Here is a 144179-nt window from a genome sequence, read left to right on the forward strand (position 1 = left end):
CCACCTACTGGGCAGGATAAGAAAAACAGAGCCCAGAGATTTCACGGAAAAATCTTTCAACTTGCTGGGTCCCATACCCAGGGAAATCTGATTAAATGCCCAGACGCCAGCAGAAAATAATGGATCATGCTCGGAAAATTGAAGATATGGCCCAGTCAAAGGAACAAACCAATAGTTAAAATGAGATACAGGAGCTGAGACAACTAATGCTGAATATACAAACAGAAATGGAAAAGCTCTTCAAAAACCAAATCAATAAATTTAGGGAGGACATGAAGAAGACATGGGCTGAACAAAAAGAAGAAATAGAAAAACTGAAAACACAAATCACAGAACTTATGGGAGTGAAGGACAAAGTAGAAAAGATGGTAAAAACAATGGATACCTACAATGGTAGATTTAAAGAGACAGAAGCTAGAATTAGTGAATTGGAGGATGGAACATCTGAATTCCAAAAAGAAACAGAAACTATAGGGAAAAGAATGGAAAAATTTGAGCAGGGGATCAGGGAACGGAATGACAATATGAAGCACTCAAATATACGTGTTGTGGGTGTGCCAGAAAGAAAAGAGAAGGGAAAACGAGGAGAAAAACTAATAGGAGAAATTATCACTGAAAATTTCCCAACTCTTATGAAAGACCTAAAATTACAGATCCAAGAAGTACAGTGCACCCCAAAGAGAACAGACCCAAATAGGCGTTCTCCAAGACACTTACTAGTTAGAATGTCAGAGGTCAAAGAGAAAGAGAGGATCTTGAAAGCAGCAAGAGAAAAACAATCCATCACATACAAGGGATATCCAATAAGACTATGTGTAGATTTCTCAGCAGAAACCATGGAAGCTAGAAGACAGTGGGATGATATATTTAAATTACTAAAAGAGAAAAACTGCCAACCAAGACTTCTATATCCAGCAAAATTGTCCTTCAAAAATGAGGGAGAAATTAAAACATTCTCAGACAAAAAGTCACTGAGAGAATTTGTGACCAAGAGACCAGCTCTGCAAGAAATACTAAAGGGAGCACTAGAGTCAGATATGAAAAGACAGAAGAGAAAAGTATGGAGAAGAGTGTAGAAAGAAGGAAAATCAGATATGATATATATAATACAAAAGGCAAAATGGTAGAGTAAAATATTATCCAAACAGTAATAACACTAAATGTTAATGGACTGAATTCCCCAATCAAAAGGCATAGACTGGCAGAATGGATTAAAAAACAGAATCCTTCTATATGCTGTCTACAGGAAACATATCTTAGACCCAAAGATAAACATAGGTTGAAATTGAAAGGTTGGGAAAAGATATTTCATGCAAATAACAACCAGAAAAGAGCAGGAGTAGCTATACCAATATCCAACAAATTAGACTTCAAATGTAAAACAGTTAAAAGAGACAAAGAAGGACACTATCTACTAATAAAAGGAACAATTAAACAACAAGACATAACAATCATAAATATTAATGCACTGAACCAGAATGCCCCAAAATATGTGAGGAATACACTGAAAACACTGAAAAGGGAAATAGACACATCTACCATAATAGTTGGAGACTTCAATTCCCCACTCTTATCAATGGACGGAACATCTAGACAGAGGATCAATACAGAAATAGAGAATTTGAATATTACTATAAATGAGCTAGACTTAACAGACATTTATAGGACATTACATCACACCACAGCAGGATACACCTTTTTCTCAAGTGCTCATGGATCATTCTCAAAGATAGACCATATGCTGGGTCACAAAACAAGTCTTAACAAATTTAAAAAGATTGAAATCAGACACAACACTTTCTCAGATCATAAAGGAATGAAGTTGGAAATCAATAATAGGCAGAGTGCCAGAAAATTAACAAATACATGGAGGCTCAACAACACACTCTCAAACAACGAGTGGGTCAAAGAAGAAATTGCAAGAGATATTAGTAAATATCTCGAGGCAAATGAAAATGAAAACACAACATATAAAAACCTATGGGATGCAGCAAATGCAGTGTTAAGAGGGAAATTTATTGCCCTAAATGCCTATATCAGAAAAGAAGAAAAGGCAAAAATTTAGGAATTAACTGTCCTGGAGAAAGAACAGCAAACTAACCCCAAAGCAAGCAAAAGGAAAGAAATAACAAATATTAGAGCAGAAATAAATGAAATTGAAAACATGAAAACAATAGAGGTAATCAATAAGACCAGAAGTTGGTTCTATGAGAAAATCAATAAGATTAATGGACCCTTAGCAAGATTGACAAAAACAAGAAGAGAGAGGATACAAATAAATAAGATCAGAAATGGAAGAGGAGACATAACCACTGACCCCACAGAAATAAAGGAGGTAATAACAGGATACTATGAACAACTTTACACTAATAAATACAACAATTTAGATGAAATGGACAGGTTCCTGGAAAGACATGAACAACCAACTTTGACTCAAGAAGAAATAGATGACCTCAACAAACCAATCACAAGTAAAGAAATTGAATCAGTCATTCAAAAGCTTCCTAAAAAGAAAAGTCCAGGACCAGATGGCTTCACATGTGAATTCTACTAAACATTCCAGAAAGAATTAGTACCAACTCTCCTCAAACTGTTCAAAAAAATCGAAGTGGAGGGAAAGCTACCTAATTCATTCTATGAAGCCAACATCACCCTCATACCAAAACCAGGCAAAGATATTACAAAAAAGAAAACTACAGACCAATCTCTCTAATGAATATAGATGCAAAAATCCTCAACAAAATTCTAGCAAATCGAATCCAACAACACATTAAAAGAATTATACATCATGACCAAGTAGGATTCATCCCAGGTATGCAAGGATGGTTCAACATAAGAAAATCAATTAATGTAATACACCATATCAACAAACCAAAGCAGAAAAATCACATGATCATCTCAATTGATGCAGAGAAGGCATTTGATGAGATTCAACATCCTTTCCTGTTGAAAACACTTCAAAAGATAGGAATACAAGGGAACTTCCTTAAAATGATAGAGGGAATATATGAAAAACCCACAGCTAATATCATCCTCAATGGGGAAAAATTGAAAACTTTCCCCCTAAGATCAGGAGCAAGACAAGGATGTCCATTATCACCGCTATTGTTCAACATCGTGTTGGAGGTTCTAGCCAGAGCAATTAGACAAGAAAAAGAAATACAAGGCATCAAAATTGGAAAGGAAGAAGTAAAACTATCACTGTTTGCAGATGATATGATATTATACATCGAAAACCCGGAAAAATCCACAACAAAACTACTAAAGCTAATAAATGAGTACAGCAAAGTAGCAGGTTACAAGATCAACATTCAAAAATCTGTAGCATTTCTATACACTAGCAATCAACAAGCTGAGGGGGAAATCAAGAAACGAATTCCATTTACAATTGCAACTAAAAGAATAAAATACCTAGGAATAAATTTAACTAAAGAGACCAAAGACCTAGAAAAGAAAACTAGAAGAAACTGTTAAAAGAAATCACAGAAGATCTAAATAGATGGAAGGGCATACCATGTTTATGGATTGGAAGACTAAATATAGTTAAGATGTCAATCCTACCTAAATTGATTTACAGTTTCAATGCAATACCAATCAAAATCCCAACAACTTATTTTTCAGAAATAGAAAAACAAATAAGCAAATTTATCTGGAAGGGCAGGGTGCCCCGAATTGCTAAAAACATCTTGAGGAAAAAAAACGAAGCTGGAGGTCTAGCGATGCCGGACTTTAAGGCATATTATGAAGCCACAGTGGTCAAAACAGCATGGTATTGGCATAAAGATAGATATATCGACCAATGGAATCGAATAGAGTGCTCAGATATAGACCCTCTCATCTATGGACATTTGATCTTTGATAAGGCAGTCAAGCCAACTCACCTGGGACAGAGCAGTCTCTTCAATAAATGGTGCCTAGAGAACTGGATATCCATATGCAAAAGAATGAAAGAAGACCCATCTCTCACACCCTATACAAAAGTTAACTCAAAATGGATCAAAGATCTAAACATTAGGTCTAAGACCATAAAACAGTTAGAGGAAAATGTTGGGAGATATCTTATGGATCTTACAACTGGAGGCAGTTTTATGGACCTTAAACCTAAAGCAAGAGCACTGAAGAAGGAAATAAATAAATGGGAGCTCCTCAAAATTAAACACTTTTGTGCATCAAAGAACTTCATCAAGAAAGTAGAAAGACAGCCTACACAATGGGAGACAATATTTGGAAATGATATATCAGGTAAAGGTCTAGTATCCAGAATTTATAAAGAGATTGTTCAACTCAACAACAACAAAAAGACAGCCAACCCAATTACAAAATGGGAAAAAGACTTGAACAGACACCTCTCAGAAGAGGAAATACAAATGGCCAAAAGGCACATGAAGAGATGCTCAATGTCCCTGGCCATTAGAGAAATGCAAATCAAAACCACAATGAGATATCATCTCACACCCACCAGAATGGCCATTATCAACACAACAGAAAATGACAAGTGCTGGAGAGGATGCGGAGAAAGAGGCACACTTATCCACTGTTGGTGGGAATGTCAAATGGTGCAACCACTGTGGAAGGCAGTTTGGCGGTTCATCAAAAAACTGAATATAGAATTGCCATACGACCCAGCAATACCATTGCTAGGTATCTACTCAGAGGACTTAAGGGCAAAGACACAAATGGACATTGCACACCAATGTTTATAGCAGCATTATTTACAATTGCAAAGAGATGGAAACAGCCAAAATGTCCAACAACAGACGAGTGGCTAAACAAACTGTGGTATATACATACGATGGAATATTATGCAGCTTTAAGAGAAAATAAACTTATGAAGCATGTAATAACATGGATGGACCTAGAGAACATTATGCTGAGTGAGTCTAGCCAAAAACTAAAGAACAAATACTGTATGGTCCCACTGATGTGAACCAACATTCGAGAATAAACTTGGAATATGTCATTGGTAACAGAGACCAGCAGGAGTTAGAAACAGGGTAAGATAATGGGTAATTGAAGCTGAGGGGGTACAGACTGTGCAACAGGACTAGATACAAAAACTCAAAAATGGACAGCACAATAATACCTAATTGTAATGTAATTATGTTAAAACACTGAATGAAGCTGCATCTGAGCTATAGTTTTTGTTTGTTTGTTTGTTTGTGTCTTTTGTTTTTTTCTTTTTCCTTTTCTTTTTTTCTTTTTTATTATTATTTTTATTTTTATTTTTTCTCTATATTAACATTCTATATCTTTTTCTGTTGTTTTGCTAGTTCTTTTCCTAAATCAATGCAAATATACTTAGAAATGATGATCGTACATCCATGTGATGATGTTAAGAATTACTGATTGCATATGTAGAATGGAATGATTTCTCAATATTGTGTTAATTTCTTTTTTTCTTTATTTAATAAAAAAAATAACATCAATAAATGTAATGCTTCACATTAACAAATTGAAAGGGAAAAATCACATGATCATCTTGATTAATGCTCAAAAAGCATTTGACAAATTTCAATATCATTTACTGTTAAAAACACTTCAAAAGATAGGAATCAAAGGTAAATTACTCAATTTGATAAAGATCATATATTAAAAACCAATGGCCAGAATTATACTCAATGCAGAGACACTGAAAACTTTCCCTCTAAGATCAGGAGTGAGACAAGGATGCCCTCCATCACCACTATTATTCAACATTGTACTAGAACTTCTAGCAATAGTAATCAGTCAGGATAGATAAATAAAAGGAATCCAAATTGGAAAGGAAGAAATAAAACTTTCATTATATGCAGATGACATGATAGTATATTTGGAAACTCCTGGGATATGTATACAAAACTACTTGAGCTAATAAACAAATTCACAAGTTCTTGGACATAAAACTGATGTGTAAAAATAAATAACATTTTTATATACAAACAATGACCTGAGGAGTCAGTTAAGGAAAAAATTGCATTCAAAATAGCAACTAAAAGGATCAAGTACCTAGGTATGAACTTAACCCAGAAAGTAAAGGTTTTGTACACAGAAAAAAACATATCATTGCTAAAAGAAGTCAAAGTAAATCTAAATAGTTGTAAAGACATTCCCTGCTCATGCATAGGAAGATGAAATAGAGTTAAGATGTAATTCTACCCAAATTGATTTACAGTTTCAATGCAGTACTAATCAAAATTCCAACAACCTACTTTGAAGACTTGGAAAAGCTACTTACCAAATTCATCAGGAAGGCAAAGAGACACCAAATAGCCAAAAGCATCCAAAAAAAGGAACAAAGTTGGAGGATAAACACTTCCTGACTTTAAACCCTATTATAAAGCTACAGGAGTCACAAGAGCATGGTACTGGCACAAAGATAGAAGTATTGACCAATGGAATTAAATCGAGAGTACAGAAATAGACCAGCAAATCTATGGTCAGCTTGATTTTTGATGAGGCCTCCAAATCCACTATATTTAGACCAAATATTCTTTTCAATAAATGGGCATGTGAGAACTGGATATCAATAGGCAAAAGAATAGAAGAGGACCCTTTACACCCCATACAAAAATTAGTTCAAAGCAGATCAAACACCTAAATATAAGAAATAGGTGAAAAAAAAAGCTTCCAGGAGAAAATGTAAGGAAACACTTTCAAGGCCTAGTAATAGGATATAGCTTCCTAAACTTTACACCCAAAGCACAAGCAACACAAGAAAAAATATATAAATGGGAACTCCTCAAAATCAAATGACTCTGCACCTCAAAAGACTTTGTTGAAAAAGTTATGAAAACAGGCAAATCAATTGTAGAAAATATTTGGAAGTCACACATCAGACAAAGGCTTGATATCCTGTACACATATGGAAATAATACAACACAGCATTAAAAGAACAAACAACTCAATTATAAAATGGGCTAAAGATATGAATAAGCATTTTTATGAAGAGCAAACACAGATGGCTCAAAAGCACATGAAAAGAATTCTTACCTGCCATGCTACAGACCCAAGTTCGATTTCCAGAGACTGTCCATACCAAAAAAATTTTAAAAAGTACGTGAAGAGATGCTCATTTTCATTAGCCATAAGGGAAATACAGATCAAGATTACAAGGAGATGCCACCTCACACCTATCAGAATGATTGCTCTTAAACATACAGGCAGCTACAAATGTTGGAGAGGATGTGGAGAAATTGGGACACTAAAGCATGGCTGTTGGGCATACATAATGGTACAGCTGCTATAGAACACAGTTTGGCAGTTTCTTAGGAAATTAAACATCCAGTTGCCCTATAACTCAGCAATAGCACAACTTGATATATACCCAGAAGAGCTGAAAGCAGTGACACCAACAGACCTTTGCACACCAATGTTCATAGCAGCATTATTCACAATTGCTAAAAGATGCAAACAATACAAATACCCACCCACATAAGAGTGGATTATCAAAATGTGGTATAGAGATATGATGGAATATTATGAAGCAATAAGATGAAATGATGTTCTGAAGCACATGACAAGATGAATGAGCCTTGAGGACATAATGCTGAGTGAAATAAGCCAAAGACAAAAGGATAGATACTGTATGACTCCACTTTTATGACCATGGTAAAGGTAAAATGGGAGGCTTATAATACAGAATACAGGGGTCAGAGAGATACATGGAAGCTAGAGTTGGGTGAAAGGATTAACTAATGAGGTTGTATAATGAGGGAATAAATAGAAGTGAAGGCAGTTCTCTATGCCTACTTCTCTAGTGGATCTATAAGTATATTGAAGGTGAACATGATTGAAAGAGGTTGTATAGACTAATTTGAAGGTTTGATTCATGTACAAAGAGTGTTTAAATCCAGAGTACAGGGGGGAAACTGTTATTATATGCTATGGACTGTGTTTAACAGGCAAATATCAGCAGTACCACAACTGGTACTGCTGGTACTAGTGGGAGTGACAAGAGTTATAGGGAGGTTTAGATCTCCTATTTGGTGAGGATGTGTTTATTGGTTATCTTTTTTGGGGAACAATGAAACTATCTAAAATTGAGAGTGTTGTTGAACTGTGGACTTTGGGCATTATACATGGTGCCTAATGAATGCTGGTGGCTGAAGGATCCATTGACTGAGAAGTAGATTGGTGAATGATGGTGTATATTTATGGTGGAATATTGTGCAGCAACAAAATGGAATGAAGTCATGAGGCATGCAACAATGTGAATGAGACTGAGGGATATTTGGTTAGGCAAAATAAGCCAGAAATGAGGAACCATTATTTTATGGTCTCCTTTAGAAAATGCTTATTATAAAACAAGGCTTAGATTGTAAGGTCTTATAGCAGACATATTTAGTATGGAGTGGTAATTAATATTTCTGAATTTTGAGAGGCTGTGTTATATATGTATAACCTGGTATTTAGGAATAAGGATGAAGCCAATCAGTTTGGGATTAATGTAATTCAGAACACAGGGGTAAGAAAGACATTGTCTCACAGCTAGTCTTTGAGACCAAAGGAAGAAAGGTTTATTTTTTCTGGAATCTAAATTTTCTGTAGCATATAATTTCGCTCAACCTGTCTGGATAGCTCACTTAAACAATTGAAGCAAAGTGAGCCCAGAATAAGAATAAGGGTCTTTATTCTTGTATAGATTAATGTAATGTTTGGATACATCTTAGACTACATTAAGCAGATAATCAAAAGTAGGTAAAATCTCTTGAGGGATGGGAGCAAAATGTGGAACTATTAAACTTTAGCATTGGGGAAACCACTGACACTGTGTCAAACATTAGAGACATGCCAATCAGAAAAACCAAGCCCTTGATCTTGTGGCTTACTCTTGTAAAGTTTATGTATGTAGTGGAGAAGCTTAGCCTACCTATAGGTATGCTTAAGAGTTACTTGTGGAGGGACTCTTCTATTCCTCAGATGTGGCCACACTCTCTCTAAGCCCAACTCTTAAAGTGAAATCATGGCTTTCCCCATGTGGGACATGACATCCAAGGGTGAAAGTCTCCCTGGTGCTGTAGAAGATGACTCCCAGGGATGAGTCTGGCCCTGGAACTGTGAGATCAATGCCATCCTGACCAAAAGTAGGAAAACAAGTGCAACTAATGACAGAGAGAGTTCAAATAGTGTAGGAGCTACTCTGGACGTCTCTTTTATGCAAGCTTCATTGCCACCAGTCATAACTTTCCAACCCCCAACCAAAACCATATCAGACAATCCTAAAGAACACCTAGGGCATTATATTCTATAAATGTCCCATGCATTATGTGCCTGGGCAGCACAACTCTTCCTAAGCAACAAGGTGGATAGCACACCCTCTGCTCCTGGGGCAAACTCACCCTCTGAACATATATGGATGGGTCCGGTCTCCTAGCCTGAGGTTTCCTGGCTCCAGACCTTAGGTTCTATGGTTTGTCTCTGAAAATATTTTTCCTTCAGTTTGTCCCTTTTCTGTCCCTTTTAGTCCAGGCTTACACTGGTTCTGTTTATACAGAGTTCTGTTATACCACAGCACTCTTGTTGATTTCTTATGCAGTATGCAGGGATCATAACCATCAGACAATTGAACTTTCCACAAATTTTTTTCTGAATAACTCCAACTCCAATCCTTGCTTGTCCTGTAATGGCTGACTGCTTCCATGTTTAGTTAAATCCTTCTGTGGGATCCTATTTACTGGGCTCTCACTTTCTTGAAGCCCAGAAGTTCCAGACCACTAATTTCTGCTTTCTTTGTATGCAAGAGTTCAGTTCTCAACTTATCTCTTTACTTTTGCATTTTAATATAAACAGCAAGGAGCAGCCAGACTGAATCTTCTGCATTTAGCTTGGAAATTTCTTCTGGTAAATATCCTAGTATATCACTCTCAAATTCTGTTTTCCATCCACGAAGAATGCCTTCCTCCCAGTTTGCAATGACACATACATCATTTCTGTCTAAAGCCTCATCATAGGTATCTTTAGAGTCCACATTTCTATCAACGGTCTCTTCAAAGCATTCTAGGCCTTCTCTATCAAGGTCCTCACAACTCTTCCAGAATATTCCTCTTATCCATTTAAAAAGCTGTTCTGACATGTCTGGTATTTGCAAACAGCACCAGCATCCCACTTTCCTATACCAAAATCTGTTTTAGTTTGTTAAGCTGCTGGAAAGTAGTATGCCAGAAATTGAACAGCTTCTGAAAAGGGAATTTAATATGGTACAAGTTTACAGTTCTAAACCTTAAAAAGAGGTACAAACTAAGGCATCCATGGAAAGATACCTTAATTCAAGAAAGGCCAATGGATCCAGAAAACCTCTGTCAGCTAGGAAGGCAAGTGGCTGGCATCTGCTGGGGTCTTTGACTTCTGGTTTCAAACAGCTTCCCTTAGGGCATTTTCTTTCTTCATCTCCAAAGGTTTCTCTGGTTCTGTGGGCTCTGTCACTTCTGCTCTCCAAGCATCTGCATCTCTAAGCATCTATCATTTCTAAGGTTTCTCCAAAATGTTTCCCATTTTAAAGGACTCTAGTAAACTAATCAAGACCCATCTTGAATGAGTGGAGTGATATCTCCATTGAATCAAAAGGCCATACCCACAATTGGGCATGTCACATGCCCATGCAGATAGTCTAATAAAAACTTCCACCCTATTGTAATGAATCAGAATTAAAAGAAATGACTGCCCCCACAATATTGGATCAGGAGTAAAACATGGCTTTTCTGGGGTACATAATAGCTTCAAACTGGCACACATACATAATTTTTAATAACCCTTATTAACTTACAAATTGACCAGTGTACATATGTAGATACACAGCAAAAATTCTTAAGGAAACACAAGTACAATTAAAAGAGAGTGTAGAAAGCTTACAGTAAGCAAAATGACTCATCAAATAAGTGTCCAAGATGAAAAGTCACAATTATTTGGCCTTATTTTTTATTTCACAAAGCTATGGCTTAGAAACATTTCCAAACATTTTTAATTGAAGGTTATCTACGGAGTTTCTGTTGTTGCTTTTTAAAAACTAATATAGGATGTTCTACTTGTAAATATCTGAACTATAAAACTGATGGCTATTACTGCAGGCATGGTTATGGTGAATATGTACATGCGGAATGGATTTCACAGGAAATTAGATTTTCCTAAAAGAAGAGATTCTGCTTTAGATGTCATTGTATGTCTTTCACATCAATGACATTTAGGGCAGTGGTCTCCAAAGATGGGTACCCAGGGCAATCCACTGGGAGACAGGAAAAAATGATAAAACCTCCATTTCAATACATAATATTATATTTTATTTCTATAGACTTTATGCACTATCCAATACAGTGATATACATATCAAATTATAAATAAGCATATATATATTGGCTGTGTAGCCTCAAAAAAATTTTTACTAATAGGATGCTATGTTTAAAACTAATCAGAAACCACTGATTTAAGGATGTGTCTCCCTACTTGTTACCAGTAAGTCATTAATAGCCCATGAGAGGAACACAGTGTTCAAAAGTGTATGAGTAAAGGATAGGTAAGAGTGTATATATAACTCTAAGTCAAAAACTAATCTTTAATTTAAATTACAATTAAGAATTAGACAACAGTGGGGAGGCAGGGCAGGGAATCATTTGAACATTTCATACATTCTTAGGCTTACTTGCTACAGATGAAAATATTGTGATAAAAACAATTTGTTGATGTACATAAATGGCAGGGATTTTATTTACCTCTCAACGTGTACATTTGTCGCCCATAAGACACACCAGGCTATGGTAAAACAATTCAAAACTATGTGCTCACATGGTGGTTATAAAAGCTTTTATTGATGAGGTAGTGTTCTATGGAAGGAAAATCCTGGAACCCATTGATATGGGGTTTAAATGCTCAAGTATCCTAAGAGTACTTTACTCTCTCCTATGGGCAAAGTTTAATTCAATCATTTAGAACTATACTAGTCACAGTCTAATATGGTAGCCACTAACCATGCATGGCTACTATTTAAATTGATTAAAATTAAATAAAGTTAAAAATTCAATTCCTCAGTTGCACTTAGCCACATTTCCAGTGCCTGATAGCCACCTGTGACACGTGGCTACCATACTGAATGGTACAGATCTCAAGAATACTTCCATCCAGACATGAAGTTCTATCAGACAGAGCTCATCAAGAATAATAATCAGAAATTCTTCAGTTAAAAATGTTAAGATTTTCATACTTACCTTTACCTTGTCCTTATCCCCCAACATAATGTTGTTTGGCATCATATCTCTATGGACAATCCTCTTTTCCTTGTGTAGATACCAAAGAGCTAAGCACAGCTTGAAACAGGAAATTAATAAATGAATTTTATTTCCCCATACATGCATAAGCAATGGTGACTACTACACATGTCTCTAACAAATCAGCTCAGGAGTTTACTGTTTTATAGAAAAAATTTAATGAAGATTTTTTTAAAGCATACTCTGGTATAAATATTTTCCATAGTCTCTTTTCAGCAAAATGGTGTTGTTTTCCTTCGAAGAACTGAAATGCTTTCCAAGAGGGACCCCCTCTATAAACTCCATAACTATATATAACCTGTCATCTATATAAAAGAACACAAAAAGGTAACAGAAACTCAAATTTAATACACACATCTTGAAAAAACAAATTATAATCCAAGTCTCCCAAAGGGAGACACAGCACATAAGGAATTCAAGATGTGCACACTATGGAGCAGCTCAGGCTTGGAGGGTATGGAGTAAAGGGGCCTTAGGGCAACTGAAGCCCAGGGACAATTGCTTCTAGCTAGAGTAACCGCTTAGCAAAAATTTACTCTGGGAAATAAAGTACCATTTTCTAGGTACACCAGAATGTAGAATGGTTGGAAGGTTGCAAAGAGAATAAGCAAATAATCCCAAATCATGGAAGATTCCCAAAATAACATTAACCCATCTTTCCTCTCAGAAGTCAAAAATTTATCCTTATATCATGTTAAGTACTGCATTGTTTTGGAGTCTCTAGAATACTGTACAGAATTGTTTATTGGAATTATGCAACAGTACTACAATGACAGGTGAAGACCTCACCCCACCCCATGATAGAAACTTGTTATACACCTCAAGAGCAAAGACAGCTTTCACCTGGTTAATTTTATGGATACTAGGAATCTCATAACTGATTGTTTTTGTCTATTTGCCTCAAATGCCAGAAGACAAAGAAGTAGATTTCACTTCCTCCTTTAAAACCAATACCTAATTCTTAACAACGGTATGTGACATGCATTCTCTCTGATTTTTTGGATTTAGATAAAATATGCATGTTATTAACTAAAATACAATGGCAGCCTGCATTGGACATTGCCGGAAGGAACCTTTCCTAAGAAAGAATCTTCCAAAAGACAAAAACAATTGACTTGCAGGGGCTTTCCAAGAAAATGGAACAATGGAAAACACCCTGCAGAACTGCTGATAAGCAAGGCCTGGTGATAAACCAGTTTGGTCTAAGAAAGATGGTTTACCCTATTGGACATATCATACTAACCATTCTGTTCCCCATTCTGTAAGACCACCCTATGTAAAATGGAAATTTAACATCAGCTAATCAGAATATTTCCTTGCTTGCCTCTGCTTTTGCCCTATATGAGCTTCCCATTTCCCACTCCCTCAGTGGCGCTCCCTTCTACTTTCTGAATGGAATGCTACCTGATCCATGAATCACTCGATAAAGCTATGAGATCCTAAAGTAATGAAAAGTTTTTCTTTTAATGATATGCATTTACATACACAATATTTTTAAAAATGCAATCATGCTATACTTGATCAGAAATTTATACTTTTTTCATCCAACAGCCTTTTATGTCCGTGCACACTGATCCATGCCATTCTCTGTTGGTTGTGCAATATTGATCTCTTTCTGATGGGATATGCACTAAGAGAAGGGTAATTATTCTACTATCAAGAGCAAATGGCCAAATGGGCAGGATTTACTCCTGGAGAGTTTCAGCATTAAATCTGACCAACTCCCCTGGGGGAAGGAAAATGGATCAAATCACCTAACAAAGACCAAAGAACACAAAAGTTTTTCTTGAATGGCAATAACATTTATGAGGAGGAAAGAGGAAGCCCCAATTATTGCTTCATATTTCTCTAAATCATTCATTAAATATATTTTGTTTTGAAATTTCATACGTGACACAGATCATTAAGGTTTATAAAGACGTATGTTATTGAAGTTTGCTGGTTTTAAACAAGTAACCGAGTTTGGCTTTATCTCAGCGTTTTTGACTCAGTCCCTGCGAGAAAGAGCCTGCCTTACCTGCCCGTAGAATCATTCAAGACACCAGCGCCATCTTGTGGCATTTACATGAACTTTAGGTAAAATAAATCTCATCCAATTTATTTGGGGCGTGGAAAACGTAATCCGATTCAACAAAATAACTTTTAAAAAAATCACCTTCCTTAATTTTGTTTTCTCTTGATTCTTATTTTTAATGAAAATAACTTTAATAGCTATTTTGGTTTTTATTTGTTTAGTGTCTTTCATATGGTGATCTCAGTATTTTGTGACTATTTGCAGGTCATTGATTAAATCATTGTTTCACTGTTCAAAGAAATGAGGCATAAGGTAGTCCAAATATTAAAAAAAAAAGTTAAAATAGTTTATTAAGCTTTTTAGTAACATTCTAATATAAAAACATATTGAGTAACTAAGATACTTCTCCTAAGTAGGAAATATCAATGAAAATTCACTTACTTTCCAGAAATGCTTTGTAGTAGCATACAACATTGGGATGATATAGCTACAAGAAAAAAGAAATAAACATTACATTATTTAAAAATACCAAAACATTATTTAACAGACTATTTATTTAGTGGTACTTCATATTTGAAAAAAAAAAGCTTGTAAAACAGAATTTCAAGATACTATCTAATTGAGATTTTTCAGAACTTTTTCTTACTTACAAAAGTGATGTGAAAATAGCAATCTCCTAAATAGCCTTATCAACCAGAATTGAAAACTGACTGTTTCATCACCTAATTTAACTGAAACAGAGAACTGTAGAACTAGAAAGAACCTTAGAATTTATTTAACATTCTATACTCTAATGCCACAGATGGTATAGAGAGGAAAACTAAAATAATTTACATTGATTTCATATATTCTTTGTTTTTAATCCCCCTATGCACCTATATATTCATATACATTGATTTGTGTCTATTTACCCAAACTTCCTGGGTTCTCCAAAATTGTTAGTATGAAACTGAAATAATCTGAATTAACTCAGTTTAAATCATAATAATAGTTTACTTGAAGGATGTGGCTAGAAAATTCTACTTTTTAAAAAAAAGGTCATATTCTACAAGAGCATTAAAATTTTTACAGTTATTTCTAGTTTGAATTTCTAGGAAAATTGAAATTTATTTTATTTCAGACAAGTTACCACTATACCTATAAATGGCTTACCTCTCTTATTTTTGTTTCTTGTTGACCTTTTGTGGGGAACACTTCTACCTGTTTACCAAAACCTACTCTCCCACTGCTCTACCACAATGGAGCTGAAGCTGGACAAGCCTCACCTCCTAAAGATGACATTTCCCAGCCTCTCTTATATCCAGGAGTGGGCCTATCACTCAGTTCTCACCAACAGAATGTGAGTGGAAACCAAGTGTAGTCCTGTGTCTAAGTCCTAAGTATTAGAGGCTCTTCCTCTCCCCCCACCTTGGATGTGAATGTGCTTCTGGGAATTTCAGTTGTGCAGTGAAGATAATTGCTTTAGAAGATGGCAGAGGAAGAAGAGGAAAAAACCTGCATCCCTGAATGAGTGTGTGAAGCAAAGTCTACCTAAATGGTCTACTCACTTTGGGACTGTTATATGAGAGAGACAACTTCCACTTTCCTTATCCTAGTATATTGTGAGCCCTCTTCCTTAAGCTGTATGCTTGCTTCCTTATCTATAAGCTGTATGGCAGGGGTCATATTTCATTCTTTTTCCATATGAGTATTCCATTATTGCAGCACCATTTGTTGAATTTTTGTTTGCTTTTGTTGGTTTCTTGGTTTGTTTGTTTTGGGGGAAGTGCATGGGCTGGAAATTGAACCTGGGTCTCCCTCACAACAAATGAGAATTCTACCACTGATTTACCCTCACACCCCCAAGCCACTATCTTTTGAAGTCTCTGTTACAGCAGTATACTCTTAAATTTAACAAATAAACTCTCACTCTCATCCCATTCCTGTTGCTTGTCTCTGCCATTACCTTGTCCAATATCATTATCCTTTCCTTTGGTTCAATCCTTTACTGAGGCAGCAGATGTTCAATTGTGAGTTACCTCAAAGTCCAAGTACATGCCTCTTATATATGGCCCCACCCTAATACACTTTCCTTATTAAATGTGCTAAAACAAACAGCCTACCTCATCAACTAGCAAGTGTCTAGTATATTTTAAACAATATGGGACCAGGTAGGCAATCAGAGCCATGTTTTGGACCTAGCTCATTGGCCAGGACAGTATCCAGATTTTGGTTCAAATGAAGACACTTATTCAGCTTAAGTCAAAAGCCACATTTTTGCCTTGTGCTATAGTAAAACAGTTCACTGTTGAAAGCTAAGTTATCTTAAATATGAGAAAATAATAACTTATTTTTAAATATAATCTATTAATACATAAAGGTTAACCATAAAATAAGTTATTAATGTTAATGTTCTAACTTAGGAGTAGAAAATTTTAAATTGGAGTAGAGCTACAGATTTCAATGAATAGAGACCATCATATTTAAGGTATTCTTTGCTTCCAGCACAGGTGCTGTGCAAATTTGACTAGCAGAGAATAAAGAGCCATGAAGCTGATAGCTCTCCACAGGACTTATAAATGAACAGCATTTGTAACAAATGGAAACATAAAAAAAGCTAAAAAAAAGAAATCAATGTGTTCTTGGATCATAAAAAAATGTCTTGGGAAGGCCACGATGGGGGCAGGTGACAGTGACTCAGGTTCAATTCCCAGTGCCTGCCCTTGTGAAAAAAAAAGAAGGCCCATTTCTCCTCTGACCCATTTATTCTTTCTCCCCAAACAAACGTCCATAATAATAGTAATGGCATTATGTCAGAATATTCTGCTCATGCGTCTTCACTCAACCAATAAATAATAACCTATCTTGAAAATCCATAATAAGCCATATTTGAGTTAACAGCTTAGTTCCACTTGAGAAAAGTGAAGGAACGCCTAGTCATATTCTTATGCATGTTCTACAATGTAATGAGAATCGATATGCTGTCAATGAAAAGAGAAGGATATCTCATATATGACCCTTTGTGCTGAAAATCCAGTCAATTTGTACCCATGGCCCTGATATAAACTCCAGAATGCATTTTTATGATCATCAAACCTTAGGAGAAAAGCTGGCTAAAAAAGAATCACTTCAATGCCTTGTTTCAAAAGGATCCAGTAACCAAAAAAGCACAGACAAAGGCAGCACAAAAAGCTCTACTTTCTTTTGATGACATTTATTTAAGGAAAACATCATAAATTAAAAAAAAACATTTACCTGCTCTTTAATTATCATTAATTCAGAAACAATATTCTTTACACTGCTGTCTCGATCTTTTTTATCCTTCCCAAATTCTGGATTATGTAGATTGACTTCTTCCATTGCTAAAAGATTTTGACCACTATGCTCTCTAACCTAGGATAAGGAAGACAGGGAAGACAAAAAGGAGGAAAAAAATAAGAATGGAGCAAGGGTAGAAAGGGGAAGAAAGAGATGAACTGTGGCATGATTAATCAACTCTTCTAAAGAAGTTACAGAATTTTAAATTGTAGATATATTTATACTAAGCTTAGCTCAAAAGGTTGGAGTCTCCTGGATCAGTCTGCCATATTTAAAAGGATTTTATTAGGCAAATACAGAAACCCTGGTATAAATTTAGAGAGTGTGGCATGCATTGAGATAAGCCATTCTTACCATCCTTAGTGAGAAACTAATGAAAACTTTTGTCTTCAAAAGGTGAGTAGCCAATTTCTAGAACTGAGAGCTAACACATTATCAGCATAGCTAGCTGATGGACAAAATAATCATTCAAATTTTTATATCTGTTTGTTCACTATTTTCAATGAGTAGGGCTCGATCCAGCTGAGTGGAGGTGTGAAAGTGCAATGTCCAGTTTGTTTGGGAATTGTCTCCTGAAGAGGAAAGTCATCTTGTACACACAGCCAAAAGCTCCAATTCCAAGATGGTCCAAAATCGCATAGTTGCCTATATATTTTGAAGGAGGTTTATTCTGATTAATGCTTTCAGTATTTTCAGAGATTTGCTTCAGTTTATCCTCCTAATCAAAACATACAAAGGAAATGGGTTGCCACATAAATTTCATCCAGGACATGTCAGCCTGCCAAAATACTTAAAACGGACCTTACCACTAATACATTTAGCTTTGACACCAGGTCTTCATAAGCACTGATATCTCAAACATAATGTCCCATATCAATGAAGATCTCAAACAGGTCAGTGGGGAAAAGTCTACACAAAAAATACATACACCATACATTTAAAGTAGGAGTTGGAAACTGTTGGCTGTTACTCCCGCTTTGGATCTAGATCAGTGACAGATTAATTCTATGAAACAAACATGACTTCGTTAGGTTATCAACAAAGTGGGGGCAATAATGCCAACCTATCTAACAAAAATACACTATACTTACAGTTTTAGAGGGATAAGGAAAACTCATGGAGAGATTTATGCTTCATTTCCAAGGTAATGGTTTCAAGAGCTTATTAAAATGGCTTAAGTCCACTAAAATGGATGGTTTAGGGCCTTGAAATGAAAGGTTATAGTGAAAAATTTTACTTCATTTTTCTTCCCCTAATTCAAGCATTGTATAGAAATGAAGCAATAACAAAAATTACTCCTGAACAAAAGATGCTATATTAACTCGAGGCTTTATTTTGAATCTGCTTTACCAATAAAATTCTAGTAAGAAATCAGGCCTATGATTTTGGCTAACCCACCCTGTTAAAGAGCATGCAGACTAATGCACAGAGGTAACTAGTGTTTGCCTCCCAAATGGTGATTTTTTTCCATCACACCCACTAGCATGGCTTCCTGGCCCACAAACATCCAGCCTTGTCCTCCTCAAGTGAGCTCCTACCCCATCAAAAGATATCCAAGAAAAGTATTATTTTTTCTGTTGATTAAAGGGAAATAATTAGAACAACTTTGAATTTTTTGGATGGACAAAAATAGGCACATATTTTGATGCCATCCATTTAAAATACTAATGTTAAAAAAAGAAAAAAACTAAATTCCATGACAGATATATGTAATTAAGAAGTGTTATACTGATATAGTGATTTCTACCCTTTCCTCACTGTGTTAGTTAGATTCAGTTGTTAACTTGGCCAGGTGAGCATACCTAGTCTTGTTGCTGCGGACATAAGCCAATGGTGCGTGAACCTCATCTGTTGCCAATTACATCTGCAGTCAGCTAGGAGGCGTGTCTGCTGCAATGAGTGATGTTTGACTTAATTGGCTGGTGCTTAAATGGGAGATTGCAATGTAGCACTGCTAAGCAACTCATCATTCCTCATCTCAGCACTAGCAGCTCAGCCCAGGCCTTTGGAGATGCAGAAAGAAGTCACCCCGAGGAAAGTTGTTGGAACCCAGGGGCCTGGAGAGAAGACCAGCAGAGACCATCTTGTGCCTTCCACGTAAGAAAGAAGCTCAGTGGAAAGTTAGCTGCCTTTCCTCTGAAGAACCAACAAAATAAATCCCGTTTTATTTAAAGCCAATCCATCTCTGGTGTGTTGCATTCCGGCAGCTAGCAAACTAGAACACTCACCATTTTCAGTTGTAAGATACATTAACTTAGCTCAGTCATATCTGTAGATTCTTAGAAATCTGAAAGCATATATTTTGCATTTTGCAACGTTCTTCTTTTACTGTTTGCATCTAAATCAGACGTGTGAATATAGTTGAATCTAATGGTTTACAGTCACTAAAATTTCCCTAAGTCTGTACCTTTTAAAGAGTGGTCTGTTTCTTTCCATACTGAAGAGATACCTCAAAGCTCTGAAAGAATAACACTAGAAAACAAAAAAGGTACCTGATTCTTATATGGTAGAACTCAACAAATTAAAACAATCTCAGGGCAGAATTATTATGAAATAAATATTAAGAGGCTTTTTGGCAAGTGGCTGGAAAATGTTCGCACTAAAGATTAAAACTGAAAACCAAACCATCAGTATCTGCAGTAGTTCTTATATTTAAAAAGTGCTTATGTTGTAAAACACTAGGAACCTTGGCCTTGTTTCACTCAGTACTTAAATTAATTCCTTTCTAGAATGCACAAAATGAGAACAGAGACAAGAAACAAAATTCCTGTTCTGAGAAAAACAAATGCCCAGAGATTTCCAGAAGCTCAATGGTTTCTAGCCTGCTCTGCATGCCTCAAATTTATATGGCTTCTGTGAGAAAATAAACACTAAAAATGATGACATTTAAAAATAGCCACAGGCACACTGGACTCAAACTTGATAAATTGGTCTCTTGAGTAAAGAGTTTTAAGCACTCCCCAAATAAAACAATCTACAATAACTCCCTAGAACACTCAGAAAGAGTCCTGTGATACTACAACTAAGAAAAATAAACATTATTTTGCAGTGCCAAGGTAAAAAGAGAGCTAGAGCCTGTAGTTGTACAAAGAGTTGCCAATGGGATGACTGGGTTCTCCTGAAATTGAATCCAGGATTATTTCATAAAATTACTGATCTGAGTACATAAGGATCACAAATAAAATTGCCCAGAAAGATTACGCAGAAAACAAAATTATGTGAAGGAGTCTGGTGAGAAAACGTGAGAAAGGGAGAGTGTACATGTACTTCAAAATCCATCCTAATTTGAATTTATAAACACTCTACTAGCTTAAAAAATGTATCTGTAGGCTGAATTTGACTTCATCTGTTTTCCAGCACAGTGTCATGCGTTGGTGGTGTACTAAAGAAACTAAGACACACCCTGTATGTTCACATTGGTAGCTCTCAAAAAAAACCCTCTGCCTGCCAGCACACAAGATGACATCAAAATTTTCTGCAAGGGTATGGAGAGTTGAGTAAATAAATAAATAAATAAATAAGGATAAAAAATAAACAAACAATAGGGGGAATAAAGAGTAAAAAATGGGTAGATTAAAATACTGTTGGTCAATGAGAGGGAGGGGTAAGCGGTATAGGATGCATAAGGTTTTCTTTTTTTCTTTCTATTTCTTTTTTTGGAGTAATGCTAAAAATGATCATGGTGAAGAATACACAACTATGTGACGACTTGTGAGCCACTGATTGCATGATATGGTTGGACTGTATGTGTGTGGAGATTTTGCAATAAAAATATTTAAGAAAAAATTTTCTGCAAGTTTTGATCATTATACCAAGTGATAGCTCCTAAATCAGATTACAGGTGATCTGATTAGATTATTCTATTTTCCAAATGACTCCCACAAAAAAAGGTGAAATGCACTACTGCCAAGGCATTCTTTAAATTTGATTTTTGTCCTTCCTGCCTCATTGGGAGCACTGGGTCTCTGATATGCACTCCTCAGAAAAACCTTAGGACGCTGCATGATGTGTCACAATCTTTCTTTGAGTTTTCCTTGCCAGGGGGAACTCCTTCCCTCAACCACATACCCCAGCCCAGCTTTTCCTAAAAAGCTCTACATTCTTGGGCTTCCATACTTTCCTGATATTATTCCCTCTGCAGGGAATGACCTTTCCCCTGCCCTGTAGCAGATGTCACTGATATTCCACCCATACTCCTTTATCCACATGGCAAGCCATTCTCATCTGTCAAGATTCATTTTACAGGCCTGCTTGTTAAAGAAATGTTAGTGGCTGTGGTTCATGCTTAAAGACAGCTTATTATTTTCCTCAACGTTTTTCTGATACACAGCAACTTATGTTTAAAAAAATAGAAATGACTTATAAACAAAAAAATAAATAAAATCACCTAAATCCCCTACACATAAATAAAGGAAGTTAAGCTTTTTATATTTTTTCCATGTATTTCCATGTCAGCTGAACCTCCCTTAGCAGATATTTTTATCCCACAGTCAATAGAGACCAGCATTAAACTGAAAATTCTACAAATCATCAGTTATATTATCAGAATTTCCTCAGATTTCAGTAACTTGATGAAGAAGAACAATGAATATTTTATTACCTGTAACAGATGTGTTTTTGCTGCATTTTTCTGCTTGCTTGGTAAAATTAATTTTGCTATTGTATAGACACCATTTTCCTGGAAGATAAAGGAAGTCAGGTTATCAGTGGCCAGTGACATTAACATAGAGATACAAAAGCATAAATAAGCAACTAAACAGTATCACAAATTAATATTAAAGAAGAAATGTTAGTATAAATAGTAAATTATCATGGTACAATACTAAAAATATCAGTATAATACATTTAAATATGGAAGACTGTAATCACAAACTTAAAATTTCAACTTTCTTTAGAGTAGAGATTAAAATAATAAAGTATGAAAATTTAAAGTGGCCTAAATACTTTTAGGAATGGGAGATAAAAAGGAGTGGACAACAAGACTTTCAGGAAGATGGCAGAGCAGAATGGATTAAGTTCACTCCTGCTCTGTTGACCAAGATAGAGGATGGGGAGAGAATGCACAGGACTGTGGTCCCGGGTTGTGAGTAAACAAAGAAGGTCTCTAGGGAGTTTGGGGGAGGTGAGAAGTGGGGGGATTAGGACGGGGAGAGTGGGGTGGGTCGATCAACCGTGATCCCCACCAGGGTAGGATGCAGCATGAGGGGAAGGGCGGATCAAAGGGAACTGGTCATCCCCCTGCTCCAGCCTGTTCCAGCTGATGACTGGGGAAACCTCCCTGAGCAACTCAGCAGCTGACAGCATCCACAGGGATTCCAGAGGCAGACTTGATTGTCCACTGCGGTAGGCCAGACCGCTGGGCACTGGAAGCAATTACCTGACTGAGTGCCGGTAACAGCTGGCCCCAAAGGTGCAATGTCTGGCAGACCCACCAGGTGCTGGGTGCTGCAAGTTGCTGATACCCTGGGCACTGATCAGCTCCTCACCCCGTGGGTCAGGGCCAGCTGTCCCACCACTGTGGTCCAGGAGCAGCCTCTTCCGTGAATGCCCATCTTCCAGCAGCCGCTGTAGTCTGGGAGGGGCAGGCCTGAGGAGGAGGAGCCTAGGCGCACCACCTGCTGCTGAGAAGTGGTAAGTGCAAGCAGTCTAACTCTTAACTGCTCGGGTTCTTATTTTTTTTTCAGACATTATTTTTTCTTTTTCCCTTGTTTTTTTAAAATATATTTTTTTAATATTTAAATATTTCTGTTAGTAGAATTGTTATTTTGTTTATCTTTATTTTATATATTTACATTTTGTTGATTATTACTTTTTCTTATATATATATTTTTTTTATTTTATTTTTTATTTTTTTCTTAAATTTTATTTCCCTTGGTGGGCACCAGTCTTAGGTCATCCCCAATATATCTTGGGGTGTCTTCTTCTGACTTTGGGGCCTACAACTGTTGAGATGTGTTTTGTTGTTATTGCTGTTTCATATTTTTATTATATTCATATTTTATTTTATTTTCATCTTTTTTGGGTGCATGGGTTGGGAATTGAGCTTGAGTCTCTGGGCAACCATTTTACCACTGAAGTGCCCATACACCTCAGACCAGCTTTTTTTTACATTTTTAAATTAAAAAAATGACAGCAAAGAAACACAAACACTCCTAACATATGATCATTCCATTCTACATATATAATCAGTAATTCAAAATATCATCACATAGTTGCATATTCATCATCATGATCATTTCCTAGAACATTTACATCAATTCAGAAAAAGAAATAAAAAGACAACAGAAAAAGAAATAAAATGAAAACAGAAGAAAATAAAAAATTATGCATACCATACCCTTTACCCCTCCCTTTCATTTATCACTAGCATTTCAAACTAAATTTATTTTAACATTTGTTCCCGCTATTATTTATTTTTATTCCATATGTTCTACTCATCTGTTGACAAGGTAGATAAAAGGAGCATCAGACTCAAGGTTTTCACAATCACACATCACATTGTGAAAGCAATATTATTATATAATCATCCTCAAGAAACATGGCTACTGGAACACAGCTCTACATTTTCAGGCAGTTCCCTCCAGCCTCTCCATTATATCTTGAATAACAAGGTGATATCTACTTAATGCATAAGAATAACCTCCAGGATAACCTCTCAACTCTGTTTGGAATCTCTCAGCAATTGACACTGTTTCATTTCACTCTTCCCCCTTTTGATTGAGAAGGTTTTCTCAATCCCTTGATGCTGAGTCTCAGCTCATTCTAGGGTTTTTCTCAATCCCTTGATGCTCATTCTAAGATTCTGCCCCATGTTGCCAGAAAGGTCCGCACTCCTGGGAGTCATTTCCCACATAGACAGGGGGAGGGTGGTGAGTTTGCTTGTTGTGTTGGCTGGAGAGAGAGGCCATATCTGAGCAACAGAAGAGGCTCTCTTGGGGGTGACTCTTAGGCCTAAATTTTAAGTAGACTTGACCTATCCTTTGTGGGGTTAAGTTTCATATGAACAAACCCCAAGACTGGGCTCAGCCTATAGCTTTGGTTGTCCACACTGCTTGTGAGAATATCAATAATTCAGCTTGGGGAGGTTGAATTTTCCCCCATTCTCACCATTCCCTGAAGGGGACTTCGCAAATACTTTTCCACTAGTGATCAAATCACTCTGAGATTCATCAGGGCATCACTCTCAGACTAGCTTTTACTAGCTTCTCAAGTTGAACTGTATCTCCTACATTAGATCCAGGTCTTGGTTTGGTGGGGAATAAGTGACAAACAAAGTGCAAAAGGAAACCTTCAGTCCAAAACCTAGTAAATACAAAACTTTAGATGAGTGAAGGAAATCAACCTGCAAATTAACCTTATTAAGATAAACATATGCCCCAAACACAACAGAAAACCACAAAGCATGTGAACACCCAAACAAAAATGGTCTAACCAAACAATCAAATCAAAAGTCCAGAGAGGACACAGAATATGAAACAACTACTCAAGGGTATTTAAAAAGAAATAAAGTATATCAGGAATATACTAGAGAGCATAAAAAAGAATTCAAAAAATTAAATAGAAAAATGGCACATATCACAGAAATGAAAGATACAATAGACCAAGATAGAAATATACTAGAGACACACAATAGCACATTTGAAAAAGCATAAGGAAGAATAAGTGAGCTAGAGGACAGAACAATTGAACTAGAGTGCACAAAAGAACAAATGGCAAGTGGAAAAAAGAACAAATGGCAAGAAAGATAGAAAAAATGGAACTGGATCTTAGGAAATAATAGACAACAAAAGGCACACAAATATAAGAATCACTAGTGTCCCAGAAAGAGAAGAGAAGAGTAAAGGGCTGGGAAAGATAGTTGAAGATATAATCAGGGGAAACTTCCCAAAACTTACAAAAGACATAAATATACAAATCATAGAGGTCTAACAAATTCTAAATAGAATAAATCTGAATGGGCCTACCCCAAAACATAGATTAATCAAACTGTCGAATGTTGAAGAGAAACAGAAATTCCTGAAAGCAGCACGAGAAAAGTGATCTACTACATACAAAAGAAAATGCATAAGACTGATTTCAGACTACTCAACAGGCATCATGGAGGTAAGAAGGCAGTGGTTTGATATATTTAAGATGCTGTATAAGAAAGGCTTTCAACCAAGAATTCTTTATCCAGCCAAGTTATACTTCAAAATTGAGGGAGTGATTAAAATCTTCAAAGACAAAGTTTGTGAGAACTAGTCAACAAGAGACCTACCCTACAAGAAATACTAAAGGGAGTCCTATCACCTGAAAAAAAAGACAGGAGAGGAAGGTCTGGAGGAGAGCACAGAATTGAAGAATACCAGTAATGGTAACTTGAAGGATAAAAATAGAAGGGAAAGAATATATAGATCTGATGGATAAAAACTAAAGAATAAGATGACAGATTCAAGAATGTTTTCACAGTAATTATTTTGACAACAGACTAAACTCAACAATTAAAAGATACTGACTGGTAGAATGGATTAAAAATATAATCCATCTATATGCTGTTTATAAGAGACACATCTTACATTCAAGGACACAATTGGTTGAAGGGAAAGGATGGAAAAATATCTTCTATGCAAGCTGTAACCAAAAACAAAGCAGGAATAGCTGTACTAATATCAGATAAAATAGACTTCAAATGTAAAGACGTCATGAGAGACAAAGAAGGAAACTACATATTAAAAATAAAAAAAGACAGTCCACCAAGAGGAAATAACAATCATAAATGTTTATGTTTCCAATCAAGGAGTTCCAAAGTACATGAGGCAACATAGCAAAACTGTAGGGAGTTATAGATGTTTCAATGGTAATAGTGGAAGAATTGACTACACCACTCTTCACTACACATAGAACAACCAGAGGATCAACAAGGAAGTAGAAAAACTAAAAAATGGGACATATGAATTAGACCTAACAGACACATATAGATCATTATATCCCAAAACAGCAGAGCACACATTCTTCTTTAGTGCACATGGAACAGTCTTCAGGATAGATCATATGCTGAGACACAAATTTGGTCTTTATACATGTAATAAGATTGTAATTATCTAAAGCATTTCCTCTGACCACAACAGAATGAAACTGAAAATAATCACGAAAGAACCAGAGCTTTCACAAATATATGGAGATTAAACCACACACCCTTAAATAATCATTTGGTTAAGGAAGAAATTGATAGAAAAATCTATAAATATCAGGAGACAAATGATTATGAGAATACAACACATCAAAACTTATGGGAAGCAGCAAAGGCAGTGCAGAGAGGGAAATTTATTGCACTAAATGCCTATATTAAAAAACAAAAAACAGAAAACTTGAGGATCTAACTGCTCACCTGGAGAATTTAGAGAAAGAACAGCAAACAACCCCAAAAGCAAATAAAAGAAGATAAACAACAAAGATTAAAGCAGAAATAAACAAACTGGAAAAAACAAAACAATGGAAAGAATCCACAAAACCAAAAGTTGTTTCTTGAGAAAATTGATAAAATTGATGGACTCCTATCAAGACTAACAAAGAAAAAAGGGAGAGGATGCAAATTAACAAAATCAGAAATGAAAAGGAGGTCATCACCATGGATCCTGAAGAAATTTTTAAAAATCATAACATATGAACAACTATATTCCAACAAACTAGACAAAATGGACAAATTCCTAGAAGCACATGAACTACCTATAGTGACTTGAAAAAATAATAGAAGAGCTCAGTAAACCAATTTCAAGTAAAGAGATTCAATTAGTCATCAAAAATCTTCCCACAAGGAAAAGACCAGGACCAGACAGCTTCACAGGGGAATTTCATCAAACATTCCAAAAAGAACAAAGCCAATCCTGCTCAAACTCTTCCAAAAAATTGAGGAAAAAGAAATGCTACCTAACACATTTTATGAAGCTAACATCACTGTAATACCAAACCTGGATAAAGATGCTACAAGAAAGAAAAACTACAGACCAATCTCCCTAATGAATATAGATGCAAAAATTCTTAACAAAATACAAGCAATCTGAATCACATTACAAGAAATATACATCACGACCAAGTGGGGTTAATAGCAGGAATGCAAGGGTAGTTCAACATAAAAAACTCAATCAACATAATACAGCACATTAACAAATCAAAAGGGAAAAAAATCACACAATCATATCAATTGATGTTGAAAAAGCATTTGAGAAAATCCAGTATCCTTTACTGATGATGGAGTGATAAGATAGGAGAAAGAAATAAAAACCATCCAAATAGGAAAGGAAGAAGGAAAACATTCATTATTTACAGATGACATGATCCTATATTAGGAAACCCTGAAAAATCTACATCAAAGTTACTTGAGCTAATAAACAAAATCAGCAAAATTTCGGGATACAAAATTAATGTACAAAAATCAGTAATGTTTCTATACACAAGAAATAACCTGAGGAGACAATTAAGGAAAAAATTCCATTCAAAATAGCAACTAAATAATCAAGTATCTAGGAATAAGCCTAACCAGGGATGTTAAGGACTTAAACATAAAAAATTACAAAAAAAAGTTAAAAGAAATAAAAAATTTCCTAAATAGACAGAAATTTCATCCCATGCTCATAGACCAGAAGGATGAACGTCATTAAGATATCAACTCTATCTAAACTGATTTACAGATTCAATGCAATACCAATCAAAATCCCAAGAATCTACTTGGAAAAGACTAGGAAAAACTGGTTATCAAATTTATTTGGAAGGGAAAGAGACCCAGAATAGCTAAAGACATACTAAAAAAGAATAGTGAAGTGGGAGGACTATCATTTCCTGACTTAAATGCTTACCATAAAGCCACAGTGATCAAAACAACATGGTACTGGCACAAAGCATTGACCAGTGGAATTGGATCAAGAGTTATAGAGATAGTCCACTAAATCTATGGACCACTGATTTTTGATAAGTTCTGTAAATCCACTGACCTGTGACAGAGGAGTCTTTTCAATAAAGGGGTATGGGATAATTAAATAGCAATAGCCAAAAGAATGAAAAAGGACCCCTAACTTACACCCTATACAAAAATTAATTCAAAATGGACTAAAGACCTAAATGCAAAACTTCTAGAAGAAAATTCAGGGAAACATCTTCAAGCTCTAGTAACAGGAGGTAGTTTCATAAACTTTATCCCCAAAGCACAAGTGAAAGAATAAATAGATAAATGGGGAGTCCTTAAGATCAAGAGTCTCTCTGCCTCAAAGGGCTTTGTCATAGAGGTGAAGAGGGAGCAAACTCAGAGAAAATATTTGGAAATCATATATCAGATAAAAGCTTGATATCCTGTGTTCATAAAGAAATTATACAGCTCAACAACAAAACAACAAACAACACAATTATAAAATTGGCAGAGGATATAAACAGATGTTTTTCTGAAGAGCAAATACAGATGGCAAAAAAACACATGAAGAGATGTTCATCTTCATTAGCTATAAGGGAAATGCAAATTAAGATGACAATGAGATATCACCTTACACCTATAAGAATGGCTGCTACTAAACAAACAGGAAACTACAAATGTTGGAGATGATGTGGAGAAATTGGAACACTTATTCACTGTTAGAGGGAATTTATAAATGTGTAGCCTCTGGGAAGATAGTTTGGCAATTTCTCAGAAAAAAAAATACTGAGTTGTTCTATGGCCCAGCAATACCAATACTCAGTCTATACCCAAATGAGCTGAGGGCAGTGGCAAGAACAGGCACTTGCACACCAATTTTCATAGCAGCAATGTTCATAATTGCCAAAAGATGGAAACAATCCAAGTGCCCATCAACAGATGAGCAGATAAACAAAATGTGTATATAAATATGAAGGTATATTAGCAGCAATAAGACAAAATGAGGTCCTGAAACATATGACAACATGAATGAACCTTGAGGACAGAATTATGAATGAAATAAGTCAGATGCAAAGGGGCAGATACTGTATGATTTTGCTATTATGAATCTGGAAATGGTCATCTCAGAGGTTACTTTATAGAATACAGCAGAGATGGAGGAAGGGCTACACAAAGAGGTTGAATCTAAATGCAAGGAAACAAATAGAAGTGATGGGAACTAATTAATGGATTTATAAGTAGTATTGCCATATCAAAGGTGAATATGGGGGCGGGCCGCGGTGGCTCAGCGGGCAAGAGTGCTTGCCTGCCATGCCGGAGGACCTCGGTTCGATTCCCGGCCCCAGCCCATGTAAAAAACAAACAAACAAACAAAATATAATAAAACAAGAAAATGTTTAAAGATGTTTCCCTTTCTTCCTTCCATCCTTCCTTCCTTCTCTCTGTCTTTCCTTCCCTTCCTCCCTCTCTCTTTAAAAAAAAAAAAAAAAAGGTGAATATGATTGAAAAGGGATGTATAGTGCCATGTATCCCAATGATTTAATCTACAACTGTAAATAAGTTCTCACATGAACTATTTCAATGTTCAGTAGTGGACAAAGAGTCAATAGTAGAGGGATATAGAAGGAAAACTAAAAATGCATGCTATGGCCAAAAGTTAACAGGAAAACATCAACAGTATCACAGTACTACCAGGGCAACTGATTGAGGTGCAGAAGGACAAGTGATAAAAGGAGCAGTTTTTATTTGATAGTTAGTTTGATAGCTGATTCTTTGTCATTACAAACCAATGAAAATTGTCTAAAGTTGAGGATTGCTGCTGATTGCCAAACCAAGTGATACAGTTAAGACATGGTTTGTTAATTTTGGACATTATCCATTATACCCAATAGATGGAGGGAGTCAAAGGCTATATTGACTGAGAAGCACAATGGTGGATGGTGGTAAAATTATATGATGAAATATAGTGCAGCTACATAAAGGAAGGATGTCAAAAGGCACACAACAAAATGAATAAACCTTGGGGACAATGTACTGTGCAAGATAAGACAGAAACAAAAGAAAAAATGTGCTAAGGTCTCTCAGAAAATACTTATAAGAAAATTGCAGCCTAGATTTTCCCTTGTAGCAGCTGCCTTTAGTCTTAAGTTGTAAATATATTTCCAGATTCTGAGACATTGAGCTATATGTGCATCAGCTGGTATTCCCCTGGAACTTTGAGGGAAATGGAGTGCTGCATTTCTGAAAGTTAGCATAGTTATATATAATAACAGTTAAAGTAACTGTAAAAGAGATCACACCTCCTTAGAGTTTAAAATGAAGTCAATCTGGCTGGGTCTAAGGTAAATTAGAATACAGGGTAAAAAATGATAGTGTATGTACTCTAGACCTTCAGCTACTGTATGAGACCAAAGGCAGAGAGGTTTATTATGTCTGAACCAAATTTTCTGTAACACATAACATAAATCAACCTCTCTGGATGGCTCATTTAAACAACCCAAACTCCTGGAGTCCAGAACAGTAACGAGGCTTTATAATTCTGTATAGTTTAATATAATACCAGGATACATCTCAGACTATGGTGGAGTAAAATTTTAAAAGTATTGGTAGACTCTCTTGAGGGTCTGAAGAGAAAATATATATGTATATATGGAATTATTAAACTTTCCCATCTGGGAAATCCTGGGTAACCTCTCAAACATTAGGGACTTCCAAGAAAATAGGCCAAGCCCTGGATTTTGAGGCTTGTCCTTATGAAACTTATCTATGTAGGAGAGAAGCTAAGACTACCCATAGCAAGGCCTAAGAGTTGCTTCTAGGAAGACTCTTTGTTACTCAGATGTGGCCTCTCTCTCTCACTCAACCCAATTATGCAAGGAAAATGGTTTCCCTCCCCCAATGCTCTCCCTCATACGTAGTACAAAACATTCAGGGATGAAGTCTCCCTGACAACATGGGGAGGGACTCCAAGAGATAAGTCTGACCCTGGCACCATGGGATCAACAATGCGTTTCTGACCAAAAGGGGGAAAAGAATGTGATAAAATAAGGCATCAGTGACCAAGAGAGATCAAATGAAGTCAAGAGGATATTCTGGAGGCTGCTCTTATGCAAGATTCAATTAGATAGTGCTAATTGCCATAGTTTGCTAAATCCCAATTAACATCACTCCTGTTGATGCTTAAGAACACCTGGGGCTCGAACTGAGCCCCTATAAAGGTTTCATGAACTAGGTTTGCCTTCCTGGAACGTGTAATTTCTGGAGGGTTCCTAGATAAGATAAATCCTGAAACTGAGAGGGACCAGCCTCTCTAGGATTTTCAATTAATTTCCTCCTCCTACTGTTTACTGTGGAAACCCCTTCTCAACATAAAAAAGTCAGAATGGGCATTGCCCAAAGATCCCTATAAACTGAGAGAGGGATTAAAGGAGAAGGAGGAGGTATAACAGAGAAAATGAGATTTAACAAACGAGTATGGTGCTGAATCACTATATTAATATTGCTTCTAGTCTCCAGTGTTTTGGAGCAGCTAGAATGGAAAAACCTGAGATGATGGAATGGTAGCCCATGATGAACTCTAGGATCTGTTCCATAACTACTCATTGAGGTGTGCTTTGAAAATTATTGCTCTTTTCTTTCTTTGCTTTATGTATATGTTACATTTTACAACAAAAGTTTAATAAGTAAATACAATAAATTGCTAAAACAAAGAACCAATTCTTAGAAAAGAGCAAAGAAATGAATGTGACCCTGGAAGTACTAAAAAAGACAAAATCAAAACACAAAAAATTTACAATATTACATATGCAAAACAAGATACATGCACAGATGTGAGAATGAGTGCAATAAATCCAGTGAAATTTGATGTAACTATATGCCTTAAAACATATAGTTCTTTGATAAATCTTTAACTTCTAGAAAATATACATTACCAAAATGTTCAAGAAAAGGTAGAAGAGGTGAAAAGATCATTAACCATGGTAGAAAATGATAAAAGTTGTCAAGGAGCTTCCTCCAAATTAAGTGTTCAAACCAAATCGTTCTTTGAGTGAATTATATCCAATGCTATTTCAACTAATTCAAAGTATAAGAAACTAATGTAAACTTTTCAATTAACTGTATGAAACCAGAATAACACTAATGCAAAACTTGAAAAATCACCAAAAGAAAAACAGCAACTTAATTTCATCATGAATATATGTACAAAACCATAAATAAAATATTCCATACCTTAAAAAGTAAAAAAAAAAGACAGAAAGAAGGACTCCCAATAAACATCTTTAGTCTTTGCATTTTAAATACCTAATTATGGAATATAATTTCTCCCTTTATGAGAGGTAATTAAAGGCTGTCTATAAATGAATCATAAAGTAAAAAAGGAAAATTTTTAAAAATACAGGAAACGACTGATTTAAAAAAGAAAAATAAAGTTATCCATGAAAACACAGTTCAGGTCCTTCTAGACTTAACCTCAAACAAATACGTATATATACAAGAATAAACAAAAAATTTTAATGTCAATTTATTGTTTGTTGGAGACTGAATTATGGCACCCACAAAAAGCATGTTCAGGTCTCAACTCCTGGCCCTGTGAGTGTGAATCTATTTGTAAGTAAGATTGAAGATGTTACTAGTTAAGCTGTGTCCGAACTGAATGAGGGTGGGCTTTAATCCGATACAGCTGAAGTTCTTATAAGCAAAGGAAATTTAACACAGAGGGAGAAGCCATGGAAGAAGTAAGAAGCTGCAAGTCAGCAGAAGAAGATACTACCAGGTATATTCATGTGAAAGAAAAGCCAAAGAACCCCAAGGATTACTGACCAGCTGGGAGATACCAATCCTGGAAGGAAGCAAGCCTTCTATCCTCTGAAACTGTGAGTCAATAAATTCCTATTAATCCAACCCATTGTATAGTATTTGTTTTACAAGCTAGGAAACCAAAATACTTTTTGGTTTCAGAAAGTAAGGGTGTTGCTGTGAATAATATCTAAAAATGTGGAAATGGTTTTAGAATTGGGTAATGGGTAGTGGCTGAAAGAATTTGGAGGTACTTGACAGAAAAAGCTTAGATTGCTTTGAAGAGATTATTGGTAGAAATATGGATCTTAAAGGTACTTCCACTGAAGGTTTAGAAGGAAAAGATGAATGTGTTTTTGGAAACAGGAGGAAATATGATCATTGTTATAAAGTGGCAGACAACCTGGCAAAATTGTATTCAGAGTCAGATGGAAGGCAGAATTTGAAAGTGATGAACTTGATTATTTAGCTGAGGAGATTTCCAAGATGAATGTGGAAGATTCAGCCTGGTCTCTCCTTGCAGCTAATAATGAAATGAGAGAGGAAAGAGATTAACTATGAATTGAACTTTCAAGCACAAAGAAGCCAGCAACTGATTTGGAAAATTCTCGACCTATCAAAGTTGGATGCTCTGAGAGTAGAACTAAATGTGGCTCTATCAGAAACCTTTTGGGAAATGTATCTAAAGGACAGGATTCCATATGAGGGTTTGACTGTACAACCCTTTGCAATGAGGGTGTGGTTGAACACGGGTCTAGTCAGCTATATCAGTGGAAGCCAAGATTTGAAATGCAGTTTTCCAGGAAGGATCTTTGGAAAGTTCTATTGTCTTATGTTTGTGCACTGTAACTGCACACAAAGTCAACCAGGTTTTTGCAAAATTTATATGAGCAGAATTACAGCAAGCCTGGACTGAAAGGGACAGAAAAGGGACAAACTGAAAGAAATGACCTCAAGGGAAGAACCATGGAAGAAAAGGTCTAGACCAAAAAGACCTTCTTAGGCCAAGAGAGTGGGCCCTCCCATGTGTGTGGAAAGGGTTGGTCTGCCTCTAACTTTAAAGGGGTGGACCACCTGCTCTGAAGCTTTGAGGAGACAGATCTTATGAATTCTTGGATAAGACAGATCTTATGACTTCTTGTTTAGGGAGTGTGCTGCCACTACAATGATTGGAGAGAGTTGGGTCAGTTTCCTGGCTGCCATTCCAATGCAGCTTCATCTCAGTGTTCAGGAAGAGCGGACTGTAATATAAGCACTTGGAAAGGGTGGGGCTGCTACTCTAGAAGGCCCAGAGAACAAGGTATCATTCCAGTAATGTCTCTCAAAACATAAAATCTAATGGAGTTTGACCTGCCTGGGTACAGACTTGTTTGGCACCCATGATCCCTGTTTCCTTCCAATTTCTCCCTTCTGGAATGGGAATGTTTATCCTACGCCTGTCCCACCATGTATATTGGAAGCAGATAACTTGTTTTCTAGGTTTTATAGGTCCATCAGACAGATACCCTAGAATGGACCACACACACATATGATTTTGGTGAGACTTTGTTCTTAGTATTATTACTGAAATGACTTTAGGCTTTTGGGATGTTGTGATAGAATGTTTTTTTTTTATATACGGAAGAACGTGTTTGCAGATTCTTGGGCAGTCCAGAGAGCAGACTGTTAGAGATTGAATCACGTCCCTCATAAAAGGCATGTCCAGGTCCCAATCCTTAGTTCTGTGGGTCTAAACCCATTTGTAAGTAGATACTTTTAAGATGTTATTCGTTATGGTGTGATCAAACTGAATGAGGTTGGGTCTGAATTCCATAAGGATAAAGTCCTTATAAGCAAAAGAAATTGGACAAGAAAGTGAAAGCCTCATAAAGCAGCAGAAGTTAATCAACAGACCCCAGAAGAGAAAGAAGATGCTGCCAGATATATTACCACATGACACAAAAGCCAAGGAGCCCTAAGGATTGCCAGCCAGCCAGCCAGAAGATACCAACCCTGGGAGGAAGCAAGCCTTCTAATCTCTGAAACAATGAGCCAAGAAATTTCTGCCGTTAAGCCAATCCATTGTATGGTATTTGCTTTAGTAGTTAGGAAACTAAAACACTGATAATTTTCTATTAACTAGTAAATGTATAATCTACAGAACTCTACACTGTGCAGGCATTTATGTTTGACTGTAAAGGGATTTAATTTATATGTTAAAATTGCAGAGTTTTAATTAAATACCTTACTACATTTAAGCCTTATAGCTATTCTGTGGATTACTGTAGAATTTCCCTGATTTACAGAGGAGCAAACCAAAATTTAGAGGTTATTTATTCAGGTGCCAGGTTAGCAAGTAGTGATGCAAGTAATGGAACCTCAATCTGGCCAACTCCAAATATCCTTCTCCACCAACTACCTTCTGATTTGCTGAGCTTACATTAGGGGCTGCAATGGTTAGTGACCTTATCCATTACTAACTTTGATATATTTATATATATGAACTTGAAGTTGGATATATTGCACTGACCAGAAAAGAAAAGAAAAGGGTATCCTCTGAAAATTCAATAAATTGGCAGTAACTTTTGTAACAGAAACCCATTCAAGGCTTGTATGCATAGATATATAGATAGAGGGAGACATACACACACACATACACACAATACTTATGTGTATATGTAGTGGATTAAGATCGATTAGTGAATTTTGCTTTGTGTAATAAATATTTTGTTTTATGACTATGAATATTCAAGGGTCAACATCAATTAACCAGTAATTCTTTTTATGCTGATTTAAAGAAGGACTGAGAATAATATAAAATAAAATTCTACAGATAAATGACATATTAAAATATTTAAAAAATCATATGATGGGATGCTCAAAATACATAGTTCTGGGATACAAACTGTACCATAAGGAGGGTTAACAGTGGCATGGTAGTGGGGACCCAGGTTGGAGAAGATGCTCCACCTTTTCAAGAAGGAGCATTGTCACCTGAACTACCTGGTGGGCATTGGTGTCATTGAGCACCAGTTCAGTGAGGGCAGCACAGCACGCTGGAATGAAAACAAACAAATGTATATTGTATATCACCATTGTAACTGTGCTTTTAGTTTTACATCAATACTCTTTAACTCCACAGAGAATTTCATCATCAAAGGCACTTCTCAAAAACACTAATTTTCCTTCTTGGCACAGCTTTGGAAGAAGAACTGAGCTTTAAAAAAGTCTAACTCTAGCCCTCATGTAACTCAAGTGCACCAACCCACCACAGCGAATTTTTTAAAAATTATTTCTTTATTAGAGAAGTTGTGGGTTTACAGAATAATCTCACATAAAATATAGGATTCCCATATACCACCCCACCATCCATACCTTGCATTGGTGTAGAACAATTGTTACAATTTATGATAGCACATCTTTATATCTGTAGTATTAATAAAGACCATGGTTTAACTTAGGGTTACTATTTGTGTTGTGTGGTTCCACTGATTTTTTAAAATTGTTATTCTGTTGTCGTATGTACAATCTAACATTTCCCCCTTTTAATCATATTTGGATATTTCAGTGCTGTTACCTGCATTGACAATATTGTGCTACATCACCACCATCCATTAGCAAAACATTTCTATCATTCTAATAGGAATCCTATACATTTAGCCTTAACTTTCCATTCTTTATCTCCAACATGTCCCCTACTGACCTATATTCTAGATTCTGACTCTATACATTTGCTTATTCTAATTGTTTCAAAACAGTGAGATCATACACTATTTGTCTTTTTGTGTTGACTTATTTCACTCAAAGGGTTTTCTTCAAGATTCATTCTTATTATCACATATATCAGGGTTTTATTCCTTTTTATAGCTAAATAATATTCCATTGTATGTATATACCACATTGTATTTATCCATGATCAATGGACACTTGGATTGCTTCTATCTTTTGGCAATTGTGAATAATGTCACTATGAACATCAGTGTGTAAATACCTGTTCAAGCCCCTGCTTTCAATTATTTTGAGTATGTACCTAATCAGGGGATTGCCAGGTCATATGGTAGTTCTACACTCAGCTTTCTGAAGAAGCACCAAACTGTCTTCCACAGTGGCTTCACCATTGCCAACCAGCAGTGAATGAGTGTTCCTATTTCTCCACACCCTCTCCAACACTTAATATTTTCCATTTTTTTAATAGCAGCCATTCTAATCTATGTTAAATGGTCTCTCATTGTGGTTTTGATTCGCATTTCATAAATGAATGATCTTGAGCATCTTTTAATGTGCTTTCTGGCCATTTGTATATCTTCTTTGGAGAGATGTCTGTTTGAGTTTTTTGCCCATTTTTGTTAAGTTGAAAGATTTCTTTATATACACTGCTTATTAATCCTTTATCAGAAAATGCGATTTCCAAATATTTTCTCCCATTGTGTAGGCTATCTTTTTACATTCATGATACAGTCCTTTGAGGAAAAGAGTTTTATTTTGATGAGGACATATTATCTAGTTTTCTTTTGTTGCTTGTGTTTTGGGTATAAAATCTAAGAAACTATTGCCTAACACTAGGTACTGAAGATGCATCCCTACATTTTCTTCTAGGAGTTTTATGGTCTGGCTCTTATATGTAGGTCTTTGATCCATTTTGAGTTGATTTTTGTATATAGTATGAGGTAGGAATCCTCCTTTTTTTTTTTTTGTAACTGGAGATCCAGTTTCCCTAACACTATTTGTTGAAAAGACTATTATTTACCAATTAGGTGGCCTTGGTTTCCTTGTCAAAAACCAGCTGGCCATAAATGTGTGGGTTGATTTCTGAGCTCTCAATTCGATTCCATTTGTCTACACTTCTGTTCTTGTGCTAGTACCATGCCGTTTTGACTACTGTTTCTTTATAATAAGTATTAAAATCAGGAAATGTTATTCCTCCACCTTCAGACTTTTTCAAGGTGACTTTGGCTATTTGGGACCAATTTTACTTCATTATAAATTTGATGATTGGCTTTTCCATTTCTGCAAGAAAGTTGGTGGAAATTTATTGGGATTGCATTGAATCTATAAATTACTTTGGGTAGTATTGATAACATAACAATATTTCATCTTCCAGTCCAGGAACACAATGTCCTTCCATTTATTTAGGTCTTCTTTAATTTCTTTTAGCAATGTTTTTTAGTTTTCTGTGTACAAAAGTCCTTTACATTCTTGGTTAGATTTATCACTAGATATTTGATTCTGTTAATTACTATTGTGAATGGAATTTTTTTCTTGATTTCTTCTTTCATTGTTTATTGTTTCTGTATAGGAATGCTACTAGTCTTTTTCCTTTCTTTTTTTATTGTTTGCACAGACAGACACAGGGAAGCTACTGGTCTTTGATTGTTGTTGTTGTACCCCACCACTTTGATAAATTCATTTATTAGTTGCAGGAATTTTGTTGTGGATTTCTTAGGATTTTCTGTATATATTGCCTGTCACCTGCAAACAGGGAAAATGTTACTTCTTCCTTTTCAATGTAGATGGCTTTTATTTCTCTTTCTTGCCTAATTGCTCTGGTAAGAACTTGCAGTACAATATTGAATAGCAGTAGTGGCAGTGATTATCTTTCTCCCATTCCTGATCTTAGAGGGAAAGCTTTCATTCTTCTGCCATTAAGGAGGTGTGGTAGTTAGATTCAGTTGTCAACTTGGCCAGGTGAAGGTGCCTAGTTATGTTGCTGTGGACATGAGCCAATGGTATGTGAACCTCATCTGTTGCTGATTACATCTGCAGTTGGGTAGGAGGTGTGCCTGCTGCAATGAATGGTGTTTGATTTAATTGGCTGGTGCTTAAATGAGAGAGCTCAATGTAGCACAGCACAAGCAGCTCAACGTACCTCATCTCAGCACTCATAGCTCAATCCAGGCCTTTGGAGATGTAGAAAGGAATCACACCAGGGAAAGTTGTTGGAGCCCACAGGCCTGGAGAGAAGGCCAGCACAGACCATCCTGTGCCTTCCCACATAAGAAAGAACCTCAGTTGAAAGTTAGCTGTCTTTCCTCTGAAGAACTAATGAAATAAATTCCCTTTATTAAAAGCCAAACTGTCTCTGGTGTGTTGCATTCCAGCAGCTAGGAAACTAGAACAGAAGGATATTAGCTATAGGATTTTCATATATGCCTTTTATCATGTTGAGGAAGTTCCGTTCTGCCAATCTCTGTCTTTTGACTGAAGAGTTTAATCCATTTACATTTAAAGTCACTACTGATAATACAAGACTTTTTTCCTGCCATTTTGCTCTATTTGGCCTTTGTAAGTACTAAACCTTTTTTGTCCTCACTTCTATTAAAGCCTACTTTTATATTTATTTGCTTTCTTGTGTTGCACCATATTGAGTACCTTCTCATTTCTATCTCTATATATTTTTTATCTGTTTTCCTTATAGTTACCATAGGGTTAAAATTTTACATCTTAAATATGTAAAATTTATATATGGTTTGATACCAACTTAACTTCAATGGCATATAAATTTTCCAATACCCCTCTGCCCTGCCCCCACCATTTTTTGTACTTATTACCACATATTTTTGTATATTGTTTGACCACAAATTTAGAATTAGCATGAATTTTTATGCATTTGAATTTTAGCACTTGGAGGAAATAAGAAGTGAAGTTACATAGCAAAAAACACAATAAAATAATACTGGCATTTATAATTACCCAAATGGTTACCTTTATTGCAGGTCTTTATTTCTTTACATTGCTTTGAACCATTGTCTAGCGTGCTTTCCTTTCAATTTGAAGAACTCCCTTTAGCCTGGCTTGTAGAGCAGATTTTGTGGGATGTACCCTCTCAGCTTTTGCTTATCTGCGAATATCTTAATCTTTCCTTCATTTTTCAAAGAAAGTCTTGTCAGATACAAAATTCTTGGCTAACTGTTGTATTCCTTCCATACTTGAAGTATTTCATCTCACTGCCTTCTTGCTTCCGTGGGTCTAATGGGATTGCCTTTTATGTAACAAATTGTTTTTGCAACTTTCAGAACTATTTCCTGTCCTCTGCATAATATATGATAGTGTATTTCCCTTTGTGTTTATCCTGTTTGTTGTTCTCTGAGCTTCTTGGATGTGCATATTCATGTTCTCTGCTAAGTTTGAGAAGTTCTCTTTCATTTACTTCTTGGACTATTCCTTCTGCTCCTTTCTTTCTTCTCCTTCTGAACCTCCATAATGCATATATTGGTATGCTTGATGGTGTCCCAGAGGTGTATTAGGCTATTTTCACTTTTAGTATTTAAGATTTTTTTTCTTTCCACTCCTCAGCCTGACTCATTTCAAGTGTCTTGTCTTTAAATTCACTGATTGTTTCTTCTGCCATCTCCAATTTGCCCTTGAAACCCTCTTGGGCATTTTCATTTCAGTTATTTTTGTCTTCAACTCCAGTAGCTCTTTTTTGGCTTCTTTTAAGAATTTCTATCTCTTTATATGGACTGTCATGTAGCTCATTTTTGTTTTCCTGATATTCTGTAATTCTTTCTCTGGACTTTCCTTCATCTCCTTAAGCATTTTAAAGATTATTTTATAAATGGCTTTGTTTGGTACACACACATTCTCATTTTCTTCATTGGTGTTTTCTGTATTTTTAGCCTTTTCCTTTGGATGAGCCACCATTTACTGTTTTCTCACTTATCTTATACTCTTTTGCTGCATATTGTACATTTTAATATTTTAAAATGTTAACTCTTGGAGAGATGACATCAACATGGGGACATAAACAGCTACTGAAAATCTCTCCTTGGAGATTCTGTGTTAAAAACGAACAATGCTGAATTGTTTGGAATCTGTAGGAGCATATGGACTGGGAAGGTACTCTATAAATCCAGAATGGAAGATTTATAAGAATAATATCAGTAATGAAAATGTTCAAAAATTGGTTGTGATGATGAATGCACAGCTATATGACATTGTGAATTACTGTACAATTTGGATGATTATATGATATGTGAATATATAATGTATCCCAATAAAATTGCCTTAAAAAAGATATAACCTAAAAAAAGTTAACTCTGGGATCTACTCCCTAGGATGTCTGTTTCTTAGTTTTGTAACCAGCACAAGATAAGAGAAATATTTTCTTGAACTCCAGCCTTCCTATCAAGAAGATAAATGCACTGTGCAGGGTTTTCTCTGTCTTGCTAGGCCTCTGTCTTGTCCTGGGCTTTTGCTTTTTTCGTTGGTTTGGAATTCCCCTGATTACAGTAGTTTGGTTATTCTGTTTCCCAGGGAACAAAGCTCCCTCTCCCAGGTATCTGAAACAAGCAGGCCTTTATCCCAGACTGCCTACCTCTACAATTTTTACACTCATCATGTTGTCTCATGCTGCTTTTGCCTGGAAGGCATATTCTGGGAGGTGGGTCACCCCAGGGAGGACTTTCCCAATTTGGTCTTCCCTAGCCAAAACAGGGCCAGGGACCCACAAAGGGGGTAGCAGATGAGCTTCAAAGTGCCCTGTGGAAGGGGTCAAGAAAGGCACCAACTTCTCCAACAGCTTCCCAAAGCTGAGCTTTCCTGGCCTGCCCAGCAAATGCAGCCCTTCTGCTAACTAAGCCCTGCAGTCCTGAGGAAGTCCTGCATCTTTAAATCACTACTGCCTTCACCCCTGTCCCAGGAGGGTTGAATCAATGGCTGCCCATAAGAGCAAGGACTAAGTGATCCATGTTTATTAGTCAAAAAGCTGTGCTCAGTTATCATCCATGCACAACCCTGCTGTTGGGGAAGAGGATTTTATGTCCTTCTTGGTCAACAGCAACTAGCCAAGAGCTGGACCTCTCAGTGGCTTGCCATGAGTGTGGGAAAAGGGCACCAGAAGATGCCATGCAGAGAGAGCAATTTAGAGTTCTTTACCTTAATTTATCAACCTCCTGCTTATCCCTAGATGCTATGCAGTGTTCTTCTGACCTCTGGAGTTTCAAAATACTTATTTCAGACAGTCTCTGCCTGTTTAAATGTTGTTTTGGGGGGAAGACAATCCTGGCCCCCCCCATTTTGTCATCTTCCCTGGAAGTCCCTCCACAACAGCCTTTTATCTAGCACTGACTGTGTGCAGGAGAACAAAGGTCCATGGTTAACAGAGGGGTTAACAGATTGCATCACATGATTAGTAAGTGGAAGGGGAGAGGTGTCTGACCTCATTCAATCCCATGCCCTTCACAGTACACCCTGTTTCCCCACAGCCATCGTGGCAGCCTCTGGTAGCATTTAGCACCAAAATGTTCCTTGTGTTCCCAACTGTATGCAGTAACCTATAGCACAGAACACCTAAAAAGGATAATACTATTTTGGGGGGCCCTTACTGTGGGCAAGGTACTGTGCTAAGGACTTTACATACACCCTCAGGTAATTATCACAATAACCCTGTAACAGTGATACTGTGATTACTATCATCATCATCTTACCTGAGCAAAACTTAGGTTTGGAAACTTTAAGGGAATTTTCCAAAACCATATGGTCATCAAAGTAGGTGGAGCCAAAACTCAGACCCTTCTCCTAACCCATTACATTTCTAATTTTTATTTTTCCTTTTTTTTAAGTTGAGGTATAAAGTATACACAGGAAGCTATATAAGTGAACATGTCTTAAGTGTACAATTTATAATACAATATTATAAATCTATGTATCACCATGACCCAGATCAAAATACAGTATATTTTCAGCCACCCAAGGCTGGAAAATCTAAAACTCACACATAAGGAACGGCTCTTCTGACTTCTATAAACACGGATCTCACCCACACTTTCTGAGACAGAGAAATACTAGAAATACTATGAATGCTGGGATTCAGCCATATGAGACTTCCTGGGGAAACTTCAAACAAGAAAGGGACAAGCCCTTGTATTGAGACAGAGGCCCTTCACTGTAAGCAGAACCGGAAATTCAACTTCAGTGAAGAAACATCTCCATTCTCCAGGAGGAAACAGCAGGGAGCAAAGAAAGTCTGCCCTTCTCCTACCCCTTTATTCCCTCCCTCTGCCTCATATGCACTTTTCCTCTTAGGGTCTCCTGCCCTCCTGCCACTCCCAAACATCTTCTCTGTGCCCCGCTGTGGGCCACTGCAGGCAGCACACCTAGTATAGCCTCACCGGTTCTGAAGACCAGGTGCCCCCGAGCAGGTCACGAGCCACCTGTGTGAGGTGGCCCTGCCAAGCAGTGTCCATACAGCAGTACCCCAATAGTCTTGTGGAAATAGCACACATTTCTGTCATCTTTCTTTGTCTTCTCTTTTCAGACTCACTAGGTGTGAAGAAGGTACTCACACCTTGAGATCCAAAAAATAATAGAAAGTCTGATTCTGGCCACAGATCAAGCTATAGTTTCTAACCCAGTTTTACCAGCAATAAAGTTGATATTTTGCATTCTTTATATCTTCAGTTCTGTGTTTATTTCTCAGTGAGTTCAGAACATGGAAGGGAGAGCAAAGTTTGTTCTATCATTATCCTGCAAGTTCAACACTGGCACCAGGAAATTTCTGGAATCCACGTGGATTTAACTCTACATTTTTAAAACTCATAAATTGCATCTAAATAGTGAGATCTTATTTATAGCAGTGAATAATATTACACAATAAATCATATAGCATCATATAATAAAATATGATAATATAACTTAAGTACCTGCTTGAAGAGAGAAAGTATTTTCTTGTATTTCCCAAGGGCTTAAATCTTCAGACAAATTAAGCTGCTGGATCCAGCCTGCTACATTTCCACTAGACAGACTTCCAATGGAAGAATGGTCAGAAACAAAATTTTTATCTCTGAAAAGTGAATGAGCAGACCAATTTATCAATTTTATTTAAGGGTCAGTGCTTTCTATATCTTGTTTAAGAAATCTACACACACACACACACACACACCCATCACCACCAGTTTAAGAAAATTCCAAGGCATAGCATTTTATCCTGTTATCTCTATTGTTTCACTTTTCAATCCATCTAGAATTATTTTTGTCTATGATGTGAGACAGGAATCATTTTTATTTTTTTTCTCATATTACTGAACTGACCCAGCACCATTTATGGAATTAACTATCCTTTCCCCACTCCTCCACATGGCTGCATTCTCATAGATAGAGGGTGACAGATGAAGAATCTATTATATAAGATGTGTTGAGTAAAAAGAAAAATAAATGCTTTATGTAAGACATATGTTATACAAAATATGTTGTCTTATACTTAAATAGCTAAAGTACAAGAAGGAAAATAGAACTAAAAAAAACATAGGACAAGCTTGGAAAAAGTTGTTTACTTTCCAAAGTAAAAAAGTTTGTTTACTTAATCTGGGTTTTATGTTGTGGTGACATATACACAACACAAAATTTCCCACTTTAACCCATTTTATGAGTACATTTCAGTTATATTTTCATATCCCCAATATTGTGCTACCATCACCACTACATTACCAAAATGCTTCCATCACTCCAAACAAAAACTAACTCTGTAGTTTGTGTGTTTGTTTTTGAAGTCTATTCAATTCATCTGAATACATCTCAACTTTGATCATTCTGAGTTTTCTTTTTCCCTGAAATTCCTATTCTTCTTAATTTTAGGAAAGTTCTGTTTTATTATATCATTGAACTTTAAAAAATTTCTTTTGTTTATTCTGAACCTCAGGATCAATTATCCACAAAAGTCTGTGCTTAGCACCAGGGCTATTCCTGTCTCTCTCCAAAGGTTTACATCAGCTCTGCTCTGCTCTCTCTCCAAAATGTCTCCTCTTTTAAAAGACTCCAATAAACAAATGGGTAGAGTCAAGTTTCACCTGGAATGGGTGAACTCAGATCTCCATCTAATCAAAAGGTCACACCCACAATTAGGTGTGTCACATCTGTGGAGATAAACTAATCAAAAGTTTTTGCCCTATAGTATTAAATCAGGATTAAAAGAAATGACTGCCCCACAAGATTGAATCAGGTTAAAGCATGGCTTCTCTATGGTGCATAATAGGTTCAAACCAAAAAAGTTTCCATTGCTCTTTGAAAAAAAATTCAAATTCTTTACTTTGGCTAACTGATCATATTTCATTGCAAACAATATGATTAAATTGATGTGTAACATATCAAAGGAAAAATGAGGCACATAATAATAGCAGTACCTAACACATGTTGAACACTTACTATTTCCCTGTTACTAGTCTAAATGGTTTGCATGAAATATTCAACTTATCCATGGAAATTACCTTAAGATGTAGGTATTTTTCAGATTTACAATCCCTGACCTGAATTTTGAAAACCAAGAATCTAATGGAGAATTTAAAAGTAGTACTGATTAATATTTCAGTGTCTAATCCTGAAGTAGTATGTCCTAGTTTCCCAGGATCAGAAGCCAAACTCAAGTTTGTCTTCTGCAGCATATCCCAAAATAGATGATTTAGGCTAGTTTTCAAATTCTTTAATAACTTTTTAAAAAATGGCAAATGAAAAATAACTTTGCAATCACAACTCTAAACATAGATTCCATCCTTAATCAAATTGTAAATCCATAAGTTAATAATTCAAGCTTATTTGTCTCTATCGTACTCTACCTGTTATTAATGTTTCCTGGTTTCAATAATTTTGGGAACAACAGAATGTTGCCAACTGAGAAAGCATTTGAAACAATAGCAAGGAGCAATTCTCTCCTTTCATACTAGGTTAGTGGTTTCTGATTTCTAAAACAATATGTATTCCATTACTGCTAATATCTGTGTACACAAAATGATTGTAGGGATGATGCATGAGGGTGGACCACTTATTAAGCCACTAGTACAGAAATATTCTATCATATTAAAGAATGTGGATAGCCCTTAGAGTTGCTGATAAAGTATATATCCCATAAAGTAGAGTCCTATGTACATAGCTTTTAGAGTGTTGATAAATAACATAAAGTATACACGAATGTCCAGAATTGTAAACTGCATTTATTCTTATTTAAGAATACAAATTAAAGCTTTTTTGAAAGGTAGCTATGGGTTCTTGTAATTGGTAAGCCTCTTTGCTTTGATTCAATTCTCAAAACAGATATTTTAATTAATCTGTTAATAAACTATATCCAAAATAAATTTCCCTGGAAAAGGTGTTTGAGATGAGAAATGTAGTGGATGAAGTTAGCTGTAGTTTATTATTTTTTACCAAGGGAAATAAGAGTGAATGCATACAATTTAAGATGATACATTGGCACTGCATCAAATTTTATAGAGAGTAGGACAAAAGAAAAATCCAACTGCCCTTCTCAGCAGGCAGGCATAAAATGCAAATCACACCAAAATGTTAAGGCTTTCTAAATGAATTCTGATTTTAAACTACATTTAAAAGCACAAAAAAAGTAACCTTCAAAGCCGATTGCCATGATAATTAACTCAAGCAGAATTTTTCCCGAAGACCTTTTCCTAAGGATGGCAGGAGAAAGAATGGATAGCATTTAAGATCCACTTGATTTTCTCCACTGCTGTGAAGTTAATTTGAAGTCTACTCATATGTAAATCAAAAAGTCAGCTTTTCTTTTTAACCCATCCGGCTTCTTCTACTAGGTTCTCTATTTTTTTATTTAAATAATAAAAAGACTAAATATTGTAAGTATAAAAAAAAAGATGTTTAGGGGAAAACTGGACTGGGTCTTCTATAATAAAAAGATTACAAACTATCTCTGCTCCATTTTAGGAAATCTAAGTCTCTCAGGAATATCCATTGGATGGCTTTATCTGAGTAAAGGAAGCACTGGACTGGTTGGTGTGTTTGGTGCCCATTTTGGGATTACAGCATCTAAGCACTTTTGCTTTGTATGTGAGTTCCCCAATTTCAGATTACTACATCAAGCTGCCATAGCTTGATGGGTGATGTGCTTGAGAAGTCAAAGTTCATCAATCCCTTCTTGGGGTTATTCCTGTATACTAGAGGAGAGAGTTTGGCCATAAGATTTTTGGTCTACTCTGGTATAGAATCATCATTTGAACATCATTGCATGTCAAAAGTTCAGTCACAGAACTGTTCACTTGACATCATATTTTCTGAAACCTATTGTGCTGGTTTCAAAGGATGTATGTCCCCTAGAAAAGCCATGTTTTAATCTAAATCCCATTTCATAAAGGTAGAATAATCCCTATTCAATAACATATGCTTGAAACTGTAATCAGATCATCTCCCTGGAGATATTACTTAATCAAGAGTGATTGTTAAGCTGAATTAGGTGATGACATGTCTCCACCCATTTGGGTGGGTCTTGATAAGTTTCTGGAAACATTAAAAACTAAAAAAGAGGAAACATTTTGGAGAATGAAAGAGATTCAGAGAAATCAAAGCAGAATAACATAGCCACGAGAAGCAGAGTCCACTAGCCAACTACCTTTGAAGATGAAGAAGGAAAATGCCTCCTGGGGAGCTTCATGAAACAGGAAGCCAGGAGAAGCTGGCGGGTGATGCCATGTTTGCCATGTGCCTTTCCAAACGAGAGAGAAACTCTGACTGTGTTCACCATGTGCCCTTCCAGCTGAGAGAGAAATTCTGAACTTCATCAGACTTCTTGAACCACAGTATCTTACCTGGATGCCTTAGATTGGGCATTTCTATAGATTTGTTTTAATTTGGACATTTCCTTGGCCTTAGAACTATAAACTGGCAACTTATTAAATTCCCCCTTTAAAAAAAGCCATTCTATTTCTGGTATATTGCATTCCAGCAGCTAGCAAACTAGAACACCTATACAACTGCACTATATTACTATAAACACAACCAAAGTAGAAATTTTCCTTGAACCAAGCAATCCTTCCAGCCAATTATGATATTTTATTTATGGATGGGACATTGCTTTGGCATCTCTAGCAGATCCTGTATGATCTGGAAAGTCAAAAAAGGGTAGGCTAAATAAATCACCCTATTCAGTTAGTGGGTAACATCACCAGCTCTACTTCCACAAACCCCCTATAGGAGGGAAGAAGTTACCCAAAAATCAATTCTTAGGGAACTTGCAGCAAAGACCTTTTGTTTTCTTTTCCCCATCATTTATGTGTTATTTTTCACATCTAAATACTGCCATAAGTGAAATTTGTTGCTTGTGATAACCATCCTAAATTATTATTTTTAGCCTCTAAAATTGAGTCATAGCAAAGTCTATTCCCACTCAGATCCCATGATCTGTGTAGTTTATTATAAGTTAAATTGGGCCACTATAGAGAATCAAGGTAGCTATTCAGGAAACAATGTAGGTTATGTTCAGCCTCATGAGTGCTAGAATAATCACAGATCCTGTGAAATGGAATTACATGGGACTGATAGCATGGAGATATTCTCTATATAAAAAGGAAAGTGGACGATGCTATGGTAGCTCAGTGGCAGAATTTCCACCTGCCATGGAGGAGACCTGGGTTTAATTCCCAGTGCCTGCCCATGAGAAAAAAGAAAAAGAAAAGGAAAGTGCCACATACACAACATTTTGTGCACTAAATACTTCTGCAAATGCTACAAGCTGACGGTAACCATGTATTTTGAATATACCAAGATATGGTTAAGCTCAACTATTCTAAGAGAAGAAAATGATCTCATAGTATTTGTGTGAAGTCATCAGAAGAATATAAGAAAAATAATTTAAAGAGAGAAAAAAATTTAAGAAAGTCATTCTGCTGAGTCTTACTTTTCATATCAGGCATAGGCTGTCTATATCTGCAGTCACACCCTTGGTTCAGAGTTCTTAAGCAGGGTGACTGCCTCTTGGGGTTTTATACTTCTGGAGACATTTTTTGACTTAGCCACAATTTAAAGGTTTCATGGGAGTGGAAGTTGGTAGCTCATTTGCACCACGAAATATGAGCCCACAGAAGGAACAGAAATGGTCGTTCCAGCAATGTTCTAAAGCATTTTTCCATTTCTATATCTTCTAGAATACACACTTACTGGGCTAGAAGTCATGCAAAGCCTTAGAAGTTATTACTTCTGGAGAGGAGGTTCATCCCTGATGGGCATAAGATGCATAAGTCAGGTAAGTCCCTGACAGTATTTTGGCAGATCTGCATGGAAGGGAACAGAAATAGTTTGTCATTGGAATTATTCACAATTGCATAGGGTACCTTGTAATGATGATATATTTGTAAGCTCTGAAGAGAGGATTACATGATTATCAATGGTAATGGCAAAGTTTAAAACAGATCAAGTTGTTTATAAAAATTTGGACTGCATCAGCTTTGGTGTCTCTGTTACTCTTCTTCCTACTGTTCCTTAAGACTGAGACTGAAACAGACAATGACATTTATGGGTTAATGGAAGGATCTCACAGAGTTCTTCTATGGTGGTTCCAATGAAATGAAGCCCTCCATTTGTAAATTCAAATTCTAGTAGCATTTATCGACTGTAACAATGGTAACCCTCCAGTGATGAAAAGTTTCTATCTACCCAGAAATTTTACCAACAGATAAATAACGTATATATATATATATATAGGCTAAAGATTTGGGTAATTGTATAAAATACATTTGTAAATGCTCAAAGGGTCTTGAGGAGAAATACTGAACCATGTCTCACCTTTTCAGATTTATCTGGGTTGTGCTTGTTCCCCAGCATTATTTATTTAATACAAAAATTAGCTTTTCACAACTACAGTGCAAACAATAATAGAATAATTTGACCTGGCCCATTGTATGGATTAGGTACTGATCCTAAAATCACCATAATCTGTCTTTATAGGGAGGGCATCCTGGAATAACAAACTTTGTCTCACAGAAAGTTGAGCTGGGGGCTGTGAGTTCATCACAATTGGCTTAAATTAAGGCAATTTTGCTTTTGAAGTTTTGGTGAAAAATATCTCAACTTAGAATCATCATATGTAGCTAGGATGGTAAAAGGGGTTTGTTTAGCATGTAGTATTGCAAAACATTTGCCCTTGTCTTTTGGACTATGAGAATCTATCTTAAAAATTTATCTCGTTGTGATTTTTGAATGGCTTTCACTAAGTCATTGCTATGTTTCCCATTACTAGTTAAAATACCAAAACCTTTCTACTTTCATAACATTCTAAAATCATGAACAATCCTAAAAGTATGTCTTCTTTCTTTTTATCTTATACCTTTTACCACAGAGCAGGGTTGAATCAGAGCTATTAATTCAGCCACCTGGGGAAATGAAACATTATGTAATGGAGCTGCTTCAATGATTGCAGTTTCAATGGACACAACACAAGGGGATGCCTTTGCCATTTGAAAAATAAGAACCATCTGTAAACTATATTGAATCATGATTAACTAAAAGGGTATCTGTGCTGGTTTGAAAGTTTTATGTACTAGAAAAGCCATGTTCTTTTAATCCAATCTTATGGAGGTAGACCTATTGTTGGGTGCAGCCTTTTAATTAGGATGCTTCTTTGGAGATGTGACCCTGCTCTTTCAAGATGGGTCTTAATCCGCTTACAGGTATCTTTTAATAAGAAGACACCATGGAGAAAGTACAGATGCTTGGATACAGAAGATGCCCCCCTGAGATGCTAAACTAAGAGATTAAATCCAGAGTTTGCCACAGAGAAGCTAAGAGAGGACCTACAGATGCTTAGAGAGAGAAACACTCTAGAGATGCTAAAATAAGACCCACAAGACACAGAGAGAAAGCCACTGGAATCAGAAGCTGAAAGCAATGAATCAGGAAAAAGCATAGCAGACACTAGCCATATTCCTTCCCAGATGACAGAGGTGTTCCAGATACCAATAGCCTTTCTTCAGAGTCGGGTATCATTTTGTTGATGCCTTAATTAGGGATATTTTCATGGCTATAGAACTGTAAATTTGTAACCTAATAAATCCTGTTGTAAGAGCCAATCCTTTTCTGGTACATTACATTTCAGAAGCTTCAGCAAATCAAAACACAGTGTATAAGATCAGACCTTATAGCCTTAAAGTGTGCCTAACTCTTATGTTATTGCTCTAGTCACATGATTCTCCTTCATCTTGAAGACAGAATGCAGTTGCATGAGTAAGATTTAAACTATTTTAAATAATGATGTGTGAAAGAGATAGTAAAAGGATTTCATAAGTGGAAAAGTAGCTAATTGAGAAAAATGTTTAGGGTTGCCAGAAAGTAACAAGGATTGCATAGGATGTGCAACCCATAGTGAAAAGCAAATATTAGCAAAGCTTGAACCAGTTTGGCAGCTGCTTCTCAGTTTTGAAAGCCAGAAGTCCAAAATTAAAATGTCAGCAGGGTAGCTTCCCGTTGGAGGTCCTGATAAAGATTACATGCTATGTCTCACTCCAGCTTCTGGTAGCTGCTGGTAAGCCTTGGCATTCCTCATTTTGTGGCTTCATAACTCCAATCTCTGTCTCCATCTTCACATGGCCTTTTCTTTGTATCTCGGGGTCTTCTTCTTTTCTGTCTCTTATGAGGACACTACTCATTGGATTTAGAGTTCACCCTAGTCCAGGATTATCTTATCTCAAGAGCTTTATCTTAGTTGCAGCTGCTGAGAGTCTTATTTCAAAGAAGAGCATTCTGAGGTTCTGGTTGGATATACCTTTTGAGGGCCACACTTCAACCCACTTCATTGGCTATATGGGTCTATTGAAAGGATTGAAGTGTAGCTGACCTTATTCCAATAAACACTCAATGTTAGGTTTTGTTCCTGAGATTTATTCAGGTTTGAATGGATATTAGGATGACATTGGCAAGGTTATATAAAGATCAATTTGGACTTTAGTAGATCAGTTCCAAGTTATTCATTCCTGTGAGTAGAATGTATAGTCCAAAGAATAGAAGCAATCTGATCTAAAAGTGCATCAAGGGAGGCTGCCCCAAGCAAGGGTACTATTATAATTTGAGTTGGCAAAATGTGGTGCCTCTAGTCAAATCTTCAACTCATAATGCCTTTTAAGGGCAAGTCTCATTTAATAAATTAGCTGGAATAGAGGCTCACAATTTAACTCAGTAAAGATTGCAAGAATGGTAAGATGACAGCTTATCATGTTCACTGGAGACACCCTCCTCAGTTATTTTATTAGTACCCTGAGGAATAGGCTGGGATAAAGTGATGAGATTTAAGGTAGAAAGTGTAGCATTGGCAGTCTGGGAGTCTGGCCTTGCAACTGGATATAATGCAGAGGATACAATGGGAGTGCTACCAAGGCCCTTGTAAGTGTGTCATTGATGGATTCCTAATTTGACATCCTAGGCTCCTTTGTAATCTTTTAAAGGCAGTCACTTTTTTTAAATTAAAAAAAAATTTTTTTACATGGGCAGGCACCGGGAATTGAACCCAGGTCCTCTGGCATGGCAGGCGAGAATTCTTGCCTGCTGAGCCACCATGGCCCACCCTAAAGGCAATCACTTTTAAATGTCTATAAGGGTAGTCACTTTTCCAGTGCCCAGTCTCACTACAGATGTCACATTATTAAATATACAGCTACAAAGTTTCTCAGCTATTCCATTCCTAGGTATTTACATAAGAGATATAAAAACATATGTCCATACAAACACCTGTACATGAATGGGGCTTTATTTATAAGCACCCCAAACTGGAAAAATACCACAAATGTTCATCACAGGTGAAAGGACTATACAAGGGAATAGTTGGCAACAAGAGGGGAATAAACCATTGATAGATGCAATGAATTATGAATGAATCTCAAAATAATTATGCTGACTAACAAGAGTCAGACAAAAAAAACAAGCACACTATAGGATTCCACTTGTGTAAACTTTTTGAAAATGAAAATAAATCTATAATGATGGAAAGCAGATCCATGATTACCTAGGACCAGTTTTGTGGTCAGGAGAGAGAGAGGGTTGATTATAAAGTGCTGTGAGGAATATGTGGAGGTTATGGAGATGGAACTATGATTGTGGTGATGTTTTTATGAGTGTACACAAATGTGAAAACTCACCAAATTGTAGGTTTAAAACAGCCCAATTATAATACAATCAAATGTTTAAAAAAAAAGAACAAACTAAAAAACAGGGTCTCTAATCCCATGAGATGTGCTTCTCTGATAGAGATCTGTCTATAGGCTCCCTGGGTGATTCAATCAGGTGATCTCAATGGGAATTCTCCAACGATATGAAGAGATTCCAATGATAAAATTGAGAAAAATATTGATGCCCCATATTCTAATAGAAATAGTTCCTCTTATCAAATTGAGAGGAAAAGAAAGTCTAAATATTACTTTTGAAATTAATTTACCCCAAAATGCAAAGCACAGAACCAAATTATCTTGCCCTTTAAGGTAAAAGTACAATGAAATGAAGTTCCTTCCTCATTTTTTATTCTGCTCACTCACAGCCAGAAATGCTCTTAATACCTAGGTGCACTCCTTCAGCATCTGCAGCCTGGAGTGTCATCCAAGAGAATGAATATGACTCATTCAGGTCCTCAGAAGTTAATTACAGATCAATTCTATAGTGTTACCCAATTTTTGAAAAGGCTCCAAAAGTTAATAGAATACCAAAGACAATCACAACTCTGGTTTCACATCCAACAAATTTAAAAAGCAGTTTTCCTGGACAAAATTATGCTTCCAGAACCCAGTATTTATTATTGCCAAAGACTATAGCAGAAATTTATGAATCTGGAAGAAAGAGGATAGCTGGAGAAAGCCTTTTAGTTTCACCAGAATGCCAGTAATTTTCTTAATTGTCCAGAGTTCATGACCTGCACATTTAAACTAAATAGGGGAAATTTCTCAGCAAGAGGTTAAATTTATTACTATGCCTATAGTATGCACACTGTATCTTCTCTTTCATAGAGTAGCAGTTGAGAAACTGCTATTATCTTGTGAAGTATAAAATTTGCAGTAGTTGCACTCCAATCACCATTTCTTACTTGAGGGTCTGATCTTTTTCATCTGGTATATATACAAAATACCTTTATATTGAAATTTGCTCCTTTGTACTGCATTTCAATGACTGGCATGAACAGTTTAAATGTTGAACTTCTCTAGAATCCTGTATTGCATACAAGTCATCTAACTTGTAAAGATAGCAAATACTAGTAAAGTCATATATTTCTATGAATATTATTTTTCTATCATTAAATCTTTGCTACAGATGAGGTTGCTTTCTAGGGTCTCCATAGCCTCTGGTGAGGCTCCTGCTGCTTATACATGAATATGAAATGTAGTTCAAGGTCAAGCTGCAGTCACCTGCACCTTGAGGCTGCCTGAACATGCCAGTGTCTTTGTAAATTGTTTAAGTCTTGCTTTGTTGGTGCTTTCCATCCAGGAGACCAGCATTTGGGAGAGCCCCACTCCCACATTCTGTGCTTTCTTTGCAGTCTGTATGCCTCCATGTATCACTCAGGCTTCTTTGCTCAGAGAGAAATCCTGAACTTCATTGGCCTTCTTGAATCAAGGTATCTTTCCTTGGATGCCTTAGATTGGACATTTCTACAGACTTGTTTCAACTGGTACATTTCCATGGCCTAAAAAACTCTTAACTTGCAACCGATTAAACTCCCCTTCTTAAAAGCTATTCTGTTTCTGGTGTGCTGCATTCAAGAAGCTAGCAAACTAGAACATCTCCTCAGTCCTGCCTCCATCCCCCATTCTTACCTTCACCAATAAAGCTTGCCCTGTACAATTCACAGTACAGAAAGAGTAATCAAAATAACATACTCTCTCAAGGTGGGGCAAGATGGCAGCTTAGTGAGGTATGGAATTTAGTTTCTCCTCAAGAGCAGCTAGTAAATAGCTGGGAACAATACAGAACAACTTCTGGGGGATCATCAGTGACCAGACACACAGCATACATCAGTCTGGACAGAGTAGAATGGCTGAGATCCCACACAGGGCCTGGTGCTGCTTCCCCATGGGCATAGTAGGCTTATTTCCCAAGGGAAAAGGAAACAGACTTTAGTAGCAACAAGGGCCTACCTAACTCAACCGAGCTCCAATTGTGGGATTAAATAACAAATTCTCACTACTGAAAAGAGGCTCACAGCACAGATAAACCTGGAATATGCACTAAATGTACTAGGAGCTTTTGCCCCTGCAGAGAGAGGGTGGGGCTTATGGGAAAAAAACACAGAGGTTTTTTGAGTTGGACAGCATACAACACTGGAAAAAAGCTGGACCCCAAGAAAAGGGGTCATACAGAACCTGGAGATGCTCATACTGTGTACCACCAAGTCAAGCTCTTGATCAGTAAATTTGAGGAGTAGGGGTCTGGCTCTATAAAAGGATTTTTTTTCCTTTCTTAAAAACCTCATTAGATAGAACTGCAAGCACTGTCAGGCTCCAGCACTGCTCCAGGCAAGGGCAAAACTAAAGCATGTCTTAGAGACAAAGTAACTAGTCAAGTGAAAGCTATTAATTCCCCAAAGGGTGTATCTTCCCCAAGAAAAGAGGGATGGGCCCCAGTTCAAGTGAAAGCCCTCCTTTAAGGAATTCATGTCTAGGGACTGGAAAACAGAAATCAAAGTCCACTTATTATCTCACCTCTGCCTCAACCATGTCCCTGGCAGGAAGAATTTTGTGAAGTAAAAAAGACACTGCATCACTTTAAGCTGGTGGGAAGCTGTGGGCAGACAAGCACCACAAGCTGGGCAAGATAGGAAAAACAGAGAGTCTAGAGGCTTCATAGGAATGTCTGACAACCTGCTAGGTCTCACCCTTGGGAAAAACTGATATGGATCCTCTCTCCTCCTCAGCCCTGGCTGGGCTTGGTGGTCTGGAATAATCTGACTGGAGTCTATAATGTCTGAGGAGACTTTCCTGGGAAAAAAAAAGGATCCATAAAGGTAGGGAAACAAACAGAAAAACAAAAAAACTGAAAAATTGTGATCAGTTAAACAGAACCTATTCTAGAGGTTTAGAATAAGTTGAACTGAACATCAAGGAACAGGTAGAAAACAAAGTCACCCACCAAGGAAGCCTTAGGTAAAAGAGTGAAAAGAACCTCCAGAATAAACTAATTAAAGAAGTCAAATGCCTAGATGCCAGAAAAAAATGAGTCATTTTAGGAAAATCAAAGATATGGCCCAGTCAAAGGAAAAAAACCAACACTTCAAATGAGATATAGTAGTTGAAACAACTAATTCAGGATGTTCAAATAAACATGCAAAATACCATCAAAAATCAAATCAATGAGTTGATGGAGGACAAAAGGAAGAAATTGGGTGAATATAAAGTAGAACTTGAAAGATTGAAAAAACCATATTGCAGACCTTATGGAAATGAAAAGCACAATGGAAGAGGTTAAAAAACAATGGGGGGTGGGCAACCAAAAGAATAAAATATTGAGGAATAAATTTAAGTAAGGAAACAAAAGACCTATACACAGAAAACTATAAGAAATTGCTAAAAAAATAAAAAAATCATGGAAGGTCTAAATAAATGGAAAGGCATACTGTGTTCACAGACTGGAAGACTAAATATAGTTAAGATGTGAATTCTACCCAAGTTGATTTATAGATTCAATGCAATACCAGTTAAAATCACAGCAACTTACTTTACAGAAATAGAAAAACCAATAATCAAATTTATTTGGAAGGGAGGATGCCGTGAATAGCTGAAGATATCTTGAGAAAGAAAAATGAAATGAAATGGGAACTCTCACATGACCTGACTTTAAAACATGTTACAAAGCTACAGTGGTCAAAACAGCATGGTACTGGCATAAAGATAGATAGGCTGATCAGTGAAATTGAATTGAGTTTTCAGAAATAGACCTTCTTTTCTATGGGCAATTGATCTTTGATAAGGCTGTCAAGCCAATCCAGCTGGGAAAGAGAATCCTCATCAATAAATGGTGATTGGAGAACTGGATATCCATACGCAAAAGAATAAAAAAAAGATCTGCATCTCACACCCTATACAAAAATTAACTCAAAATGGATCAAAGACCTAAACATTAACACTAAGACCATAAAACTTTTAGATGAAAATGTAGGGACATATCTTATCAATCTTATAATAGAAGGTGGTTTCCTAAACCTTAAACCCAAAGTAAGAGCCTTGAAAAAAGAAATAGATAAATGGGATCTCTTCAAAATTATACACTTTTGTGCATCAAAGAACTTTGTCAGGAAAGTTAAAAGGCAGCCTACGAAATGAGAGAAAATATTTGGAGAGCACATATCAAATAAGTGTTTAGTATCCAGAATATATAAAGAGATTCTTCAAATCAATAACAAAAAAGACAAACAACCCAATTTAAAAATGGGCAAAAACATGAACAGACAGTTTTCAGAAGAGGAAATACAAAGGCTAAAGTGCACATGAAAATATGCTCAATTTCACTGGCTATTAGGGAAATGCAAATCAAAACCAAAATGAGATATCATCCTACACTCACTAAAATCGCCATTATAAAAAAAGACAAAACAAGTGTTGGAGAGGATGCCGAAAAAAGAGGCACATTATCCACAGGTGGGAATGTAAAATGGTACAACTGCTCTAGAAGAGAGTTTGGCAGTTCTGCAGGAAGCTAAGTATAGATTTGCCATATGATCTGGCAATTCCATTTCTAGGTCTATATCCAGAGGAACCGAAGGTAAGGATGCAAATGGACACTTTCACACTGATGTTTATAAAAGCATTATGATTGGCAAGAGATGGAAACAGCCGAAATGTCCATCAATGGATGAGTGGCTAAACAAGCTGTGGTATATACATACAATAGAATACTATGTAGCTATAAGACAGAATAAAGCCATGAAGCATGTTAATGTGGATGAACATTAGGGACATTATGCTGAATGAAATTAGCCAGAAACAAAAGGACAAAAACAAAGTCTCACTAATATGAACTAATGTTAATGAATGAACTTTGAGAGTTAAGATTAAGAACAAAAGTTATTAGGAAATAGAAGGTTGAGACTGGGCATTTGGTGCTGAAGGAATACAGAATGTACAACAGAACTGATTGTAAAACTTCAGAAATAGATAGCACAATGCTACTTCATTACAGCACAATAATATACATACACTGAATGAAGCTGAATGTGAGTATGGTTGAGGGAGAAGGGCTGTGGACATGTATGAAACCAGAAGGAAAGATAGAGGATAAAGGGGACAATGATGGGATTAAATGTACAAATATGAAACAGTTTTGCATGGGAAAGAACAAATGATTGTCAACATTGGAAGGGGCTGAAAATGGGTAGTATAAGGAAAAGGTACAATCAATGAAAATTATGATTTTTAGCCAATAACAACATTGTTTTTTGAAAAAGTATTTTTATTGATAAATCTTAACATACAAACATTCTTAAAATACAAGCATTCCATACTTGGTGTACGATTAATGGCTCCCACATCACATAGTTGTGTATTTATCAACAAGATCATTTTTTGAACATTTGCATCACTCCAGAAAAAGAAATAAAAAGAAAAAAAAAGAACTCATATATCCCTTATCCCTCCCTCCCTCTCATTGACCACTAGTATTTCTACCTACCAAATTTATTTTAACCTTGCCCCCCCATTTTTATCCATATTTTTACTTATCTATCCATATCCTAGAAAAATAAGAGTATTAAAGCACAAGATTTTCACAGTCACACAGTCACATTGTAAAAGCTATATCATTATATAATCATCTTCAAGAAACAAGGCTGCTTACTAGGAAACAGCTCTACAGTTTATTCCAGGACACCGTAAACTAAAAAGGTATATCTATGTAACACATACAAATAACATCTTGACTGAGATTTCTCAGCCACTGAAACTTTGTCTCATTTCTCTCTTCCCCTTTAGGTCAAAAGGGCTTTCTCAACCTCTTAATGCCGGGTCCTGATTTATCCCAGGATATCTGTCCCATATTGCCAGAGAGATTTATACCCTTCAGAGTCATGCTCCACGTAAGAGGGAGGGCAGTGAGTTCACCTGCTGAGTTGCTTAGAAAGAGTGGCCACATATAAGCCACAAAAGAGGTTCTCTGGGGGTAACTCTTAGGCCTAGTTTTAAGTCAGCTTAGCCTATCCTTTGCAGGAATAAGTTTCATAGGACCAAACCCAAAGATTGAGGACTCAGCCTATTGATTTGGTTGTCCCCACTGCATGTGAGAACATCAGAAATTCTCCAAGTGGGGAAGTTGAATATTTCTTCCTTTCTCCCCATCCCCACAAGGGAACTTTACAAATACTTCTTTGTTCACTGCCCAAATCACTCTGGGATTTATTGAGGCATCACATTAACCTGAACAAACAAACAAAATCTCACACTTTATTCAAGATTCCACGTGTACTTAAGGTGTTCAACTAAACTGACCATACAAGTTAAATTCGAAATGCAGTACTCAGTCTTCTTATATATCTTAGTCTATCTCACTGGCTTCATTCATATCTCTGTTTGATGCCTCATCAATTTTTCAACTTTTTAAACATTTCCTGTATGGGGTACTTTTGACTTTCACAGCTTCAGAGTTCTAACTGAGTCTCAGGTGTCACATAAATACTGTGAGTTTCTGGGATCAAACAGGTTATATACAAATAGCTCAGTACCCCAGAATTTAGAAATATCAACTACTACATCTGAATATATGTGACTATATAAGAGCTTACAATCTAGGACCCTTTACAATAGGCCCTCGACTTCAATTCTCTGAGTTTGAATATTCTAGTTAGCCTATATGAGTGAGATATGATAATATCTGTCTCTTTGTCTCTGCCATTTCACATACTGTCCTTAAGGCTCATTCACCTAGTTGCAGGCCTCACAACTTCATTCCTTCTTTCAGCCACCCAGTTGTATGTAAACACCACATGTTCCTCTTTTCACACCTTAGTCATTGTACTCTTAGGCCTTATCACATGTAGGGGTATGAATGAAGCTGATCTGGATAGGACTAAGATTAATCAGAATACTGGGTAAAGGATGATATAGCCCATATTTTCAAACTTCAACCTCTGTGCAAGATCAAAAGGAGAGATGTTTATTTGGTACAAAATTTATATTTTGGGTAGCACATTATTTAATTTAACTTGTATGGTCAGTTTACTTCAATACAATAATTACATTGAAACTTGAATAGGACATAAAACCTTCTTGGTTTGTCCAGGTTAGTGTGATGCCCTGACACATGTCATAGCAATCTGAGTAGAGAATAAAAATAGTATTTGCCAAGTCCCCTTTAGGGACTGGGGAGAAAGGAGTAAATATTTACTGCCCAATATGGGGAATTCCTGTTATTCTCATAAGCAAGTGGGGACAACCAATTCAATAGGCTGAGACCTCAATCTTGGGGATCATGCCTATGAAGCTTATTCCTGCAAAGGAGAAGCTAAGCCTACTGATAATTATGCCTTAGAGACATCCCCAAACAGCCTCTTTTGTCACTCAGATGTGCCCTCTCCAAGCCAACTTGGCATGTGAACTCACTGCCCTTGACACTACTTGGGACATGACTCCCAGGGGTGCAAATCTCCCTGGCAAGGTGGGATAGGTCTTCTAGTGGTGAGCCAAAACATGATATTGTATGAGAAAGCCTTCTTGACCAAAATGGGGGAGAGCCATGAGACAAAATAAAACCTCAGTGGCTGAGATTTCAAAGAGAGTAGAGAGGTTATCCTGGAGGCTATTTTTGTGCACTATATAGATATCCCTTTTCAGTTAATGGTATATTAGAGTGGCTAGAGGGAAGTACCTGAACCTGCTGAACTTTGTTCCAGTAGCCTTCATTCTTGAAGAAAAATGTGTAAGTATATAGCTTTTACAATGTGACTGTATGACTTGTGAAAACCGTGTGTCTGATGCTCCTTTCATTCAGGGTGTGGACAGATGAGTTAAATGAAAAAAAAGGATAAAAAATAAGTGAATAAAAGGGGGAAAGAAAGGGTAAAAATTAGGTAGATTTAAATACTGTGGGTCAATGAGAGGGAGGGGTATAGGGTATGGAATGTATGAAGTTTTTTTCCTTTTCTTTTTTTTCTTTTTCTGGAGTGATGCAAATGTTCTATATATGATCATGGTGAAGAATACATAAGTATTTGATGATATTGTGAGTCATTGATTGTATGTAACATGGTTGGACTTTATGTGCATGAATTTCTCAAGAAAAAAATATATGTTATATATATAAAGTACATGCTCTCTGTAGGCAGGCCAATTCTGGAAAGAAAAGCCTGGCTATTTAGGTGCAGATCCTATTTTCAAACACCATTTAGATAAGCCTGTCCATCTCCCCTGGGTAGGCCAAGTGAGACAGATAACAAGTGTTTGGGTGATGGTGCCTCCTTAATATGGAAACATCAAGATTGGATGGCAAGTGTTATCTGCCAACAATAGTGATAAAATACACACACCTTTTCGTAATTTGTTCCTTAGACTTTTAAATTTATTCCAAGCATTCTGCACTTTGTAACTTTCCTCATGCTCTTTTTCCCTTGAACACTTTTCTCAACTTTAAAGGCTCTTCTCAAATGTCATCTTAGTTTGACAGGCTGCTATGGCATATACCATACAATGAGGTAGCTTAAATAATTGGAATTTATTGTCTCATCATTTCGGAGGTTATAAGGCTTTTCTTCCTCCTGGGATTAGTAGAGTTCTAGCACTTGGAATGCTTAGGGTGTTTGGGTTTTCCGTCACACAGCAGTATCCTCTAATTGCTTTCTGGGTTCCCATTGATTCTGTGCTTCTGGCTCCTTGCTTCTGCCTCCTTTCTGTGGGTTTCTCTTTAAAGCCACCAGAAATAAGACTAAAACCCAGTTTCATTGAGTTGAGTCAAACCTTAAGTAAAAATAGCCATCTGCAAGAGGTCTTATTAACAATAGGTTCACACACACAGCAATGCAGCTTGATCTAAGGAAATATTTAAATTAGGGTATATAATTCCATCTATCACATCATCTTATTTATGACTTTCTCTCATTTCTTCAACAAGGAACCTCTCTTCTCTGAGGCTGAGGTCCAATGCTTTTCATATCATGCTCCTCCAAGTACCAATCACATCAGATTCACCAGGGTTGCTGACTAAAATGACCATTACTGAACGTCTACACTATCCAAATCTCAGGAGGTAGGACCCTTAAACATATGTTGCAAGAAGATCCTGATTATCTTGAGCATTTAAGTCTGATCTTTTCATTTTCACTTGATCATCATTGAGTGCATTTTACCCTATGATGTGACCTGGCTATTTGTCATTTAGATTCCTAGAGGATTCTTGAGAAAGGAAGTTTATTTTATTTTTTTATTAATTAATGGAATAAAAGAAATTAACCCAACATTTAGAAATCATACCCTTCTACATATGCAATCAGTAATTCTTAACAACACCACATAGAAGCATGATCATCGTTTCTTAGTACATTTGCATCGGTTTAGAAGAACTAGCAACACAACAGAAAAAGATATAGAATGTTAATATAGAGAAAAAAATAAAAGTAATAATAATAGTAAAAAAAAAAACCTATAGCTCAGATGCAGCTTCATTCAGTGTTTTAACAAGATTACTTTACAATTAGGTATTATTGTGCTGTCCATTTTTGAGTTTTTGTATATAGTCCTGTTGCACAGTCTGTATCCCTTCAGCTCCAATTACACATTATCTTACCCTGTTTCTAACTCCTGCATTCCCGAATGTCAGTTCACATCAGTGGGACCATACAGTATTTGTCCTTTAGTTTTTGGCTAGACTCACTCAGCATAATGTTCTCAAGGTCCATCCATGTTATTACATGCTTCATAAGTTTATCCTGTCTTAAAGCTGCATAATATTCCATCGTATGTATATACCACAGTTTGTCTAGCCACTCTTCTGTTGATGGACATTTTGGCTGTTTCTATCTCTTTGCAATTGTAAATAATGCTGCTATAAACATTGGTGTGCAAATGTCCATTTGTGTCTTTGCCCTTAAGTCCTTTGAGTAGATACCCAGCAATGGTATTGCTGGGTCGTATGGCAATTCTATATTCAGCTTTTTGAGGAACCGCCAAACTGCCTTCCACAGTGGTTGCACCATTTGATGTTCCCACCAACAGTGGATAAGTGTGCCTCTTTCTCCACGTCCTCTCCAGCACTTGTCATTTTCTGTTTTGTTGATAATGGCCATTCTGGTGGGTGTGAGATGATATCTCATTGTGGTTTTGATTTGCATTTCTCTAATGGCCAGGGACATTGAGCATCTCTTCATGTGCCTTTTGGCCATTTGTATTTTCTCTTCTGAGACGTGTCTATTCAAGTCTTTCCCCCATTGTGCAATTGGGTTGGCTGTCTTTTTGTTGTTGAGTTGAACAATCTCTTCATAAATTCTGAATACTAGACCATTATCTGATATGTCATTTCCAAATATTGTCTCCCACTGTGTAGGCTGTCTTTCTACTTTCTTGATGAAGTTCTTTGATGCACAAAACTGTTTAATTTTGAGGAGCTCCCATTTATTTATTTATTTCTTCAGTGCTCTTGCTTTAGGTTTAAGGTCCAGAAAACCCCCTCCAATGGTAAGTTTCATAAGATATCTCCCTACATTTTCCTCTAACTGTTTTATGGTCTTAGACCTAATGTTTAGATCTTTGATCCATTTTGAGTTAACTTTTGTATAGGGTGTGAGAGATGGGTCTTCTTTCATTCTTTTGCATATGGATATCCAGTTCTCTAGGCACCATTTATTGAAGAGACTGTTCTGTCCCAGGTGAGTTGGCTTGACTGCCTTATCAAAGATCAAATGTCCGTATGTGAGAAGGTCTATATCTGAGCACTCTATTCGATTCCATTGGTCGATATATCTATCTTTATGCCAATACCATACTGTTTTGACAACTGTGGCTTCATAATATGCCTTAAAGCCAGGCAGCGTGAGACCTCCAGCTTCGTTTATTTTTCCTCACGATACTTGTAGCAATTCGGGGCACCCTGCCCTTCCAGATAAATTTGCTTATTGGTTTTTCTATTTCTGAAAAATAAATTGTTGGGATTTGATTGGTATTGCATTGCATCTGTAAATCAATTTAGGTAGGATTGACATCTTAACTATATTTAGTCTTCCAATCCATGAACACGGTATGCCCTTCCATCTATTTAGGTCTTCTGTGATTTCTTTTAACAGTTTTTTGTAGTTTTCTTTATGTAGGTTTTTGTCTCTTTAATTAAATTTATTCCTAGGTATTTGATTCTTTTAGTTGCAATTGTAAATGGAATTCGTTTCTAGATTTCCCCCTCCGCTTGTTCATTACTAGTGTATAGAAATGCTACAGATTTTTGAATGCTGATCTTGTAACCTGCTACTATGCTGTACTCATTTATTAGCTCTAGTAGTTTTGTTGTGGATTTTTCCGGGTTTTCGATGTATAGTATCATATCGTCTGCAAACAGTGATAGTTTTACTTCCTCCTTTTCAATTTTGATGCCTTGTATTTCTTTTTCTTGTCTAATTGCTCTGGCTAGAACCTCCAACACAATGTTGAATAATAGTGGTGATAGTGGACATCCTTGTCTTGTTCCTGATCTTAGGGGGAAAGTTTTCAATTTTTCCCCATTGAGGATGATATTAGCTGTGGGTTTTTCATATATTCCTTCTATCATTTTAAGGAAGTTCCCTTGTATTCCCATCTTTTGAAGTGTTTTCAACAGGGAAGGATGTTGAATCTTGTCAAATGCCTTCTCTGCATCAATTGAGATGATCATGTGATTTTTCTGCTTTGATTTGTTGATATGGTGTATTACATTAATTGATTTTCTTATGTTGAACCATCCTTACATACCTGGGATGAATCCTACTTGGTCATGATGTATAATTCTTTTAATGTGTTGTTGGATACGATTTGCTAGAATTTTATTGAGGATTTTTGCATCTATATTCATTAGAGAGATTGGTCTGTAGTTTTCTTTTTTGTAATATCTTTGCTTGGTTTTGGTATGAGGGTGATGTTGGCTTCATAGAATGAATTAGGTAGCTTTCCCTCCACTTCGATTTTTTTTGAAGAGTTTGAGGAGAGTTGGTACTAATTCTCTCTGGAATGTTTGATAGAATTCACATGTGAAGCCGTCTGGTCCTGGACTTTTCTTTTTAGGAAGCTTTTGAATGACTAATTCAATTTCTTTACTTGTGATTGGTTTGTTGAGGTCATGTATTTCTTCTTGAGTCAAAGTTGGTTGTTCATGTCTTTCCAGGAGCCCGTCCATTTCATCTAAATTGTTGTATTAATTAGTGTAAAGTTGTTCATAGTATCCTGTTATTACCTCCTTTATTTCTGTGAGGTCAGTAGTTATGTCTCCTCTTCCATTTCTGATCTTATTTATTGGCATCCTCTCTATTCTTCTTTTTGTCAGTCTTGATAAAGCCCCATCAATCTTATTGATTTTCTCATAGAACCAACTTCTGGTCTTATTGATTTTCTCTATCGTTTTCATGTTTTCAATTTCATTTATTTCTGCTCTAATCTTTGTTATTTCTTTCCTTTTGCTTGCTTTGGAATTAGTTTGTTGTTGTTTCTCCAGTTCTTCCAAGTGGACAGTTAATTCCTGCATTTTTGCCTTTTCTTCTTTTCTGATATAGGCATTTAGGGCAATAAATTTCCCTCTTAGCACTGCCTTTGCTGCGTCCCATAAGTTTTGATATGTTGTGTTTTCATTTTCATTCACCTTGAGGTATTTACTAATTTCTCTTGCAATTTCTTCTTTGACTCACTCACTGTTTAAGAGTGTGTTGTTGAGCCTCCACGTATTTGTGAATTTTCTGGCACTCCACCTATTATTGATTTCTAACTTCATTTCTTTATGATCCGAGAAAGTGTTGTGTATGATTTCAATCTTTTTAAATTTGTTAAGACTTGCTTTGTGACCCAGCATATGGTCTATCTTTGAGAATGATCCACGAGCACTTGAGAAAAAGGTGTATCCTGCTGTTGTGGGATGCAATGTCCTATAAATGTCTGTTAAGTCTAGCTAATTTATAGTAATATTCAGATTCTCTATTTCTTTATTGATCCTCTGTCTAGATGTTCTGTCCATTGATGAGAGTGGGGAATTGAAGTCTCCAACTACTATGGTATATGTATCTATTTCCCTTTCAGGGTTTGCAGTGTATTCCTCACGTATTTTGGGGCATTCTGGTTAGGTGCATTGATATTTATGATTGTTATGTCTTGTTGTTTAATTGTTCCTTTTATTAGTAGATAGTGTCCTTCTTTGTCTCTTTTAACTGTTTTACATTTGAAGTCTAATTTGTTGGATATTAATATAGCCACTCCTGCTCTTTTATGGTTGTTATTTGCATGAAATATGTTTTCCCAACCTTTCACTTTCAACCTATGCTTATCTTTGGGTCTAAGATGTGTTTCCTGTAGACAGCATATAGAAGGATCCTGTTTTTTAATCCATTCTGCCAGTCTATGCCTTTTGATTGGGGAATTCAGTCCATTAACATTTAGTGTTATTACTGTTTGGATAATATTTTCCTCTACCATTTTGCCTTTTGTATTATATATATCATATCTGATTTCCTTATTTCTACACTCTTCTCCATACCTCTCTCTTCTGTCTTTTCATATCTGACTCTAGTGCTCCCTTTAGTATTTCTTGCAGAGCTGGCCTCTTGGTCACAAATTCTCTCAGTGACTTTTTGTCTGAAAATGTTTTAATTTCTCCCTCATTTTTGAAGGACAATTTTGCTGGATGTAGAAGTCTTGGTTGGCAGTTTTTCTCTTTTTGTAATTTAAATATATCATCCCACTGTCTTCTAGCTTCCATGGTTTCTGCTGAGAAATCTACACATAGTCTTATTGGGTTTCCCTTGTATGTGATGGATTGTTTTTCTCTTGCTGCTTTCAAGATCCTCTCTTTCTCTTTGACCTCTGACATTCTAACTAGTAAGTGTCTTGGAGAATGCCTATTTGGGTCTAATCTCTTTGGGATGCACTGCACTTCTTGGATATGTAATTTTAGGTCTTTCATAAGAGTTGGGAAATTTTCAGTGATAATTTCTTCCATTAGTTTTTCTCCTCCTTTTCCCTTCTCTTCTCCTTCTGGGACACCCACAACACGTATATTTGTGTGCTTCATATTGTCATTCACTTCCCTGATCCCCTGCTCAAATTTTTCCATTCTTTTCCCTATAGTTCCTGTTTCTATTTGGAATTCAAATGTTCCATCCTCCAATTCACTAATTCTAGCTTCTGTCTCTTTATATCTACCATTGTAGGTATCCATTGTTTTTTCCATTTTTTCTTCTTGGTCCTTCACTCCCATAAGTTCTGTGATTTGTTTTTTCAGTTTTTCTCTTTCTTCTTTTTGTTCAGCCCATGTCTTCTTCATGTTTTCCCTCAATTTATTGATTTGGTTTTGAAGAGGTTTTCCATTTCTGTTCGTATATTCAGCATTAGTTGTCTCAGCTCTTGTATCTCATTTGAACTATTGGTTTGTTCCTTTGACTGGGCCGTATTCTCAGTCTTCTGAGCGTGGACAGTAATCTTCTGCTGCTGGCGTCTGGGCATTTAGTCAGATTTCCCTGGGTGTCGGACCCAACAAGGTTGTTAGATTTTTCTGTGAAATCTCTGGGTTCTGTTTTTCTTATCCTGCCTACTAGGTGGCACTCGTGGCACACGTTTGTCTGCGGGTCCCACCAGTAAATGGTGCTGTGGGTCCTTTAACTTTGGAAAACTCTCACCATGGGGGAGGTTCGCCAGCCAAAGTGGCTTGGAAGAGTGCCAGCTGGCCCGGGGGTCCGAACGCAGGGAGGGTTGCCGGCCGCTGCAGCCCAGGAGAGCACCCATCCGAATTTCCTAGTCCGCCCGGGGTGCCAAGCGTGGTGGGAGGGCACCAGCCACCGCGGCCCTGGAGAGTGCACTGTTCCCAGCCGGACCGGGGAGTCACGTATTTGGAAGGGACCCCCCCGGTCACCACTCTCCGCGGCCTGGGGATTTCCAATCCAATTCTCTCAGTTGGTCCGGGGGGCTGCGATTGGTGGTGGTGCCAGTCACCGTGGCTTGAGGGCACTGCCTGCTCAATTCTGCCAGCTGGCCTAGGAAGGAGGAGGGGATGGACTCCAGCTGCTTGCCACCCTGCCCAGGGAAGCCCACGCCCTACAGTGATCTCACTGGAGTGGGTTCTCCCAGCCAGTCAGCCATTCCAGGATGGGGTACACTGTCTTTTTTATCTCTGTTGTGGCTCTGGGAGCTGTTCTCTATCGTTTCTACTCCCCTAGTAGCTGTTCTGGAGGAGGAAAGGTGGGGATCGCAAGGCTGTTGAGAATGGTGGTGGAGGAGCCAGTGAAGGCGGAAGAGGGCACGGTGGTGGTTGGAGAGCCACTGGAGCAGGAGGAGAAAGGGAAGAATAAGGTGGCGGATGGAGCACCTCCGGAGCAGAAGGGGAAAGAGAAGGGCAAGATGGCAGCAGGAGCACCGGCAGAGAAAGAGGAAGAGGAGGGTTAGCTGGTGGCGGGAGCACCGGTGGAGAAAGAGGAAGAGGAGGGCTAGATGGTGGTGGGAGTGCCAGCAGAGAAAGAGGAAGAGCAGAGCTAGATGGCAGCGGGAGCGCCGGCAGAGAAGGGGGAAGAGGAGGGCCAGATGGCGGCGGGAGCACTGGTGGAGAAGGGGGAAGAAGAGGGCCAGATGGCGGTGGGAGCACTGGTGGAGAAGGGGGAAGAGGAGGGCCAGATGGCGGTGGGAGCGCCGCCAGTGGAGAAAGAGGAAGAGGAGGGCTAGATGGCGGTGGGAGCACCGGCAGAGATGGGGGAAGAGGAGGGCTAGATGGCGGTGGGAGCACCGGCAGGGAAGCGGGAAGAGGAGGGCCAGATGGCGGCAAGAGCGCCACCAGTGGAGAAAGAGGAAGAGGAGGGCTAGATGGCAGCAGGAGCACCGGTGGAGATGGGGGAAGAGGAGGGCTAGATGGCGGCGGGAGCACCGGTGGAGAAGGGGGAAGAGGAGGGCTAGATGGCCAGAAGCTTATTTTTTAACAACTCAATATGGAATTTGCATATTGTGGCTGTTCAACAAGAAAATGTTGCCAATAAGAATTTATTTTTATTATCTCTCAAAGGATTTAACTGAAACTCTTTACTTATGTTGTCTTGACAAGATAATGTCTAGAAGTAAAAAAGGTACATCAATGAAACAATTATAAAAATAATCCATCCCACAGCCTGCCCATGCAAAACAAAAAATCCATTAAAACAACTGTGCTCTGCTTCATGGTACATACTGCCTTCACCAAGGTGGTCAAATCAAGGCATTCTAGACTGCTTATTTTAAATGCAACATAACGTATTGCATACCTCAGAATTGTTTTCTACACAATAAAGAATTATTCTTTAATAGGTATCGTGTGTCCTTACCATCTCCTATTGAATTTTTTGGGGGGTATGCATGGTCTGGGAAATGGTATTTCATTATTTTTAACCAAAGAAGTTATGGATTTATGTAATAATCATGCATAAAATACAGGATTCCAATATACCATCCTGCCACCATCACCTTGCATTAGTGTAGAATATTTGTTAGAATTGATGATAGACTATTTTTATAACTGTACTACTAAAGTTCATGGTTTAACTTAAGGTTCATCATGTGTAGTGTAGTTCAATACAACTGCCATTTATTTTTTTAACATGGGCAGGCACTGAGAACCAAATCCAGGTCTCTGCTATGGCTCGTGAGAATTCTGCCACTGAGCCATCATTGCACTACCCTACCCAATTGCATTTGTAAATGCAGAATCAATCAGTTAATATGCAAGTGCCCTCTAAAACCTTAATTTAATTTCAGGCAGCACTTGTTACCATTATAAAATTTTACGTGGTATGAGATATAAATATCACCTTAATCGTACAGTCCTTTAGCTTGTAATGACTACTGTAAAGCTGTTCTCACTTTGCAATGAATCCAAGTGGTCAACACAGGGCAGGAGCAGAAGCATCACAGTAGCTCCTCTTGGCTCACAAGAGTACCATGAGGAGTAACAGGTTCTAGTAACAATGCTTTTAGTTTATAGGATCCTGTAAGATATGGAAAATGTAATTCTTGCTATGACAATGCTGCATTTCCATAGCCATTTAAAAGCTCTTCGACAAATAAGTTATGTGCTTCCATTCAAGGGAATGTGATATCAGCTGAAGTTCTTAAACCAAACAGCTTCAGGACAGCCACATCCTTATAAGATGGGGGAAGGTAGTTTCAGCACCTAGTTCTGAGTAAAATCTTCTTTACATGTATAGTCCCTGCAACATATACTCAATTCAAAATAAAAACAGATATGCAAAGCCCAAGGGAAGTCTTTGACTCCCTTATCATTAAAATGAATTTAAAACCATTAATAGTGAATTACCAAATTGAAACATTTCATGGAAATACGTCAGTGGAATCTCTGTTCCCTAACTTTCAAACATTATATTTCACACAAATTTCCTGATACCAAAATATTATATATTTGAGCATTTGAGCCTGAAAAAAACAGATGGTTCTTTCAGTTCCTCACCTCAACTTTCTTCAGAGACAAATAAGAAAGAAATTATATTATGTAGAGCTTATATAGAAAATTTTATTTTTAAAATTTATTAATTAAAAAATTAAGAAACCAAATATAACATCAATGTATATAATCAGTAATTCACAATATCATCACTTAGTTGAATATTCATCATTTCTTAGAACATTTGCATTAATTCAGAAAAAGAACTGAAAAGACAATAGAAAAAGAAATAAAATGAACACATGAAAGAAAAAAAAAGATTATACCTACCATACCCCTTACTCCTCACTTTCATTGATCACTAGCATTCCAAACTAAATTTATTTTAGCATTTGTTCCCCCTATTATATATTTTTATTCCATATGTTCTACACCTTTGTTGACAAGGTAGATAAAAGGAGCATCAGACACAAGGTTTTCACAATCACACAGTAACATTATGAGAGCTATATCATTATTCAATCATCCTCAAGAAACATGGCTACTGGAACACAGCTCTACATTTTCAGGCAGTTCCCTCCAGCCTCTCCATTACATCTTGAATAACAAGATGATATCTACTTGAAGCATAAGAATAACCTCCAGGATAACCTCTTGACTCTGTTTGGAATCTCTCAGCCATTGACACTTAGTCTCATTTCACTCTTCCCCTTTTTGGTTGAGAAGGTTTTCTCAATCCTTTGATGTTAAGTCTCAGCTCATTCCAGAATCTCTGTCCCACGTTGCCAGGAAGGTCCACACCCCTGGGAGTCATGTCCCATGTAGAGAGGGGGAGGATGGTGAGACTCCTCGTCATGTTGGTTGGAGGGAAAGGCCACATCTGAGCAACAAAAGAGGCTCTCTTGGGGGTGACTCTTAGGCCTAAATTTTAAGCAGGCTTGACCTATCCTTTGTGGGGCTAAGTTTCATATGAACAAACCCCAAGACTGGGGGCTCAGCCTATAGCTTTGGTTGTCACATTGCTTGTGAAAATATCAAGAATTCAACTTGGTGAAGTTGAATTTCTCTCCATTCTCACCATTCCCCAAAAGGGGCTTTGCAAACACTTTTCCACTCACTGATCGAATCACTCTGGGATTCATCAGAGCATGACTCTGTACAAACCAACAAAATTTTATGTCCTACCTGAGATTCCAAGTACTTATTGTGTTTAATCAAACTATCTACATAAGTTATACTAGGAAATGCACTAGTCAAAATATAAATTTTATAACAAGTAAACATTTTTTTGTTTTAGTCTTGCACATAAGGTGACATTTTAAAATACTAATTACCATCTATTTTCAGCACCCTGCAATAATGACATTCCTTTGTTCTTCCTCATGCAAAAACATTTTAAAAATTTGTACGTTGTACATTTAGTCACTATTATTATACACTCTAGGCATTCCTAGATTATACCATCTCAATCTTTAACGTCTATCTTTCTTTCTGGTTTCATTTATGTCCCCAGCCCTTCTCCCTCTATCATTCTCACATGCAGCTTCATTCAGTGTTTTAACATAATTGTATTACAGTTAGGTAGTATTGTGCTGTCCATTTCTGAGTTTTTGTATCCAGTCCTGTTGCACAGTCTGTATCCCTTCAGCTCCAATTACCCAATATCTTACCCTATTTCTATTTCCTGATAGTCTCTGTTACCAACAAAATATTCCAAGTTTATTCACTAATGTCACTTCATATCAGTGAGACCATATAGTATTTGTTCTTTAGTTTTTGGCTAGTCTCACTCAGGATAATGTTCTCAAGGTCCATCCATGTTGTTACACACTTCATAAGTTTTTACTGTCTTAAAGCTGCATAATATTCCATCGTGTGTATATACCACAGTTTGTTTAGCCACTTAGCTGTTGATGGACATTTTGGCTGTTTCCATCTCTTTGCAATTGTAAATAATGCTGCTATAAACATTGGTGTGCAAATTCCCATTTGTGTCTTTGCCCTTATGTCTTCTGAGTAGATACCTAACAATGGTATTGCTAGGTCATATGGCAATTCTATATTCACCTTTTTGAGGAACTGCCAAACTGCCTTCCACAGTGGTTGCACCATTTGACATTCCCACCAACAATGAGTAAATGTGCCTCTTTCTTACATCCTCTCCAGCACTTGTCCTTTTCTGTTTTGTTGATAATGGCCATTCTGGTGGGTGTGAGATGATATATCATTGTGGTTTTGATTTGCATTTCTCTAATGGCCAGGGACATTGAGCATCTCTTCATGTGCCTTTTGGCCATTTGTATTTCCTCTTCTGAGAAGTGTCTGTTCAAGTCTTTTTCCCATTTTGTAATTGGATTGGCTGTCTTTTTTATATTGAGTTGAACAATCTCTATAAATTCTGGATACTAGACCTTTATCTGATATGTCATTTCCAAATATTGTCTCCCACTGTGTAGGCTGTCTTTCTACTTTCTTGATGAAGTTCTTTGATGCACAAAAGTGTTTAATTTTGAAGAGTTCCCATTTATTTATTTATTTCTTCACTGCTCTTGCTTTGGACGTAAGGTTAATAAAACTGCTTCCAATTATAAGATTTATAGGATATTTCCCTGCATTTTCCTCTGTTTTATGGTCCTAGACCTAATGTTTAGATCTTTGAGCCATTTTGAGTTAACTTTTGTATAGGGTGTGAGATATGGGTCCTCTTTCATTCTTTTTCATATGCATATCCAGTTCTCTAGGCACCATTTATTGAAGAGACTGTTCTGTCCCAGGTGAGTTGGCTTGACTGTCTTATCAAAGATCAAATGCCCGTAGATGAGAGGGTCTATATCTGAATACTCTATTCAATTCCATTGGTCAATATATCTATCTTTATGCCAGTACCATGCTGTTTTGACCACTGTGGCTTCATAATACACCTTAAAGTCAGGAAGCATGAGACACCCAACTTCATTTTTTTTCCTCAAGATACTTTTAGCAATTTAGGGCACCCTGCCCTTCCAGATAAATTTGCTTATTGGTTTTTCTATTTCGGAAATGTAAGTTGTTGGGATTTTGATTTGTATTGAGTTGAATCTGTAAATCAATTTAGGTAGAATTGACATCTTAACTATATTTAGTCTTCCAATCCACGAACACGGTATGCCCTTCCATCTATTTAGGTCTTCTGTGATTTCTTTTAACAGTTTCTTGTAGTTTTGTTTGCATAGCTCTTTTGTCTCTTTAGTTAAATTTATTCCTAGGTATTTTATTCTTTTAGTTGCAATTATAAATGGAATTAATTTCTTGATTTTCCACTCAGATTGTTCATTACTAGTGTATAGAAACACTACAGATTTTTGAATGTTGATCTTGTAACCTGCTACTTTGCTGTACTCATTTATTACCTCTAGTAGTTTTGCTGTGGATTTTTCAGGGTTTTCAACATATAGTATCATATCATCTGCAAACAGTGATAGTTTTACTTCTTCCTTTCCTATTTTGATGCCTTGTATTTCTTTTTCTTGTCTAATTGCTCTGGCTAGAACTTCCAACACAATGTTGAATAACAGTGGTGATAGTGGACATCCTTGACTTGTTCCTGATCTTAGGGGGAAAGTTTTCAGTTTTTCCCCATTGAGGATGACATTAGCTGTGGGTTTTTCATATGCTCCCTTTATAATTTTAAAGAAGTCAGCTTGTATTCCTATTCTTTGAAGTGTTTTCAACAGGAAAGGATGTTGAATCTTGTCAAATGCCTTCTCTGCATCAATTGAGATGATCATGTGATTTTTCTGCTTTGATTTGTTGATATGGTTATTACATTAATTGATTTTCTTATGTTGAACCATCCTTGCATACCTGGGATGAATCCTACTTGGTCATGATGTATAATTCTTTTAATGTGTTGCTGGATTCGATATGCTAGAATTTTGTTGAAGATTTTTGCATCTATATTCATTAGAGAGATTTGTCTGTAGTTTTCTTTTTTTGTAACATCTTTGTCTGGTTTTGGTATGAGGGTGATGTTGGCTTCATAGAATGAATTAGGTAGCTTTCCTTTCTCTTCAATTTTTTTGAAGAGTTTGAGCAGGATGACTACTAATTCTTTCTGGAATGTTTGGTAGAATTCACATGTGAAGCCATCTGGCCCTGGACTTTTCTTTTTGGAAAGCTTTTTAATGACTGATTCAATTTCTTTACTTGTGATTGGTTTGTTGAGATTATCTATTTCTCCTCGAGTCAAAGTTGGTTGTTCATGCCTTTCTAGGAAGTTGTCCATTTCATCTACATTGTTGTATTTGTTAGCATAAAGTTGTTTATAGTATCCTGTTACTACCTCCTTTATTTCTGTGGAGTCAGTGGTTATGTCTCCTCTTCCACTTCTGATCTTATTTATTTGCATCCTCTTTCTTCTTCTTTTTGTCAGTCTTGCTAAGGGCCCATCAATCTTATTTCCTTATAGAACCAACTTCTGGTTTTATTGATTTTCTCAATTGTTTTCATGTTCTCAATTTCATTTATTTCTGCTCTATTCTTTGTTATATCTTTCCTTTTGCTTTCTTTGGGGGTTAGTTTGCTGTTCTTTCTCCAGTTCTTCCAAGTGGACAGTTAATTCCTGAATTTTTGTCTGTCTTCTTTTTTGATATAGGCATTTGGGGCAATCAATTTCCCTCTTAGCACTACCTTTGCTGCATCCTATAAGTTTTGACATGTTGGGTTTTCATTTTCATTTGCCTCGAGATATTTACTGATTTCTCTTGTAATTTCTTCCTTGACCCACTGGTTGTTTAAGAGTGTATTGTTGAGCCACCACATATTTGTGAATTTTCTGGTTCTCTGCCTATTATTGATTTCCAACCTCATTCCTTTATGATCTGAGAAAGTGTTTTGTATGATTTCAATCTTTTTAACTTTGTTGAGACTTGCTTTGTGACCCAGCATATGGTCTATCTTTCAGAATGATCCATAGGCACTTGAGAAAAAGGTGTATCCTGCTGTTGTGTGGTGTAATGTCCTATAAATATCTGTTAAGTCTAGCTCATTTATTGTATTCAAATTCTGTTTCTTTATTGATCCTCTGTCTAGATGTATTGTCCATTGAAGAGAGTGGGGAATTGAAGTCTCCAACTATTATGGTAGATGTGTCTGTCTATTTCCCTTTTCAGTGTTTGCAGTGTTTTCCTCATGTATTTGGGGGCATTCTGGTTTGGTGAATAAATATTTATGATTGTTATGTCTTCATGTTGAATTGTTCCTTTTATTAGTGCATATTATCCTTCTTTGTCTGTTTTAACTGTTTTACATTTGAAGTCTAATTTGTTGGATATTAGTATAGCTACTCCTGCTCTTTTCTGGTTGCTATTTGCATGAAATATCTTTTCCCAACCTTTCACTTTCAACATATGTTTATCTTTGGGTCTAAGATGTGTTTCCTATAGTCAGCATATAGAAGGATCCTGTTTTTAAATCCATTCTGCCCGTCTATGTCTTTCAATTGGGGAGTTCAATCCATTAACATTTAGTGTTATTACTGTGTGGGTAGTACTTTCTTCTACCATTTTGCCTTTTGGATTTTATATGTCATATCTAATTTTTTTTCTTTCTACACTCTTCTCCACACCTCTTTCTTTTGTGCTTCTGTATCTGTCTCTAGTGCTCCCTTTAGTATTTCTTGCAGAGCTGGTCTCTTGGTCACAAATTCTCTCAGTGATTTTTTGTGTGAAAATGTTTTAAGTTCTCCCTCATTTTTGAATGACAGTTTTGCTGGGTATAGAATCTTGGTTGGCAGTTCTTCTCTTTTAGTAATTTAAATATATCATCCCACTGTCTTCTCACCTCCATGGTTTCTGCTGAGAAATCTATACATAGTCTTATTGGGTTTCCCTTGTATGTGATGGATTGCTTTTCTCTTCTGCTTTCAAGATCCTCTTTCTCTTTGACCTCTGACATTCTAACTAGTAATTGTCTTGGAGAATGTCTATTTGGATCCATTCTCTTTGGGGTACACTGCACTTCTTGAATCTGTAATTTTAGGTCTTTCATAAGAATTGGGAAATTTTCAGTGATAATTTCTTCCATTAGTTTTTCTCCTCCTTTTCCCTTCTCTTCTCCTTCTGGGACACCCACAACACATATATTTGTGTGCTTCATATTATCATTCAATTCCCTGAGTCCCTGCTCATATTTTTCCATTTTTTCCCTATAGTTTCTGTTTCTTGTCGGATTTCAGATGTTCTGTCCTCCAGTTCACTAATCCTAACCTCTGTCTCTTGACATCTACCATTGCAGGTTTCCATTGTTTTTTTCATCTCTTCTACTGTACCTTTCATTCCCATAAGTTCTGTGATTTGCTTTTCCAGACTTTCCATTTCTTCTTTTTGTTCATTCCTTGCCTTCTTCATATCCTTCCTCAATTCATTGATTTGGTTTTTGATGAAGTTTTCCATGTCAGTTTGTATATTCTGAATTAATTGTTTCAGCTCCTGTATCTCATTTGAATTGTTGGTTTGTTCCTTTGACTGGGCCATATCTTCAATTTTCTTCATGTGATTTGTTATTTTTGCTGGCATCTAGACATTTAATTACCTTAATTAGTTAATTCTGGAGATTGCTTTCACTTCTCTTACCTACGGTTTTCTTGCTAGATGAATTTGTTGCCTATCTGTTCTTTGACCTTCAGTTCAGCTTTTTCTGGACCTCTAGCTTAGGTTTTGTTTAACAGAGGATAATTTTTCAGTTCATGTTTTCTTGTTTCTTGCCCTACTTGTATGGTGCCTTTTCCCTCCCCACCCTTAGGAGGGTCTACATAGGTATTATAGACTCCAGCCAGGTTTTCCCAGACTCAACTGACCTCCTATCAGGAGGAAGGAGTCACCTGCATCAGTTTTCCCTGAGGGTGAGACCCAGCAGGTTAAAAGACTTTCCTGTGAAGTCTCTGGGCTCTGTTTTTCTTATCCTGCCCAGTATGTGGTGCTTGCCTGCCTGTGGGATCCACCAGCAAAAGATGTTGCAGCACCTTTAACTTTGGAAGACTCTCCCTGCTGGGGGTGTGGTGAAGACAGAGAAGAGGTTGTAGGCTAGTTTTAATGGTTTCAAATTGCCAAGCCCTGGGGTCTGAATTCCTTGAGGGAGGGATTCCACCTGAATTGGGCTTCATCCCTTCCCTGGGGAAGGCAAAGGCGGGAACAAGCCCTGAAAGCAGTCCTTTTCTGCCTATGCTTGGGGCAGTTGCAGCCTGAGAAGTCCTGCCACTGAATCCAGAGGCAGCCAAGCCTCTGTAGAAACACAGCCACAAAAACCTCTGTTTCCTCCCCTTTCCTCTTTTTCCATTAGCCCAATGAGCGGCCTCCACCTTGACCAGCTTCACCTGAGCTGGGGACCTATTTTTAGTAGTCAGAATTTGTTAATTAATGCCACAATTGGTGTTTAGTTGAGCTCAGCTCCTGCTGCTGTTAGAGTCTCTTTCCTTTCCCCTCTGGGAAGCAGCCTGTGGGAGAGGGGTCCTGGCTGCCACAGCTTGGGGAACTCACGGTTCTGGGGAAGCTCGCAGCCAGTCTAGCTGGTGCAGACTGGGGTACACTGTGTGTCTGGTCACTGACGTGGCTCTGGGAGCTGTTCTGTACTGTTTCTGGTTATTTAGTAGTTGTTCTGGAGGATTAACTAAAACACGCACATTTCTAAGCCACCATCTTGGCCACCCAAAAAATTTCTTTTATAAGAACAAATATATTTGTGACATTTTAGTTTACTTAGCAACTCATGTTGAGAAAATTATTCAGTTATTAGGAGGCTACTGGGGACTGAATCATGCCCCCACAAATGGCACATTTAGGTCCTAACCCCTGGTCCGGTGCATTTGTAAATAGAGTCTTTGAAGGTGTTATTAGTTAAGGTATGCCCAAACTGAATGAAAGTGAACCTTACTTCAGTACTGCTGAAGTTCTTATATGTAAAGGAAATTCAAGACAGAAAGAGAAGCCACAGGGAGTTGCCACATGTTGGAAGTTAATGGAACCAGAAGAGAAAGAAGATGCCACCATGTGCACTGCCACATGATGGAAAAGCCAAGGAGCCCCAAAGTTTGCCAGCCAGCCAGAAGATGCCAACTCTGGGAAGAAGCAAGTCTTCTAGCTTCTGAAACTGTGAGTCAATTAATTCCTGTTGTTAAGCCAACCCAATGTGAGGTATCTGCTTTAGCAGCTAGGAAACTAAAAACCGATGCATTAAATCAAAGGAACCCAAGAGACGGGCAGCAGATATTTTAACCCTTGATTAAGGACAAAATCTCTTATTTAATTTTTCTCTTGTATTTTTTGAAGAAGATGCTACATTTGTAAATTCAAATTTAGTTGACCCTTTTTAGTCTTTTTTCTCAATATTTTGAACATTTCCATTTTCTTCTTTTTGTAGAGCCTGTGAGCTTCTTCTCTCTCGTTTTCTTCTCTCAAATTCCTGAAATTAACATATTCCATTAGTAATTAGTAATTTTTCTTACTAACAAACAGCTGATGTGTTTCAAAAGCTGTTTTTAATATACATCACCACACAAATAGTTTAAGGCTTGCTTCTTATATTTTGCAAAATATGAATTATTTCCCATTATTGACAGTGTGCACCCTCTTATGCCTTCACACTATAAGGCACACTACAACATGGAATAAAAAATGTAAAGTTATTAAATAGTCTTAACTATTTGTGTGCAAATAAAATTATATCACAGAGCAGAGAAGGCATATATTTATGTAATGATTTCATCACTAAATTATATCCATAGCATCTTGTTTCTTCCTCAGTTGGTTATTACTCAATCTTATAGATCAGGTGGTGTGCATATGGGGGAGGGGGAGGGGTTGAAGTTTTATACTGTAAAAGAGTTAAAAGGGATTAAGCTTATCTCCCAATGTTCCATTAATGCTGAAATCTTCATTTCCAGAAAGCCGTATCTGGAATTCCTTTTAATATGTCATCTGAGCAGTTTAGAGGTTTAAATCAAGAACCATTTATTGATTACTATGTATGTGCAAAATATTGTGCTAGGCATTATGATTTTGTGCATTTAATAATTAGCACACTCATTTGATTTACTAACATAAAGAATCAAATTTACTTTGAATATAAAAAAATTCAGTTATAGATAGATCTGAAAAGCTTCTACTCAAAATGTACTGTGACATTTTTATGAAAATTAAATATAAAAGCTAAACAAAAGTTCTTAAATTATCTTCACCTTACAGATGAGGAGGTGATGCTCACAACTATTGAAAGAACCTTGCCCAAAGTTCAAGATCACTGGCAGAGTTAGCTGAGAGCTGAGTTTCACTTACAGATCTTTTAAATTCAAATTCTGTTCAATTCCTCATTATACTAAACTATATTACTTAAAATTATATTCTCATATTGTAGAGTACTTTATTTATTTATAAAGCATATAGTGAAAAAAGCCTTAATATTCTTACTTTCAATTATGAGTCTTTAATTAAGTTCTTAATTAAATTATAAATATTAAATTAAAGAACTTTAATTAAAATTCTTAATAATTTTGATTTCTAATGGGTAATGATGCTGGCTATTATTTTAAAATTTGAAATCTGCAAGGGCTGAGAAAATGTCAACTTTGATGATTACAAAGCCTTAGCTCGACATAAAGGAATCCCATTTCTGATCTACTAGTATCACCTCTCTGCTACAATGTAAATCAAGGAATTTGAATATGTTAAGTCTCCCATTCTGCTCAGACAATTCATTCATTCAACAAATATTTACTGAGGGCATACTATGTGCCTGACACTCAGAAATACAGTTTATATGCACACTTAGTATATATATGGAAAAATGGATCTAAATACATTTTAAAAGTAGAACTTATTTGTTTCTTAGCAGCATGCTTAGCTTGTACCTGTTCATACTCTTCTTGTGCTTTTTTATTTGATGTTTTCTTTTTATTTTTCTTTGAAGTAGCAATGGAACTTTATAAAATAAATTAAGACAAGTAAGTCACAAGGGCTAAAACCAATATAACCATAATTTTGTCAAGCATGGAACAAAAATCTCAGTAACACAAATTATTTGAGGGGGGAAGAAAGAAGGACATTAACTTATTAGTAAAATATATAAGTAATGAGATTTTAAAAATACAGCTACAGCTTTCAGATTATATATTAATTCAATAGCATTACTTCAACCAGGTAAAACAAAAAATTTTGAAAGACACTTTAAAAAGTAAACAAATAAATGAATGACACTGGAAAAGGCATTAAATCGAATGACATTGGGAAAGTTGTGTACATAAACTTCAATCTCAAAGTTCTTTGACCACCTCCTTTCTAATCCATTTCATCTATTCAGTCAATAACAACACCATGGACTTAGTCACCATTTAAAATTGTTCCATCTTCACCTTTCTGAAGGTGGTCCACCCTGTCAAAGCTAATTCAATCACTTTGGTCCAGATTCTGCTCATTTCTTCAGGATACCTGATCTAGTAATAATCCCTTTTCTTTTTCACCACACCAATTCCATAATTACAGAATTATGTTTTAATAGCTCCCTTTTTAAAGTATACATTACCAATCATCAGATTCTATAGTCCCCTTTTACCTACCAATCTCTCATTTCCTTTCCTTTCATATTCAATTTTCTGCCCTCACCAAGATCATGATGACCAAATATGATTACAAAGTTAATGAACACTTTTCAGTCTTCATTGAATTGGCTACTCACTACTTTTGAAAACCCCTTTCCCTTAGTTTTGGTGACATTCTTCTCTTCTATTTCTTTTTAACTGCTCCTTCATAGTTTGAGACTTTATAGAGTTAGAGCCTCTTTCTCCTTCTCACCCAAAGTTTTTCCCAAAAAAGTATGAAGACACACCCAAAGTTTTACCCCAAGGTGTAAGGATACAAGATGTATAGAGAGGCTTCTGGAGAAGATGGCGGCTTAGTAAGACACGCGGATCTTAGTTTCTTCTCCAGGACAGCTACTAGGGGAGTAGAAACGATACAGAACAGCGCCCAAAGCCACAACAGAGATAAAACAGACAGCATACCCCATCCTGGAATGGCTAGCTGGCTGAGAGAAGACGCTCGGGTGAGATCGCCGAGGCACGCGGGCTTCACCGGGTGGGGCGGCAAGCGGCCGGAGTCACTCCCTTCCCCCTTCCCGGGCTGGCTGGGAGAATTGGAGAGGCGGTCCCCTGAAACCATGGTGGCTGGTGCCCACACCATGCGCGGCCCCCAGGACCAACTGAGAGAATTGGATTGGAAATCCCCAGGCCACGGAGAACGGTGATGGGTGGGGGAGGCCCCTTCCAAACCCGTGACTCCCCGGGAACATGCACTCTCCTGGGTGGGCCGCTGCCGCTGGTGCCCTCCCGCCACGCTTGTCGCCCGGGCAACTAGGAAATTCGGACGGGCGCTTTCCTGGGCTGCGGCAGCCAGCAACTCTCCCCGCATTCGGACCCCGGGCTGGCTCGAACCCTTCTAAGCCGCTTGGGCTAGCGAACCTCCCGGACGATGAGAGTTTCCAAAGTTAAAGATCCCACAGCACCTTTTACTGGTGGGACCCGCAGACAAACGTGTGCCACGAGTGCCACCTACTGGGCAGGATAAGAAAAACAGAACCCAGAGATTTCACAGAAAAATCTTCCAAACTTTTGGATCCAATACCCAGGGAAGTCTGTCTAAATGCGCAGACGCCAACAGAAGATAACGAATCATGCTCAAATAATTGAAAATATGGCCCAGTCAAAGGAACAAACCAATAGTTCAAATGAGATACAGGAGCTGAGACAACTAATGCTGAATATACAAACAGAAATGGAAAAACTCTTCAAAAATGAAATCGATAAATTGAGGGAGGACATGAAGAAGACATGGGCTGAACATAAAGAAGAAATAAAACAACTGAAAAAACAAATCACAGAACTTATGGAAGTGAAGGACAAAGTAGAAAAGATAGAAAAAACAATGGATACCTAAAATGATAGACTCAAAGAGACAGAAGATAGAATTAGTGACTTTGAGGATGGAACATCTGAATTCCAAAAAGAAACAGAAACTATAGGGAAAAGAATGGAAAAATTTGAACAGGGTATAAGGGAACTCAAGGACAATATGAACCACACAAATATACGTGTTGTGGGTGTCCCAGAAGGAGAAGAGAAGGGAAAAGGAGGAGAAAAACTAATGGAAGAAATTGTCACTGAAAATTTCCCAACTCTTATGAAAGACCTAAAATTACAGATCCAAGAAGTGCAGCGCACCCCAAAGAGATTAGACCCAAATAGGCGTTCTCCAAGACACTTACTAGTTAGAATGTCAGAGGTCAAAGAGAAAGAGAGGATCTTGAAAGCGGCAAGAGAAAAACAATCCATCACATACAAGGGAAACCCAATAAGACTATGTGTAGATTTCTCAGCAGAAACCATGGAGGCTAGAAGACAGTGGGATGATAGATTTAAATTACTAAAAGAGAAAAACTGCCAAACAAGACTCCTATATCCAGCAAAATTGTCCTTCAAAAATGAGGGAGAAATTAAAACATTCTCAGACAAAAAGTCACTGAAAGAATTTGTGACCAAGAGAACAGCTCTGCAAGAAATACTAAAGGGAACACTAGAGTCAGATACAAAAAGACAGAAGAGAGAGGTATGGAGAAGAGTGTAGAAAGAAGGAAAGTCAGATATGATATATATAATACAAAAGGCAAAATGGTAGAGGAAAATATTATCCAAACAATAATAACACTAAATGTTAATGGACTGAATTCCCCAATCAAAAGACATAAATGGCAGAATGGATTAAAAAACAGGATCCTTCTATATGCTGTCTACAGGAAACACATCTTAGACCCAAAGATAAACATAGGTTGAAAGTGAAAGGTTGGGAAAAGATATTTCATGCAAATAACAACCAGAAAAGAGCAGGAGTGGCTATACTAATATCCAACAAGTTAGACTTCAAATGTAAAACAGTTAGAAGAGACAAGGAAGGACACTATATGCTAATAAAAGGAACAGTTAAACAAGAAGATATAACAATCATAAATATTTATGCACCGAACCAGAATGCCCCCAAATACATGAGGAATACACTGCAAACACTGAAAAAGGAAATAGACACAAATACCATAATAGTTGGAGACTTCAATTCACCACTCTCATCAATGGACAGAACATCTAGACAGAGGATCAATAAAGAAATAGAGAATCTGAATATTACTATAAAGGAGCTAAACTTAACAGACATTTATAGGACATTAAATCCCACAACAGCAGGATACACCTTTTTCGACAAGTGCTCATGGATCATTCTCAAAGATAGACCATATGCTGGGTCACAAAGCAAGTCTTAACAAATTTAAAAAGATTGAAATCATACACAACACTTTCTCGGATCATAAAGGAATGAAGTTGGAAATCAATAATAGGCGGAATGCCAGAAAATTCACAAATACGTGGAGGCTCAACAACACACTCTTAAACAACGAGTGGGTCAAAGAAGAAATTCCAAGAGAAATTAGTAAATAGCTCGAGGCAAATGAAAATGAAAACACAACATATCAAAACTTATGGGATGCAGCAAAGACAGTGCTAAGAGGGAAATTTATTGCCCTAAGCCTATATCAGAAAAGAAGAAATGGCAAAAATGCAGGAATTAACTGTTCACTTGGAAGAACTGGAGAAAGAACAGCAAACTAATCCCAAAGCAAGCAAAAGGAAAGAAATAACAAAGATCAGAGCAGAAATAAATGAAATTGAAAACATGAAAACAATAGAGAAAATCAATAAGACCAGAAGTTGGTTCTATGAGAAAATCAATAAGATTGATGGGCCCTTAGCAAGATTGACAAAAAGAAGAAGAGAGAGGATGCAAATAAATAAGATCAGAAATGGAAGAGGAGACATAACTACTGACCTCACAGAAATAAAGGAGGTAATAACAGGATACTATGAACAACTTTACGCTAATAAATACAACAATTTAGATGAAATGGACGGGTTCCTGGAAAGACATGAACAACCAGCTTTGACTCAAGAAGACATAGATGACCTCAACAAACCAATCACAAGTAAAGAAATTGAATTAGTCATTCAAAAGCTTCCTAAAAAGAAAAGTCCAGGACCAGATGGCTTCACATGTGAATTCTACCAAATGTTCCAGAAAGAATTAGTACCAATTCTCCTTAAACTCTTCAAAAAAATCGAAGTGGAGGAAAAACTACCTAATTCATTCTATGAAGCCAACATCACCCTCATACCAAAACCAGGCAAAGATATTACAAAAAAAGAAAACTACAGACCAATCTCTCTAATGAATATAGATGCAAAAATCCTCAATAAAATTCTAGCAAATCGTATCCAACAACACATTAAAAGAATTATACATCATGACCAAGTAGGATTCATCCCAGGTATGCAAGGATGGTTCAACATAAGAAAATCAGTTAATGTAATACACCATATCAACAAATCAAAGCAGAAAAATCACATGATCATCTCAATTGATGCAGAGAAGGCATTTGACAAGATTCAACATCCTCTCCTGTTGAAACACTTCAAAAGATAGGAATACAAGGGAACTTCCTTAAAATGATAGAGGGAATATATGAAAAACCCACAGCTAATATCATCCTCAATGGGGAAAAATTGAAAACTTTCCCCCTAAGATCAGGAACAAGACAAGGATGTCCACTATCACCACTATTATTCAACATCGTGTTGGAGGTTCTAGCCAGAGCAATTAGACAAGAAAAAGAAATACAAGGCATCAAAATTGAAAAGGAAGAAGTAAAACTATCACTGTTTGCAGACGATATGATACTATACGTCAAAAACCCAGAAAAATCCACAACAAAACTACTAGAGCTAATAAATGAGTACAGCAAAGTAGCAGGTTACAAGATCAACATTCAAAAATCTGTAGCATTTCTATACACTAGTAATGAAAAAGCTGAGGGGGAAATCAAGAAACGAATCCCATTTACAATTGCAACTAAAAGAACAAAATACCTAGGAATAAATTTAACTAAAGAGACAAAAAACCTATATAAAGAAAACTACAAAAAACTGTTAAAAGAAATCACAGAAGATCTAAATAGATGGAAGGGCATACCGTGTTCATGGACTGGAAGACTAAATATAGTTAAGATGTCAATCCTACCTAAATTGATTTACAGCTTCAATGCAATACCAATCAAAATCCCTACAACTTATTTTTCAGAAACAGAAAAACCAATAAGCAAATTTATCTGGAAGGGCAGGAAACCCCGAATTGCTAAAAACATCTTGAGGAAAAAAAACGAAGCTGGAGGTCTAGCGATGCCGGACTTTAAGGCATATTATGAAGCCACAGTGGTCCAAACAGCATGGTATTGGCATAAAGATAGATATATCGACCAATGGAATCGAATAGAGTGCTCAGATATAGACCCTCTCATCTATGGACATTTGATCTTTGATAAGGCAGTCAAGCAAACTCACCTGGGACAGAACAGTCTCTTCAATAAATGGTGCCTAGAGAACTGGATATCCATATGCAAAAGAATGAAAGAAGACCCATCTCTCACACCCTATACAAAAGTTAACTCAAAATGGATCAAAGATCTAAACATTAGGTCTAAGACCATAAAACAGTTAGAGGAAAATGTTGGGAGATATCTTATGGATCTTACAACTGGAGGCGGTTTTATGGACCTTAAACCTAAAGCAAGAGCACTGAAGAAGGAAATAAATAAATGGGAGCTCCTCAAAATTAAACACTTTTGTGCATCAAAGAACTTCATCAAGAAAGTAGAAAGACAGCCTACACAATGGGAGACAATATTTGGAAATGATATATCAGGTAAAGGTCTAGTATCCAGAATTTATAAAGAGATTGTTCAACTCAACAACAACAAAAAGACAGCCAACCCAATTACAAAATGGGAAAAAGACTTGAACAGACACCTCTCAGAAGAGGAAATACAAATGGCCAAAAGGCACATGAAGAGATGCTCAATGTCCCTGGCCATTAGAGAAATGCAAATCAAAACCACAATGAGATATCATCTCACACCCACCATAATGGCCATTATCAACAAAACAGAAAATGACAAGTGCTGGAGAGGATGTGGAGAAACAGGCACACTTATCCACTGTTGGTGGGAATGTCAAATGGTGCAACCACTGTGGAAGGCAGTTTGGTGGTTCCTCAAAAAGCTGAATATAGAATTGCCATATGACCCAGCAATACCATTGCTGGGAATATACTCAAAGGACTTAAGGGCAAAGACACAAACGGACATTTGCACACCAATATTTATAGCAGCGTTATTTACAATTGCAAAGAGATGGAAACAGCCGAAATCTCCATCAACAGAAGAGTGGCTAAACAAACTGTGGTTTATACATACGATGGAATACTATGCAGCTTTAAGACAGGATGAACTTATGAAGCATGTAATAACATGGATGACCTAGAAAACATTATGCTGAGTGAGTCTAGCCAAAAACTAAAGGACAAATACTGTATGGTCCCACTGATGTGAACAGACATTCGAGAATAAATTTGGAATATGTCATTGGTAACAGAGTCCAGCAGGAGTTAGAAACAGGGTAAGATAATGGGCAACTGGAGTTGAAGGGATACAGACTGTGCAACAGGACTAGTACAAAAACTCAAAAATGGACAACACAATAATACGTAATTGTAAAGTAATCTTGTTAAAACACTGAATGAAGCTGCATCTGAGCTATAGGTTTTTGTTTTGTTTTGTTTTGTTTTGTTTTGACTTTATTATTATTACTTTTATTTTTGTCTCTATATTAACATTCTATATCTTTTTCGGTTATGTTGCTAGTTTTTCTAAACCGATGCAAATGTACTAAGAAATGATGATCATGCATCTATGTGATGATGTTAAGAATTACTGATTGCATATGTAGAATGGTATGATTTCTAAATGTTGGGTTAATTTCTTTTTTTCCGTTAATTAAAAAAAAAAAAAAAGAGAAGGGGTAATTGGAGCTGAAGGGATACAGACTGTACAACGGGACTGGATATAAAAACTCAGAAATGGACAGCACAATACTACCCAATTGTAATGCAAGTATGTTAAAACACTGAATGAAGCTGCATGTGAGGTATAGGTTTTTTGTTTTTTTTTTTCTTTCTATTAATGTTTTAATTCTTATTCTGTGGTCTTTTTATTTCTTTTTCTAAATCGATGCAAATGTACTAAGAAATGATGAATATGCAACTATGTGATTTTATTAAGAATTACTGATTGTACATGTAGAATGGAATGATTTCTAATTGTTTTGTTAATTCTTTTTTAATTAATAAAAAAATTAATTAATTAATTAAAATTAAAAAAAATAAATTAAAAAAAAGATGTATAGAGAGTTTCCATATTCTCTTTGGGCAGTCATACCCATGATCATGGTTTCAGCTCCATATATATGTATCAGGGACCGCCCCTCATCATTCTACTGAAAATCCTCTGTCAAAGTCACCAATAATTGCCTAGTCCATAAAGACCTGATTTTAGTCCTAGTCTAGTCCACAAAGACATGATTTTAGTCCTATTATCCTTGGACTTTATAGTACTTGGCAACTGACCAAACTTTACTTCTGAAAAGTTTCCTCTGCTGATTTAGTTTTCACTGTTTTTCCCTATTTCTGACTGTTCCATTTAACTTGTTCAATGACAGCATTTACCTGTTTTTACCTCATAATAAGTAATAACTAAAACTGATTTTTGTCATCTTATCATGTGTTACAACTTAACTCTTGTAACATCAGTTATCAACAGTGCTAATTTTTTGCCTGAGCTTTATATCCAATATTCAATAATATGGTGGACAAGTCTATTGAAATACTTTTCATGTCTCTGCCTTTATCTCCAACTATACTTTTTCCTGGGTTCCCATTTCCTGTTATTTTTAGCACAAACAGCTAACAAGTTTAAAGGACAGAACTTCAGTGAAGTAAAAGATTTGATTCCATATAACACCTGGCTTCTGTGCAATTTTAGATTTTAACATTGCTTTTTCACTTGTGATAAGTGCAGAGATAAAAAAGATGGCATCTTCAAAACCAAGGGTTCTGAAACTGCAATGTTTGTTTTATAATTGCACCACATACTTATCTTCTGAAGAAAATACAGATTAATAGTAGTGGTAGCTAACACTCATGTAACACCATGTACCACACACTTTTAAAAGCATCTTAAATAAATTCACTTATTTAGTCTTCACAATAATATGTGATAAGTCAGGTATGCCAAAGTCTATTTGCATGATCCATTCTGGGTAATGTAACACTGTGGTGCTGAGTTACACAATTAATGATATCCCCATTTCAGAGAAGAGTGCTGAGGCACCAACATGTTAAGCCTGGCTTCAGAATCCACACCAACAACTACTACATTATAATACCCCTCAAAAATTAGTTTTTAAATAATTTTAAAACTGTGGTCCAAGGAAGTTAATAGTACTTGAGAGATAGAAATCCCAAATCCATATCTCTTAATTCCTGAAATTACTAAATTCCATTATTTCTTCAATTAAATTAAACCACCTAATTTAGTAATTTCAGGTAAAAGAGTCTTCCTGAAAATATCTTTACCTAATAACTGTGACTTCTAAAATGTTTAAAATAAGAAAAATTCCAATTCTTACATAGATTTATGTTACAAACTCTTTAATAAAACACTACCTACGTTTAAAGTAAAAGATTTCAAAAGAAAGAAAACATACTTTACTGTTTTGCTACTTTGGCTGGCTGGTAGAGGCTGGTCAATGTTACATTGTTCTTCAGATAAAGCCAGATCAATGCTACATTGTCCTGGCAAAGGTTGGTCAACTTATTTTTCAGAGGAAGTTTGGTCAACTTTTTATAGTTGCTTTCTAAGTCTTTCCTCTTCAGCCAAATAGAGATGTTTCAGATGATCAGGATATCGATCTGTGAACTGGGATTCTTGTGAGGTTTGAGCCTTTTTTGTCTTCCAAGTAACTTCTTGTAATTTTGCTGAATCTTCAGTTTTCTTTGAAAAGCAAAGCCTTGCCCTATATTGAGGAATGTCAGCCATAAATTACTTTCACAGAAAACAAGTTGCATAAAATATAGCCAATAATTTAAAAACTGAAAAAAACTTTTTACATCATCACAGTCAGATGGTAGAGTTACTTTGTTTTGCTTTAAAAATTACCACATGAAACAAATCTAAGGTGACTAAATTTAAGGATTAAATAGCATGTTGACCCTTTGCAAAAAGACCAGGCTAACTTTAGTCAGTGCAGACACCCAACTAAGAAGAATCTCAAAGAAGGAAAACTTACCAACCTGGGTTGCTGTACAACTTCAGTATCATATTCACAAATCAAAACAAATTCTCAACTCTTTTAAAATACTTAATCCGGGATTTAACAAATACTTAAAAATAGAAGAAAATTTCAAATTTATCATTTTACTTCAGAGAAAATTAGTTATATACTATTTTTGAAAATACTTCAACACAAAATAAAAAAGGTGGTATGTGACTTCCTGAACAATTATCAGAACACCGAATTCATTTAATATTCTAAACATTTCAAATGGGACTTGAAGGAACTTACAGACAGCAGGGCAAAAGGACAAACAGGAACAAAAGAAAAGGAACAGTAAGTAGAGTGGAATGCTGCCGGAGTATTTGTACATCAAGGGTTTTGGGTCAGCGTGTTTCTGGCTACCTTTTCATTCATCCTAATACATGCGCAAATACCTATACATAATACATACCCATGTAGACCCGTGGATGCTCTCTGCTTATGGTTTCATGGGGGAAAAGGTGGAGGGAAAGACTTTGACCCAAAAGTGGTCAAGTCTGGGAAAGATGTTTAAACATTTAATTTTAACAACACTGTTTGATCTTCCCAAATAGGGATAGGTCTGGTTCCTAAATCCTTCCATGCTTTACTCTTTGCAAGTCTGACTCCTTTAAAGAGGCCGCCTTCTTACGTACCCTCGTGGACACTCCCAGCATGGACCTTCAGATGGTTAGGATGCCACTTCTTCTGTTTCATGTTCTTATTCCTGAACCCAACCAGAGAAACTCCTTCTTAACGTGACCCAAAACTCCCAGCTTCCCACCTTGCTGCTGTCCTCACCGGCACCATTACAGACCACTCACTTCCCCAGAAACCAAAACTGTTGCTGTCCAAATGCGTCATCAAGCTGAAGCAATCAGTTTTCAAAGCAATCGAAGCACTGGGTTCAGCTACAGTCTGACTCGGAGCTCAACTTCTCCAGCCTGTATCATACCGTGACAAACGCTGCCTCACAGCCACGTGTGCACCACCTACAGCCCGGGAGGGTGAGCGTCATGGTGGCTTTTTGTTCTCTCCTGGAGACCCAGGACTTGCCTATGCTGCGTGCCAAGCTGCAGGGCCTCCTACGGTTTCTGAGGAATGCTGCAAATTTCCAGTGCACATACGGTGGACTTCTACGCGGAGTCCTTGTGGGAGCAGTTGGTCGACTTGTCGGCGGCGATCGTGCTGTCTGTGCTGTCTGTGCTGAAGAGGTAGGCGATGGAGGTGGACGCGGGGGCGCGCACCCTGGTGGAAATAGAGGGGAGATCAGGTGAGCTGTGAGGTGGGCGGGGAAGCGGACAAGGAGCCTTTAGGTAGGCTAAGGGTTGGGCCCCAGGGACCGTGTACCTTCGGGGCGCCCTTCCTGGATGCCGTTCTAGCCCCCATATGTTTGTGTATATCTGTAAATACCCAGGAAACCAGGTACGGGTGTTCGTTCCTTTAGTAATTCAACAATAATTGTTTAGGGGGAAAAATGAAACAGGCTCTCACAGAATTTATAGAATCTATGTGGTAACACAGCAGAAGAGAAATCAACAGTTAATGAAATGAATAAGAAATGATGATAATGGCCACGAAGAAAATAAAACTGTAAAATGTGATTGTGTGCGAAGAGGCTGCTTTAACTTTAGATGGTCAGGAGGAAGAAAGAGGTGTCAGTAAGCTGCTGGGAGGGATTCTGCCCCTGGGAACCACAGAGGAGGCCCTGAGGCATAAAAGAGCAGGGCTGGTCGAGGTTGGGGAAGAGAGCTGCGTGGCTGGAGCTAACTTAGAGGAAGCCGCAGGGGTGGTAGGGAGGAAGGCTGGCTGGATCATGCAGACCTTTTTTCTAGGCCTTTGAAGGAGTTTGGGATTTTAAGTGTGATGAAAACGGTTGGAGCCATTTAGGCAATATGATAGCCTAATCTGATTTAGATTTTAGAAATGATACTAATGATATTCTGGTAGTTATTTGAAGAATTTACTAGTAGAGGAATATATTTTGGAGATAGCATTGAAAGGACACTAAACAGGCTCGTGGGGTTACTTCTCTGACTGCTTCAGGGCTTAACCCAGCTTGCCTCGCTAGTGAATTTTATTCATTGGGCATTCTCCTAAAGCACCACTAAGGGGTCTCCTAGAATAGCATTGAGTAAAGATTGGTTGATTTGAAGTCCTTGTTTATTGTTGGAAAGTTTGGCACCTCTTAAATTTGTTCTCCTAATACCCTGTACTTATGCAACTTTACTCACAGTCAAGAAGAGCAGGGACCATGTCGGTCCTGTCAACTGATATATATACCCAACACTTAGTAAAATATCTGACATACATTAAGTTCTCAATGACTGCTGAATGAGTGAATTAATTAGTAACTCACAGTAGTTTACCAAAACAAACACACATACACAAGTGTTTGTTAAGTGTAAAACACGAGACTTCCATATGAGTTTAGTGTGGTCTTTGTACCAGATGGCAGAATTAGATTGCCATACATATCCTAATAATAATAATAATAATAATATTAATTTATATTTACTATGTACCAGGCATTGTACTAAGTGTTTTTGAGCATATTTTCTGATTTAATCTTTACATCAGCCTTATAAGATGTGTTCTGTTATCACCAATTTGTAAAATTGTCACTTAATGAGTTAAATTGCCAGGGACATGGCTTGTAATGGATGATTCTGTTAAATAAAATTACCAGACAATTAATTTAGTCAAGCTCTCAGAGAGTTTTACTTAGCAAATCGCACTGGGCAATCCCAAGCCCAATGAGCTGGGAAGGAGTTCCACAAACAAAGATGTATGTGGGGGATTTTATAAGCAGAACAAGGAAACACAGCACAGGGAATTCTTGTTGGTTGTTAAGAGGCTTTTGCCCTAATATGGGATGTTGCTGGCTAGTTAAAATTACTTTATAAAGGGCAGGATGAATTATTGCTTTAGGATTGATTCATCTCAAGTTTCAACATTTGGGAGTGCTGAGTTGAGTTCTGGTGTACTGACACGGGGGTTAGCATGAGTGACTCTACTTTAGGCCTTCTGAGCTTTGTTCAGTGATTCAAACCTTGGTCATCTAACTCCAGAGTCTGAATTTTTCATCATCATGATAGAAATCTATTCTGAATTATTTGATAATGAATTGCCCAGTCTTTTTATTATCAAAATCATTATTTTTGACATGATTTCATTCCTTGTTTATTTTTTTACTGTCTCTTTTCCCCTTCAAGAATATAAGAATTACTTTGTTCACTTCTGTATCCCTACTGCCTAGAACAATATTTGATTAGAATAGGTAGTTAATAAATATTTGTTGAAGAAATGAATGAAGGAATGGATGACACTACTTGTTATTAACATCTTTTGGGAAAACCTTGCGATCAGTTTTGTTTCTCACCAACAGTATTGGAATCTAGATGAGATTGTTCACCTTTGAAATGTCTCTGGCCCTGGAACTTTTTTATACAATATACTCATTTTTGCAAATGGTCAGCAGCTTTAGTATTACATGAATCAGCCAGTATTTACTGTGAATCTGCTATGTGCCAGGCACTTTTCTAGGAGCTAGGGAAATAACAGATAAAACCAAAATCCCTACCTTCCTCTCACTTACATTCTAGAAGGGAAAGATAGGTACTTTTTTTAAGTACCATTGGGAATACTAAAGTAAATAAGGGAGGAAGTGATAGAGGGAAGGTACGAGGTGGAGAGAGTATGTTTGCTATTTTAAATAGATTGTTCTAGCAAGACATCATTGAGATGACTTTGTAAAAAATATCTAAGGGGGGAAATAAGCCACAAGGATATGTGGAGGGACAGCATTCCTGATAGTGGACATGGGGTGAAAAGCCCTGAGGGGGGAGCATGCAAGGAGACTGGAATGGAGTCCCATCAGGGACTTACAGGCAGTGTGGCTTTCTGCTAGTTCTATAGTAGGGGTTATAGGGGTTATAAGTAAACACAATTCCCAGAGCTGCTGTGAGTTAATGTAAAGTGTATGAAAGAACATGAACAGATGTTTGGCACAAAAAGTTGGTGTTTTATGTGACAAAGTTGTTTCTAAGACTCATCTGAGTAGCCATTAGAGATTTCCTTTTCCAGATGATTTTCTGGCTTAGTCAGAGTCACAAAATCTTCTTTTACTTTTTTTATCTAAAAAGAACTAGAGAATTTTTTTAACTCTCCAAAGTAAAATGGAAAGATATTGAAAATAACTAGGCATTCAAGGGCATAAATTATGGGTATGTGAGCAGACTGCCTGGGTTAAAATCCTGCCTCTGTTGTGTATGAACTGTTTTAACTTGGGCAAGTTGGTTCAACCCTTTTTACTTCAGTTCCTCACCCGTAAAATGGTGACAATTGTAGTGCTTACCTCAGGGAGTACTATAAAAGTTAAATGAGTTAATATATAGAAATGGTTAAGAATAAAATCTAACAAATTGCATGTAACTATTTTATCTGACTAAATATTTAATGCCTTCTATCTTTCAGGTGCTGTTCTAGCTCATAAGATTATGGCACTGAACACAAAATTGTCCCTGCCTCATGGAGCTTACATTCTAGTGAGAGTAGATACATAGTAAATATATACTTTGAAAAAATAGTACCAGGTGGTGGTGAATACAGAAAAGAAATACAAGACAAAGAAGTGAAGTGAAGAATGAGGGTTTATACGTAGGGTGGGGTGTGGAGAGGTGGTGAGGAATGCTAGTTCAGATAGGGTAATGTGGTAATTTTTCTCTAACAAGTTAAAATTTGAGTAGAGACCTGAAGAAAGTGAGGGAGCTAGATATACCTCCCTGAGGCAGGAATGTTTCAGGCCAAGTAAACAGTAGTTGCCAACACTGTAGCACACTTGGTCTGTTGGAATCTTGGTGTGTTAATAAGAGATGAAGTTAGAGAGGTGGCAACTTCACATAGGGCTTACAGATCATAGTAAGGACCTGGATTTTATTCTGGGTGTAATGGAAGCTCTTTGAGTATTTTTGTAGAAGTGTGATATAATGTGATTTATGTTTCAAAGGGATGATTTTGGCTTCTGTATAGAGAAGACCTGGTAGGAAAGTGAGGATGGAAGCAGGGAGACAGGATAGAAGGCTATTGAAATAGTCCAGAGGCTTCAGGTAGTAGCCACTAGAAGAATTCAGGCAGTTCTTCTTGAAGGTAGCAGTGATTAAAAGTTGTCTAGAATTGTTCATTCTGGCTCTGGAATTAAAGGCACTGTATAATGATGAAAAGCAGACAGGAACATGAGTTTACTGTTGAAAGACTGCTACTGATGGGGTAAAAATTGGGAGTTATGAATTTCTTGCTGAGGGTGCACCCAACCACTTAGATCTGGCATGGAAAATCATATTCTTATCAGCTGAAGATGTTGATGGCACAGATCATTGATCAGAGCAAATGGATATATGATAGTACTTCTGGAACAAGAAGAGCTACAGAAGGGCCGAGATCTAAATTTGAGTATAAGCCATGCCTAAATCCCTGGGTGACCTTTAAATTAGAGATGCATGGGGGGAATCTAAAGAGCTCAGCAGAAACCCTGACAAAGACTTGGGATGGGATTGGGGCAAACCCTTGAAAGTCAGAGCTCTTAGTAAGATTTGCAAGTTTGCTGTGCTTTTGACAGAATATGTTACCCAAAATGCATATAGCTTGGAAGGCCGAAAGAGGAAGGCAAAAATGGATTGACTATCAAAGGGCAGAATTGAGTACTGGTAGAAACTGGAAATTTAGGTTGGGGAGCCCTGGAAACAAGGGAACCACAAAGAGACTGAGCCACCAAATCGGACTATAAAATTTACCCAAATCTTTGACTGCTAAACCAAGCTCAGGCACAGGCAAATCCTTGCTGGGCAAACTAATAAGGCAGCAATTGAAGAGAAACATCAGCTGCAGTGCACTGAAGGGAAGATAACATTTCACAGTTTGAGTTCAGGCAAGTTAACTTCTTTCTAAAGAAGTTACAAAGGCAACAACAACAAAAAATAATCCTTAGAAAAACAAAATGAATCCATTGTAACATATTATCCACAATTCTGCTTTCCAACCAAAAATTGCTAGATGTGCAAAAAAACAGGGAAATGTGACTCTTAGTCAGGAAACTGATTCCAACTAGAACTTGATGTTCAATTTAAGCAGCTATGCTCAAAGAATTAAGAGAAAGTAAGACCTGTATTCAGGAAAAACTGACACAATAGAAACTGATTCTGATTGGTCTCACGTTGAATTTAAGCAGCTATTGTAGTATGTTTAAAGAGTTAAAAGAAAATATAATTCAAGAATTAAAGGACAACAATAAATGTTTAATTATAGTGCCTACCTTATGCTTCTTTTAACTTAAAAAGTACATAGTCATTGACACATAATTAATGTTATATATTATCTATTGTTTTATAAAAGTGGTTTAAAACTGCAATAAGCTGTTCTCTTACACAGTTTCTTTGGGTCGGGAATTCAGGATCAGATTAGCTGGGTGAATCTGACTCAGGTTCTCATGAGGTTGCAGTGAGGTGGTGGCTGGGATTGCGGTCACTGGAAGGCCTGATAAAGGCTGGAGGATTTGTCATAGCCACTCATAGGTGGCTAGTTGGTGCAGGTTGTTGGCCAGAGGTCCTAGTTTCTTACCATGTGTATTGGTGTGCTAAAGCTGCCAGAACGCAATACAGCAGAAACAGAATTTCTTTAAAAAGGGAATTTATTAAGTTGCAAGTTTACAGTTCTAAGGCCATAATGATGTCCAAACTAAGTCATCCAGAGAAAGATACCTTGATTCAAGAAAAGGCCGGTGATGTTCAGGGTTTCTGTCAGCTGGGAAGGCACATGGTGTTGTCAACTAGCTTTCTTTCCTGGCTTCTCATTTCAAACAGCTTCCCCAGGGCATTTTCTTTCTGCATCTACAAATCTATGTCTCTGTGTCAGCTCTTTCTGCTCTTTGCAGAATGGTTCCCTCTTAGAAAACTCCAGTAAGCAACCCCACCTTGAATGGGTAGAGATACATCTCCATGGAAACCACCTAATCAAAAAGTCCTACCCACACTTGGGTGGGTCATGTCTCCATGAAAACAACTTAATCAAAAGATCCCACCCTATGAAATCGAATTAAGGTTAAAAAACATGGCTTTTCTGGGGTACAAAAACAGTTTCAAACTGACATACCATGTGAACTTCTCCATGGGGCTTCTTGCATGTTGTCACAACAGGGAAGCTTCTCAGAATCCAAGAGAGCCAAAGCAAAAGCTGGGTTGTCTTTTATGACCTATATTTTGAAATTGGACACTTTCACTTTAGTTAAACAGGTCAGCCTTTATGCAGTATGTGTTGGGACTACACAAAGATATGGTTACTAGGAGGAGACACTTATTGGGGGGACATCTTTGAGGCTAACACAATATTGTATGTTTATGTATCTTAAATTTTTTATATAGGAGGCAAGAGATATGAAGGAAGTAATGCTGTAATTGGTAAAGAAGCAATAGTCATTCCTGTTAGCAGGAAAAGGGGGATCTTCAATCATTTTTGTGTTTTTGCTCAATGTTCTTATTTTTATGTGTGCTCAGACATGATTATAGGATTGTGATGGTTACAGAGCTTGTCTGATATTGGCATACTGTGAAGTTTTTCTTGTTCAATAGGGAAGTCCATGGCCTACCTGTTAGTGACAGGCAGCTATGAGCTGACATCTGTCTGTTGTGAATGCTTTTTTTATTTTTTCCATTCTCAAAAGTGAGGGTAATATTACCCATCTCATAGAGTTGTAGTAGAGATTAAATATGATGTATATTTATATGCCACCCAACATGGACCTGAGAATATAACTTGGGTTCAATAAATTGAAGGTAATAAGTGATGATGGTGATGGTAGTAGTGGTGATAATAATGTGGTGATGGTGTTCATTAGGTCTTTCTTGGGGAGAATAAATTGTCAGGATCTCTCAGAAATGTGTGTATTCCTATAGCAATCTGCATTCTCCTCCATTTTAGCACATCATGTGTTGTTAGTGACTATTGGCTTTATAAACTCTCTAAAAATGTGGATACAGTCTACATCTTTTTCATTGTTATCGTCCCAGCACCTTGTGCAGTTTCTGTCATATAAGTAAGCAAAATAAATAATTCTTAAAAGAACTTTTGAAGAGTAAATTTTTAAGGAATGTTATTGAAGAGACTCCTTGCAAATATACTGAACCTAACATCTATTATTCCTGCTTATGTTATGTTTATGATCACTGTTTACATATAATTTGAACAAAATAGTGGGTTTTTGAACTTTACTTTGGGAAGATCAAAATCAGTAGCTATTTTTCTATCTGAAAATGTGCACTTTCTAAAAGTTATAACATAGATATTAATCATCTGCAGAAGAAAACCATAAGATATAACTTCTAACTGTATTTCTGATAGGGTAAACATGTCTCATATATCACATTTTGGAGATCAAGATCATGCTATAATCCCTTCAAGGAGACCAGGCTATGTATTTTTAGGAAATAATGACTACATATATAAATCTGTAACATTCTCAACTGAATTATCTATTGGTCTTCAGAAACTAATTTAGAAAATTCTTCCCAAAAAGCAAGAGAGATGAGATATTCTGAGTTAGGATAGTCAAAATATTTTATGAAACAGAAATAAGTCTAGACTATAAGGACAATTCAACCAACTATGAAGCTTGATTAAAATTTTCTTTAAAAATATATAACTTTACTTATTCTAATTGTAATTCTAAAATTAGGAGATTGTATTCTATATCCTAGAACAGTGTGAGTTTTTGTTATAAGTATATATATGTCTCAATGTAAATTAAGAAGTTTGTATTTCAAAGCCAATTTCTTATGACTTTGAAAACCTAATCAAGTCTCAGAAAATCCAGTTTCTGTACCTTCAAACTGTGGATCAGAGTTTGTCCTTGCTTTCCTCTAAAGCTGTGTCAGATCCTTCAGAGTCTCTCTTGACTTTTGACTCTCTTTCTTCCAGTTTATTGAGGCCATTTACTGTTTTTCCTAGTTCTTGTCATCATCATTCATATGATCTTTATAATGAGATTGCTGAAAGAAGGTTTATAGAATTATAACCTTTTGGTGAGCAGCAATGTAATTAATTTACTATCATTTTAATTGAATAATAGTATGTCTATGGTAAAATTGTTGTTTTATCCAGCTTTCCTTTAAATTATTTTTATTTCATCTTAAGATACTAAATTTCTTCTTGGCCATCTGTCCTTGTTCGTTTCCGAGCTGCTAAAACAATGGTAATTTATTGGCTCAAGGTTTTAAGGCTAGGAGAAATCCAGAACTAAGTTTCAGCAAGATGAAGATTTCTCCATGAAATCAGTGGCATTCTGGGGATGGCTGCCAGTATGTCCTGACTTTTATGTCACATGACAGTGTACTTGTGGGCTGTCTTCTCCTTTCTCTTCCAAGTTTCATTTAATTCCACCTCTGTCTGCTCCCTGTGGCTTCTCCTTCTGTGTCCAATTTCTTTTGCTTACAAGAACTGCAACCATTTTTATTAAGGCCACCCACATTCAGTTTGGGTACAACTTAATAATAATATCTTCAAAGTCCTGTAGAGCTCACACCCATAGACCAGGGGTTGGGACCTGAATGTACCTTTTGTTGGTAACATAATTCAATCCTCAACACTATCCCAAGTAGTTTGTGGTGGTGGTGGTGATTGTGGTGTATTGAAATTACACTCACATTTCTTTTGAAATACATGAAGCCAAAAAGCATGTTGAAAATAGAAAGTGAAAACAGAGAAATATTTAAAGTGGCCTGGTTCATTATGTTATGTTTAACTTTTATTCATTCACTTTCTTTAAATATATTACTGAACTCCATTTTACCTTTTTCTGTATTTCTGGTTCTTTTTAGAAGACTTTAATTATGGAAATAACATCACAGAGCCACAGAGCCAAGATAGTGGCTATTGTTAGTTCTATTCCTAGGGAGCTACTGTGATCATGAGTAAGGGAGAGCAGCAATACAAACATATCTTTGGGAACCAGGGATCATTCATCCCTGGTTCTAAGTATGAGACTAGGTCTTACATGTAGTCTGTTGAGATCTAGAAAGTACTTTCAGTGTGCTCCTTTTAGATGAGACTATTTAGACCTGAAATTTACATTCTAATTTTTAACAATATTCCCCTTACTACCGTCCCTCTCCTCTGATTATTAGAAGTAAAACAAAACTCATGGAGATTTTGCTCATCTATGATATTTTTTCTTTTACCTACTTAAATTATACTGATGCTATCCTATGTTTAGACAATTAAAATAATCTTGTTCCTATTTGTTTAAAATTTTATGTTAATATATATGTTAAAACCTACCATTTTTATTACCTTTTTATTACACTTTTACTAGAATCATTACCCCTTTACTAGAAGTTTGAAATTATGATCACCTCTCTTCATTATTTAGATTCCTTCCCTGGTAAAAACTTACCTATGTGGTTTGATGCCTACTTGGGCTACCTTTTCTGCATTACCTCTTCACCTCAGTAGCTGAAGACCTTCTCTATAAATGACATCATTATCCTTCCTGTTACCCATGCTCATAATCTGCCAATTCCTCTTCCATTTGTCTTACATCTCCTCTTTCCCATTCCCATGGTGAGTAGTTTAGCAGCCTTCCCTTTTGAATCCTGCAGCACCATTTTATCAGTAACTTCCAAACTGTTGTTCTTGTTGAAACTCCTCCCAGATATATCTTCCAGGATCATAGTTCTGCTCTTGTCATTAGTCTTCTCAAAAACCATGAATAGGTGTCCATTTCCTGTAGAGTTTTTCAACTTCTGGCCTTATATGCTGTCACCTTTCCAGCTGGAATCTTGGCTATTAAGATAAGCCAATAGAAGCAGCATGGAAAGAAAATGGACTTTGGTGCCAGTCACATCCAAATTTTGAAGCCTGGCACTTAAGTGCTGTAAAATTCTGTGTTAGTTAATCTTGTGAGCCTCATTTTTCCTCTTCAAAAAGTTGGAATCATAATTCCTGTGTAAAAACTTTGTGTGAAATATATGTTAAAACCTACCACATAAATGAGTAGTCATTTAATAGATACTGCATATCTTCTCCCTATTCTGAATCCCTCAGAAATAGGAAGACTAGATTCACAGTCAGAAGACCTGTTTCTAATCCATTTTGAACTCTGATTAGCTATGTTATCTCGCACAGGATATTTAACTGTAAGCCTACTTTCTCATTCAATAAGTAACTACAAGGTGTTCCTCTGGCAGAAAATAGATGAACAGTTCACTTGGCTTATAAATATGTTTTGTATCACCACTATAGCATTCACAATTTTTGAGCCAATATTTCAAAATTGATAGATTTTATACATACGAATATCTGGAATTGCAGCTTCTCTTGAAAAATCGAAAGACCTGACCATCTTGTTGCTTTTACATTTATTTGTGTAGCAAATAGCTCTTTTTAGGTAGGTGTATCCTCCTCTAGCTTTCTTCACTAATTGAAATCATCTACCCAACCCCTAAAGGGACCAGAGGTTATTGCCTTTAGTTTGTGGGCTTCAGTTAGTTCATTTGTACCTCCTGAAAGTGAATTCAGCAGTTTACTTCACATTTTCAAAAGGAACTGAGAACCAAAATAGTTATGGATCACTTAGCTAAATGATATCTGGGTATCTACTAGTTCTCATATCCTATAAAAATGTGATGATTTAAAGTTTTTATATCCAGACCCTATTATCCCCTGCTGTTAAAATTGCGGTCATGTTTAAGGGTTGAGCCAACCTGGATTTTGATGTGAAAGAGCCTATGACCAGTCATTATTGGGCCAGCCAAATTAATAAATGATCAAACAACCTTACATGATCTGACCCCAATCTTTTATTTAAAGATGGTCATACTATAGACATGGCTTTATCCAATAGAAGAACCCACCCTATCCAGCTGTACAAAGAAGAAACATATCTCTCAGCGAGAAGGTGATTTTATTGCAAGTGCACTGGCAAGGAACTGGAGGAATCTTCCCAAAAGCAGTTTGAAGTAGGAATGTGAATTAGGGTTTTTATAGGTGAAGGAAAGGAGATAAGGGTCAGAAACTAAAGTAATGGCTGCATGATATATTCTTGTCATGTCAGCAATGACATGGATTTGTGAGGAAGGCATGGGCAAGTGTCTTAATCCTGTGTTGTCTTGTTCTATCTTTAGTGATTAGATTTAGATACAAGCTGTTGTATGCAAGTCTTTATAACTCTTTCAACTTCTTGTCTTTTGAGGAGGAAGTCATTGATTCAGTGGACAGCAGGGTATTCTTGATCCTATTCTGTTATCTTATTTCTGTAAGCAAAACTGAGAAGGTCTGATTAATGTCCTTGTGGGTACTGAGTATAAAGAGTAGTTGTAAGTAGTATTGAGCTCAGCTAAGGTAAGCATATTTTCCAACTATCAATGGGTAAAATAATTTGATGTCAGTTCTCAATTTTTAAGACGTGCCTTTTACCAATGTTCAAGGGAAGAAGTAGGAGAGAGTGGCATAGTGTTATCAGCATTTTTCTCATCATTCTTTCCCTAGCAGTAAACCTTATACTTCAGCTATATTGTTCCCCAAATGTTCCATGTGTTTTTCCCATCCCTAATTCTGTCCATGCTACCTTCTATACTTGGAAATTCCCCACATCCATCTATTTAATAATGTACATTTATTTATCATCATCTTTCAAAGCCTAGGTCAAAATTAAACTGAATTAAGAACAAGGTAATATTAGTCATTTGTGTATTATTTTATTTATGTCTTTAATATAGCATTTAACGCATTGTGTTAGAATTTGTTTTTTTTTTTACTTTCCAGTCTGTGAATTCTGATGTCTATTATATAGCAAGTGCCACTTACTGAATTTAATATGGCTAAGTAGGGAATTTAAAGCCAGAGTAAGCAAAAGGGTGGAAATTGAAAACTGTAAAACATGTTTGGGGACAGTGAGGAAAAATGAGCAATATATTCATAATTTCTTAAATAATTGAAAATGAGGTCAGGAAAAAATATATTGCAGCCCAATTCTAGAGGCTAGGCTATTAAACTGTTAGGAATCATCCTTCCAAAGACACTGTTATGGTTTGAATCATGTCCTCTTAGAAAAGACATCTTCATGTCTTAAGCCCTGGTCCTGTGAATATGAACTCCTTTGTAAATAAAATCTTTGAAGATATTATTAGTTAAAATGTGACCAAACTGGCTTAGTGTGGCACTTAATCTGATATGATAGGTATCCTTATAAGCGAGGAAATCTGGACACGATTAGTAGGAGACAGATGGAGAAAGAGATGACCATGTGACAGAGTCAGAGATTGAGTTTTGAATGACAGTGTCAGTTATTAAAGTAGTGTCCTTGTTGAGGCACTGTGGGGCAGTGGAACTGACAATAGTATTCAGAAATGACACCCAAAGTGGAAAATGAGGTGTCTTTGGAATTAACAAGAGAGGGGCAGGAAATTGATTTCAAAGCACTACCTGCACTGTAATATATTCATTTGAATGTATCCTTTGCAATTATAACATCGATTTTTGAAGCTTTACAATCTGGAATTTATTTTGTATTTTACTAACAAAATCATATTCAATATATTAAATTTAAATTTATTATTTAATATTGACAAATATTTAATTTGTTCTTAAATACTAAATTTAAATGGAGATCAAAGTTACTAAATTTCTAGGAATCTATGCTCAGTTTTTGGTTAATTTCTGAAAATAAAGACTTAAGAGAATAGAAAATTAAAATAAAAAGCAAATTTGAAACTCTCCTCTAAATTCTTTAAGGCCTAGTCAAGATTATAACATATCTCTCAAGTTTCACATCAAATTCAATAAGTATCATTGGTTCTAAAGTTCTCTCCCATACTTTAAAGTTGATACTTGGGCATGGTGCCCCAGGGCTAATCACTGGATTCCCAAACACTGAGTAATTCTTGCTTTAATCCTAGCTAGAATGTGTTACCCCTGTGTTGACTCTTGAATTGTGCCTCCATTTAATGGTAGAAGTCTTACACCCAAATTCCAGAGGTCCAGTGTTCTTTCCCCTAGTGGCTTCACATTTATAAACTGAGTATCCATGTTGAACTTTGCTTTAAGTGTTTTTCCTCAGTAGACTCAATAGTGTTCTGAGCCTAAATATTTAGAATTTTCCATCCCATAGTCCAACAAAGCCTCAGCTATTAGGAAACTCAGTTACTTGTTTGAAGCTTCATGGTTTGGGGATTGCCTACTATGTTCTAGGCTCTGTGTTAGAAATATATTTGTATATAATTATATAAATACACATATCTTTGTGTGTCTACATGGTGCATGTATGTTATATGTATATTGATATGTGTATATTCCTTAAAACTATATTATAAAGTAAGTGTTTTCTCCCATTTTATATATAAAGAAATTGAGTCTTAAAGCAAGTATGTAAACTGCTCATGGCCATAGGTATAAACAATCTGAGAGCCCAAATTCAAAGTCTACTTTATCTCTCATATATATGCTTGCTCATCATTTTACTCATTCATCCATTGAGTAACTATTATGTGACTGACATTATTCTAGGTTCTGGGGATACAGCAGTGAATAAAAACCTTTGATCTTACATGCCATGTCAGGTGGTTACAAGTGTTGTAAGAAATTTTTTTGATAAAGGATTGGAGGGGGATATGAGTTGAGTGGGGATGGAATTTTAAATACAGTTGTCATGGATGGTTTCACTGAAGTTATGACAATTGATCAAAATTCTAAAGGAAGTAAGAGGATGGGCCATGAAACTTCCTGGGGAAAGTTTGTCTCAGGCAGAGGGAAAAACAAATACAAGGGCCTATATAAGGGAAGCTCATATCATGTGTTTCTCTGCAGAAGTGTACCTGGAGATTGAGCATTTGTTGACATCTTGCTATGTAATTGTAAGATATCATCCCATAAATGAATTTCAAGTTGTAACTGTATTCAGGTTCAATTAGTACCTTGCACATAGTAAGCATTATCAGAATTATTAATTTTTTAATTGTTTTTTATTTAGCAAGTCAAAGCTCAATTTCTGTTTCTTTTTTATAATATTTTCTTTTCTGTTCAATTAAACTATGAAAAAGGTCTGTTAGAGTTAAAATACTGTGGTTAGATTTTCCTATTTTTATATTAAATGTCACTTTTATAAATAACTTTCTTGTGAAAATGCTTTTGGAATGGTTAAATTACTTTATACATTCAATGTGATTTAACATTGGCACAGTAAGGGCATGCATGTGAATTCTTTGTTAATTATATTTTATTCTTTCCAAAATCATGCTTTACATGTTGAAATAATTTATTTCTTCATTTCATATGCAACCATAAATTAAGCTGGCATAGAAGTTTCCTAGTACATAATTGGGTAATATAAATTGATTTCTTTTACAAAATAATAGTTGATATTCTGTTTTGTTTCTTAGGTAGATTGTAGAATTATGAATGTACTAAAACATTCAAAAATTTAATTCCTCCCACCTTTTGTTTCCAAAGTTCAATAAGACAGACTTTAACTTTTGGTCAAACTCTACAAGTATAAAAGATTGAAGCCTAAAAGGAGTCAAAGCCTTAAAAATGTAATTAAATTTGCATTGAATATAAGGAAATTTTCATTTTAGAAAACTTGTTCATTTCAACTCAGCCAATATTTATTGCACATTGGTGCTTTGGGAGTTTTGATAAGGAAAAAATCAACTATGGAGCTATTGTAGTAGCATTGGTTAGAGTTAATAGATGCTCAACCACAGCAGTAACGTAACAGTGGAAGGGCTCCAAGTAAAAGACGATTTGATAGTAGGGATTGATGAGTGGCTGCATATGCAGATGGCGGGCACAAGAAACATTTAAGATCATGAAAAGCTTTTAACTTCAGTACTGGGTGAGTGATGACACTATTAAACCAGATGGGAAATAGCAAAAGGAAAAGGTTTCAACAACATGAAAACATACAGTTCAGTTTTGAACCTTCTGAATTGGAGACATCTGTAGGACATTCATATAGAAATGAATACAAAATGATTCTATGCCCTTGTGAGGATCATTATTAAGAGTGCACTGTTGAATTTTCTGAAGAAATGCTGGGCAGTGGGACAGTTCTAGGCTGTGTGAAAATAGTGATAGTAATCACTCCCTAGCACCTGTGACACAATTAAACCTCAAAATTTAGTACATAGTTGTTTTTTATCTTATATCACATTTCTAGACATTCTAAAATACTCTTAGCTCACCCTCACATTGTAAATATTATGGTTTGGATGTGGATTATGCTTCTCCAAAAGATTCAGCTGTGCTGTTGAAGTTCTGTTAGTGGCCTCAATGATTACTAAAACTAGGAGAATTTCTATTTGTCCCTGTGTAGCTTGTGGTGCTGTCCCTGTATAGTTGGTGATGCTACACTTGTAAATACATTGCAGGATTGTTTCCATTCATGCATTCCTTCATTCCCTTTTAACTGAGTTCCTGCTGTATGCAAGATATTGTTGGTTTACAACTGAGCATGAAGCAGTAGGATTACTTTGTTTCTAGAAGTAGATTCACAAGAAAATATCATAAAACATTTTTATTCCCTTTTAAGAGACTTGTCAATTGTTTTATATGTAAGAATTACTTGAGATATATGCACTCACCATATTGTCCATCCAAAGTGTACAATTAGTATCTCACAGTACCATCATATGGTTGTGCACTCATTAAATTACTTTTTGATTTCTTGAAACTTTAAGATCACTTCTGGTGGAAAGCAGGGTATTGATGCAAGTGAAGAAAGTGGATGAATTAAGAAGATAAAACAAATGTGAAATATATTAAGATTTACCATGTGTTGATCTTTTCCAGAGGGGATTTTTGCCAGACCTGATGCTGACAGCCAGGTCTGCCTAATGCTTTTAACTGCTGTCTTGTGTGATTTCATTTGTTGTCACTGCATTTACTTCTGTGATATACTAACTAAAGGTGGGAATTAAGAGCAGCATCTAAAGTCAGACTGCTTTAGTTCCCATGCCTTGGTATTTAATGTCTGTACTAATGCAGATAAGTTACAGCCTCCCAGAGTCTGTTTCTTCCTCTGTAAATGGGAATAAAAGCACTATATAACTAGCTCATAACACTGTCACGTTAAATAAAAAGTGTTTAGCACAGTGCCTGGCCTTATAGTACTATCAGTGTTAGCAATAATAGTGATGAATTATTGGGAACCTGACAGTAGTCTTTCTTAAATGTTATATAACATTCAAGTAAAGTAACAGATATTTATTTTTGAAATTTTATTGTTATTTATTAAATTTAAATATGTTCATTGTTTTTATTAGTTTTGAAATTTTATTGTACATTTCTCTACCTTGAGAGTTTTGTAACCCACTATCATGGTTAGGGGCAGGTGTCAACTTGGCCAAGTTGTGGTACCTGTTCATCTGATTGGGCAAGCACTGGCCTGTCTGTTGCAATGAGGACATTTCATAGGATTAGGTCATGATCAAGTCAGCTACATCCACAGCTGATTCCATTTGTAATCAGCCAAAGGGGAGTGTCTTCTGCAATTAGTGATGCTAAATGCAATCATGGGAAGCCTTTTAAGGAGGACTCAGAGGAGACAGGTTTCCATTCCTGCTTTGGCTGGTGAGCCTCTCCTGTGGAGTTCATCCAGGTCATCCATTGGAGTCATCGGCTTCGCAGCCTGCCCTGTGGATTTTGGACTCTGCGTTCCTACGGTCACGTGAGACACTTTCATAAATTTTACATTTGCAAGTGTTCCCTGTTGATTCTGTTTCTCTAGAGAACCCTAACTAATACATCTTGGTACCAGAGTGGTTCTTAAGGAACAGAATCTTAAAAATGGGTTTTTATGAATGGTTTTCTACTCTGACTGGACTCAAAGACACTAAGGACTCTGATTCCCATAATCAGAATGACACTCTCAATCCATGGACTGAGTTGGCAAAGGAGATATAGTCAAAATATCATCATTCGATTCTCCTAATGCTTCACTTGTACGAAGCCAGACTCTGGGGGATAATGTTTTTGACACCTTTACAGAGTTTTGTAAAAATAAGAGTTATAGAGATGTTGGTTGGTTGTTGTTAGATACACTGTCTACATTAAAGGGTGAAAGGGATGGGCTTAAGGCTTCAAACAAGAAGCTTAAGTGCCGTCTGAAAGATGTAGAGGTTTCTATGAGTATCCTGAAGGAAAATTTTATTTCCTGTAGTTGTAGACTTGAGATCTGTGAAAATCAGACTCAGAATCTTATTGTTAGAGTAGCAACTTTACAACGTAAACTGAAATCTCAGTCTTGCATGGTGTCTGCCATTAAAGTGAGGGCATTGATTGGAAAGGAGTGGGACCCTGAAAAATGGGATGGTGACATATGGATTGATAATGATGTTGGGGGTGAGGCTGAAACCCTAGACCATGCTGAGCCTTCTTTAGATAACCCTGTAATAATCTGTTCTGAGGACATAGCCGCCCCACCTCCAGCCTGCCTTGAGGAATTGGCCACCCAACCTCCTCCTGAAGGGATTAGCCCTAGAGTTATTAATCCTGTTTCACTAGATAAAACTGCAAATGAAAGCCCTGAAGCAAATAACTTGGAAGATATTTCTAATTCTTTTCATGACCCACCCCCACCACCCCTCATTTCTTCTAGACCTATATAACTAGACTAAAGTCCCAACAGGCCCCTAAAGGTGAGGTACAAAGTATCACACATGAGGAGGTACGTTATACTCCAAAAGAACTGTGTGAGTTTTCCAATTTATATAGACAGAAATCAGGGGAATATGTGTGGCAATGGATTTTAAGAGTTTGGGATAATGGTGGGAGGAATATAAGGCTGGATCAGGCTGAATTTATTGATATGGGCCCACTAAGCAGAGATTCTGCATTCAATGTTATAGCTAGAGCAGTTAGAAAAGGTGTTAACAGCTTGTTTGGGTGGTTGGTTGAAACATGGATCAAAAGGTGGCCAACATTATCTGAGGTTGAAATGCCAGAACTGCCCTGGTACAATGTAGATGGGGGGATCCAGAGGCTTAGAGAGATTGGAATGTTAGAGTTGATTTATCATGCAAAGCCTGCTGTTACACCCCAGGAATGTGCAGAGGATGCACCTTTTACCAGAACAGTGAGAAATAAGTTTGTGAGACTAGCACCATCATCACTCAAGAGCTCTGTGGTTGCACTTCTCTGTAGGTCAGATATTACTGTAGGAACTGCTATCACTGAGCTGGAATCCTTAAACACAATGGGGATGACAGGATCCCGATTTGACAGAAGCCAGGTTGCAGCACTTAATCACCAAAGACAGGGTAGACGCGGCTCTTATAATAGACAACAAACTCAAAGGAAGCATCAAAATTATATGACACGCAGAGATTTGTGGCATTGGCTAGTAAATCATGGGGTGCCTAGAAATATAATAGAAGGGCAGTCTACAAAATTCTTGTTGGAGCTGTATAAACAAAAGAGTTCTAGGTCAAGGGAACAGAAGTCTAACCTGAATTACAAAAACACAGAGTCACGGCCCCTTAATCAATTTCCAGATTTGAAACAGTTGACAGACCCTGAGCCCCTTGAATGAACGGGAGGCCAGGTCCCTATGGGGGAGAAATCTGTTACACTGCCACAAATTTATACTGTTAACCTTCCTCTAAGTCTTCCTCAAGGAGACCGATGGCCTTTTACCAGGGTAACTGTGCATTGGGGAAAAAGAAATGATCAGATATTTCAGGGATTATTAGACACTGGTTCAGAAGTGACATTAATTCTAGGGGACCCAAAACGTCACTCTGGACCACCAGTCAGAGTGGGGGCTTATGGAGGCCAGGTGATCAATGGAATTTTAGCTCAGGTCCATCTCACAGTGGGTCCAGTGGGCCCCCGGACCCATCCTGTAGTTATTTCCCCAGTTCCGGAATGTATAATTGGCATAGACATACTGAGCAACTGGCAGAATCCCCATGTTGGTTCTCTAACTCGTGCAGTGAGGGCTATTATGGTGGGAAAGGCCAAGTGGAAGCCACTAGAACTGCCCCTACCAAGCAAAATAGTAAATCAAAAGCAATACCATATTCCTGAAGGGATTTCAGAGATTACTGCCACTCTTAAGGACTTGAATGATGCAGGGGTGGTGATTCCCACCACATCCCCATTCAACTCTTCTATTTGGCCTGTGCAGAAAACGGATGGGTCTTGGAGAATGACAGTGGATTATCGTAAACTCAACCAGGTGGTAACTCCAATTGCAGCTGCTGTTCCAGATGTGGTATCATTGCTTGAGCAAATCAATACATCCACTGGTACCTGGTATGCAGCTATTGATCTGGCAAATGCTTTTTTCTCAATAGCTATTAGTAAGGACCACCAGAAACAGTTTGCTTTGAGCTGGCAAGGTCAGCAATATACTTTCACTGTTCTACCTCAGGGGTATATCAACTCTCCAGCCCTATGTCATAATCTTGTTCACAGAGACCTTGATCGTTTCTCCCTCCCACAAGACATCACACTGGTCCATTATATTGATGATATCATGTTGATTGGACCTAGCGAGCAAGAAGTAGCAACTACTCTAGATTTACTGGTAAGGCATTTGCATGTCAGAGGATGGGAGATAAATCCAACAAAAATACAGGGACCTTCCACCTCAGTAAAATTTCTAGGTGTCCAGTGGTGTGGGGCATGTCAAGATATCCCTTCTAAGGTGAAGGATAAATTGCTGCATCTGGCCCCTCCCACAACCAAAAAAGAGGCACAATGCCTAGTTGGTCTTTTTGGATTTTGGCAACAACATATTCCTCATTTGGGTGTGCTACTCCGGCCCGTTTATTGAGTGACCAGAAAAGCTGCTAATTTTGATTGGGAACCTGAACAAGAGGAGGCTCTGCAACAGGTCCAGGCTGCTGTACAAGCTGCTCTGCCACTTGGGCCATATGATCCAGCAGACCCAATGGTGCTGGAAGTGTCAGTGGCAAATAGAGATGCTGTCTGGAGCCTTTGGCAGGCCCCTATAGGAGAACCACAATGCAGACCCTTAGGATTTTGGAGCAAAGCCTTACCATCTGCTGCAGATAACGACTCTCCTTTTGTGAAACAGCTTTTGGCCTGCTACTGGGCCTTAGTAGAGACTAAACGCTTAACCATGGGCCACCAAGTTACCATGAGACGTGAGTTGCCTATCATGAGTTGGGTGTTGTCTGACTCACCAAGCCATAAAGTTGGGCGTGCACAGCAGTACTCTATTGTAAAATGGAAATGGTATATACGAGATAGAGCCAGAGCAGGTCCTGAAGGCACAAGTAAGTTACATGAAGAAGTGGCACAAATGCCCATGGTTTCCACTCCTGCTGCCACATTACCTTCTCTTTCCCAGACCAGAGCTATGGCCTCTTGGGGAGTTCCTTACAGTGAATTGACTGAGGAAGAGAAAATTCGGGCCTGGTTTACAGATGGTTCAGCACAATAGGCAGGTACCACCCGAAAGTGGACAGCTGCAGCATTACAACCCCTTTCTGGGGTGTCCTTGAAGGACAGTGGTGAGGGGAAATCTTCCCAGTGGGCAGAACTTCGAGCAGTGCACATGGTTGTTCATTTTGCTTGGAAGGAAAACTGGCCAGAGGTGCGTTTGTATACTGACTCATGGGCTGTTGCTAATGGTTTGGCTTGATGGTCAGGGCCTTGGAAAGACCATAATTGGAAAATTGGTGACAAAGAGGTCTGGGGAAGAAGTATGTGGATAGACCTTTCTGAGTGGGCTAAGAACATGAAGATATTTGTGTCCCATGTGAATGCACACCAGAGGGTGACTTCAGCAGAGGAAGATTTTAATAATCAAGTGGATAAGATGACCCATTCTATGGATACCAGCCAGCCTCTTTCCCTAGCAACTCCTGTTATTGCCCAATGGGCTCATGAACAAAGTGGTCATGGTGGTAGGGATGGAGGTTATGCATGGGCTCAGCAACATGGACTTCCACTCACCAAGGCTGACCTGGCTACAGCCACTGCTGAGTGCCCAATCTGCCAGCAGCAGAGACCCACACTCAGCCCCCGATATGGCGCCATTCCCTGAGGTGACCAGCCAGCTACATGGTGGCAGGTTGATTACATTGGACCACTCCCTTCATGAAAGGGGCAGCGATTTGTTCTAACTGGAATAGACACATACTCTGGATATGGGTTTGCTTTCCCTGCATGCAATGCTTCTGCCAAAACTACTATCCATGGGATTACAGAATGCCTTATCCATCGTCATGGTATTCCACATAGCATTGCTTCGGATCAAGGAACACACTTCACAGCAAATGAGGTGCGGGAATGGGCACATGCTCATGGAATTCTCTGGTCTTACCATGTTCCCCATCATCCAGAAGCAGCTGGATTGATAGAATGGTGGAATGGCCTTTTGAAAACTCAATTACGGTGCCAACTAGGTGGCAAAAATTTGAAAGGCTGGGGTAATGTTCTCTAGGAAGCTGTGTATGCCCTGAATCAGCATCCGCTGTATGGTGCTGTTTCTCCCATAGCCAGGATCCATGGGTCCAGGAACCAAGGGGTGGAAATGGGTGTGGTGCCACTCACTATTACTCCTAGTGATCCACTAGGAAAATTTTTGCTTCCTGTCCCTGCTACCCTGAGTTCTGCTGGTCTACAGGTTTTAGTTCCAAAACGGGGTGTGCTTTCTCCAGGAGAAACAACAGTGATACCACTGAACTGGAAGTTAAGATTGCCACCTGGCCACTTTGGGCTACTTATGCCTCTGGATCAACACACCAAGAAGGGGATTACATTACTGTCTGGGGTAATTGACCCTGACTATCAGAAGGAAGTAGGACTGCAACTACATAATGGAGATAAAGAAGAGTTTTCTTGGAATATAGGAGATCCCCTGGGGCGTTTATTAGTACTACCATGCCCTGTGATTAAAATCAATGGAAAACTGCAACAACGTTATCCAGGCAGGACCACTAATGGCTCTGAGACTTCAGGAATGAAGGTTTGGGTCACCCCACCAGGCAAAGAACCACGGCCAGCTGAAGTGCTGGCTGAGGGGAAAGGGAACATGGAATGGGTAGTGGAAGAAGGTAGTGATAAATATGAACTTCGACCACGTGATCAGTTACAGAAATGAGGACTGTAATGCTGCTTTGTTTGTTTTGTACTATTTAAGTTGTAAGATATCAATTTAAGAATGAATGTTGCCCAAGGATTTGCACCCTATTCTGGAGAGATTTAATGTATTTCCAGTTATATGCAGAACAGTTGAGTATTGCCAGGTAAAAGAAAAAATGTGTGCTTATTTGTTTTCATTTGGAAATTAAGTTTGGTCTAAGGTGATATATATATATATATATGTGCCAAGTTGACAAGGGGTGGACTGTCATGGTTAGGGACAGGTGTCAACTTGGCCAAGTTGTGGTACCTGTTCATCTGATTGGGCAAGCGCTGGCCTGTCTGTTGCAATGAGGACATTTCATAGGATTAGGTCATGATCACGTCAGCTACATCCACAGCTGATTCCATTTGTAATCAGCCAAAGGGGAGTGTCTTCTGGAATTAGTGATGCTAAATGCAATCATGGGAAGCCTTTTAAGGAAGACTCAGAGGAGACAGGTTTCCATTCCTGCTTTGGCTGGTGAGCCTCTCCTGTGGAGTTCATCCAGGCCATCCATCGGAGTCATCGGCTTCAGAGCCTGCCCTGTGGATTTTGGACTCTGCGTTCTTACGGTCACGTGAGACACTTTCATAAATTTTACATTTGCAAGTGTTCCCTGTTGATTCTGCTTCTCTAGAGAACCCTAAGTAATACACCCACCATATGTATACATGATTTTCCTTTCTTTCACTTGTGCATTAATCTTGGATATAAAAATAGATACAGAGATAATCTCATCTCAAATTTATAGAAAATAACTTCCCCCTGCCCATCCCCCACCCCCTGTGCTCTCAAGTCCAAAAAAGAAACTTCTGAGAATGGTATTAGAGGGTGGACCAAAAAGTAAGAGAAAATAAAACAAGTAAGCATGTTATAAAGCAGGACAGGTACTTCCAGTAAAGGGAGATATTGGCAAAATAATCATGCTACTTGATATGCATGTGTAATTGTCAGCAAATTTCAAAACAAAGCTTTCCCTGGAGGGAAAGTTAGCTAATTTATAATTAACTAAATATAAGTGAATGATGTTTTTGCCATTTGCAAAATCCAAATTTATTATACAAGTACCTAGGAAGGTCTATGACAAGTAAATATACTGTTACCATTGCCACATAACTTTTCTCATGGACTGTTTCAGAAATGAAAGTAAAGACAAGATCATTGAACCTCCCCCTCTGTTACCTTTAAAAATAGAATATAATGTCAATTACAGGCTGTGTCACTTGAAAACAAAGAAGGAATAGCAGCTATGTTTCTATAGTTTAAATAGATTTTTTATGGCATTCTAGAGTAACTGAGCTAACTAATTCAGCCCTAAATTACATAAACTATTGGACTGAATCAGAATAGTATCTTTTTTAAAACAGTATCTTTTTTTAAAAATAAAGGGAACAAACTTTGTGATTTGGACTGCTACATTTCAGAAATTACTGGGAGGCTTATAATTAAAACCAAAATAAAAACATTTAATTCGGTTGAATTGGAATTTTTTCAACTGTTTTTGGTTAGGAAAGTTAAGTTGATTGGAACCTTTGCTTTTCCAACAGAAACACCACATTTCTTTCTGTTGGCAACATTGTCCAATCCAATAACTGACTACTATAATAGTCCCTCTGCACATTGAGATTTAATACTCTTATTCTATCACACTCTAAGAAATTGCTTTTCTGAGACCTGGGGATGTTGAGACGTACCTTAAACCTGAATCTTACTTAATAGTTGACTGAGCTTTCCCGTCTGTATCATGGCTTACTGTTTTGATATGGATTTTATTACTTTTGGCTGCATTATTAAATTCAGCTTGCAAAATGTCCAAAGAACTTTATGTAATACACAAAATATATCTTAAATAAATTCACCACAGTATTTTCTATTTTAAATATTTATCTAGTTGGTACAAAAATGGAAGTTACACATCTCAATTATTTTATTCTGATTATGAATTTGGCAAACATTTCCACCACCAATTTAATAGATATTAGCTTTAATATGTAGTTTTAATTTGGAATTCTGCCAATCTTTGTTACTTATCTTGCTTTTAGGTTTGGTCAGGCAATATCATTTTTGTGTTAGGTGGATTTATATAAGTGCATAAATAACTATGGAGGATCAACTTTGCTAGAGTAGACTTCATAGGATATAGTGTGGTTTTTCTTAGTGAGTCATGATTTCACATGTTGAACATTTTACTTAATTGATTTAACCACTAGATGTGAGTTTTCTTAATTATTAAAAATAATTTTTAAGAAAAAGGACTTAATTATACTCCTGCACTAAAACTTTCCTGAACAACTACCAACAAATTAGAGTGCCTTCTTTTTTAACCCTTGTAAATAAATTAAGTTGCCTTAAAAATGTCCATAAAAAGAAGAGACTGAGCAAATGAAAAGCAAATCTATCAGGCTGCTTTTGTGTATTTGTTAAAATGGACAGGATTATGTTGTAATAATAAGCCTAAACACTTAGTGACTAAAAATAACAAAGTTTATTTTCCATATGTGCTGCATGCCCATTGTAGGTTACTAGAAGTGCCATTTTTGTCATTCAGGGACTCAAGCTTGGGGGGTTCCATCTTAAAACAAGCTTCTGCAATTGCAGAGCTTGGAAAATAAAGAAAGTTGAAACTGAAGCTTCTGACACTTTTAAACATTCTAGCTGGAAGTGGTTCATTTTGCATTTGCAAGATGTGGCTACACCTTTTGGCCTTAATAGAAGTGTATGATCTTCACACAGAGAGGGGCACCGGATGTTTGTGAGCAGTAAGACAGCCATTATTCTAAATAAAGGAGCATTTGGAAATTAACAACAATTATACTAAATTTATAGAATATTCTTCTAATTTGCTAGCTGCTGGAATGCAACACACCACAGATGGATTGGCTTTCAATAAAAGGGGATTTATTTAGTTGACATATAGTTCTTCAGAGGAAAGGCAGCTACCTTTTAACTAAGGTTCTTTCTTATGTATGAAGGCACAGGGCAATCTCTGCTGGCCTTCTCTCTAGGCCTCTGGGTTCTAACATCTTTCCCCAGGGTGATTCCTTTCTTCATCTCCAAAGGCCTGGACTGAGCTGTGAGTGCTGAGATGAGGTATGCTGAGCTGTTTGACTGTGCTATGTTGAGTCTCTTATTTAAGCACCAGCCAATTAAATCAGACATCATTCATTGCATTAGGCACACCTCCTAGCTGATTGCAGATGTAATCAACAACAAATGAGGTTCACATGTGTTTTAGTTTGCTAGCTGCTGAAATGCAATATACCAGAAACGGAATGGCTTTTAAAAGGGAGAATTTAATGAGTTGCTGGTTTACAGTTCTAAGGCCGAGAAAATGTCCCAATTAAAACAAGTCTATAGAAATGTCCAATCTAAGGCATCCAGGGAAAGATACCTTGGTTCAAGAAGGCCAATGAAGTTCAGGGTCTCTCTCTCAAGTGAGAAGGCACATGGCAAACACAGTCAGGGCTCCTCTCTCAGCTGGAAGGCACATGGCAAACATGGCATCGTCATCTGCTAGTTTTCTCTCCTGGCTTCTGGTTTCATGAAGCTCCCCGGAAGGCATTTTCCTTCTTCATCTCCAAAGGTTGCTGGCTCATGGACTCTCTGCATCTAATGGCTACATTGTTCTGCTCTCTCTGAATCTCTCATTCTCCAAAATATTTCCTGTTTTATAGAACTCCAATAAACCAATCAAGACTGACCCAAATGGGTGGAGACATGTCCCTTAATCCAGTTTAACAACCACTCTTATCACATCATCCAGGGATATGATCTGATTATAGTTTCAAACATACAGTATTGAATAGAGATTATTCTACCTTTATGAAGTGGGATTTATATTAAAACATGGCTTTTATTAGGGGGCATACTTCCTTTCAAACCAGCACAACACGCCTTTGGCTCATGTCCGCAGGCAGTAGAACTAGGCACCTTCACCTAGCCAAGTTGATACCCGAATCTACCACATGTCCACCCCTTGTCAACTACATGCACTTTAAACAATATTAAAGTGCAAAATATTCTCTTCTGGCTGTGGACCTATGAATCTCAAAACAAGTTATCTGGTGCCAATATGCAAAAGAGGATAGTCACAGGATACAGGTTTTCATTTTCACAGGGAGAAATCGGAAGGAATGCAGATGTAAAACCTGCAGGGCAAATGCCATTGGATTTCAAAGTCTGGAAGTCATTTATCCTTCAGCTTTAGAAAGTGGCAGCCCCACCCTTTCCAAGGGCCTATGCAGTGGCCTGCCTCTTTCTGAATCAACCTTGGGGGACATTGAGGAGACCACCTTTTTCTCGGCTCCACTCTCTCCAAGCATCAGGGCCACACCTGGTCTCTCTGCCATTTCTGGGGCACACAATCAACCCCTCCATTTGGTGGTAGCCAGGCTCTCCCCAGTCCCCCAAGGAGTGTGCTGTACCTTCTCCAAGGCCTGAGGCTGCATGACTCTTCCACTACAAGGAGGTGGGAGATTCATCCTTCGCCTTCAGGGTAAACTCACCCTTTCCATGTGTATGAGTGGGCCCACTCTCCTGGCTGAGGTTTCTTGGCTTCAGACCCAAGCTTCCCTGGTTCTCACTCTGCAAACTTCAATTTTTCCCTTTTGTGTCCCCCTTTGTCCAGATTGACAGTGGCTCTATTTACATTACCAGTCTCTTCAAGCAATCCAGGACTTCTCCATCATTCTCTTCACAGTTCCTCCAAAATCTTCCCCTTATCTATTTAAAAAAAAATTTGGTATTTGCAAACAGCAGCAGCACCCCACACTCCAATACCAGATCTGTACTAGTTTGCTAGGTGCTGGAATGCAACACACCAGAGATGGATTGGCTTTCAATAAAAGGGAATTTATTTAGTTGATGTATAGTTCTTCAGAGGAAAGGCAACTTAACTTTTAACTGAGGTTCTTTCTTACTTGGAAAGGCACAGGATGATCTCTGCTGACCTTCTCTCCAGGCCTCAGTGTTCCAGCATCGTTCCCTGGGGTGCATCTTTCCTTTCTGCATCTCTGAAAGCCTGGGCTGAGCTGCAGGTGCTGAGATGAGGTATGCTGAGATGAGGTATGCCGAGATGAGGTATGCTGAGCTGCTTGGGCTGTGCTATGTTGAGTCTCTCATTTAAGCACCAGCCAATTAAATCAGATATCATTCATTGCAGCAGGCATGCCTCCTAGCCGAATGCAGATGTAATCAACAACAAATGAGGTTCACATGCCATTGGCTCATGTCCACAGCAATAGAACTAGGCACCTTTACCTAGTCAAGTTGGCACTTGAATCTGACTACTGCAAATACCTAGTTTAAAATTGACCATCAGAAGAAAATGAGCTTTTTCATCTTTTTATAAACTGGTTAGTTTTAGAACTCATTTTGACAGTGCACTGAATGCACCTCAACACACAATATTTCTACCAGGTCCAAATGAGGCAGAATCTGTTTTACAATAAATTTACAGTTGTAGGTAAGCCAGGATAATTCATAAATTTAATGGCCACATTACTGTTTAGTAAGTTATTATTGTTATTTTTTGACTCTTGGAACAACAAAAAGAAAGGCTAAATTTTATATTTAGAGTTGAAAATTTAATTGAATACAATATTTAAAGAAAACAGGGTCCTGTAAATTGCTGATCATCTAAATGACAAATTAAAATGGAATCACTGGAGATATATTGCCAAAGTGCAAACCAAAATGAAAACAACATATTTTGTTTTGAAATCTAATGTTTTTAATTTGTTTTTCAAACTCTCACAAAATAGCTATTGTTTAATTATTGCTAACATTTTTCTTTCTATCCTGATTTTTTCAGATATTACTAATTTTCCCAAAATATTTTGTGAGAGTTCTAAGAAGCTGGTGAGTGTGGAAGACTTTGCTCTGGCTGCAAAATATTGTTCTGTACAAAGCTTGGGAATATGCACTCCTTTTGAACAGTTACTTATAGCCCTTCAAGGAAATCAAAAAAAGAGAACTGGTATGTGCGTTTATGTGTATGTATATGGTGGGGTTTTTTTTGGAGGGGGGACTTAGAAGCAATATGTTATCCATCTATGTATATATCCCCAACATATTTTTAATTGTTAGATCTTATATCATGAACCCTGGTAGATCAACTTGTGCCTAAATAAATAGGTAGTCTTATGCACTGTATTAAGCAGAACAATTTAGTTATGGATCTCCACATTTTTTCTTACATTAGCTTGTGGTGACTCTTTCTCAGGAAATTCCTGCCCCTGAACAAAGATTGCAGTGGGCTACTGTAAATTTCAAAATCCTTACATTCATTTTTGCTCCCATATCAGTATTAAATTAAATATAAATAGACTAAACATTCCATTTAAAAGGCAGAGATTAGAAGGCTTATGTGAAAGAGGTTACTACTCAGGGCTGTGATGAAGAATCACCTTTAATATTAATGATAATTAATCTCAGATCCTCTTTGGTATTATGTTCTATCATTCACAGAGGTCTTTTATATCCACTATTTCAATTGATTATCATTGTTTTCCTATCTTTTTATTTTGGAAAGTTCCAAATCTATAAAAAAGTTGCAAGAATAGTACAATGAACCCTGTGTACATTTCACCAATTGTTAACATTTTGTCACATTTGTTGTTTTTGTTCTCTTGTACATATGCATACACTTTTCTGAATCCTTTAAAAAGAACTTACAGATATCATGACCATGCTAGTATATGTGCTAGTATATGACTGTATGTATATGTTCAAACTAAGCTCACAAATGACATTAATTCTGTTAATTTGGAATAGTTCCTCAGCCTTTCTTTGTTTTTCCTGACACAGATACTTTTGATGTATATAGGCCAGATTTGTCCTATTATTTTCCCATGTTTAGATACAGGTGTACTTTTTTTTTGCTGTATGGAGAATGTCACATTTCATTCTTTTTCCCTTTATTGCAGCACCATTTTTTGAATTTTTGTTTGTTTGGGGTTTTTTGTTTGTTTCCTTGCTTGTTTGTTTGATTTGGGAAGTGAGTGGTCTGCAAATTGAACCTGGGTCTTCCACATGGCCAGCAAGAATTCTGCCACTGAATTACCCTTGCACCACCAGGTGTACACTTTTATAGAAATTCTGCTTAAGTGATATTGTGTCCTTTTCAGTTCATTATTTCAGAAGACATCTTGGTGATGCTAAGTTTGTTCACATGATAAAGGTGTGTCTACTAACATTTTCCATTTTAAAGATACCTTTTCTTCTTTGAGAACTGTTCCTTATCATTTGCATTTCTTCTTTTATCTCTTCTATTTCTCTAATAAGTTTAAGTAATATTGTTTCATAAGGACATGGATTAAAAGAGAAGGGGGCTATTTGATTAATCGTGGCTCTTGTCAAGGGCCTTCTGGCTGCAAATTATTTCATTGGCAACATTGTGAAGAGGGCTGTAGTCCATTGGCACCCAAAACACTGAAGAAACCAGCACTTTTCCCAGCTGCTGTTGACTGGTAATAATTGAATGAACTTCTATCCAAAGTATCCATAAGATATTTTACCATGAGGCAAACAAAGATGCCCCTCCCCCCAATATGTAAAGTCCAGGGATGGCATTATGGGCATCAGAGTGGTCAAGGGCATTGTATTCCTGCAGGAATAAACAGCAAGACCACTATTCTTGGGTGGTGGGTTGGGATGGACTATGAGGTATGCACAGTACAAGAGAGAAAATTGATTAGCCAAGTTGGGGTGCAGGCTAGTAATAGGTGAGTGTTGAGAGGGTGCATTCCCCATCCTCTTGCATGTCAGCATACTGACTTGCTATGTTAGTATCTACCAACAGAATTTCACTGTGCCATTTTGGAAGTCAAACCTCTGTGATAGAGACCATGTCCTAAAGTGCCATCAGTATGTCATCAGGAAGCTGCTGGATGCCATATACAGGATCCTGAGTGACTACAGTTTCTATTTGGAAAGATCTTCTTGAAACCTGGTATTCTACTATGGTCACCTTGGGTTAAGCCTGGCCCCTGATGTTCTTAAATGCAGAGAAGACTGTCATGCCATAACAACCATCCCAATCCTGTGCTGCAAATTCCCCCATCCCTGTTTTCCCATCACCACCCCAGCCCTATGCTAAAAATACCTCAACCCCAGCCTCCATTTCTCACTGGAAGCCATCAGTCCCAATCCTCTTCCATGGCCTATGCTTGTTATGAGGTCTTCTTTTCAAAGTTTGGAACAGGAAGAAAGTACCAGGAGTTGCCCAGGTGACATGAGTCAGGCAAGTTCTGTATAAGAATTTTATCTGATAAGGAAAATATTCTCTTTGGTGGTGAAGCTAAGGCCTTAGACAGCAAGTCAATCTTCATTCCCATCCAGTCTTGTATTTTCTATGTATCTTCCCAAATTCCCTTGCCTTCTTCAATTCACTCATAGAAAAAAAGCCATCCATTCAGAGCTCCAATCTGTCTTGTCCATTACTTCTGCCTCTCATCTAAGCATAGTTTATAATATCATCTTTGCATATTCCCTCTTTGATTCTTCCTAGTACTCTGCTAATAAACAGCTATTAGGAGGTGGTAGAGGGGAAGAAACATGCTGTGCATAGGCTAAATAATAGTTCCCCAAAGATGTCCACATCCTAATCCCTGGAACCTGTGAATATATTATGTTACATACCAAGGGAGAATTGAGGTTTCATGTGGAATTATGGTTGCTTATCAACTGACCTTAAAATAGATTATCCTTGGATTTTTCCAGTGCGCCCAGTAGAATCACAAGGATCCTGAAAAGATGAAAGAGGTGTGCAGAAGGCTCAATCACTATGATGTGATATAAGAAGATTTGACTGACCATTGCTGCCTCTGAATGTGGAAGGGATCCACAGTCAAGAAATACAAGCAGCCTTTAGAAGCTGGAAAAGGCAAGAAGATAGATTCTCCCCTAAAACCTCCAGAGAGGAATGTAGCCATTTTGACACCTTGATCTTAGCCCCATGAACCCATTTTGGATTGCTGAATTCCAGAATTATAACATAATACATTTGTGTTGCTTAATCCACTAAACATGTGGGAAGTTGTTACATCAGCAATAGGAAACTAGAACACACAGAAATTATGGTAAGAAGGTCTAGCAAATATCTGAAAAGGTACATGGAGGAGACTCAATATTTTGAAAATGTAAAGGCTAAGAATTTTTTTTTAAATCCATAGGTTAAAGAAAGTCCTATACAAAACAAATTGAATAAATCCAAAATTGTACTGAAATGGAGAATTCAAAAGAGATAATTTTAAAAACAACCAGAGTAATAAAAGATAGCTTACCTGAAAGGAATACAAATGGACAGTAGACCTTTCATCAGCTACAGTAAATACTGTAAGGCAATGATAAAGATATTTTAGTGCTGAGAATAATAATCAGTGTAGAACACCATACCCAGCTATATCATCATTCATGTGTGAAGGTGAACTGAAGATATTTTCAGACAAAGGTAGAAATATCACCTAAATACTTTACTTTATAAGTATCAAAACAGGCAAATTTATATAATCTGTTTTCTTTTAACTATTACATAAATTGTATGAGTTTTAGTATAAGGGAAAGTGCATTTTCTTATTCAAAAGATTTAGTAGTTTTAGTCAACATTTTCATAAGCATACAGATTCATGTATTTCCTTTGAAAATGCATATTTTTACATTTAAATGTAATTAAATATGAAAATAGCAGAGATTCTATGGTGACATCTGGATGATAGATCTGTTAGTTTAGCTGCTATGAATCAAAAAGGACAAATAAAGCATTCTAATGGGTGACTTATGAATGAATCTATACATATGAAAGTATTATATGTTAGTATAAAATAGTTGACTGTGACATGACTGTTTGTCTTTTGTATCTAATGCCTATTATCTCACTACTTGTTGCTTTCTGTAGAAACAGAGCTCGAAGGATATTAAGGAATGATGAGAAAAAAGAAAGGAAGAAAGAAAGAAAGACACAGAAGGGCTCAGGGGGTCTGAAGCTTGAGTTTACTTCAGACAGACTTCAGACAACTTTATTTTCAACCAGATCTTAGTTATATACCACAGGATGTCAATAGATATGCAGGCATTTCCTGAGGGAGCAAGATTCTTATCTCACAGTGTTCTTCATACTTAACATAACTGTTTTGGGTAAACATTCTCTTCCTCCCAGACTGCTCTACATAACAATCGCCACAGTTTACCGCTGCCATCCCGAGGCCAGCAGCTTGCAACAAATTCTGTAGGTCTTGCTTTAAACTCTTGGCTTCTACATTTCCCCCTTTTTATTTTATAAGCCAAGGAAAACAAGAATCACCTTTTTAGGGTGACTATAAACAGAGGTGACCGCACCTGTCTTAGGTTGCCCTTAGGCTCTGAAGGGTCTTACCCATCATTGGCTGCCAGTCAAGCTCTCTGACTTTGATTCACAAGAATCACATTGTTATAAGCAGAGGTGGCCAGCCCCTGTCTTAGGTTGCCCTTAGGCTCTGAGGGGTCTTACCCATCATTGGCTGCCAGTCAAGCTCTCTGACTTTGATTCAGGAGGGAGCCAACGAGTTTTTGCAAGAATCACCCTTTTTCTTTGTTGTTAAACACAGCTGAGGAGGAAGCGAAATATAAACAGCCCCAAACCTAAGATTTTTTAGCTCTTGGGTAAGTGATTGTGTAACATTACTTCCATAGGCTATATGTAGATTATTCTAATTTACATTCTAATACCCCTTTTTGTAATTCTAAGATATCAGGACTTAAACTATCTGAAAGCCTTAAAAGATGCCCATTCCCTTTTCCCATTCTATTTCAAACAAGCCATATGTTAAAAGAGGGTAATACAAAAACTGCTCATTCCTTTTACACTTTAAACTTTGTAAAAAATTTAAATTATACATTTGATCTCCAATATGAACCAATGTCATTTCTATATTATTTAGTCCATTATTAGTTTGCTCATCAATGAGATTGTCTATGCCACAGTTCATTGGTGTTTTTCTAACAATGCTCCATCTGTATAGTTTGTTGCAATGCGGTGCCAGCGACTGCAGCCACTGTGATGCTTCCAATGATTTCAATGACAGATGCAATAATGAATCCAATTAGTCTATTAGTCCTTTTTAGATATTCTTTTGCCAAATGGATCAGTATATGTGTTTCTGGAGAGGATTGCAAAGATCTTGACATCTGCACTGGCAGCCAAATACCTCTTCTCCTTGCTGCTATAATCATCTCATTTTCCTGCAACATAAACGTTTGGGGACAAGTGAATAGAGAATAATTTTCACAATTAGAAGTTTGATTTCTTATATGCATATGAACTTTAACAAGTATATATGGATCTCTAATACATATTTGTATATAGTGCTTATGGCTGCTATTTAAAAAGAAGTTATAGTTACTAGAATTGGCTATAAAAATTGGTCTCAGTCCTAGAAAAATTTTCTGTCAATTTCTTTCACTAATGCTATATTTATCATCCCATGAATTTGGCACAAATCATCCTCTATTGTAAAGAAGGATTTTATAAAACTTAACAGTAGCTAACTTTTCTTATGTAAAGAAGGATTTTATAAAGAAAAGAGTTATGGGCCCCATCAGGCTAAAACAACCCGGGACTTCCCAGGGGCGGTTATCTGCTGCCTTTGTTATGCAAGGTTATCTGCTGCCTTTGTTATGCAAGGTTTTCTGCTGCCTTGGTTATGCAAGGTTGTAACTGCCGGAGAAAGTTTATCTAAGAATGCAACTGAGAAGGTTGAGTAAGGGAGTTTTGCACGAGACAGCTGCTTCTTGCAAGAAGCAGCTCCCATGACTCATGCGCGAAAAATGTTTGTTATCTGCTTCTCGCAAAATGTTCGTTATCTACTTCCTGCATAAAGCAGAACCTGTAACTAATGTTCAGCCCTCAAACCCCACACCCTTATCCTGGCCCTCAAAAGGCTTCCCAAAACCCAGGTTCGGGGCTCTCTGTCCCTGCGTGTTCAGTGAGCCCCACGCATGTGTGGTAAATAAACCCCTTGCGTGTTGCATGAGAGAACGTCTCTTGGAGTCCTCCTTTGCACGGCAAAACTCTCAAATTCTTAGATTTGGAGGTCCCACCGAGATCGGCTCTTCGTAGGGGAAGGCTCCAACAGCTCTTTCTCTCGGGGTAAGTAAGGCCTTTTTGTGTGAGGTGCGATCGCTTAGTCTGTCAGACTGGCAGTGACTGTCGGGGAGTTGCGTGAGCACTCACGCAACTCCCCGACCACAACCGACAGACGTGTCCAGGGGTTGCAGGTCACTCTCCCGAGGGACGCCTCGGGATTGGGGGACCTCCGGGGACGCCTGGAGGCTTCCTACAGGGCCGACTCTGATTCTGTTTCCCTTCTGACGGGGGGAGACTCGATCACAGTCATCGGGCCAGTCTGAGCTGTGTCTCTGAAACTGTGTAAACGTGGTGTGCCGGCTCTGTGTGTGTCTGTCTGTATTTGTGTGTTAGGAATTGTTTTTGTTTTACCAAAGATGGGTCAGGGAATGTCGACTCCACTTTCTCTGACCTTAAGACACTGGTCGGAGGTCAGGGAAAGAGGTCAGAATCTATCTCTTATTGTAAAGAAAGGCAAATGGCAGACCTTCTGCTCGGCCGAGTGGCCCTCCTTTAACGTGGAATGGCCTCGTGAAGGAACTTTTCATCTACCCTTGATTCGGGCCGTCAAGTCAGTCATCTTCCGCCCTGACCCGTATGGCCACCCGGACCAGCAGCCCTACATCATGGTTTGGCAGGACCTGTGTGAAAACCCACCTCCATGGGTAAAGCCGTTTCTTACTCCTCTTGGTCAACATGACTCTCCCTCTGTACTCCCAATCAAGGTGCCGGGTCCTTCTCAAGCTCTGACACTCTATCCTTCTTTGTCTCCTGCAGTCCTACCGGAATCTCAATCGGATCTAATCCTCTTCGACGCAGGTCCTTCTTCCCCTCCTCCCTACCCTTCAGCTCCGGTACAGGACCCCCCCTCTCTTAGCTCACCTTCTCCCTCCTCTAGTTCTCTCTCCCCGCCCTCTTCCATTTCCTCTCCGCAGGTTCACCAACAGACGATCCCAGATGAACCAGGACCGGCACATAGTACACAAAGCAGACGAGCACTAAGCCCATCTGATGTGGCGGTCACTCTCCCCCTCAGACCGTACGGGCCTCCAGTGGATGATGGACATGGGGGAGAAATGCCCGCTCTACAATACTGGCCCTTTTCCTCCTCTGACTTATATAACTGGAAAAATAATAACCCTCCTTTTTCCGAGGCTCCCACTAGGCTGACTGGGTTGGTGGAGTCCCTTATGTTCTCTCACCAGCCCACTTGGGATGATTGTCAACAACTCCTGGGGACTCTCTTCACCACGGAGGAGCGAGATCGGATCCTACTGGAAGCCAGGAAGCAAGTTCCTGGACAAGACGGGAGACCCACCCAACTGCAGCATGTCATCGATGATCGGTTCCCGCTGCGCCGCCCTAATTGGGACCCGAACACCCCTGAAGGTAGGGAGCATCTGTCCATCTATCGCCAGACTCTAGTAGCAGGTCTCCGAGCAGCCGCACGCCGGCCCACCAATTTGGCCAAGGTAAGAGGGGTTATTCAGGGAGCGGACGAATCGCCCTCAGTCTTTTTAGAAAAACTAATGGAAGCATACCGTAGGTATACTCCCTTTGACCCTCAATCGGAGGATCAAAGAGCCTCAGTGGCCATGGCCTTTATCGGCCAATCAGCTCCAGATATTAGACGCAAGCTGCAGCGCTTAGAGGGGTTGCAGGACCTAGCCTTGCGAGATTTAGTCAAAGAAGCTGAAAAAGTGTTTTATAAGAGAGAAACAGAGGAGGAAAAAGAACAAAGGAGAGAGAGAGAGAGAGAGGAAAAAGAGTTGGTAAGAGAGAAAAGGAGAACAAAAGAATTAACAAAGATCCTGGCCACAGTAGTTGAAAGAAACACTGAAGGTAGAGGACGAGCTGGAGAAAATCCCTCTGGTCGGCGTTATCGTACCCCTCTTAGTCCAGACCAGTGCGCCTACTGCAAAGAAACTGGGCACTGGGCCAAAAACTGTCCGAAAAAACGGAGGGGTACTAGGCCCCCAAATTGGCAACAACCGGCCACATTGGCTCTAGAAAGTGAAGACTAGGGGAGTCAGGGCTCAGCACCCCTCCCCGAGCTCAGGGTAAAATTTAATGTGGAGGGGGTACCAATTAATTTTGAAGTCGACACAGGAGCAGTAGTGTCGGCCCTCCAAGAACCTATAGGCCCGCTCTCTACAAAAAGGTCCTTAGTGCAGGGAGCAAATGGCAGTCGCTACCGCGCCTGGACTACCAAAAGAACCATGGACCTGGGGAAGGGGAAGGTTCAACACTCCTTCCTAGTTATCCCTGAGTGCCCTGCCCCGCTTATGGGAAGAGACTTGTTAACTAAACTAAGGGCGAGAATCACCTTCAATCCTAAGGGGCCAAAGGTGGAATTTTTAAACCTGCTAGTAAGCCAACCTGTAATAACTGCCCTCACCTTGCCAGTCGAAGAAGAATATCAGCTGTACCAGAACAGCTCCACAGTTCTATTCCTCAGGCCTGGCTTGAAGAATTCCCTAATTCCTGGGCAGAAGTTGCCGGGTTAGGGTTGGCAGTCAATCAGCCCCCAGTAGTAGTGACCCTAAAGCCCACCACCTCTCCAATTCGGGTAAAACAATACTACTTAAGCAAGGAAGCCCGGGAAGGAATCAAGCCCCATATAGAGAAATTCCTTGGCTTGGGAGTACTTAAGCCCTGTCAATCAGCCTGGAACACTCCCTTATTACTGGTCAAAAAGCCAGGGACTAGAGACTATAGACCGGTGCAAGACTTATGGGAAGTAAATAGCAGAGTGCAGGATATACATCCTACGGTGCCAAATCCCTATAACCTGCTCAGCACTCTCCATCCTGAAAAGACTTGGTATACTGTGCTTGATCTAAAAGATGCTTTCTTCTGCCTGCCCTTGCATAAGGACAGTCAACCCTTGTTCGCTTTCGAGTGGATCGATCCAGAGACGGGATCCTCGAACCAACTGACTTGGACACGCTTGCCCCAGGGGTTCAAAAACTCCCCCACCATTTTTGACGAAGCTCTTCATAAAGACTTAAGCTCCTTCAGAATTCAGCATCCCAGAGTCACCTTGCTACAATATGTGGACGACTTACTGTTGGCAGCAGACACTAAGGAGGACTGTGAGTATGAAACCCGAAAACTGTTAAGTGAGCTAGCCGCACTGGGGTACCGAGCCTCGGCCAAAAAGGCCCAAATCTGTAAAAGGGAAGTAATCTTCCTGGGATATACTCTTAAGAATGGAAAGCGATGGCTCACCGAGGCTAGAAAGAAAACTGTAACACAGATACCCCCGCCCATGACCCGAAAGCAGCTACGAGAGTTCTTAGGGACAGCGGGATTCTGCCGGTTGTGGATCCCAGGGTTTGCAGCCCTTGCTGCCCCATTATTCCCCTTGCTCAAAGGGAGCGCTGATTTCCAGTGGGGAATAGAACAGCAGGAAGCCTTCGACAGCATTAAGAAAGCGCTCCTGTCAGCTCCAGCTTTAACCCTCCCAGACGTGAATAAACCTTTCACGCTCTACATAGAGGAAAGGAGAGGCATGGCTAGAGGGGTCCTAACACAGGCTTTAGGCCCCTGGAGGAGACCAGTGGCCTATCTGTCCAAGCGATTAGACTCAGTTGCCAGCAGATGGCCACGCTGTCTCAAGGCCATCGTGGCAGCTGCCCTCCTGGCAAAAGACGCAGACAAACTCACTCTAGGACAGAAGCTGACCATAATAGCCCCTCACGCCCTGGAGAGCATAATCCGCCAGCCTCCAGATAGATGGATGTCAAATGCCAGAATTACCCACTATCAGAGCATCCTCCTAGACAAAGACAGGGTGACTTTCGGGGCCCCATCAGCTTTAAACCCAGCTACCCTGCTCCCGGACGAGACCACGGGACCTGTGCTGCACATTTGCCAAGAGATATTAGCTGAAGAGACCGGAATCCGCAGAGACTTAAAAGACCAACCATTACCTAACTCGGAGGTAACCTGGTTTTCGGACGGAAGCAGCTTTCTCCAACACGGTAAGAGGCGAGCGGGAGCAGCGGTAGTCAGTGGGACAAAAGTTATTTGGTCTTTGGCGGGCTGCGGTGGCTCAGCGGGCAAGAATGCTTGCCTGCCGTGCCGGAGGACCCCGGTTCGATCCCCGGCCCCAGCCCATGTAAAAAACAAACAAACAAACAAAAAATAATAAAATAAAAAAAATACTTTAAAAAAAAAAAAAAAAGTTATTTGGTCTTCTAGCCTCCCGGAGGGAACATCTGCCCAAAAAGCTGAACTAATTGCCCTCACAAAAGCTCTAGAATTAGCAAAAGAAAAACGAGCAACTATCTATACAGATAGCCGTTATGCCTTTGCTACTGCCCACATACATGGGGCAATTTACCAACAAAGAGGGCTATTAACCTCAGCTGGTAAAGAAATCAAACACAAGGAGGAAATTCTTAAACTCCTGGCAGCAGTCATGTTTCCCAAAGAACTAGCCATTGTCCACTGTGCTAGCCACCAAAGAGGCTCGGACCCAATAACCATGGGTAATAAGCAAGCAGATGAAGAAGCAAAAGCGGCAGCATTAAGGGACCCTGTAAACTCGGTCCTAATAACCAAAGAAAAACAGCAACCCCCTGAAACACTATCTGAAGTTGCACCCCTAGGAGAATCGGAAGCCCTAGCTTACATACAGCAGGTCCACCAGCTCACTCACCTGGGGACAGGGAAACTACAGCAGCTCCTGCAAGACCAGAGGGAATTGTACCCTCTGGCAGCCTCAAAAAGAAGAGAACTGGCGGATCGCGTAGCTAGAGAATGTCAGGCATGTCAAATTGTGAACGCCTACCCCACCAAAGCTCCTAATGGAAAAAGACTAAGGGGAACTCGACCTGGGCAGTTCTGGGAAGTCGACTTTACTGAAATTAAACCTGCAAAATATGGACTTAAATACTTGCTAGTTTTTATAGACACCTTTTCAGGATGGGTTGAAGCCTACCCAACTAAGAGAGAAACGGCCCAGGTCGTAGTCAAGATTATGGAAGAAATTTTTCCCCGGTTCGGTCTACCAAAGGTAATAGGGTCAGATAACGGACCCGCATTTGTAGCCCAGGTAAGTCAGGGTGTGGCCAGGATATTGGGGATTGATTGGAAATTGCATTGCGCATACAGACCCCAAAGTTCAGGGCAGGTAGAAAGAATGAACAGGACAATTAAAGAGACCCTAACCAAATTAGCTATAGAGACTGGCTTGAAGGATTAGACCATGCTCCTGCCTTATGCCCTGTTCAGGGCCCGGAATACCCCCTCTGCTCTCATGTGTAATCTAACCCCTTATGAAATCTTGTATGGAGCGCCACCTCCAGTCAAAGACATGTCCTCCATTCTAGAGATTAATAGTTCCCTCCATACCCCCTTGCTTGACAGGCTGCGAGCCTTGGAAAAAGCCCAGCGGTTCCTGTGGTGGCAGCTCTCCACCTCCTACCAGCCAGGAGATAACAGAACTCCGCATCAATATCAGGTGGGAGACTTCGTCTACGTCCGCCGCCACCAGGTACAGACTCTTGAACCTCGCTGGAAAGGACCGTATCAGGTACTCTTGACCACCCCCACCGCAGTCAAGGTCGATGGCATCGCATCCTGGATCCATGCGTCTCATCTCAAACCTGCGCCTTCGCCCTCTGAGTCCCAGTGGAAACTGGAAAGGACTGACAATCCTCTCAAGCTGCGGGTTCGTAGGGTTACTACTCCTTCTCCTCCTTCCCCTAGGGGAACCCAATTCCAACCCGCATAAGCCTTGGAAATGGACAATAACCAGATGGGATGATGGGAAGACTATAAAAACTTGGGAGGGAGCAGGGGAGCCTTCTTTTCTAGTGACCCCTTGTAATCTTACCACTCTGGGGAACGAGCCCTGCTGTGACCTGACCCCCATCTACCTATGTCCCACATCCAATCAGGGAAAAAGTTACTGTAACAGCCCAGGACACTATTATTGTGCCTACTGGGGCTGTGAGACTTTAGCTTTAACATGGACAACCTTAGGCGACCCCTTCCTCAAAATAGGGTACCAGAAAACCTGTTCTAATCCTGGAAGCTGTGGGTCTGATGGATGGCCCGGGGCCCACCATGGAACACTCATGACCGGCGGTAGGCCTACAACAGATTTCTCACAAAACCCTTATGCTAAAATTTGGCTTAATATCACTAACCCCTCAGATAATAGTTGGATAACTGGAAAAACCTGGGGAGCCAGATTATACGAAACCGGCACAGACAGGGGGAGGCTAATACTAATTAAAAAGGAAGAAATTCCCCAAAAAGCTATCAGGGTAGGCCCCAACCCTGTTCTGACTATGAAAAACCCAGGGTCTCATGCGAAGCCTACGCCCCCAGGAAGGCCTAGCAATAGCTCCCTAATTCCCACTTCTTCCCCCCTTCCAACTCCCAGTAGTACTTCTCCCTACAATCCAGAGACTCCTGGCGACCGATTATACAACCTAATTCTAGGAGCCTTTTCTGCCCTCAATCACTCCCGAGCTAATCTCACCCAGTCATGCTGGCTTTGCCTGTCAGCTTCGCCACCCTATTATGAAGGAATAGCTATAAATAAGTCATATACCATCCTCCCTAATGGCACGTCTTGCGACTGGGACAGTGACCATAAACTCACCCTGTCTGAGGTTACGGGACAAGGAACTTGTATAGGTAACCCTCCTCCCCCACGTTAAAATCTTATGTGCCACCATTAATCAAACCCAAAATAATGATAAATTCCTTCAACCTCCCCCAGGTTTAAAGTGGGCATGTAACACTGGAATTACCCCTTGTGTATCTACAAAGGTTTTTAACAACTCTGTCAACTATTGTGTGTTGGTTTCTATATACCCCCGAATTCTCTATCATTCAGGGACAGAATTAGAAACTATACTATTAAGCCAAACCAGATACAGAAGGGAACCAATCTCAATAACCCTGGCAGTTCTTATGGGGGTAACCGCCGCTGCCGGTATAAGCACAGGGACTGCTGCCATTGTACATAGCAATCAACAAACCAGTCAATTACAGGCCGCGATAGATCAAGACTTAAACGAAATAGAAAGATCTGTCTCAGCCCTTCAGAACTCTCTAACCTCCCCTTCAGAAGTAGTTCTGCAAAATAGGCGAGGACTTGACTTACTTTTCCTTAAAGAGGGGGGACTATGTGCAGCTTTAAAAGAACAGTGCTGTTTCTATGCAGATCACTCTGGTGTTGTTAAAGAGTCCATGACAAAACTCAGAGAGCGCCTTCGTGAAAGACAAAAAGAACGAGAGGCGCAACAGGGGTGGTTTGAATCTTGGTTTACTAAGTCCCCCTGGTTGACAACGCTATTATCTGCTCTCGCTGGGCCTTTAATTGTGTTACTTTTAATAATAACTATAGGACCATATATTCTAAATAGAATTGTACAGTTTTTACAAAGGCAGATTGGAAATGTCAAATTAATGCTCATCAGACATCAGTACTCAGTATTAAATAACCCAGAAAATCTCTAAGATTAGAGATATGTACAAAAAGGAGTGGGGAATGTAAAGAAGGATTTTATAAAACTTAACAGTAGCTAACTTTTCTTATGTAAAGAAGGATTTTATAAAGAAAAGAGTTATGGGCCCCATCAGGCTAAAACAACCCGGGACTTCCCAGGGGCGGTTATCTGCTGCCTTTGTTATGCAAGGTTATCTGCTGCCTTTGTTATGCAAGGTTTTCTGCTGCCTTGGTTATGCAAGGTTGTAACTGCCGGAGAAAGTTTATCTAAGAATGCAACTGAGAAGGTTGAGTAAGGGAGTTTTGCACGAGACAGCTGCTTCTTGCAAGAAGCAGCTTCCATGACTCATGCGCGAAAAATGTTTGTTATCTGCTTCTCGCAAAATGTTCGTTATCTACTTCCTGCATAAAGCAGAACCTGTAACTAATGTTCAACCCTCAAACCCCACACCCTTATCCTGGCCCTCAAAAGGCTTCCCAAAACCCAGGTTCGGGGCTCTCTGTCCCTGCGTGTTCAGTGAGCCCCACGCATGTGTGGTAAATAAACCCCTTGCGTGTTGCATGAGAGAACGTCTCTTGGAGTCCTCCTTTGCACGGCAAAACTCTCAAATTCTTACACTATGTAATAACTCTGGTTTAGCTTGCCTATCCATATAGTCTCAGTTATCTTCAACCACACAGGGGAATCTTACAATTCCATAGGAATCATTAATTATGATAACTGCTCGATCCATATGACATGACTGCCATCCATTCCAACTTTCTTTCCCATCTAACAGGCAAGTATCCTTTGTATCCATAGATTTACGCATATAGGTCTTTCTAAAAATGGAATTAAATTTGACACCAGTTTTCTTCTTACTGGACCTGGGAATCCTAAACTTGTATTTAGGTTATTTTGGTAAAGTTGGATTGGCCCATGTTAGGGCTCACAGATAATTCCAGTAAGTATAAATATGTCCCTGTCCTTCAGCAATCAAAATTGTATGTCCTATAGTATACATTACCCATTTAGTTATTTTTTGTCCAGGTCGATATGTCTGGGTTTTATTCTCTTCGAGGGAATCGAAACTGAAGTTCCGTCATCTGCAATGACAAGAGCAAATCCCCTACCCCACACCTTTACCATTCCTGGTTTCCATAAATCATCTTTAACATCTTTTCAATAGATTGGCTGCAGCTGCAGTTCTGTTTGGGATATATCATTTTTCTTTTCCAAATTGCTAAAATGTTGTTCTGCTGGAGTCTGTGAAGAATTATCATAAATGTTTAAAAATTTAGAGTAAACAATGCCTTTGCTAATTGATCTTTAGGAGTACTTATTTTCATAACATCATCCTCCTGATCATCATCTCCCCCTTTTTGTTTTAAAAGCATAGACTTTAGCATCCGGTTTGCTCGTTCAATAATTCCTTGCCCTGAGGGATTGTGTGGAATTCCTGTGATATGAGTAATATTAAAAGTAGTACAAAATTTATGAAATTGTTTTCCTGTATAAACAAGACCATTGTCCGTTTTAATAGATTGAGGGCATCCCACAACAGCAAAAGCATTAAGTAAATGTGATTGAACATGGCAAAAACTATCTCCAGATTGTGCGGTAGCCCAGATGAAATGAGAACAAGTGTCTATGATAACATGTACATATTGCATTTTACTTAAATGTGAAATATGAGTAACATCTATTTGCTATAATTCATTTGCTTTTTGATCTCTAGGATTAATCCCTATGCAAATGGTAGTGCATTTAAAGGCCCACAGGTTTGAAAAGTCCTAACAATGTCCTGAGCTTGCTGTTTAAAAAAGATGGGAATTTCTTTCACAGCCCTTTGCTATTGATATGAGTCAATTTGTGAAATGTTGTGGGATTTTGCATTACCCCCATAAGAGTATCTGCTTGCTGATTTTGTAATGATAAAGGACCTGGGAAATTGGTTTGAGCTCTTTATATGCATGATAAAAAGGGGAGTAATTCAGCTTTTGACTAATGTTTGTGAATGTAAAAACATTCAGGACAATTCCTTTTTTTTAAACAAAGAAGCCGTCTCAATGTGAGTAACTGTTTGGTAAACATATTCAAAATCAGAAACAATATCAAGAGATTGTGGAAAACTTTGCAATACTTGAATTACAGCTGCTAATTCAGTACGCTGGGCTGAGGTATAAGGCATTTTTTAACTTGTTTTCCACTGGGATGACATATGCAGGCTTCCCATTAATATTATCATCAGTAAAGACAGTAATAGCTAGCGGGGAAGCCAGAACTATTTTCGGCAAAATCCATTGTGTTCATTTTTAAAAATTGTAAAAGTTTTGACATAGCAAATGATTATTCATTTGTCCTTTAAAGTCACTTAATGCTATTTGCCAAGAGGTATTGAAAATATATAGACTTTGAACTTCTTCCTTTGTGAGATCACACACTATGCAATTAGGGATCATGACCTCTTAATTGATAATATCTTTGGTGACCTTTGACTATTAAAGAAATAATCTTTTGCAAATATGTATTTAAACATTTTTGTCAATTGTTTGGTAAAAAAATCCATTTTAAAACACCGTCTTGCTAAAATAGGCCTGTGGGAGATTGCAAGGTAAAGAAAATAATAAAATCAACAGGCTTTTTAAGCTTTATTTGAACAAGCTGTCCTTTTTGAATGCATTGTTCAATTAATTGTAACTCTCATTCAGCTGCAGCTGTTAACTGCCTTTTGCTTAATAAATCAGAATCTCCTTGTAAAATATCAAACAAGTTTTGTAACATATAATTAGGAATCCCTAAAGTGGCAGGTAGCAAAAATGAAAGCAGGGTGTCAATAGTGACGTGTACCCATAGTAAATGACCAGATTTTTAAAATTGAATTCATTGGATTGATTAAAAAGGAATGCAAGAATGTGGATTCTTTATAATTGATTGTGCATTTTTGCTAATTTTAAATTTATTTCATGCAGTTTTTATGATATTTTCTCACAATAGTGGCCAAATTCTGATTTGCTTACATGACCGGGCCCAGTTGTGTCCTCTGGGAACTGGCTAGGGACCAAGAGGAGCTTCCTGGGACCTAGATATCTTTATTAAAGTACACCTCCTTCTGGGGGGATAGCCAGTCCTCCCAGCTAGAGTGTACATTTTAACTATTTCTTACCAAGGTCATGTGATAGCAATATCAGTTGCATGTAATGGCAACATCAGGTGAACAAAAAAGACCCCACAAGTATATTTTTTCCTTGCATTCAACCCTCAAACCTGATCTGCTTCCAATATAAGCCATGGTTATCTTGGGATAAATTTAGTTTATACATATATAGTTTATATAAACACTGGACAAAGCATTAAAGTATTTTGGCTTAAAAGAATTTAGGTATTTATATGATTTGAATATTATTTAGTCAGTAATAGATTCATTTATAGTAATAGTACTTAGATTAATAGATTAAGCCACCTGGTTTAGGGCAAGAAGCAGTTTTTGCCAGTTTGATGATACCCAGGAGAAAATCAGTATTTTTTATACAGATAATAACATGATAAAAGTTAACATAAGTTATTTTGATAAAACACAGACTCTTTTCTTTCTAACTAATTATTTAGAATTTTTTTAAAATCCTTTCATTAGAACAGGCTAAAAGTCCAAGAAAACATTGTCATTTTAGACTCATTAAATCTTTCTTGATTTTAACCATAATTTCTATTTTTATAAACCCTCAGCACTTATTATATTAGTTTAGATTTTGTCCTATATTTTTCTTGCTTAGTAACAGTTATTCATTTTAGGATAAAACTATTCTGTTTTCCTATTAAGAAAAATACATCTTTCATATTTTTCATACTTAAATCATTACTTCGAACAAATATTTTACCACATATGTAATTACCATCAAAATTAAATTTGTTAGAATGTTAAATATTTAAAATACTTTACTGTTTCAAATATGCATTAACTATCAATATATAGTTTTTAACTAGAATTTTTAGTTTTAAAGTTTTTTAAATATATTTCTCTTTTCAAACATGAATAGGAGCTAAACTCATGGCCAGTTTCCAAATTGCTGTTTATTGAGGATTTAAGTTAACAAAAGGAGATGGGGTTGCCGTTCCCATTCTGAGTCATAGGACTTTACCTGTAGTATTGGTATAAATCTCATAGAATAATCATTCAGACTAAACAAAGGTAACCTAACAGAATACCTTGAGTCAGAACTACAATCCCAAACTGCACACCCTGTTGGGGACCAACCTGCCACAGGAACCATCAATGAGCACTGACCCCCGTTTGGTATGGCACCTTTCTCACTGAATACTTTCTAACTCAGGTGTACATGAATCCCTATATAAAGGCAGCCCATCAAGAACAAGCCCAGAAACCAATCTTTCTTTATCCTGCTCTGCCAAAAGCACAGCAAAGAAGCAATTTTTAAAATCTATCATAATAAATCAGTTCTTAGAAATTACAACTGGTGTGGGCAAGCCAGGCTGCAATGACTCCATAGGCTGAACCACAGTATCAACTTTTATCAAATCAGTCAACATTCTCCATTTTCCTGATCTCCCTCCTGCAATAAATATTGGAGAATTCCAAGAACCACGAGACTCCTCTAAACGTCCTGCTCCATACTGTTCCCAAATCAACCGAGTCAGAGCCTCAAACCTCTCTACAGATAAGGGCCACTGCTCAACCCAAAAAGGCCCGCCTGTAGTATTTGTAGTGGATGTCCCTGGAGCATCTCCTCACTTTATGCTTTAAGAGTTCCCTTATTAGATCCCTGTTCAGGCGCCAATTGCCGAGTCCGGCTCAAGCAACTGTCGAAACAGGGTAAGAAGTGGTAGTGGGAGATTGAGAAGAAACACAACTTAGAGTTTAAGACAAAGCATGAGCCAGGTAGTTCATTGCCTGACTGAACACAATAACCAAATAGAAATAGGAATATTTTCCCCATCGTTTATTCACTGCAAAGCCTTCATAACGAATTTCCATTACTTAAGATTTAGAACATTATGGCCTTAAGGCTGAAACCAACAACAATGTTTTTGAATGAGCTCAAATAAGCTTACTAATTCAGATGTTTTAACAGGCACCCCAGTAGCTTTAACACACACACATACTCCTCCAGCCACCTATTATGATTACCCGTTACCCTGATGATCCAAGGAAAATGCTTACTTTACCAATATGACTCGAGTCCTCTTCTATTGGCTGGACACACGTGCCTCTAATGAGACTTTTCCTTGGTTCCTTAATATTGATTTGGAGTCTTCTTCTTCGAGCCCCACGTTGGGTGCCAAATGTTGCTTTCTGTAGAAACAGAGCTTGAAGGATATTAAGGAATGATGAGAAAAAAAGAAAGGAAGAAAGAAAGAAAGACACAGATGGGCTCAGGGGGTCTGAAGCTTGAATTTACTTCAGACAGACTTCAGACAACTTTATTCTCAACCAGATCTTAGTTATATACCACAGGATGTCAATAGATATGCAGGCATTTCCTGAGGGAGCAAGATTCTTATCTCACAGTGTTCTTCATACTTAACATAACTGTTTTGGGTAAACATTCTCTTCCTCCCAGACTGCTCTACAAAACAATTGCCACAGTTTACCGCTGCCATCCTGAGGCCAGCAGCTTGCAACAAATTCTGTAGGTCTTGCTTTAAACTCTTGGCTTCTACAACTACTTTTGGTTTTATGTTTTATTTTCAGTAAAGAAGCCCCCAGTTGATATCTAAAAAGGGCAAGAGATGTGGAAAGGCTTGGATTTTTGAATTTAGTATTAATGTAACATAGAGAGGAATTACCCTATATGTGGCACATTCTGTAATACAAATGTAAAAACAGTTTTAACAAGTAATTGCCATAATGATGCCTACTCAAGAATGAAATGAAATTTATCTTACCTCTTTATGCAACAGATAATGATGGTTTAAAAGGAGTCTAATCAAAGTTCTTGAGCATAAATTTATAAATAATGTTTCTATCATGCCAGATGCTATATGTTTGTTTTCAGCAGGAGGTTATTTTCCCCTAAGAGGACATTTGCCAATTTCAGGAGATATTTTTGTCACAACTTGGGAGGTATCTAGTGGGTATAGGCCATTGATGTTGCAAGTCCTATAATGTATAACACAGTTCACAGCAGACTAGTTATATGATTCTGTTTCCTCATTTGAAATTTAATTCATTGCCCATGCTCAGGAAATATATTTGGGACATTAGTATTTAAATTAATGTAGAAAATATTTTCTGCAATATCTACTTCACTTCAACTCCATGTGAGACTCCAATTACATGTATATTAGACTGCTCGATATTTTTCTACAGGTCACTGAGTCTTTGTTCATTATTTATTCAGTCATTTGTTCTCTTTCTGGTTCATTTTCTATTCATGCTTTTCATTTCTATTCATTTTCTATTACAAGGAATTTAAGTTCACTGCTTTTTTTGTTTCCACATTATCTATTTTGCTATTTATCATATCCACTAAAATTGTCCATTCCTAGTACTATGTGTATTTTCTCAAGAATTCCTACTTTTTATAGCTTCCATTGGTTGTCTCATTATATTTATATTTTCCTTTAAATCCTTGAGCATTTATATAAAATTAAAATCTAAGATTAATATCTTTCCTAACTACATCAACTTTGTCATTCTGGATCTGTTTCTATTGACATATTTTTTCCTACTGGTTAGAGTCATATTTTCCTCCTTCTCCACATGTGTAATCATTTTTTATTGATTGAAAGACATTATTTTTTACTGATGATTGTTGGATTTTATTGTATTATCTTAAAGAACGTCATACTTTGTATTGTTGTCCAGTGAAGTTGCTTATGGATGAGCTTAACGCTTTCAAGGGTGTTTTTTAGACTTATTTTTGATTGGATTTATTGTAGTCTTTATTGTAGGACTAGTGTAGTTTCTATAGTTAAGGTCTCTGCTTTAAGACCTGACTGTTCAATGAGGACCCTCCAATTTGGCTCATCAGAAACTGAACTTTTCATAATCTTGTGTTAGCTCTGGGAACCATTCAGCTCACTGCTCCCTGGTGGCTATTTTCCTGGTCTCATGGAGGTTTACTTTATGCATGCACATAGTGACATTCAGCAGCAGACCCAAAGGGCTCTTCTCCACATAGTTCTGGAATTCTTTATCTACACAGGGTCCATCTTTCTGCTATTTAAATTCCAGTCATCATATTCTTTGCAAATTCTTATCTGTGATCTGGAAAGTGCATCCAGGCTGAACAATGAGTAAATCATAGAGTTCACCTCATTTGTTTCCCTTTAATTAGGGACCACATTCCTGAATAGCTTGCTGCCCAAAGTACAAAACAATTGCCTAATATATTTTATCTGTTTTTCTAGTTGATTATGGTGGGAGGAGAATAAGTTCAGCATTCTCCTATTCCAGCTATTCCAAAATGGCTGAAAGCAGAAGTCTGAAACAGAACTTTTATAGCCTAACAATATAACTAATTATAAAAACAATATAACTAATTAAAACAAAAATCCAATGTATTAGTTGATTAGACCCAATAGAAGATTAGACCCAATAGAAGAAGGAATTGCTGAGCTAAAGGAGATAGCTATGAAAATTATTTGTGATACAGGACAGAAAAATGTAAAATTTGAGAGTGGTTAAGACATGGGATAGTAGAGTGAGAGGATCTGTCATACATCTCTTCAATTTACCAGAAGGAGAAAAAGGAAGGAATGGAAAAATATTTAAGGAAACAATGGCTGAGATTTTTCAAATAAATGCAGATAAAAACCACAGTAGGATACTATTTTATACTATGTGTTTGGCATAAATTTAGTGTGACAAAACTGAATGTCACTCAAGGTTGTGATGCAAGGACATTCTTATACCATTTTTGTTTGAGTGTACATAGGTATAATGACCTTGAAATATAATTCAGCACTATTTTGTAAATGTGAATAATAACATAAACTCCAACTAATCAATTCAACTTCTAGGTTCTATGCCCTCTCCTAGTTAAATCTATGCATACTAGTGTCAGGAAGTTTGTACAAGGATGTCTCAATTATCAGAAACCTAAAAACAAACTTTATTCCCACCCATAGGAGACTGGATAATTGAACTGTGGTATGTTTACTTATTGTAAAGTAAATCATCAGTAAAAATTAACAACTTCCACTGTACCTATAGTGTGGATAAATTTTAGAAACACAAAGTTGAGTGGGAAAACTGAGCACATTACCGAAGAGTACATATTTTATGGTAACATTTTTAGAAGCTCTTAAGTAAAATAATGGTAGATTATTAATGTAAAAGATATATTTGCTAAAAAGCCATTGATGAAAAGAAGCAAGGGAATCATAAACAATATAAATTTGAGAATACTACTACTATCTCTATGTGCTGGTTTGAAAGGAAGTATGCCCCCTAAGAAAAGCCATGTTCTGATATAAATCCCATTTCTTAAAGGTAGAATACTCCCTATTCAATACTGTATATTTGAAACTGTAATGAGATCATCTCCCTAGGTGATGTGATTTAGTTAAGAGTGGATGTTAAACTGGATTAGGGGATGACATGTCTCCACCCATTTGACTGGGTCTTGATTAGTTTCTGAAGTCCTATAAAAGAGGAAACATTTTGGAGAATGAGAGATTCAGAGAGATTCAGAGAGAGCAACACCACAAAGCAGAGAGTCCACCAACCAGCGACCTTTGGAAAACGCCTCCCGGAGAGCTTCATGAATCCAGAAGTCAGGAGAGAAAGCTAGCAGATGATGCCGTATTCACCACGTGCCCTTCCAGCTGAGAGAGAAGCCCTGTGTTTGCCATGTGCCATCTCACTTGAGAGAGAAACCCTGAACTTCATTGGCCTTCTAGAACCAAGGTATCTTTCCATGGATGCCTTTGATTAGACATTTCTATAGACTTGTTTTAATTGGGACATTTTCTCAGCCTTAGAACTGTAAACTAGCAACTCATTAAATTCCCCTTGTTAAAAGCCATTCTGTTTCTGGTATAGTGCATTCCGGCAGCTAGCAAACTACAACACTCTAGTAGGGGAAGCAAAGAGATGGGATATGGAAGAACATAGTGATATGCAGTGGAAATACTAATTTTCTAGTTCTTAAAATGGATAATGAGTTCTTGAGTATGGTAGAGCTGTTGAGTACCTAAAGCAAATACTCTCATACCTTAATCTTTTCATGGCATGCAGGCCTAATTTCTGCCTGGCAGTATCTATATTTTCCATGGGTTTTCTTTGGTTACTGAAGCAAACACTATCTCCACACAAATTCTGGGAATTAACTCCTCCCTTTGCCCAACCTTAAATCAATGACTGATGCACATTGATATAAAAATGCATCTACTCCCTGACACTTCAGGTGGGATAATTCTGAGGTATGTGTTTCTACACGAAGTCTTACCAGTGTGATTAAAACCTACAGTGGTATCTTCTTTCATAACATACCTGTTATTGGGCTGCTTTCCTTTCTCTTTCTCTTTTCTACTTTACCAGTGTTTCTTTCACCTCATAAATCACTTATTCTTAAATTGTTGCCACAGGCTTTGCCTCTGGAATAATTAAAACTAAAGCAAAAGGTGTTTGCTTTATCATTGTGCTTTAAAACTTTGCCTATATGCTGCATTTAATATTTTGTTTATATGAAATATTGGATAATAACAAATAACTTTAAAATAATAAAGCAGATGTACTTCAAAGGTGCAGAGAAAATATTTTTGAAATGGCTTAATGTGTCCTGTTATACCTGCTTTAAGGGCACTTTTTTTCATAGAAAGAGAGATTGTTCTTAGTGAATGAAATGACCTAAATATATATGACTTTTGGTAAGGTGCAGATTAGTCCGAATCAGATTGTCCTTAGCAATTGAAGATGTAAGGTCATTCTCTTGAAATCACTTTATAGCAAATGATGTTTGAGTCTCACAATATTTAGGCTTAAATGTATTATGTACCGCTTTTCTTTTAAATGTATATTTAATAAATGCAGATTTCTTGGGGATAGATGGAAAGCTTCTGAAATAATTAACTTTACCAGAGACCATAAAAACTTGAGAAGAAAAACAGAAGTCATCTGCCTAAATCATATTGCTGCTTTATATCCCAAAAAATCCTTTGCCTTTCTCACATTACCAAGGCTTCTTAATTTTTATTTCTAAAATTTGTTCATCTGTTCATTTAACAAATATTTCTTTAGCTTTTATTGTATGTCAGGAACTGGTATATATACTGAGGATACAGTAGTAGACAAAACAAACAAAAAATATCTTTGCCCTCATGACATTTATATTCTGAGGAGAGAGAGACTGCAAACAATATTATAAGTATATTTTATTGTGTTGTGTCTGTTATGATGATCTGTGTTAATGACAATAAATTTTGAAAAGGAAAGAATGTCACTACTTCAGGGATGAGGATTCAAATTTTTGGTTGTGGGGAAGGGGCAAATAAGTTTCACTGAAAAGTTACTATTTGAGGTAAGACCTCCTTCAGGAGGTAAGAGAGCTACCCATTAGAATATCTGGGGGGAAAACTTCAGGTAGAAGGAATAACATGTTTAATATCCCTGACATGGTAATAATGGTAATATGCCTGGGGTGTTGAAGAAATAATCAAGAAACAAGATTGGCTCCAGTGGAGTGAGCAAGGGGAGAGTAGTTAGGAACTGAGGTTGGGCAGGGGAGAGAGGGCAGGTTATATAGTTTCAGAGTCATAACATTGTGATGATTTGAGCTCTTATTCTGAATATGATGGAAAGCCAGTAAGAGTCACTAGATCACTCTGGCTACAGTGTTGAAGAGTGTTATAAAACAATTATCTCAGCTGTCTTCACATTCTTTACAATAGTATAGATATCCAAGTTGGTTCCTTTTAGAAATTAGCTCCTACCTAAGTAGGAGCTTCCAGAGGTGAGACAAAGAACTTAGAAAAAAGAGGGGCTTATTAGCAGGAAATAAGATCAGAGAGGCAATGAGTTTTCCTCAGAATAGTGGCATGATCAGACTTTGTTTTACTCTTTTGTGAATGGACTGAAGCAGATAGAGGTGGAAGCTAGGAGACCATTGAAGAGGCTATCACAGTTAGCCAGTTTTAGGGTGGAGTAAGCATGAAGTAGCATCGGTAAGTGATCATTTTATGGATGTATGTTGAAGAAAAAGCCAATAGAATTTGCTCACAACTCAGATATAGGGTATGAGAGAATGAAAGAAAGTAGGGAGATACCATTAACTATGATGAAGAAAATATAGGAGGGGCAGGTTTTACAGAGAATATCAAGAGCTCATTTCTTTGTGCATCTTAAATTTGAGATGTTTTTTAGGTATCCAAGTGAAAATGTTCATTAGATCATTGGATTATGAGCTTGAAGTTTATGGAAGAATTCCAAACTGGAGTTATAAATTTGAGAGTCATTAGGCTAAGATAGTTAAGCCTCTAAGTCAAGTCAACAATATACAGTGGTTCTATATGAAGTAGAATACCTCACTAATATCATTTTAAAATGTAACTACTGGCAGTGTGACAGTGGCTCAGTGGCAAAATTCTCACCTGCCATGCCAGAGACCTGGGTTCAATTTCCAGCACCTGCCCATGCAAAAAAAAAAAAAGTAACTACTATGGGAAGGTCATCTGTGAGCTGTGAGAAAGTCATCTAAACCGAATATGGAAATGAGGGAGATACTCCCCCCAGATATTGGACTGGAGACTCCTCTGTCTTCATACCTA

General features: G+C 37.7%; 2 pseudogenes; one reads left to right on the forward strand and one right to left on the reverse strand.

The window, feature by feature from the left end:
• Positions 1-22709: 22709 nt before the first annotated feature.
• LOC143655294 (thyroid transcription factor 1-associated protein 26-like) lies at positions 22710-90562 on the reverse strand (annotated as a pseudogene).
• A 52465-nt stretch (positions 90563-143027) lies between these two features.
• LOC143655295 (putative methyltransferase-like protein 25) overlaps positions 143028-144179 on the forward strand; it is an 8713-nt pseudogene continuing 7561 nt past the window's right edge.

The sequence above is a fragment of the Tamandua tetradactyla genome, chromosome 14 (genome assembly GCF_023851605.1).
Source record: "Tamandua tetradactyla isolate mTamTet1 chromosome 14, mTamTet1.pri, whole genome shotgun sequence".
NCBI classification, from domain to species: Eukaryota; Metazoa; Chordata; class Mammalia; order Pilosa; family Myrmecophagidae; genus Tamandua; species Tamandua tetradactyla.